Source organism: Oenanthe melanoleuca, chromosome 3 (assembly GCF_029582105.1).
Source record: "Oenanthe melanoleuca isolate GR-GAL-2019-014 chromosome 3, OMel1.0, whole genome shotgun sequence".
NCBI lineage: Eukaryota > Metazoa > Chordata > Aves > Passeriformes > Muscicapidae > Oenanthe > Oenanthe melanoleuca.
This window is the reverse complement of record NC_079336.1, coordinates 49,999,117-50,143,295: the sequence shown is the minus strand read 5'-3', so window position 1 is coordinate 50,143,295 and position 144,179 is coordinate 49,999,117. Positions and strand designations below refer to the sequence as shown.

Genomic DNA, 144,179 nt, shown 5'->3' with positions numbered 1-144,179 from the left:
GGGAGGAAAGAAGGAATACCAAGCTAGTCTGTAGAGGAATGAAGGTCTTAGTCTGCAGCCACAGACCTGCGAGGGCCTCCGCTGCTCCCAGGAGAGTTTCTGGCTGGCAGCACCTGCATGACCTGCTTGGGAAGTTCATGGTGTGCATGGAGGGGCTGTGCTCAACCCCAGCCCTTCCCCAACAATTTTTGCATTTTCAGAGGCCCAAGCATCTCTGTGTAGTCATGGACAGGAGACTCCTGGCCAGTGTCATAAAAGTTTTCTGTTCTGTCTGGACAAACCTTTCAGCAAGAAAAGAAAATGTGGTTGTGTGGACATCTCATGCATAGGATGAGCCTTGCTCTAAGTGGGATAAAGACTGAGGATCATTACTGAAGCCATGGCAAAGGAATTGCTTCAATAGAGATCCAAACCTACTGAAGCCAGTTGTGATGACTGGTTTTGTGGTGCATGTAGCTCCTGTGTGCAGAACAGCTGAGATTTCACCCAGAACACAACTGGTTGTTTTGGCCTGGTCCACATTTGCCTTTGGAAAGAGACTCTCCAGCCACTGTAGGCATTGCCCTTTGCCAGAATCTGCACTCCTCCTGTTTCTAGCCAAGAGTACAAGGACCACAGGTGGGTCTGTGCTCTCTAGCTGGGAATTGTGAGCCATGGTGGGGCACTGAGAGCCACACTGGGCGCTCAGCTGCCTGGGCACAGAACTACGTGTAGGGACAACATGTACTGTGTGTACAGCCCTCTCAGACAAACATGACCTTCAGAGGGTTGTACTTCACTTTTTGGTGGCTGCAAACATCTAGTGACAGACACAACATCGTCATGTATCCCTGGGAAGTGCTTTAGCAATTCTGTATGTCACCACAATATGATAATTAAAAATACACTGTCTTGCTGCACAGCTAGTGTGACCACAAAAGTCCATTTATAAAGTTCCATTTGTTTATACTGGATCTCTGTTTCCTCAGCTTAGATATATACAAATACTAGTATGCCATATTTAATAATATCCTAGCATTTAATAATTTTTTAATGAGCCACTGTCATCACCTTGTCCAGTAATTTTTTTCTCATTCCTGTGTTCCTAGACAATTGACCTAAATGGGTATAATGGGATAATTTCCACTCCAGCAATAGTTTGGTGCTTATGTTATACAGTGCTTAGTAGCTGCTGCACCCTTGAGACAGAGAACATGCTGAAGTTTATGGTGGAACCCACGCTGGAGTGATGCCATACTCTCAATATTCACCTACAGAGCCAGTCATTTTTTTTGTTAATACGGAGTGGGAGCTGTTAGAAACATTTTTAAAGAGTTTATGGTCTAACATTATTTCAGGAAGGTTTAGCCAGAGAACTTTTCACTGAAGTGGCACCTTCGCCAGAGGTGCTTCAGACCATGGGAATATCAGGCTGGCACCTCCTACTGCAGCATGTCCAGCGAGAGGAACATCTGCACAGCTTGACTTCATCGTATAAACCCAGGGTTGCATATGGATACAAAGCTCCCAAAACAGAGCTGTGAAGGAAAGAATCCTACCCTGATGGAAAGAGGGAAGTGGAACAAAGGCCTGGCTGAGGCAGCACTGCTGGGATGCCAGCAGAGCCAGCAGAGGGAGGGGAGTGGGGCAGGGAGCACCCTGCCACAGGGCAGCCCCTGCATCCTCCATCCTCCAGCACAGGGAGGGAGGCCTGCCCAGCCTTTTTTACAGGTGTGCAGGGAACTGGGGGGCCCACAGGCTGCTGGGGCTCTCCCAAGCATGTGCACTCCAGATGGGCTAGGACTGAACGCCAGCCAATATGGAATATTATTTATAATAACAATAATAACAATATTAATAACATAAGGACATCTGGTAGCATTTTTTCCCGTCTACCATTTGGCTGGAGGCAGAGCATCCGGGTGACATGACAATGTGTTTCTGTTTCCAATTTAGCCCCAGCTCAGCTGCTGCAGTGACTCAGAGACAGGCACTTCCAGGGACACATCCCTGCTCCCGGTCCCGGCTGCCCCACAGGTGCCCCACCACAGACAGCAGAAGCACCTAAAATCATCCATGCTTGGATTTCCTTTACAGGCTGTTTCACAGGAGACTGCAATGGGGTTTTTATGCTTCCATGGCTCCTTTCCATCCTACCCTGTGAGGAAGTCACCCAACTACAACGGTGTGCGGTTTCAGACAGAAAACAAAAGCTGGCTGTTTTGAAATCAAACCAGAAGCGGCTCTATTACACATTTCATGCTATTGAAAGTTTATTTGACTAAATACATATTTAAACTATTTTGGTATTGTTTTGAATTCTAAGGCTTTCAAATTAGTCCAATGAATATGTCACTTCCACCAACAAATATTTCAGTTTTGACATGCAACCAACATCTAGCCTAAAAAATTAATGCTGCAGTTAAAAAAACAACTTTTCTTTCCTCATTATACTGACAGATAGCTAAAAGCAAATTTACCATGGAAGCTGACGCTGTTGTTCCTAAAGAGTATACAGATAGTTGCAGTAGGAATACTTTTATCCATCATCCTGCTCATCATTAGTTTTTCCCAGCATGTTCTAGCTGAGGAGTTGATTTCTTTGGGATCTAGTGAACTGAGGGTGGATTCCTCAGTTATGAAACAGGCTTTCACTTCAAAGCAGTTAATGTATTGTGCACAGGCCTTCATCTGCTATAAATTTTTACAGGTTGATGACAAACTTAAAAGGTGCACTATTAAAACTTCATGTTCAAGAATAATGTTAATTTAAATATTTGAGCGTTCTCTCTCAGGGCACTAAAGACTCAGATTTATGTAAAGTAAATGAAGCATCCCCCTGATGCCTTTGGAGGCACGTATCCTGTCCTTGGGGTCAGCCAGCTCTGCACGTATGCTCCAGGACAAACTAGGTCTCAACACTCATTATATTATCAAATTTGCATATGAAGTAGAAAAAAACTGCTGATAAACAGAAAATCCAGGCTTTTGGCTCAGAACTTGTCCAATTATTAAAATCAGTTGCTTTAGATGGCATCTGAAATAAAGCCATTTCTCCTAATGCACTTTACACACCACTCTGTGAAAAGATTAAATCTAATTATGCAGCTTGACCTCCTAATTTAGTCAGCTGAATTTGTAGGGCAGTGCAAGGTTGCTCCCATCACCTTTGGCTATAGTGCTGTGATTCTTAAAATCCTTAAGATGAAAACTTCAATAGTGCAGCATTATTTGTAACCAACAAAAGACAGGAATTTGGGTTAATTCTACCTCCAGTCTCATTTTAATCCCCACATAGGTTCCCTGTTGTCACAAATATTATTAGCATACAAAATCTGCTGACTGCTGAAGTTTGGGGAATTCCAATAATGAAGGAATTTCCGCACCCTTAAATCTAACACAATTTCTGAAGCAGACTGTCTACCAATGTATATTGTAAAGCTTCCCCGGTTGGTTCAACACTCAGTGACAGGAGCCTGCAGCTCTGGTACACAAATACAGGGCCAGACTTCCACCTCTTGGCCTGCAGAGGCAGTGGCTCCCTTTCCCCTTGGGGATGCCTGCAGTGCTACCCAACATTTGCCCTTCTTTGGGATCTCATGGCTGGCCCTGGGTGCTGTGATTACATTATGGGGCAGAACACACTCAGACTAGAAATTTGGCAGCTGGACAGCCAGAAGAACAGAGGAAAGGACTGGAAATGAGCAGACTTGGGAAAAGAAAACTGGGAAGGAACAAAGAGAGAGCTGTAATCAGAAATCATCTGAAGCAATGCCGTTAATATGTTATCCATAACAGAGTCCTTGATGACAGTCCAGGACTCTCAGCCTGGGCCAGGGAACTGTCATCTAGAAAGGAGTAAATTCTTACACAGGTTCATGCTATTAATAGTGACAATGCTCAGTAAATCTTACCATGTGCACTGTAAACACGCTTTTATTCTCGTGGCTTAGGATGAGTCCTTCCAAATACAGAATTTATCAGTCTCCCAGCTACACAGACCAGAGGTCCAGCTTTGCACTGTGACACGGGCTGCATACATTTTAAGCATAAACAGGTATGATTAACCTTCCTCTTGCAAGATGTTGTCTTCTCAGTTCAGTGTCTCCTCCCTTCCCACATGCTACCTCCCCAAAACAGGGTGTTCCCTCCATTCTGTAGGGCATTCCCTCACATACATGTTCTCCTGCATTATATGAACTAAAGAAGTATTTGTGACAGTCACCTGGGAGAGGGAGAAGTGTTTTCCTGCCTTTGTCTTAAAGATTTGACCCAGCATGAGAGTGGGAACTATGTCTCCACAGTCACTAGATAGGTCTTGCAGACTGGAGAGACAGCCTTGCCTCTTCCACTGCTTCCTCTGAATGTGATAATTAAATCCTTGAGCCCAAGGATGACAGCTGCAATGGGGAGACTGAATCCACAATCACAAAACTTTCTAACTCCTTTTCTCCTACAAGAAAGGTTAAACAGCCCTGGTTCTCCCTGGTAAAGATGTGTGTGTGTTCAAACAGTGTGTCCTACAGACTGGGTAAACAGGTAGAGCTGGAACTGAAAAGGGTAGATTTGATATGAGAAAGGAATTATTTACCATGAAGGGGGTGAGACACTGGAACAGGTTGCCCAGAGAAGCTGTGGAAGCCCCATTCCTGAAAGTGTTTAAGGGCAGGCTGGATGGGGCTTTGACACCCTGATCTAGTGAAAGGTATCCCTGCCCATGGCAGGAGGGATGGAACTAGACAATATTTAGGGTCCCTTTTTACCCAAACTATTCTGTGATTCTATAAAATACCTTCTCAGTCCTTCAGGTTGTGCCATCAGAGGTAAGAAGTGAGCCAATCAACCAGTCTTTGAATACTGATTCTCTGTGTAGCAGATGACCAAACACCTTCAGGCAGAGGTGCTCCACTCCCCACTCCAGGGTTTCAGTAGTATATTGCCAAGAAATCCTGCACATCAACATTGATTTTCTGGTAAGATTTTTAAAATTCAGGTATGGAAGGCTGATGAAAGATCCCCAGAGCAATGTGGGTTATGGTGTCAATGTCAGAAAATAAGAAAGAACATCAGTGATTCACTCTCAATATTTCTGCCTGTGTAGTGCTGAGCGTCATAGTGTTAGGGAAGGACAGAGATATCAAATAATAGGAGAGGGCACACACACTTGTGGCCACACTAAAAAGTATCCCTAGGAATAAATACTGCTATTTTTTGGCTCTGGCCATGGAACCATGGATTACTCTGTCTTCTCAAAGAGGATGCAGCAGCAGCAAAGCTCCCTCCCAACACCAGGTTTGTATTGCTTCTTTTAGTGAGCTGTGGGCTCATGTTGTGGGGGAAGGAAGAGAAATACTTCTCAGACTGATAAAGAGAGGACCCTGGAGTGGTCAGTAAATGGGAAAAGATGGGAAAATTACTAGAATCCTATTTATTGCTGTCAGCAAGTGACTCAGAGCACAGTCCCTTCCAACATCTTTACAAGGAAAAGTAAAAGACTAGGGAACAGGAGAAGCCATCCAGCCCAGTAAATCGGGATGGACAGTCCATCTCTGCACTGAGTAAATGAGTTGGTCCAGGTCCTAACAAGAAATAGCAGAAGCTGGAGGGCTACACCCACTTAACTTCAACCAGCTTTTCCTAATGTGGGACCTTCACCACACATTTTGGGGGATCAAGAAACAAGAGTGCTACTGGCTGCATTACGATGAACAAAATAAGCAGCAAAGTGACTGCATGTGGGTAATAAAAATAATGGCCAATGGGAAACATGAGGAATCGTTTAAATGATGCAAGAGGAATGATATACATCTGAGTATATTTTTTCATAGGCAAACAGATGAAAACTGGTCCTCCAGCAAAGCTGGGGTACAGCCAGGGACTTAGATGTTGCAATGTTTTAATTTGCAGATTTCCTGTTGCCTAGCAGACTCTTCAGCCAAGAATTAGACAGTCAAGATACAATTCCCTGGGAGAATTAGGTGCCTTAGAAGAATATTCCTAGAAACCAGCATACTGAGTATGAAGTTATTCACACTGCCCTGGAGAAACCACAGAAGAACAGAATGGGATCACAGCCACAGAGAGCAAAAATATCTCTCTGCTCAGCCTAAATCTCCCCCAAAGGAAAAGAGTTCAAGCCCAGTTAAGCCTTTGTCACAGAAAGATACTCTGCTTTTTTCTTCATCTTCCATTGTATCCAGTGTCTCACTAGCTAGATCACTGTTAACAGAGAAGGAAAACCTGCTTCCAACCCCCTGCTGCCTGGTCTGCAGCAAGTGTTTGGTGCTGACTGCTGCACAGCACTCACATCAAAGCAGGCTCGCCCCACCCTCCCCAGCAGCTGTGCAAGGAGCAGCACCAGGCTGAGGATAAGTGTGAAGGCCAGCAAGCAGCTGTGCTGGGGGAAGATGTGATCCACTTGAGAACTTGCTCTGCAAGAGCTTGGAGATCAGTGGGGCTCTGAAAAGACTGGCTGCAGCTGCTATATGCATGACTACAGACAGAAGTTGAGGGGGACACCATGGATTATTGTTATCTTCCCTTACGTTTGCTACCTTGTGAATGAGGACTCTGCTCTCCTGGGGAAGAAGAGTGCAGCTGTATATTTCTTTTGTATGAGAACTCTGTCAGAAACAGACCTCTTTATGCCTGCTTATTAAGTGTATAAGAGTAATATTAATGTGAAACCAGCTGACATATCCAACAACTATCCCAAAGAATATGTATGGGATTTTATGCATCTAATAGTAAAATGCTTCTGAATGAACAGAATCTATTTAGGCAATAGTATAATTATGACAGCAGTATACTGCTTGCAGGCAACCTCTCCACTGATTTTGGTTGGTATGCAGACCTTCAGGCACTAGAGAAACTGCTTTAAAATAATTAAAATATGCTTCTTATTGTCCAATTAAGAATAATCTTGACAGCCTAATCTCATTAAAAAAAAAAAAAAAAAAAAAAAAAAAAAAAAAAAAAAAACCAAAAAAAAAAAAAAAAAAAAAAAACCAATATTTTGAAACCAGCATGAATTATATATGGTTTAGATTTGTATTAAGGATTTTTTACAATTTGAGATAGATGTACACTAACTCATTTTCAATATGGCATCACTCCCAGTCTCAGATCCAGCAGATTTCTCTCTCTGGGACTGCCAGTGAACCTTTCCTTCTGCAGGCAAGTAATTTTCATTAGTGTCTTATCTAGCTCCTTAAGACAGGCTTCCCTGCTAGATAAACCACTGCAATTTGAAACCACAGGGAAGCAAACTGCAAACCTTTTTGCCCAGAATGACTGTAAACATGCAGGCTCGAAACAAACAAAACAACCTTTGATTTAATGAGGATGAATGCCAATAGCCACCTCGTTTTTCTGCTAAGTGAGTATTCTAGACTGCAAGGATTGAGATAAGCAGGACTCAGTGCTAAGTAGTTTGACTTACCAGTTAATGGAATGTGCTTCAGAACAATGTACCCAAACTGGTCTGAGCAAAAAGAATCAAAAAATAGACAATTTTTCTGACCACAGGAAACCACCTCCTACCTCTCAGCAGTACCCCAGACTACTCCCTTGTTATAATTAAGGGTATGTGGGGTATTATTGGTGGCAAAACTTTGTCAAATACAGAGGACCTATTTGGCAATTGGCTGGACAAAACAATAGCAAATAGACCACAAGAACAATAATCCTGTGCTGGCAGAGATGGACACTGGATGATCTAATTGACCTTCTGCATTTGAACCTTGTCATCTATCACTGGCTATGGGCTGCAGAAGAATGGCAAACGTGTAAGATGAAAACAGGTTTAACAATAGAAAAAGAAAACACAAATGCAAATGCAGAATGCAATACGATTGCTCAAGATGCAAATTATAACCAGACCCAGGGACAGATTAAGAAATGATGACTATACTCAGAGTGCCAGCCTCCAAATAATAGGTTACTGTAATGCCTCCTTTTTAACCCCATTCAGGCACTGAGCCAGCAGTAAGCTTCATTTGCAGGATCTGTCTCTTCTTATATTCAGAACATAGGTATAAATGCACATTCAAAGCTCCAGTTTTTCTTCTAGGTCTACAGAACACTAGAGGCAACAACTTCGACTTATTTTTCAATAGGAAGAGTCACAGAAAGTAGATCATTTAATTGAGGTAGCTGAAGACTGGATAAAGCCTGTGTCTGTGGAAGATGACTAACACATGATCTCTGAGCACAGCTCTAGAAACTCTGATTTCTAGTCTACTCTAGGATCTATGTGAAAGGTACTGCTGCCATCAGCTGAAAAAGCATCTTGGATTTCTGCTATAGGCAGCCTGAAAGTCTTTGCTTTATAGAACAAGTTAATCTGCATTTCTTCAATTTCTGCAGCCAGTCCCATGGCCTGAGGAAAACAGCATGCTAAATGCTTCTCAACACTCTCTTTCAAGATTCTCCATCCTTTTTCCAAGGCTCAGGCACATCATCTTTCCAAGCAAACACAGGCAAGGAGACTGTTCTCCTGCTCTAGAATTGTTCTCCTCTTTTTCTCTGGGAAACAATGGACTTGCTTTCCAATTAAAGAAGCAATGCAAATGCATCCCCACTTTGTCCAGATGAAGCTCAAAAGCAGAAACTTTATGAAGGAGAGAAAACCAAGAAAAGTGAGAGGCCAGAGCTCTGCTCATTTCATGTCTGCTTCTCAGCTGAAGGTCCACAGAGCACAAGGTTTCTACAGCACCAGGAGGTGGCTGGTAAAATGGTAATACCTTATTTCAAGCAAACCCACAGTTTCTAAGGGGGTTTGCTAAGAAGCATCACCACCTGCTGGAGAAAACAGTGGGAGCCAGTCAGCCTCCAGTTTTATGGGTTGGCAGGACCTCTTGGCTGGCATAAAGACATTTTTATTATCAACACATATAAACAAATTGATTTAAAAAAGATTAAGCTAGGAGTTTGCAAAGTGATTAATTCAATTCCCAAAGATTTTCTTACCTATTACTGACCATTTTATCAAATACAGAGAGGTTCATAGATTTTATAAGACTATATCATTCTTCAATAAAGAAAAGTTGAGAAATACTATCCTTATTCAAAATATTCAAAGACATATAATATTACAAATCCCCCTGTTCTCTGCCATATGATTTTCAAAGTTATATTAAGAAGGGAAGAATATAACCTTAAAGCAGACAGATCAACCTCTCCCAAGATCCTTGTTGCAACAGAATGGAGCTGAATGTATATGAATGACCTTCTATTTTATGGTTTCCCAATTTCTTCTCTTGCAAGTAGAATTAATAGCAAGTTTAGGTTCATTCTATTAGTTAGAGCCTTGAATAAAAGCAATATCTGTCCTCTGTCTCTAACAAAACATCACTGAGTTCAAAAATAACCCAACAGCTCTAGTAAACTGTTACAGGTCTCTATTGAACAATTTCTTTGCAAATCAGATTGACATGGAACAATTTTGTTGGCCAAGAAAACCAAGAACTCAGCCAAAAAAAAAACAACCCCCCTCCCTCCGAACCTTTCCCCTCGGTTTTCATGCAAACACACAACTGTAATAATATTTGAGCATATTTTATCATCAGAATCAACTGCTTCACTCTTAAACAACTTACAGTATTTAGCCAGCCATCCAACTAAACTGTTGGTCTCTCCAAACAATTAGTCATATTTTAAACCAATGATAACAGGCCAGATCATGGTTTCCATAATAAATATATATAACTTGATCATTTTAGTAGAAACCATACTTTGTATCTGTTTCTCCAATATATATATCTTATTGTATGCATTTCAAGGCTGTTAATAATTAGATGACAAGTGTTCAAAAAGAGAAAAGAAACTGAGGCTGGCGTAGATCCCACCTCATCCTGAGTTTCTGCTTCTGGGGATGGAGTCAGTGAAATGAAAGGTCCCAATAAACTTCATTCTGTCATAAGAAATGAACAGTGAAGAGGAAGGTGAACCCACAAAGAAACCAGAATGAGACCGTGGCATTTCAAACTCCCTTCCAATTCATATATAGAAATGCTATTTCCTTTGGGTTTAAATCCCTACCCCACCTTATTGCTGTGTTGCATGTTATACATAGAGGTCCTGACCATTTACTTGCCTGGATAAGCACAGTGTGTTCCCAGAACTGTGACCACCAGGAGAGCCCAGGTACCAGTAGCCAGCCCAAGAGACGGCTGCTCTGCACCTGCTCAGGGGTAAGTGGTTCTGCTGACACAAAGCAGACAAGGACATTGCCCACTTTGGTCCTTCCAAGCCCTGCACCACAAGCCACAATGTCCTGCTTTGACAGAAGAGCTATTTACAGCACAAAATAAAGCAGCTGACTTCCCACCGCAGGGAGGAGAGGGAACTTTGGGAGAACAGGGGTCTGTGCTGGCCTGAGGCACCTGGGCACAGATCCCCTTCCCCTCTGACTGCCCATCTGGGCAGTGCTCAGAGAAAACCTGACAGTGGCTGCTGGTACACTGCCTCAGAGCCATCCACAGCAGGACCCCTTCTCACAAGGACTGTCTGAAATAAAAGACATTCAGAACCAAAACCCAGACTTGGTGTGGGGCTTTTTGGGGCTGGGTTTTGTTGTGGCTTGGTATTTTTTTCAGGCACACATTAAAGTAACTGAGAGCACCTGAACTAATTGAAATCTAAGTAAAAAAGTGGGGAGAGAGGAAGGGATGGGGAAAGGAGTGGAAAAGCTTGATCGTTAGTAATTCTGTACCTATAATAATTCCTAAACCTGGCTAAGCACCTAAGCATGTGCAAAACTGCATAGACTGAAGTCTTCCTCTGGCTCATCTCCAAGACATTAATGCAGATTCAATTGTAATTAATGAGATTACATATCTTTTGAGATCTCATCATTTCCAACTCAATGTAAGAAGAGTAGTTTTGGAGGGGTCAGTTGCCCTTTCTTATCCAAAGAACTTGCACCAATGTAAAATCACTAAGTGGGAGGACAATTAAAGCATGTCACTGGAAACTGGACAATTTAAGTCTCTGGAGATATACATCTGGCTTTACAGTTCATTCTTTGATATTTTTCTTTAAAAGCCTGAAAGAGCAAAAGCAATTGAATCCAAATTAAACCATTACAGTGTCTAAGGGCATTTTTTCCATTACAGGTTCAATAACCTAAATTAGGTATTTTAGTCACTTTCATAGAGTCCAGATTTACAAAAACACACAAATATACATGTCTTTGAATGCTGAAACTCCTGGTTTATAGAGTCACATGCTGAGATCAGTTCTGAGGAAACTCAAAATCTATGGTGCAGTTATGTGTGCAATAGGATAGCAGCAGGGGGGGATCATTCTGAAGAAAGGCACCCCCTTCACCCCACTGAGAACAGATGTGAGTCCAAGTGAAGCACACCCAGCCATTGTAACTGCAAACACATCCTACAGCTGAGGCAGGGATTCCTGCAAAGTTACAGTCCTTGTACTTTGCTATAGTTAAAGCAGCTTGTGGGACTGGGTGCTTCATGCTTGCAATTCAAGAAATGTTCTGTACCTCCTTTTTCAGAACTTTTTTATTAGCACGCAGATTAGTTGGACACTTTAAAAATTGCCCTATCTGATTTCCCAGGTGCTCCAAATCTGCAAAAGGTGAATGGTACCAGAAAACTCTTGGGTACCAAGCTTACAGACTGTCAAAACCTTAAGCCAAGGAGCTGTTAAGTCTCCTTTTCTCCACCCAGACTATAAAGAGGGTGTAATATTTCATGGTAAAATATTGCCATGGAAGATATTTGCCTGTGTTTTTTTTTAATAAAGTCTGTTTGGCAGCTATAAGGAAATGGACCATTAGGTATTTTTCCATCTCTAGAGTCTATTATTCCAACTTCATTCAGGAACAGCAGGCCAGTATCCATGTGCAGCAGTAAAGACTAGAAAGGCAGAGTTAAGCACGGACATAAAATCACAGGCTGCTGGAACAGCCAACACGATCAGTTATCCATATCTGGTAGCTAGTAATCGGATATTTTGGTTTCTTACCTTTAGGACTGAAAATATCCATCATCATAGAATGGGAATTCATTTCTAGAAGAACAAACATAAAACTTTGAAAATAATCTTCTAGGCATGTGCTGGAGGTACCTCACCACGCTGTCCTCTTCTTTGTGCTGATGATTTGCATCCTGTGAAGAAGGCTAAGACAGCCTATCTGAAATGTTGTGATATTCTTCTTTTCACCTTGTCACAGCTCTGCTGAGTGATGGAGGAGGATTGAATGGTCTATTCTCTCTGGAGTGAGAGAATAGTGTCAACACTGCTATAGATTTCAGATCTGGCAAAATGTGCCTGAAGGTGACATGGAAGAACAGAAAGTTTTAAATGACATCTCGACTCTCATATGACTCCCATGAAGATTTGCCATTAACAGCAGAAAGCTTTCTTAAAAATAAAATGTTATTCTTGTGTCTCTCAAACTGAGTATCTCAGACCAATGCTGATTTAAATAAGGCAGACACTTAGATGTGGAGGATAAGCAAAAATTCTAGTTTTAATGAAAATCTGTGAGTGTGTTTTAGTCCCAGCACCATCAGTGCTCAAAGACTAGCAATATTCCATAGATAAATTAGTCTTTCTTGATGTTATCAATCACAGACATTCATTTTATACTTTGGAAATCCTAACACAGATGAGGCTTTTGTGGAAGAAATCTTTCAGACAAGCTTTGAAGATAACTGCTACAATAAAGGATAGATTTTCCCAGTTTCCTAGGTCTTGATCTGTTTGCTGTAGTTTAGTATAAAATAAAGAGTAGCCTTCTTACAGCTGCCAAGCCAGAGTGAATGAAACCAATTGTGCAGATTACAACCTTTGAAGTTTTACTTGAAGATCGTACTAATTGTCCAGAAAAATTAAACAGTAATTGACAAATTCACTTGCATTGTTTCTCATGATAACAGGAAGTTTTGGTCAACAGAACATTCATCATATGGAGGACAATTACTTTATATTTCACCATGAATTTCCCCATTAATTTTAAAATCATTCTTTCTTTCATGTATTTTAGTACAATCCTATGGATCATTGGTTCTTTCCAGTTAGAAAGCAAATTAATGTAAATAATGCTTACAAACACTAAAATACTGAATGCTACAACAGAATCTATGAAACTACTAGTTTCACAGATAGATCCAGGTTGAGATTTACAAATCCAGAATATTTTGCTTCCCTGATCTCCTAGCACAGAAAAAAATCACAATAGAGTACATATTTGTGAGTTGGTAGTGATCAGCCCTGGCAGAAAAGCCAATGGAGTGTTTTGGGAGCTAGCCTGAGACTTGGGACATGTTCATTTTCCCACTCCACTATGACATCATGTATGGCCTTGTGCAAGTCACATTTCTAAAATGGGAATAATGTCTGTTTCATAAGGATCTTCTGAGGACAAAAGCATTCAAGAATGCAAGGCAGTCAAATTATGGAACCATAGGAATATAGAAAGGTTGGGTTGGAAGAGGCCTTAAAGATCATCTCATTCTAACTCCCTTGTCATGGGCAGGGACACCTTCCACTAGACCAGGTTGCTCAGAGTTCAGGTGGCATCCAATCTGGCCTTCAACTTTCAGAGACAGGGCATCCATAGCTTCTCTGGGAAAGCTGATCCAGTGCCTCAACAACCTTGCAGGGAAGATTTTTTCCCTAATATCTAATCTAAACCTACCCTCTTTCAGTTTAAAACTGTTACCTCTTGTCCTATCACTACAATCCCTGATAAATAACCCCTGTTTATCTTTACTGTAGTTCTCCTTTAGGTACTGAAAGGCTGCCAGAAGGGCTCTCTGGAGCCTCTGCTCCTGAGGAGAAGAACAACCTCAGCTCTCACTTTGTCAATCCTAGGAGAGATGCTCCAGCCCTCAGATCATCTTTGTGGTTTCCTCTAGACCTGCTTGATCAAATCAGTGTTTTTCTCTCTTACCTTGAGAGCCTGAGAACTTGTAGTTTACAGAAATACATAAAGTAACTTTGTAAGCTCTGTATTTGGAAACATTGCAGGATAAGGAGTTCTGGGTTCCCATATAATTTGCAGAAGGAAGCGTCACTGCAAAAATCTTAACTCTGCCTTCCTGAAGGCAGATGTTCCACACAGGAAGATGTTCCCTAGCACAGAGATTAATGTGTTCCTGCATTTCACGCACAGAAACCACCTTCCCACTTCAAGCAGGATAAAAACTCTGAGCTATCTGCTGCAGTCACAGCTCTGTCACTCTTGTACCACTTCATCATCTCAGCATATATGGTACAAATATCCCCACATGGCACCTCAGTCCAAACACCTCCCAAAACTTCTGTGTGCTGCTGTTTGCTGGGTAACTGATTTAGCCTGCTACACAGCACTGCTGCTCCCTCATATTGTGCCAGCTAGGATTAACCAAACAGTGATCTCACACCTTCAGTCTGGCTTATGTCCTGCTACTCAGACCTGACCCACACAGAAAAGGACTGTCTCACCAAACCACAGAGAGAGAAAAATCAACAGCCAGCACATCCTCATGCCAACTACCCAGGCATGCTCTTGAAATGCTTGGGTTGCTACCTTGCAGCATCCAAATGAAAGGAATTCCAGGACACCCCTCAGCTGACAGACTGAGAGGAAAGGACTGATCTCTCAGTAAAAATCAGTGGCCACTGAGATGCAAATGCAAATAGCCCAAAGACCAAAGCAGAAACAGACTATTCCAAAAAGGCCACTTTCATAACGTTGCAAACTATTATAAGCTAAATCACCTTGGAGAGAGAATTTTTGAAAGGAAAAGAATATTAGTAATCAGGAGGTTTTAAAAAAGAGAGCACTGAATAAATAAGTATCCACAATCACACACACAAAAAAAAGACAATTTTTGCTCTGTGGCACATACTGTGGTTGGACTTCTCTACACCTTAAAACCCCCCAAAATCTGAAGAGAGAGTGCAAATGTTGCAGTCCTGCAAATCTCTTTATGCCCCTCCAAGGTGGCAAATCCCATGGATGATTTGTAGCTCCACTACTGATCCTCATGGTTCCTCTGTGCTAACTTTGGGACACCTTGCCCCTGGATCACAAGAAGGAAAGAAAGCTTTCAGCATCCACAACATAGCCCTTCAGTTAAGGGAAAAATGTAATAAAGCATTAAGTCTCAAGAGAATAAACAACCCCAAAGGCAACCCTTCTCACTTTTATGTGTCTTCTCTTTTCTCAAAGGCATGGTCTGAATTTCCTTCTTCTGAGGTGAGCTGTTGGATCAGCTCATGGTGGTCATGAAGCTGTGATCTCTGTCACAGAAAAGACCATCATCTTCTTTCCTTCTGCCAGGAGGTCCTTGCACAATTCCACAAGGAGCTTCACAGCCTGAGGTCTAGGAGTGTTGTGACAGAGACCACAGCTTCATGACCACAATAAGCTGATCCAAGAGCTCACCTCTGAAGGTGGAAATTCACTCCCTTGAGGTAATCTGTTTCAGCAAAATAACCAGTTTTATGCTGGCTTAGTACGCTGAACTGGCACAAGAAATGCTCCAGCATGAGCCATGATCAGTGTAAGAGTGGTAACTGCGAAGCAGGGGGTGAGAAAAGCCAGGACCAGGGAATAGAGAAAAGGCACAAACCCCACTCCTTTCAGCAGCACTGCACTGCCACATTAGCATCCATGCTTGTGAAACTGCAGGCTGAGGACTTGCTGTGGAGCAATAACTCATTTGCAGAACCTTTCATAAAGTGTAATCTAGTACTCCCAAGCAGGATTCGTGTCTTACCCATCAGCTCCCCAAAGCACCATACATATAAAGTAACAATCTAGTGAAAGGGGAAATAAAATTAGCTGCACAAATATTTAGATAACCCACAATAAAAGGGGAAGTAGGCAGCAACTCATAGAGATCATGAGCCACAAACCTGATAAGATGGACAAAAGGACAAAAGGAAATAAATCCTGCAACCACCAAGAGAGCAAGAGAGATTTTGATCTTTGGGTGTTTGCTCTCCTGGGCGTTCCTTGAATTACTGTTTTTTCTTCTATAGCAAAACCAAATCGATTCATTTTTGGATGGGCAAAGTAGATGAAAATGAAGAGGGCAAAACTATTTCATAAATATTCTCAGCCTGCATAACAGAAGCAGGGGCTTATATGCATGTATGAAATGAAGGTGAATTAACTGGCCTCACTGTAATCAAAGAAGTTCAGTAAAAAACAGACATTACCAACTAGAGTAGCTCCTAAATGAACGAGTCTGAGTTGCACATATGCAAGAGCTCCAGAAGAGCAGATGAACAAATGCTCTGGACTTACCCCTCTCCACTGACTAGTGGGAGACTAACACAACTGCTTGAGATATGGCATTGACATGAAAGACTAGGTGCCTTGAGACTACATTCACTCCTACCTCAAGGCATCCTGAGAAGGAAAGAAAAGCTCAAAGGAGCTGGAGACAGCCTGTCAAGCTCATACATGCTGAACAGTGATGGAGCAAAACAGCAGTTAATGGGGACAAGGAGCACACCCCATAAAAACAAAGCTCTTGGCCCACTGGACATTTCTGGAAAGGGTAGGTCTCCCACAGAAGAGTAGAGGGGCTGCATGTCTTTCCATGCCAGCAGGCACAGCCTGGAGACAGGAGATGCTGCTGTGCCTACACTGTCTCCCATAATTCTTTACAAGTGGCCACCTCCTTCACAATCTTCAGATTTGCCAGAAATTGCAAGTGCGGAAAGTTGCTGTTGTTCCTAATGATTAACAGACTGTGCCATAAATATAATTGTCAAAATTAATGTTCCTTCTCCATGCAGGCCAGCAAGGTGCTTGGAGAATTTTCAGCAAGGAGCTCCCGCCATCCCCTCCAGAATGTGCTCACAAGTAGCTTTCAGGTGCCTTTGTGAGCTGCAGCCTTACACCTGGAGGGGCTGTGCTGGTGAAGAGGGCAAGACCACGGGAAGAGGCTGTCATCATCCCACAGCACTGCCCATGTTCAGAGCACTGCCTTTGCTTGGCCTCAGCATGGCCATGAAGGGAGGAACTCACAGGGCTTAGTAAGCTCACAAGTTTCCAGAAGACTCTCCTGGCGAGAGGGAAGAGGAGCAGGAACATGGGCCACTTGCCAGAGATCGATTTGTCCAATTTAAAGAAATTAATTTAATTGTCTGTGGCAGCAGGAAGGCTTGCAGCTGCTGGCTCCAGGAAGCCTGGACAGTAAGACAACACGGCGCCAACACTGCTAGAATTAAGCAAGTGAGGTGAACACCCAGCAGCCGGGACTTGGGAAGCTTGGTGGCTTCACATCCTTGCAGTGACAGGCTTGCACACCCACTGTTTCCATTCTGAACTGTTACATCCCAGGGCAGCAACTCTAGCTAAAATCCAAGCTGGCTGTTAGTATTTAGTGTAGCTGGTACAAGATAGTGTTTAAAAACCCCACCGTTCTGCAATTAAAACCCCTCCCTGCAAAAGCCAGGAGTCTGTCCTGCAAAGGGGAGCCACAGCAGGCTGCTGGGATGGTGGGACTCTGTGTCCCAGCCCAAGGGAGGTGAAAGGCAGGGAGAATACTAACAACTGTGTAATTACAAAATTATGTTTGCTTCTTTTTTCCTATTTTTTTTTCCTCAGAAGATAAGAACAGTTGGAGAAGTATATGCTGTGGGGCCTCAGCAAAACTACTGCCAGGATTTGCTGTTTGAGGCTTTCATCCATCTAGTTTTAATCCAAATTAGTAGGAGCTTCAGAAAGGGATTCTGGCAAAGTCACAGCTGGAAAGATTTTCATCATTAATTCTGCCAGGCATATAAAAATACAATTAAAAAAAATAGGAAGGGGGTGGACTATAACAGCTCTTGGCACAAACTTGTTTTAGTTTGCTTTTAGAGTAAAAACAAAAACCAAAATAAAATCCATATTTAATTAAGAAATAATCCTTATCTTTGTCTTCCTTAACATTTTTACATAAGGCTAAAAATGCCATTCTATGATTATTATAAAATTAATTTCTTTGCTTTGTAAAGAGGCAGGGCAGCTGGGGGTGAGTGGGGAGGGCCAGTTCCCCTGGCCCCAGTGGCACAGGGCTGTGCAGGTTTTTGGCAGGTCATCCCCTGTAGCAAACAGCAGTAGTTTAACGAGTTCAGCCTGCAGCTTGTCAAAGGGAACACCACAAAAGGGAGGCAGCACAAGCACAGGTGGTGCCTGGTGTGTGTGTTCACCCAGTGAGCACCAGCACACCCACACTGCCTATGACCAGCTCCTCAGCAAGGACAGGACCAGAGGTGCACAGCTCCTGTTCCAAGCTGTGGAGACTAAAATATGACATTTGCAAATGCCAACTTTGACAAATACCACTTAAGCAAAGCAGCTCCTTTTCTCATGCCATTTAATTTATCCAGGGAGTGTTATGTTAAAGAATGAGGCTTGAGCAAGGGTGCACAAGTACTCTCTGCCACATATTAATTTTGAAGAGAGTAGAAACTTCCCAAAATGCTTTTAAATTGTTATGGGTCTGTTTATTAATGAGACATAAGGTTCCCTCAAGGACAGAGGCCTATGTCCTATGGTGCTGCTCATGATTCTTGTTATCCTAGTCTCTGTCACAGCTGTTATTGTAATAAACCCATTGCACCTGCTCAGCTCTCCTAATCTCAGATCCCAAAACTTTAAACCAACTGCCTGAAAACAAACCTGATTTATAAAGGAATGAATTGTGACCATAGAGGCATCATTCCACCCATCACATACATTCACACAAAGAAGATAACCATGAGCGACTCAGTGGAGAACACTGCGTGTATGTAAATGTATGTAAGGAGTTAGACTGGGGAACAGGGCTGGGGAATGAGATGCTAGAAAAAATTATTGTGGAAAGGGATCTGGGGGTGCTGGTCAAAAGAGAGTTGAACATGAGTCAGCAGTGCCCTGGCAGCCAGGAGGGCCAATCCTGTCCTGGGGTGCATCAGACACAGCATCACAGCTGGGCAAGGGAAGGGATTGTACTGCTCTGCTCTGCACTGGGGCAGCCTAACTTAGAAGCCCGTGCACAGTTTGGGGTGCCACAACTTAACAAAGACATTAAGCTATTAGAGTGTCCAAAGAAGGATCATGAAGAAGATGAAGGGTCTGGAAAGACTTATGAGGAGCAGCTGAGGTCACTTGGGTCTTTTCAGCCTGGAGATGAGTGAAGGGAGACTCCATTGTGGTCTTCACCATCACTGTGAAGGGAACAGGAGGGGCAAGCACTGATCGCAGTGACAGGACTCGAGGAAATGGCCTGAAGCTGAAGTGGGGAAGCTTTAGGCGGCATACCAGGAAAAGCTTCTTTCCCCATTGGGTGGTTGGGCACTGGAACAGGCTCCCCCAGGGAAATGGTCACAGCATCAAGCCTGACAGAATTCAAGAAGCATCTGGACAACACTCTCAGACACATGGTGTGATTTCTTGGGGAGGGCCAGGAGGTGCACTTGATGATCCTGATGGGTCCCTTCCAATGCAGCATATTCTGTGATTATGTAATAGATCCAACTACTCAAAGGATTTTCTCCACATAGCTATGTTTCATGTCTAGCCAAAAATCATAGCATTTAAAGAACTTTGGCTATTAGTTGTTAAGAACTTTCATAACGAAATTTATTCTGTACTGCAGTTACCCACTTGTGTATCCCCTAGTGCTACATCAATAGAAGACAGAACAAGGATTAGTTTTGCCTCCAAAATACACAGCATAATTCTCAGTGTTTAGTGGAAACCTTTCATATTAAGCAAAGACATTCTGGGCTGTCCAGTCATGGCACTGAACATCTATCCCTAAACATCAGTCAGAGACATTCCATCTTCTGGGACAGACTCCAGAGAAAGAAATATTGTGATTAACTATGACTACTTTGCCAATAGTATCTCCTTATGGAGATGAGACTTTTAGGAGTTATGTATTTGATATAATTAACTACTTATCCTATCACATAGAATAACATGACCCGTTGTTTTGCACTTCATTAATGAAATATTTATTAGAATGAATCCATGAAGAGCAAATTTTAAAACACAATTTATACATCAAGTAGCATTTTCACTGGAAAAAATCTTCCAATAACATTTCCTTTTGGAAAGAATTACCACAGTGACACTGTTCACTGTTTTGAACATGTTTAGATTTTTTAATTTTCACCTCTTTCATGTAAGGTAACAAAAATTTGGATTAGAATCTCAGATGATCATTAACATATCATTGTACAAAATCATCTTTTTCCAGCACCTAAAAACTGAATTTAAAAAAAAAAATACTTTTGGGGAGTTTTAAATGAAGCAAAATATCTTGATCCTACTTGGCTACTCAAAGTACTCCTTGTCAAACCTGACATAGTGGAATCCCCTGTGCCTTGCTGTGGGTTTTCAGCAGCCTCTGAAGCACCTCCTGGACATTTCCCTAAGTGCACAGTCAGACAATATCCCCAGAGCAGCAGCAAAGACACCAAGATTTCCCTCCCATCAACAGACTTTACCTTTCAGCTGCCCACCTCACTTTATGCAACCTACGAGAGTTAAAAAAGATCTTACTTGGCAAACCTGTCTCGAGGTCCAGTGCCCTCAGTGCAGTCAGGCAGAATGTCCATTCTCCTTGGGTCTGATGAGGTGTTTTAGCTAACAGAGAGCTTTCATCTCGTTGGAGTGGCGTCCTCCCCACCCACAGGCTCAGGAAAGCTGGAACTGCTGAGAGGCAGTGCAAAATGCAAAATACGGTGTACAAAATAACAGCATCCAGGGCAGAGAACTATAATGAAAACAGCTGTGAGGATACATACATAAATACAGATTCTTACAACCCACTGAGCTAGTAAGAGAAAATCAGAGAAATATATTAAAAGGGTAGCACAGGGGCAGGTAAAAGATATTTTGCATTTTTAAATTACATGATTACCAAAATCAATTACAGGAGATAATAAGGTTAAAGAAACAGGGTTTTTTTTTGTAAATATCAAACAAAAAAGAAAGGCAGAGAGGGGTACTAGTGTCTTCATACTCCTGTGTACCCACAACTCTATTTTTTTTCAGGAAGAAGTTTCCAGACTGAAAAGCCAGCCCTGTTTAAATCTGGACCTCAGTTTAAACTGCAAACCAAACTAAACAGCAAAGAAAGAACACATTAAATTTTTCTTCTCAGCTTCTATGAAGGGGTGGAGAGTCAGAAAAGAGAAACATGGTGGTGATGGGAGCTGAGCCAGCAGCTGAACCTCCTGCCAACTACCTCCAGAACTTTTCTTGTCCAACAAGGAAACCTGCAACCAACTGTGTATTGTCCCCTTCCCCTGCTCTAACTGGACATTTTTGTGTCTGAAAAACCTGTGGCCAGAAGACAGTGCAAAGTCACAGGGCCACCACTCTGTGATACCCTTCTCTGGCTGATGGCTTTGAAGCTGTGGAATTTTCCTGGAGACACTGGAAAAAAGCATTAAGAAATCTTAAAAAGCAGAGATAGAAGGAAAGCAAAGATTCAGAATTTTTAAGGCATTTCCTTCCTATAACATTTGTACATTTAACCAATATCAAAGCAGCCTGAAGGCCCATGGTTGTTTATCTTCCTAGCACCATTTTTCAGTAATTTTGGACAGGTGAGCCTTGACTGAGGACTCACAAATTTTGACTGCCTTCTGGCAGCTGCGGTGCGTATGAACATGTGTGACCTTGTTAAGTCACAAAGCTGAGGGCTTGTCTAATAGAAAGGGACACTGAACTGTTAAGGACTTCCACCACAGCCTTTAAGGCCTCTAGAACAGGTAGAGAGGAATAAAGGGTCCACCAAAACCAACCATCAAGGGCTGCTGTTGGAAAGCCAATGTCCAGTGAGGGGACATTGCCTCTCTTCTGGACGGGAGATGTCATCCCATTAACAGACACCAGTTTGTTAGGATGGTTTACAGGGAGATCTGCACTGTCTTTGGGAAGTTCACCAAGCTGACACATCTGCTTGACTCTTCTCAGTGATGAGAAACTACTAAGCCTGAGTTTCTGTGAGTTTGCCTCATAGCTTGAGTAGAAGTGGGAAGTTCAGCCAAGACCCTTGTGCTCCTACTAAGAAAGCTTTTCTGCATGCTTTTACTTGTGTCTCTTTGTTTTAATGGGAAGATCAAGAAGCAGCAGAGCCAGCACTGGTTGTAGTAGCAGAAACAAAAAAACTGGTTGGAGCTTTTGTCCAGGTCTTGTTTCCATGTGGGTTCTCTGATGTTTAATGAGTGTTGGAACTTGCATTAAAGTCTTTTCCTTGGAAGAGATTGTCTTCTTCACTCCCTCTGCCTATTTGAACAAAAGTATAGCTCCATTATCTGTAAGACATCATCAAACCTTGACCTTCTGTTAAACTTGGTCAAATTGGCCACTAATTATGAAAAGTATTAGAGAGAGATGGCAGGTAGGGTACACAGTAAATGCACAGAAAATCTATTTTCACTACGTCGTCTTCCCATGGATATGTTGGAGGCTTGCAGCCAGAAGACCACCACCAGGTAAAGGGATCCTGTAAAAAGTGGGGGCTCTTTCCCTTTGTTGCCTCAACAAATTGCCCTCTACAGCAAGAGACGCATTCCGCCCATACAACCTCGCAGCCGCTTTCAGCTCCTCCCTCCACCCAATTTGCCGCAGCACAACAAAGCACTCCAAGAATAACATTTATTTTTAAAAACTGGAAAATGGCACAAACCACCCCAAAGGAGAGAATGACAACGGCATGAGTTCAGCGCGGGCTCATGAACTGACGCTCCCCACCAGGGACAGGAAGCTGGAACCTCACGGAGAGAGACTGAATGGAACCAGAGGGAAGGGACGTGCCAGAAGCCGCGGCCACCGATGGCCAAAGCCAGCAGAAAGGATAACTCAGCTGCCCAGCAGCCCTGCGCCGGGAGAGCGCCAGGACTGTGTCACAGCTCTAGATCTATAAACGCCTGCACTCTGGAAGGCTGCACGCACAATAGGCTGGAGTGTGCACACTAAGCAAGGAGAAATTTAAAGATGAGGAACATTTCCAAAGGACAGCTTTAAAGTTGGGGATCAGCAGAGACTGAACATCTGATTTCAATTCTGAAGGATTTCTGATTAGCCAGTGTTGATGCAGTACCCCAAATACACTGACAGTTTCTGTTCAAAACAGTATCCTTCAGAAATGACAGAGCTAGTATGTATGGACTGCTAAACTAAAGCCACACCACCACTGCTGAAGGGACTAGAAATTGGACAAGGCAAAGGAGAAATAAACTAAATCATTTTCATTGAATAGGCAGAGCCAAACGTGCCACTACCTCACCTCTTGTATAACCACTTAGATCATGCGTAAGGTAACTTTCATGAAAATGGAGTTATAAATGTATAATAAATACATCTAGAAAAATTCCTTGCCTATGAAGAATGGAAATTAATTGTAATTTGTTAAGTAAAAAAAGCTGAATGCCAAATTGTAATGCTGAAATGCAGACAGGTTTTCAGAAGCAGTATGTTTTTGATGTAATATTTGAAAATGATCAATTCAAATTCTGCTTTTGAAAAATTTTCTGAGCTTCGAACTTGCTCCAAGTTGAGTCTGGAACAACTATTATATGGCTGACATTAGAAGTGTCAAAACAAAGTGATTTATAATGGAAACACGGAAAATAAATCACAATTTGAGAACTTTTTAACACACCACAGATTAGAGCCAGAAGGCCAAACTAAGTTGTCATTGAGTTTGTAAGCTTTCCTGCTGCAGCTGAGGGCCACAATACACAGAAGAGCAAATTCAGTTAATGAACTCTATCAGATACACACAGTGATCTGTGCCTTCCTTGGAGAGGCACTTAAAAATTATGATCTACAAAGACACTAACATGACCACAGTCAGTGACCTGGAGCAAACTGAGAAGCAGGGTTCCTCTGGCTAGAGCACAGATGCATTTACCAAGGCCCTGCTTGGTGAATACAGACCAAGAGGAATATGTGACCATATTTGACCACCAAAATGAGAAGAGCCATTAACATCCTGAATTAATGGGCTTAGTGGTTTTCAAATGAGGTATTTTCATGATGGACGTGGTGTGGATTCAGCAAAGTTTGCCCTTTAACAAATATAGCTTTGGTTTCAAAGATTTGATTAGGCTTAATACCATTAGGGAACCATTACTGATTTTATGCTGTTGTTGTTACTGGTTTAACTATCGATTTCTGAACCAAAAATTGCAGACAGTTGGCTTGACCAAGAGTCAAGGTTTAGGAATGCAAAAGCAAATCCAAGGTACAGATGAGCTTCAGATGTGGACAGGCTTCACAGGGTTTAATAAACTCTCCAGAGTTTGTCAGGTCACAGAGGCTTTTCTTTTTGCAGGGTGTGCATGAGCCCAGTTGCTTCTTTGCATTTGTTGTTTGTTTTAAGCACTTGTGACCTCAGCCAGAGCAAGCAGAATTCATATGAGCAATTACTGCATGCAACAATTAAAAAAACCTCACGCCAACCTTGGTTTATTGTACACCATTTACAAAGAAACCAAAACAAATGAAAATTATCTTCTTAATCAGCAATCCTTGATCACCACCACGTGTTTTTAAAACAACCAGATGTTCACAGTTTAAGAAGCCAAATAATACTACTACTTTCTTGTAAACGTTAATGGTGAAAGAACAATAATAATGGTTTTAGTCAATCATCATTAGTACTTGAAAGTACTAATATAAATTAAATAAGACTCAAAAAACTTGTACAATAAAATCTGCCATAAACAAAGCTAATTAAAAAGAACTGCTCCCAACCTGGGTTGTGGGTTTCATCTTGCTTTAAAATTAAAAGCAGTATTTATTTTTCTGAAGCATCCAAACGAATATTCATATCCAGATGTTCTTACAAAGAAACATGGTCTTCATTCTTTTCTTATTTTTTTATCTGTTTATATAATATTTTACTTCTGATTGTCCTTTTCTTCCTTGGCAATCCTCTTTGTCACACCACTGAAATACTTCTCACGGAAAGAATTGTGTCCCCTGTACGGCATATACTGACCATCCAGCAAGTAAGAGTTCTCATCTCGATCCTGCATGGCATCAAAAGACAAACATTAGACTTGAGGGAGACGTGTTCAGCATGTACTGCCACCACTTTGCCTCCAGACTTTTTCAAACCATTATGTGCAAGGGTAAGGTAGTTAGGTTTCTGTTCTACAGTTCAACGGCACACACTTAAGTCACTGAAAATATCTCAGCTGACATCACCAGAATCCCACCCTTGCATGACCAAATGAGCACAGGTACCATGTGCCACACAGGTTACTTTCCAGAAAAAAATGTTGTCAGGACAATTCAGTCAGTCAGAGGTCTGTGAAAGGCAGGCACAAACAGAAGAGGAACACAAATGGCTAAAATGAGTTCCTACAGTCACTGAAGCACGTTCAGAGAATTTTTTTTTCTGTGCAGCATTCATGTATTTCTGAAAGTTAAAGTTGACACAGTAAATCCCTACACATAATACCTATTTGACACCAGCCAAGAACACAGTTTAGAAAATTGGCCCACTGTATAGACAAAGGTTTAGTTCATCATGCACTGTGGCTTTATACAATTAAGATACTTGTCAGTTAACATTAGCAATGCTGTAAGATAAACATTACATCAAACTTTAATCTGAGTGTTAAAGAAAACTGATGGCAACTTCTAAATGCAGTTTTATGCTTCTGGGTGATGTCAGTTTATTATTATGCTCAAAAGCAGGAAGGAACAGTGACAAGTAGCCTCACACAGAACAACTGTGTGAGCACAAGGAGAAAATACAAACAAGCACACAACAGAACCAAGCCTCTATTCCACCATGTGTTTCTTCTCAGTTTTTTTTTAACCAATGCAGTGATGCAGACATTGGCTCATTACCTTAAAATGTTAGTTACTTGTTCATATTTGAACTTAAAGTTCCTGTGGAATGTTTCAGCATTAGTAGGAACATGAAAGTAGGTTTTAGTCAATATTTTCGTATTACAAAAGTATTATGATGCAAGGATGAACAGAATCCTAGTGGACAATCTCTCCCTTCAGCTCTTTTATAGCCTTTCCAGGTTTTCACCTACCAAGATCAACACCTCTCCTAGCTTTGGATATCTTAAGGAGCATTCTGAAGGAGTGAAAGGAAAGATTTTTCAACAAAGCAAGATGCTTGTGTGCATGTAGAAGGGCCCTCTTCTGGACACAAAGAGATACTACTTTCAAGGAAGCCTCACCTGTTACGCCAGCAGACATCAGGAATGTGACACCAGCTTAAATTAACTTGCTAAACTATCAGTAGATATCTATCATGCAAAGCATGTACACCAGTAGCAGCAGCTCTATTTAAATACTGCACTGTTGGAAAATAGCAGAAGAAAGAGACTTCAGGAAACCCAATGCAGTCACAGTATTATCTACTGTCTTTTGGCTACCTGTGAGAGACTGCCACCTCCATGACTATTCTCAAGCTGATAAACAATAGGCTTTTAAGATGTTTGTGAAAAAAATAAAAATTACAGAATTGCTATAGACAGACAGGAAACAAGGATTTAAGATATACTCCTCTAACAGCCAGTCTGCACTCATTTCTCCAGCCACTCTTTGGAAAAGAGCACTTTTTCTCCTCTTGAAATTCCATGTCAGAAATCCTTCTTTGACACAAACATGTATTTTTCAATTATCGGGATGTTTTAACAAGAATGCTACGTAATTCACTTATTTGGGGAAATGGATGGGATACTTGACCCTGAAGGATAATGATATATAGATCAAAGATACTTTAAGATAAAAATTAATCCCCACAACCTCTAAGAGGTCACACGTGTACAACATTCATCTTGATTCCATTGGAAATAAAATGCTGATTTGGGGGAAAGGGATGAAGGAGGAAACCACCCTCTCCTCTACCTCCAAGCTGGTTAGCGCAAAGAGAGGATGCATAGAAGAACAAACTTCATGTAAAACACAGGTGTAATAGGACATCTGCATGCTCCAGATGGAAACAGGCTTGGTGCACCACTCCATAGCAGAATCTCATCTCAAAAATCCAGGCCTCATCAAGAACTCTGCAAACAATGCTCACTAAATGAGAGATATGCAGCCAGGCTTGGATTTCTTAGGAGAGATTACAAAGGAAGTTCCTGGCCCACATCACAAGTATTCCAGTTTAAGAGGTTCCATTCCCTACCTCTCACCTCTACAGGCATTACTGTCTAATAAGGATGGCAACTGCTTAAAAAACAAAACAAAAATTCCTAAACGCCAACAATGATGGGAATTGCTCCTTAGAAAAGGGAAAAGAAAAATCCTGAACTACCTGGAGTTACCAGTCACTGTTGAGATTTACTAGTCAAAGGAATTTTATAGGCAGTATGAGGACTGATCAAAGTGACAGAAATTCTGGGATTTCAGAGACTAAGGATTTTCAAACAAATTCTAATTTACAATATTTTGTATCAAGGAGCTGAATGGGTACAATATGAACACCAGGGATAGGCTTCATTTAACTCTACAGAGAAAATAAATTGTAAAAAAAACCTTAACGATTTATTTGTTCTAAAGACAACACTAAAATAGGTTTTAGAGATGTCAAATAATGGATAGGTGGAAGAGAAGGGGATGCTGAATGATAATAAGAAAATGTTTTATTTTTCTTTAAATCATGGCAAATATAAAGTGACATTCTAAAGATTTTTATTCATCTAGCATGCCCCAGTTCAGCTTCAAGGTAATTACCCACACTTAGTTTTAGTTTTAAAAAAAGTCTTCCTAGCCTTATCACTGCTTCCTACCACTCTACATCTGGTGCTGGACAGTAGCTACAGAAACCACTTGTACTAATGCTATACAGCTGTAAACAAAAAGGAGCAGTTACCAAATCAGGGACAGTAGGGTCATATACCCAGGAACAGACACTGCTAAATTCAGTAGGAAAAATTCTACAGCAGTAACAATTCCACAGTGACTATGTGACATGGAAATGCTTGACCCATTCAGTAGGGTGAGTTTGTATGCCTGGTGCTTCATAATCCATTCCTGGACAATTATACACTCAGAGTTTGTCCTTCAGTCAAGTCTTCTGTTATATCTTACTACATAATTTCTAGGCATCTCTCTTGGCATTAAAAAAGTGGGATGCCTCACAGAGAGGTAGAAACATAGGGCTCTGAGCTGAGGCTGAGTTGCCCCTGCCCCACCCACCCTGAGTTTTGGGAGGACAGCATACAGATGTGCTGTGGGGGAGGCAGGAGGGTAGTATGGATTTTGGGATGAATGCTGTGCTGGGAGGAACAATGGAAACGTTGTCTGAAACAGTAATTAAAAATCCAAACAACTCCTCTGCTCATATTCTGCACATGCTGGAAAAGCCTATTCATATCAACACTGAGTTCAGGAAGAAACCTTTTCCAGTTGGCACAATTTCACTGTAAACTTAAAAAGAACAGACTGGATGCTTACAAGACACTGAGTTGTATACCATTTGTGAGGTTTTTAATTCAACATATGATCTTCATGCTTATAATTTCTTATGATAGATCAATACTTCACCTAGACATACTCACTTTTTGCCTTCACTGTGGTCTCCTTTTTATTACAGACAATTCCAATCAAATTGCACCACCAACTTCAGCAACGTACTGAATTCATCTCCATTTAAGAGTTTATTTATAGTGTTACTAGTGAAATCAAAATTTGCTGTGAAATCTGCCATTCCTTACTGGTGGCAAACACTGGGGAAACCAAAGAACTGCATAACAACAGTTAACATGATTTGTAACATTTCTCAGCCATTTGCAAGTGCTGCACCAAGCTGAGTTAAAGGACAATTGAGGGCTTGCTACAAACCAATTTAGTAAAGCAGACAGGAACTGTCTGGAAACAAATGTTTGGCATATCCATAAAAATTTACTCTTCCACTTAGGAAAAAGAAAAGCAGACAAAAGTATAACTATTGAATTTTATGGTCATATCTGGTGAGTCAGAAGTATCGAATTCAAAGTTTGCTTGGGACATTAATACAGGAAAAAATACATTCCAGGTAAGGGATGCTGAGGCAGGGAAATCTTAGACACTGCACCAAGGTGCTAAACCAAGCAGGCAGTAGCTAAGGATTCAACACGCATTTTGCTCTCTAGACAAGTTTTGCATCATCAGAAAACACACATGGATTCTGGTATCTTTAAATTGTCTAACAGACATCTGGAACACTGAATGTAAGCATTTGCACAGTTTTATCTAAGCAGCAAGCCTGCCAACTAGTCTCAGGTGCTCAGAGCTAAGCATTCCCAGACATGAACCTGTCAAACCATGAACTGAAGAGCAGGTGATGCTCAAGAGAGAATAACAAATGACGCAAGTCTGTTTGCAGAAGGGTTGATATATTTTTAGGTTAGAATATGTTACCCTACAGCACTGGTAGCAATAAAACTGCTGTCAAAAACCTCCCTAAACACCCTGAGATGCATATGTCAAAAACTTTCATCATCTACCGTCCTGGTTTGCTACTGGTGAAGTTGGCAGCTCCAAGGCTGAACTCCACACAGAGTGTTTATAAAAGTTCAGGTGTTGCTTGAGAACTGCAGTCACCACAAGCATTATGAACACAGCACTGAACCCCTGCTGTGTCATTAGTGGAAGCACCACACAGACACAGCAGTCTGACTGCATTTCCTTCCATCTGCAACAGCTCTTCCAGCTGACAAAGAATGTACTTAAAACACTTGCTCACTGAGTGCATTTTCATTAAGAATTTGCCTCACATGTGTTTAGCATCTCTTTTAACAGTATTAAGTGAGAGAAGTAGCAAGAATGGAAATATTCCCTGGTCCCAGTGTCTCAGGAGAGACACTTATTGTATCACAAAACAAAAACAGAAAGAAGAGCCAGTGTGCTTTGCTGTACTTGTCACAACTTCAATATTATTCCAAAAGCTAAAATGTACCACTCTAAAGATAAAGTAACAGAATTAAATAAGGTTTACCTGTACTGCAAGACCCACAAAGATATTTAGTATTTACTTGGGCACCAAGATACACTTTGAAATCAATAGAAACTTGGGCATTAAGGCAAAGCCCCTGTGTACAAGATTCACAAGTAACTGTAAGTTCAAAGATCTTTTTCGCACTATCAAGGGACTTTTTCAGGATGAAGAGTTTACAAAAAATTGAGAATAAAAAGAAATAAACCAAAACCAGAACAGTCCCTTAAATCACCGCTCAACTTTACAAAAGCTCCAGCTCTGATCATAAAATCCAAAGTGTGACAGAAACAAGGATCAAATACTGAATAGCATGAACTTGTCACGAACACAACAGCTACTATTTTACACAATATGATCAAGAATTCAGGCTTACCTTGAATTCTTTCACCTTTTCCATGGTTATGAGGCGCCTTGATGTGTGGCTGGAAAGCATCTGCTCGCAGTTGCTAATAAGTTTCAGGCATGGATGGCGGGGAATGATCTCTTCTGTGTATCTGGAAGAAATAATCATTCTTAGTGCTGCAGGCTCATGAAGTGGAAGACCTACATATGAAATAAAATTCTTACAGACTCTTCACAAAAAGGTTCACAGTTGAAAGCTGTTATGCACTTTAACCTGCTTAAATAAATTCAGATATTGCTGCTCCAGAGTTTTGACATCATATATTCCAATCATCTTCACATGCAGTGTGTAGAATAAATTAAAACCTCACAGTAAAGAGACACTCGCCCCATTTTCTGAATATATTTAAAGGATGTTAATGTATGTACATATGGGCCTGCCTGTATAATTTCAAGCAGAAAATATCTCAGCCAACCAGGAATAACTTATCCAGTCAGAGCTGTGATTTTAAAAATATTTTCCACAGTCAACATATATGAAGTTGCAGGAATAAAAGACTTTACTCTGGCTCCCTAAAAGGAGATCACTGCACTTCAATTTCAAATCTTATTAAGCCAGCTCTTATTACAACTTCAAAATCTGGTATTACAAATTTATCTCATTACAATTACTTTTTGTAATGGCAAAAAAAAAAAAAAAAAGAAAAAAATCCAACACCATTTAACAATAGATAGGATTTAATTATAAGTCAACGCTGCTACTATTTATAGAAGTAAGAGTTCGTGTTTTAAATACCCCACCTCATAAGCATACTATTTTCTATATAGAAAGTGCTTTATCTAAATTGCTTTCAATCCTTCTATTTCTCCAAATGCTGCAAGAGAAATTTAAAGATTTAAGAGCTTTGCAGGGACTACAACAGCAAGTATTATCCTAGCTAGTATGATAAACATGAGATATCTTTCCTTTATACTGAAACAGATCAGTAATTTATTCCTAGATTTTGTAATACGTGTTCATGTAATAGTTAGTAAAAGCTAACACAGAAAATGGGTTCTGCTATTGTTAGGTATGATTTGTATAAAACACCTGCTCCTATGATTCTCCAGTGTTTGGGGGTTAACAGAAGTCAGACATTGGAACACAGAACTGAACAACTTAATACCTATGACTTGAGTTTAAAAGGTACAAAGGAGGAACTTTACATTTTTCCTGTTAAGAGGTGGATTTTCTGAGTGAAAGTAAAGGTCTTGGTCTGGATTAAAATAGGATCCACCTAGGTGCTGGTGGAAAACTTGGCGTTTCTTAAGATAACAGAGCTGTTAAACAAGTAGCTCAATACCAAATACAGATCTGCAAATAAGAAAAAAACCCAAACAGCACTGCCTCTTTGCTTTCCTCCACAATTTCCAGACCACAAAAGTACCTTTCTGTCATTTCTTGTGCAGAAACAAGTATCTGCTTCTGCAAGGTGAAGTCAGAACATACTTTTGGCAAAGGAGAACGAAATTAATTCTCAATTGCTTTTTCTATTACACAAGACTTTCAATGCATCCAGTACCACCAAACTGTCTTTCTTTTACAAAGGTAGGCACCCTGCCACAACATTGTAAAAGTTTCTCTTCATACTCATACAGAACGCTGACTTTAATGGAATTAGAAGAATTTGGACTCAACAATGATTTCAATGTCTGATTGAAAGAGTAAACTCTGGAGTGAGATGCTATCTTGAAGAGGGAGAGATCACTATCACTTTGTTAAAAAGCCTTTTCTGTTAGCATTAATTAATGTATTTCTACATTCTTTCAGGTAAAACTCAGAAACATGTCAAGTAAGAAATACAGAAGCAATGATTTTAACAGACATCCAATTCAATACAGTTTTGGCTTTAACTTAAGGTAATATACAAAGATCTCAAAAAATGAAACTCAAGGCAGGTGCTGCCAAGAGATATTTGATAATGTAAAATGTTAGTAGAAAGTATCTTCTCCTCACTTATTGTTTTAATGCCCCATGTACATTATTACAGCTGAAAATAAAGTGACTATTCTACTATTCTATGCTAATTCTAGCAACTTTAGTACTTCAAGTCATAGTAGGATGTACAAACTCACTTTTTAAAAGACAACTCAACTAGACCTCCCCAAAACAGCAACTAAAGTTCATCCCAAAATACATGGCTCCCAAGTTATGTGAAGTGAAACACTTTACACCGCTGTAGTGAGGAAGTATGCTTTTACCAAAGTTCAATGAGCAGGAAGAAAAACACTGCTATCTTGATGAACAAAATAAATTCAGTAATTCCAAAGAGATTTTATTGACATGAAAACTAGCTATAATACTATAAATGGCATTCATTGCTTTGTCTGTGAATTGTCTTATAAAAAAGGCCTACAATACCAATTTCATAATTTACTAAAAAATGCAAACTACTAAGTGCACTCTTATTTTACAGAAGCATGTAACAGAAATGGCTCCTTTTGATTTCCAAATTTTCAAAACAGCATGAGATATATAGGACTATCACAGGCCATTTCCATGGTGAAACCAGGGACAACCACCACTTTATATAACAGTATAGTTTGACTGCACACTGAAATACATGACACTGTAGAAACTATCTTCAGAGCACAGCTGTATCAGGAAGACACCTTGAAGAAGCTACTGTACATCAACTCCTCACTTCACAGTCAGAAATCTTTATGAAAACAAAATAAAAAGCCCTCTCAAACCTAATCTAAGAGATGCTGAAATAAGGCATGCAAACAGCTGTTTTTCCTTTTACACTCAGTTCTTATACACTCAGTTCTGATCCCAGGCTGCACTACTGAGCAGACAGGATCCTGCAGTCTCTGCTGGCCTCTCACTGCCATCTCTTGGTCATCTGATTTTACTTCTCAGAAGAAAGCTAAATCAGTAGTGTCAAACCCCAAAGAACCAAGGATGATTTTTACACATCTCTATCAACTACCCTAGCAGAAACACACAGAAATACCAGCCTTGCTTCTACTGTCTTAGAAATCTATCTGCACTTTGAAAGTCTAACTTTTTAAGCTTAAACCTCAACCCACTAGGCATGCATTTACAATGACATGCAAAGGCATTTTCTGCTTGGTAACAGTCAGGAATCACCTCAATTCAAAAACTCTGTTACAAAATGTGGTTTCCCTTATACACAGTTTTAAAATACAAAGTCTGAGTATTATGGAAGCTCCAGCTGTACTCTCTCCCAAAGGAAAGCACAGTGAGAATGCAGTATCCATTCTGACACACAACACAGAAGAAATCAACAGTACATACTCAGGCCTGTATATGGGCAGCCAGTACACCAATCTTCCTCCCATCACCAGATACTCTGCCCCAAACTTCAAGAGGTCAAAAAAGATATCACTCAGATGGTAACTGGATGAAACGAAGAAGTGGTTTTCTGCACTGAACAAAAAATGTACAAATATAAGCAAACAAGAGCATGGACAAAACCTAAATTTTTAATAATAGTAATTTAAAAAAACCAATACACTAAGCCAAAAAAGCACTTTCTCAGCTTTGCAAAGCTACTAAGACAATCCAGGAGTACAACTTCTACTATGAGAAATACAACTTCTCAAGCTCCCCCCCAATGTCTCTTTGACTTCCACACGTATTATAGATGAGTCTAAAGAACCACAGGTATGTTGGCAATAGTTATTTTGCACAGCATCTTTCTAAAGGAGTTAAAGTCAGAGGGCAAGGAAGGCCAGGCAGCAGAGAAGCCATGTGATATCTCTGAAAAGAAAGGAGCAGTGAAAATGCAAAAGAACAAAGTTAAAAGTATAACTACAGGCATTCAATTTTAGAGTGATTTTGCAGCCTGCAGGGACTGAAGAGAGCTTTCTAAGAACAGGAAATACATGCTAATGGTGGCTCACAGAGGTGAAAAATAGGATACAAAATCTGAAAACACAAAGGATAAGGAGAGAACAAAACCAAGAAGGTTTCAGGAACCTGAAACAAAGTGACATAGTAGTTTTGTAAACAGAACAAAAAGGGTTTTTCTTCTTTAATTATAATTGCTACCATTTTTAAACTTCTGACAGACAATCAAGAAGTAATAAATATTCTAAAACTGCAACTGGATTTCCATTAAGACATTTATGTTCTACAACAGACAAGACATCTTCCCTACCTTCTTTCAACTGACTTAACTGTTTCCTTTTGTGATCCCATTCTGCGAGGAGCTTCTCTGATACCATATGGTGCTAGGCAAAGCAGAAGCAAAATGCAGAGATGAGAACCTCATCCTTTGTCCAAACAATATACAATTATACTATACATACACAACAGTGCACAAACTGTGGCTTACATAAGGTTATTTTTTCTTTTTTTTATGAAGTAAAAGTCAGTAAGGGAAATTTCTTCAAGTTCTACTGAAAGTTTCTTGCTCCAAAAAGTTATTTTAGAACTGTTTGAAGGAAACCCCTTCAGCTGTAAGAGCTTCTAGCGCCCTACATGCTTGCTACGTGACAAAGGACAATGCTAATGCTGTGCTGTTTGTTAAAAGATATTCCTTAGATTTCCAACATGTGATAAATAATCCCCATCCTTTTTTGTTTGACAGGCACAAATATGTGCCCTATAGCACTTAATTAACTTTTTCAAAATGAAATTAAGTATATCAGAATTTCTTCTCAGCACATTACACAAATGGTAATTCTCACACATAAGAAGAGCCAGAGAAGGTTTTTTCTCATACTTTTTTGCACATTTCTAATAGTATAACATACTTACTTCATGTTCAAAAAATCTGAGTTTGTGAGACTTGTTTCAGCATCATGGAAGCACCATACAGAAGTTTTATAAATGGTTTCACACTCAGTTCCAAGTCTATATTAATATTCTATACTGTCTTGTTGCCGAACAGGCCAAATAAAAATTAGCAAGCAACCCACAAAGAAAAGTCAGACTTTCTATTCCTAATTCATATGAATGTGTCATTGTAAAAGCCAGCACTTGAGATGAGAAAGTGCTGTATCAAGGTCTTTCATTTATCCCCTTGGTTTCTTTTCCCTCTCATACAAGAACAAATGGTGTTCAGTAAATAGGTTTCTAAAAGAGCAGAGGATCCTTTCAAACTGCTCCTGCTCCCAGTAGCTGAGTGTATTGGAAACACATTAAAATTTCTCTCTGGAAGCTTTACATTAAGCACTTAACACACATCTTCAGAAGTCTTCAGAAACTCCTCAGAAGTGCATGGAAGACTCCAATGTGCTGCCAACAGCAACAGAGACCATGCTGATAAGAAGTCTCTGTGAACCAATCATGTTATGCTTCTACTGAAGGAGATTTCTTCAAAGGATGATTTTCAACTATATTGATTTCTGCTGGTGAACATACCATTATCTCCACAGAAAAAAGTGTCATTGCCAGCTTTGTTACACATTAATAATTATGCTTAAAATAAATGCAGAGACATCAAATGCAGATTCAATTTCCATAGTGCTGCTCCCAACAACCATCCCTGGAAACACGAAAGATGCAGACCTGAGCACTCATCCAGACATTTAATCAATGTACATAAGCAATAATGTTTTAGTCACTGCTACTGGGCAACAAAAGGCAGTAACAAACTTACGGTCTGTAATGATTGCATCAAACAGCATCCCTTTTCTCCATATTGGTCTTGAAGAATCAGCAACAAGTGCATCGAGGTAGTATTTCTCTAAACCATACTGTCGGAGATTAGCTCTGATATTTTCATCTGGCCCTCTCCATTTCTGGTTCTTTCTGCTTGCCTTTCCTGGGAGAGGAAGGGGAATGGAAAGGAAAAAAAAAAATAAAGCATACTCAACAAGAAACTATTATATAAGAAAAGTTTTCATATACTCTACCATTTAAATTAAAGGAAAATAATCAAATGTCACAAAAAAAAAATACCTGGCCAAAGTACTTGCAATAAACTTCACAGGTAGTAAGGAAAATAAAAAATACATGAGAAAAGTTCTGCTGTGCCATCTGCACAGGGTGTCAAAGAACACATTTACAAAAACGCTGGTGTGCAAGATGCTCTCTTCATCCAACAGTCACAACCCTGTCAACTAGGTCAAATACAATTTGCATATCTGCAGAGAAGTAAAAATGAGATTAGAGTTCCTGGGTTAGGTCTTGAGGAGCTTCCCACATCATAGGTTAAAAGACCACACAGTGTGATAATTATTATTTGGAACTTAGTTTTGGTCTTCATTATTATTTTTCAAAAATATTTCCTGCTTAAAAATAGGATAATATCTTAACTACTACTACATTAGCTTACATGTAAATTGGTTAATAAAACTAAGCATGATCAAATAAATCCTGCAAAGATTAATGCTGCTTAAAAATCCACTAAATATCATCTGCTACCATCAGTATTCTTAAAGTCCAGACAGTAAGATTTCAGTGGCTTCAAAACATGCAACATACCTAATCCATGGATTGTGTTGTAATCTATATCAGTACCACACACATATGCCCCAAAATGTGCTGAGGAGATTAGAAGGCCACCTACAGAGGAGAAAAGAGGAAAACAAACTTCTGTCATAAATGTCACCTGTGTTAAGATTTTTTCCTCAGGAACTTCAGGAGCCTACACCAGCACCACATTAGACCCAAGAAAAGAAAAAAAAATTAAAAACTAAAAAAAAGAAATAGAACTATCAACCAGTTAGAATCACTATGTAAATTATAATCAAACATAATAACACTTAGTCCTTTGTCTGCTCTACATGATTTTCCTTATCTTGCTATGCCCTGTGTCATCATCTCTGGAGATTGTTCACGAGTTCTGTTTATGGCTTTCTGTATGTTAAGCAGTAAGATCCTTTCACCATTACATGAACCAAAACTTTTGATTCTACTTTGAAAGGAGCAGAATTTCAAACTGCTGTCAAACAATTGGAAAAATCATCACCAAAAAAATGGCAGTTCTACTGTTTCTTTTCTCAAAGCCAGTTTCTTTAATGGTGTCTAAAGATCAAACTTCTGTAAGGTGGCCATTTCCATGCTGTAAGAAACAATGGTTGAGAGCCTTACAAATGTAAATATCTCCAATGTAAACATAGATATCAAGTAAGTTTTTGTAATCATTTTCAAGTGTGAAAACTACATACAAATGCACTTGCCAGTGAGTAGACTGCCTACTTTGTCAGTAGTTTTACCAATGTACTTATTCTGTAATAAAATAATTTTTTAAAAGAACACCCTACCAAAAAAAATGTGATTTTCCCTTGGAACTGACATCAGCTGAACAGCCCACAGAAAAACTAAATGACATTAACTCTTTAACAGCTTCCAATGAAACAATGGACAGACTGCCGGAGATGAACAGATACCTGTGAGATCAAGTTATTAATAAAGAGGTCTGTGGCTACAAGAATGGTTTAAAACAGAACAGCAACTGAGAACAAGGCTAAGAATCCCACTGATGTCAACAGTCCTGCCAAATAAAGGGGATGACTGCTGCAGGATGAAGGGCTGACAGTGCACAAGTTGGCTGGGGGGTTCTCCCATTCACCAGGAGAAGGGAAAGAAGCATCTCAGGTGGCTGCATTGTCCAGAACTACCCACTGAACAACAGCAAATCCCTGATGTGCCCAGTGTGAATCAGAAAACTTCTGCACCATATGGTAATGAAATGTACCAAAACCAAAGGTGAGCAAGAACAAAAAAAAAAAAACTTATAAAATTCCTCTGCTTTTTGTTGTGAAATTCATCAGGGAAAAACAAGGTTACTCACCCCAAAGGAATCACCCATTTCCCTTCTTGGCTGCAATCCCTCAGAACAGATGGGCAGTACATCCAGAGGGTCAAGACAAATTTAGCTAGCCCTGACCCCAAGTATGGCATACCACCCAGTCCTACAAAAAAAGTAAGAAGAGAGTCCTTTGCCCACCTAAGAATATTTTTAATCACAGGCAAAAAAAAGCTTGGAGATCATGAATTTACAGCTTTTAATAAATCTCAGCTTGTACTAGCTCAATTGTGTTCACACAGAAGGTGCATGGATACTTACATACTCTTACATGGCCAGCCCTTTGGTAAGTATATGAGACAGACATACAAAGGGTTAATCAGGGAATCAATCTGTCCCTGATGACTTGTAGCAGAATGATGATGGCACAGAGCTTCATGCCTTTCTATCACACACTATTCCTCCACCTCTTCAGCACAGATAAGGTCTGGTCCTCCAGGATGTCAAAGAAAAACATCCTGTCATTTGCAACTATGCAGTACCACAAGTATCTTCCAAAAGAACAATCAACAAGATTTTCTGAGATAATCTGAACTGTCTAGGAGGAAGCATAAAATATTCAGGTAAAAGACTTGATTTATTCTTCTAGAAGTTTCTAGGCTTCCTTCTGCCCACCACTGAGGAAAGAATATCTAAACATGGATGGAAGTTAAAAACACAGTCTTGGCCATTCCAATTCTGCACAGTAATAAAAAGGGGAATCAAGTCTTCTGAAAGCCAGCCTGGCCAAAGAGCATTTTATATTCCAAGGAAAAATGCCAATTGTCCATTCTTACACTAATGTGAAAGACTTGTGATGTGGCTTATGCAGCAAAAAACAGCCTGTTTGCAACAAGCAAGCACCATTTTGCAAGGCCATTCTGGTTTGGTACTATTCAGTTTTCCAGTGCAAAAAAACAGGCAGAAACACAGCCAGGCAACAAAGCTACAGCAATAAAGAAATCTGAACAGCAGTTCTTTAAAATGCTCCTCAGATTATGAACATGTATTTTTCCAAACCCATCAGCTCAAAATCACTGCATCACTCTCAACTCCAAACCACTTCCCAGAAACTGCAGTGACAGGGCACTGCTGTACTGACAAGCTTGAAAATCTTCTGAAGGTCCTCACGAGACAACTAAAATTCCTGGGGTTCACTCAATAGAATTAAGTGCAAAAGACACTGCTATTTAGTCATTAACAAACTCTACTGACAAATGGCATGCCATCCAGTATCTCCAGTGTCCCCTTTAACTTCTAGCCTTTATATTACAAATACCTAGGTGACGAAAATAAATTAAAATTGTAAGTCAAACTACTAGGCAACTTGTTTGAGTTCAATAGGTAACATATATAAAATTCTCCACAACATTTATCTTGAATTTCTATAGCTTCATCATTTTTATGTGATTCTTCTTCTCTCTTTACCCTTCCTTTTTATTTTTCTTCAATTTTCATTCCCAAGAAAAAGAATGCTCTCTGAGAGTTTGTGATTTAAGTTAAGAGGTTTTATAATAAGACAAAAAGCCATAGACACCAAAATTAAACCATCTGCTAAGAGGTAAGCAGAGGAATTTCCTGAACCTTTCTAAGGACAAGCACAAGAAAGACAAGAAATTTTTGTAAGATATCATTACGCATTAAAAAAAATCAGGTTCTATATGAACAAAATTTAAGACAAAAACATAGATTTCACTAAACACATCTGTTTCTGAAAATATTATATCCATGCTGTTTTTCTACGGGACAGCACCAAGCCTGACACAGCCCAAGAAACATTTGGAAAATGCTCTCAGGCACATGGTGTGACTCTTGGGATGTCCTGTGCAGGGCCAGGAGTTGGACTCTGATGATCCTTGTGGGTTCTTTCACATTCAGGATACTCTGTGATTCTATTTTAGGATTCTAGGTCAGAAAAACAGCCTTCGCTACATTTTTGAAGAACCTACCATAGATAGCTTAACACAATATACTCTGCCATAATTATATGGCACAAGCTGACACAATAGATCAGCTATTTCACATACAGCTGAGTTCCCCTGAGACAAAAAGTACTTTGTGCCATGCACAGCAATGTGTGGAATAAAAGCTCCCCCTCCCGGCTAAGATAAGAAAAGTTCAGCTGGGGAAGGGTATCTTCTGTGAGCAATATTATCCTGCAAACAGGCTGTAATGGCACAACAAAGTGCTCCTGACAGAATGCTGCCATGACCTCACTATTGCTACGTTGTGTTGCATGATCAGGAGTGCCCCCAGCATTCCCTTAAGAGTCAGCTCTAAAATGCTGCTCTTTGTAATGTTCTGAAAGTCACTGCAGGAGGAAGTGCTCAGCCAAATTCCAATTCTTGGTCACTCTGATCTTAAGCAGTCCATGACACACATGGATTGGTGTTTAGGCCATGTGGCATGAAACACAACAGTGAAGACAGACCTTTTAAAAGTGCAAAATAAACTGTTTACATCTTTGGAAGTTGGTCTCCTTCCCCCAAAATCCCATTAATGGTTAACAAACCATTAATTTTATAAACAACATTTTGCCTTTGGTATCATCTTTTGCTATCATCACAAATATCAGTTGGGCACCAGAAGTCATGACACCAGGTAAAAAAGTGATGTAAGCACTAACACAATCTTCCAGTTTTTCCCATCAGCTGAAAAAAAATATATACCTGTTCCAACAAATGGATCATACACAATATCATTGGGTTTTACTCTCCCGTGGTTTGCCATGATGAAAGAGAGGCAGGCATCCATGCTCGTATTTCCAATAAAATGTCTCTTCTTTACACTGTAGGATTCAATGAGTTCTCTTTGGCCATCTGCAATCTGTTGAAACATTTAAAATCCCCATCAGGTCCTGGATACAAGATACAAACAGACACACTAACAAACTTGCTTAAGTGACACCATCCAAAACCAGGTAACTTCTCTTCATAACACATCACCTTGCTTTCTGACGTCTGAAAATATGACAGACTTCCTTCCAAGCAACAGATATCCTGGTTTAACACCTGGGTAAATTCTTCAAGACAGAGGTAAAAAATATACAAACATTTCAGAGAGAAAATTCTTTCAAAGAAATTACAATTAGAGTAACTTTGTTATTATTCTAAGCATCAGAAAAATTCCTAGCAATTCAGTGTTAAAAGGATTTCAAAAACACGAGAATTAGAAATACACATTAACACACATGTGCACACAGACGCTTAAGGTCATACAGAATTTCTTTCTTCACTGCCATTTCTGTCCCACTCAAAAATCTAAATTTAGGATAGCACAGACTGATGATATTTTAAGGTAAAAGCAAACAAAAACCAAATGCTAGAATTTTTACATCAGACTTCCAAAGTATCTTGAAGAAGACCAAAGCAATCCAGAACAAAACACATTTGAGCACTATCCAACACTATTCCCCCACCTCTGCTCAGCATCAGTCTTACTGGGTTAACAAAATACACCTGCCTATTTTTTCAGGTTGTTTTACTCACTTTTAAAACCTTCGGAATTCAGAACAGATGGGACAACAGCTGCAATGTTTTGCTGCATTGCCACAACCCAAGATGCTCACACATTAATCACAGGCAAGGAAAATATTCACAGATCACCCTAACAGATCACTTGAATCTCTAACTTCCCTGCACCATGACTATAGCTACACAACCTCTGCAGTGGTTCTCCCTCCTTCCAGCTGTCCTTGACCCAGGACACTGCAAGCACGTATTTCCACCAGTGGCTAGTGTCATTCTGGGAGATATCCTTTGAGGAGCCACTTTTTCCTCACAAAAACATAAAATACCCGATCAAATTTCCTCAGGATATCCTAATAATGCAGCAGGTATAGAGTGCATATGGCCAGCAGGCAAGAACATTTGTATTGAAGACAACAGATGACAGGCTCCAGACAGTTTGTGTACTTGATTCCTTCTGGACTGTCAGGGTTCCCTTGGGCAGCTACCTGCCTGTGGGCTGGACTCACTGATGTCCAAACCCTCCGGGATCAGTCTGCACCTTTCCATGGAGACGCCCGCCCAGATCACTCGAAGCACTTACAGAATGCTCCAGTGAGGCTGATGCCACTCAGCAGGGCCACAAGCCACCTACAGTTCTGTACATCTTTCTATGTATTTGTAACAGGTGCTTTCAGCTGCAGCTAGGTCCAAAAAATGTAACACACCACCCCAGCTGTGCAGTCTCACTGCTCATGCTGAGTTCTCTCAGTGGATAGTGAGACAGGTGTGTTTCCAGATACAACTTCATTTTTTTCCACTGCTAAATTGTTCAGTACAGCCACATTTTTCTAGTCACAGTAAGGACTCTCAAGACTTGCTTCAGAGTATTATGCAATGACAAATTCAGACAAAGGTATTTTCTGCTTCTATTAAAAGTCAAAACACTTTTTACATTTAACTGAAGTACACTCTCTTGAAAATACAAGCTTGTAAGAACTGAAGCAAACATGCTCACGCACCCATCTACCAAAATACAGATGAATGGGCTCTTCTGGAACATCATTTGGGTTCATTCCATAATCTTCCAAAATCCAAAAGATGTGTTCTGGATTCTTTAAATTGACTTTTCCTTTGAATGGCAGAAATTCAAGGGCCTATACAATAAAGAAAAACAGGAACAGAAATAAAGAGGGTCAAATTTTTTTAAATACTACCTTCTCCCCCAAGAAAAAACAAATAAACAAACAGCAAAAAACCCACAATTTCACTTGTGAGAAATAATATATTAGTATTTAAAAATTAATTCAATTTTCACTGGATTTTTGAAATGCCTTTCTTCTAAACAAAAACAGCTCAAATTATTAAGGATTAGAAAATGGGAACCATAACACTTTTTATTAACTGAACAGAACTCAACTTCAGAGATTAACTGTGCAAATTAGTTATGCAATTTTGAAGTTCTAGGAACAACACTGATGGAGAACAGTGATGTGCAGCTATAGCAGTTTACATACTTAGCATTATTCCATGTACACAAAAACTGAACAGGGAAAAATAGCTGCTACTAATACAGATAATTTCAGACTCTGTAAATGAAGTAAATTGATAAATAGGTGCCAAAATAGAATGTGGAAAAGCAGAAATTAACAGTAATTTGGAAAAAATTCCTAAGAGAAACTGATATAGTTAGGAGAAGAGCAGAAGCATAGACAAGAACATGATGACAGCACACAATCCACAGCTTGCAGCTGAAGTCACTTGTTCCGTATTCTGCAACAATAAAAGCTTAATAAGGAGATCAAGTAACAGACTTTCCAAAAATCTAGCACCTAACTCTTGCCATTTGAATCTTATAGTTTACAGCAATAAATACAGTTTCCCCAGCACACTGGGCTGAAATCAGCAGTGATATTTGTTTGGCTTTGTATATGCCTTAAACAGTCAGTTTATAGGGGGGAAAAAAAAAGTTGTAAATTTTGAAAGAATGTTAATTTAGACACAAAAATCTCATTTAGACCTGGTAAGACATAAGCCATAAACTTCCTTAAGATCCTGAAGAAACTTAAATACACTGATAGCATGGAATAAGAACATTAATAGACAAAACTAAACAAAGTTTTCTAAACTGTCTACTTACATCAATCTTTTTTATTTTCTGTGCTTGGGTCAGTGTTTTATTAAATGTATGAATATGTACTTTGTAAGTAGAGTCTGACTGTAGATATGGAAGCTGGAAAAAAAAAAAAGACAAAGACACTTTAATTAGTACAGATGCAGTGGTATTCAGTGGGCTTAAGGAACCACATTATCCAGATTCTTTATATGTATACCATCTTGTCTGTTGGATAGTTCTTCAAAGATGCATAGAGCTCCCCTGCAGATCTTCCATGGCCCCACAGCTCAAATATAGACCTGAAATTAGAAAGTTTTTGAGAGTGCAGTCACACAGAGCAGGGAAAAAAATCTTACAGATACCTGTTCCTTTTAACCTACTTGGCCAATTTACTTAGGCTTTACTTCATGGAGTATTAAAATGTGGCATTTAATTATTGGCAGATGTTTTAATTTTTGTTTAATTTTTGTAAGAAGCTTTTTTAATCCTAGGCTGATATTTCACTGATGCTTTTCTCTGTTTGGTAACACATACGAAAAGCTTCAGAGCTTTTCATATTGCTTAGCAGTGCAATGGAGGTACTCCAGTGATCTTGCTCTACAACTGACACATCTGCCCACAACCAGCAGCAGGACAGAAAAACAAGCCACAGCCTAGTTATTCTTTGTACACAGAATTAGCATACATTAGCTGAGAGTCCACAGTGTGTAGAACATCTGCAAGCTCTTTTGTCATATTTTACTCCCCTGGTTGTCTGCAGCTGCTTTTTGAAGTGCAGAACTCCATTCTTTAGGCAAGAGTGGAGAGCCCAAGTCATTGCAGGCAAAACTGAATACCTGAGTCAACAAGCACCCAACAAGGACTGTGCAACACTCTGCAGAGGGGCCCAAGCTCTGAAGAACACAGCACAGACACCACAAATTTAGTATGGTCAGAAAGACATAACACACCTATGCTGCTTCTCATCCTGAACCATACCTCAAAGCCTTTCTCACATGCCTCAGTGGATAGCATGTTATTCAGACACCTCTGAAAAGGACTAGCTGGAACAATCACTCTCCAGATATTCCTGTGCTGTTGAATTTCCTAGAAGGGACCTCTGCTGCACCAGCTGGGGCTGAAGGCTCAGATGCCAGCACTGAGGGAGGGTGACACAACCTTTCCCTTCCAAACATGACTTTAGTTTTCATGTGTCACTAGTTTTATCTTTCAATTCCATAGATATTTTAGAAAAAGCCACTAACTGAACATTATACAAGGCACATAAAACATGAGTGACACTACAAGTACTGTCTCTGGAGTGAAGAACACCATTTTGAGACCCTAAATTGATCATACACTGAGTAGAGGACAGACAGGCATGCTACATAATTAGTCCTACAGGAGTCCTACAGGCTCCAGTAACACCTTCTCAATTCTAGAGGGAATCAGAGACTCTTCATTTTATTACTCCATACAAAAACGATATTTGCCATAATTGCACTGCATATGTTATAATTTACAAGATTTTTCGTCTCTTACTTTGCACATACTGTCCGCTTCATCAGTCCCCTTGCCATCTCTTCAGAAGGAATATTGAGAATCCAAAAGGGAGACTGCAATCAAGAGAAGGTAAGTGAAGCAAATACCTAGCTGGAGGATGTCACAGAAATTACACAACTATACAATTCCATGCTATAAAAACAGAATGTGCATATTGAAGATTAAAAAAATAATAATAATAAAAAATGCATTTGTTATCTTTAACCATACAGAGAACATGGGGATAAAATAATTAATTTGAGACAAAACTTTTACTCAGCTTGAATGTCTGAGAAATCCTGTTACATACTTGACTTGGTAAAATACTGTTAGCTTGATTATTCATCCACTAAAGACCTGGTTACACACAAGCAGCAATTAAACCCCAGTAACACTCTCTGACCAAGCACTGAGACCAGAATTGTATGGCTTCCTAACTGCACTCCTCCTCTGTCTCACTGATTTAGAGGGAAACACCAATTCCAAACTGCTGGCTGAGTGCTTTCAGGATTTAGCTATCCTAAAAACCAAGGACAGCCTCCCAGCAGATGGCACTGCTTCTTTTCATGCTGGTAAATGAAGACAACCTGAGGTGCAATTTGTGCATCTTTTTTTCAGTTCTGAGTCTTTACTGACATTGAGAAGTCCTCAGCTTTGGGAAGATTCCCGATTTTCCTAAGAAATTTCAATATTTATTTAGCTGCCTACAATTAACAAAAATGCTGTAAAGAACATACTTGCATACTATACACACACTCAAGTAAAATATTTGGTCCTCACTTACATTTACACGAATTTCCTGCTCGCCACAGAACTGTCCACCATAAAGAGAGAGCAACGATGTTATTTCCTAAAGTGAAAATATAAAGGTCGGGCTTTAGAAAAAGAAAAAGCATGACACAAATTCTAATGCAGATGGTAGATAGGGCATTCAGATTGTATTGCTCACGAACTGAAAATTAACATTTCTCTGCTATAAAAACAGCTTTCTCAAAATTAATTGGCAAATGTCAGGAAATCAAACCTCATAATTTTGCTTATTTTCCTTCATCAGAATCTTTATCGCTCAATCCTACATTCTCACAAGAATATTCCTCTTACAATATTATCCACTCTCTTCCTAAAATATTTTTCTGACTAGTTCACATAAAAGGGATGTTTCACTAGTAACACTGATTCAGCATCAGCAGACCACCTGGCTAAAAAAAATCTGTCCTTGTTTGTTCCATTAAGATTTTGACAAATCACATCCCTAACATAGCTCATCACAAAACCAAACAAGCTTAGCTGTCACCAAAATAAAACAGAAATGGTTCTGCTTTCTTCAGCAGTTACATCAACCAAGTGCCACCAAAACTTTGGTGATAAAAACTTTCTTTTTACTTCATCCAATGACCTTGCCTAAAGAAAAATCAGGTTGATCATAAAAGGAACTCAGGTTCCAGTCCCACAAAGCAAACAGGAACAAGCAATGCACAGAAGACAACCTTAATGAAAACAAGGAAAATAAATGTTTCGAGACACATTAAACATTTTGTAACATGTAACATCGCCGTAGATTGGCGAGGGAACACCACGCTGTGAAACAGACCATGGCACTGAGGATCACATCCCGTCCTTGGTTCCCTGAGCGCGGCAGCGCCGGTGACTCCGCCGGCTCCGGGCAGCCCATGGAGGGGCCCAGGGCAGCACCAGCCACTCCTAAACCAGGCACGCCGGCGGGAGCTCACGTACAACTCAAACAAACTTTAAAAGCCACCAAAGCCAAAAGCTCGAAGGCATTTCTGTAACCCCAGCTTCCGCATCTCACGTGGAGCCCCGGGCACTCCGCTGGCAGCCTCTCCTAGCGCCAGAGGCTGCGGGAAAGAGAGCGGAAGGAAAACGCTGCCTTAAAGCAGCAGAGGCTCTCCATGAGAGAGGAGGAAGAGGGAGCCCCACGCCTGGGGGTCTCTTCCCACAGGACGCGGGGAGCGGCGAGGGAAGGGGCCCTGCGAGCCCCCGGCCCTCCCAGAGAGAGGGGAGCCCCGCCGGGGTCCGGCTGCCCCGGCACACCCGGGGCCGCGCTGTCCGGGAGCGCCCCGGAGGGGACGCGAGGGAGGGGAGGGCAGCGCCTCACCCACCCCCGATGCCGGCTCCGATCCCAGTCCCAGCCCCGGACCCGCGCAGCGCTCACCGGCAGGCGGAACTCGAGGTGCTCCTGCGCCAGCAGCAGCAAATAGCGCCGCAGCGCCGGGGCCGCCAGCGCCATGTCGGGCCATCGCCCGCCTCCCGCATGCGCCGCCGGCGGGAAGGGCGGGAGCGGCGGGAGGAGCGCGGCGAGGGGCGTGTGGGGAGAGCCCCCCGCGGCCCCGGCGGCGGGACACGGCGCTGCGCGGGCTCTGCAGGAGTTACCCTCATTCCATCTCCTTCTCACCCGCCTTGCACTCGGGTTTTGGGAGTGCTTTATCACGCACGCCACGTGTCAGTGCAGCAGTGCCTGCGCATGGTTTATAAATAACTCCGCGTACACTGGGGACACGCGCGCTCGGGGGTGTTTCGCTGTCGTGCGGCCTCTCCCGGCCACATTTAAGGACATGGAGCATTAAATAACATTAAGAATTAACAGATGCCAAAGGAGTCGCGTTCCTTTTTCCGTGGGAAGGAGGTCAGCGCCGGCGGCGTGGGTGTCGCAGCAGGTAGAGAAACATTCCCAGGAAAGGAGCACAGGTGTGACGGGCCGGCAGAGGGGCAAAAACGGGTTTGTCCTAAGGATTATGTTTTATTTTAATATCTAGTCTTGATAATTGTAGTTCCGTACTCTGGTCTCCCTGTTGTGTTGATCCGAAAGGTTCGTCCTATCCAGATTTTGGTAAGTTGTTTATTAGGACCAGGCCAGCTCAGCACTGAACTCAGATTCTGTGTTTTATGTGCTGAATTTGGACAGTTTGGGTATTTTTCCTAAATGGTTAAGGTCTTGCTCATGACCTGTGAGCACTGCACAGGGCACCTTCTTTGTGCATCTCCATAATCTCATCCTGCAGCTTCTCCAGTTATCCAATCCTGCAGTGATCAGAACTGAGGTTACTGTGAAGCTTTGGCCCTGACGATTGTCAAGAAAGCAATCTAAAGCGACCTGGCACCTAAACGTGAGCTTTCCTAGAAGAGAGAGAAAACGGCGATGTGTGTGCACCTTGTTCACCTCAGTAGCTGAGTGCTGAGACCCAGCAATAAACACATTGCTGGGCTGCTGACAAACCCTGCGAGCTTGAGGTTGCTTACAAAATCTTGGAATTGCTGAGAGAGCTTTAGTGGAAGAAGTCTGCTTTCGTTTTTCCAATCTGTCTCACTTTAAATTTCTTAGCTGTATCGATTCCATTTTAGAAATTCCTTAGAATGGGGTTGTCGGTATTATTTTTAAGCTTAATCTCTTTGAAACTGGCTTTTGCTTACTTTATCTGCACTGCTTTACCTTCGGGGCATAGCTGTCCTCACAAGGTGAATACCTGTTTTTCACTGATACTCTTTCCTACAGAAGACTTTAACAAAAGCCCTGGTTTTTCCTTGCTTTTGACTTGAGGATCCATGCAAAATCTCTGGCAGTGTACACATGTTGATTTACTTAGTTTGAAAGTGAATGTGCATTACCAAGTAAGATTTGCAGAGTATTTGATTCTGACATAAAAACAAAATGCTTTTCAGATGCTGTGTTTGGAAACAGAACGTACATTCCTGTAATGCCACTGAGGAGAATCAAGCAGTTTGTTAGTGTGGATGTGGGGAGTCATCTTAAAAACATTACATAACTCTTTAGGGAGGGTAAGGAAGAAAAAATTACACTTTTTACCTTTCAGGGGAATTTTATATTTGCAAAGTGTAATTACTCAACTTGAAATTTGTCCAGGAAGGTACAATTAACCACCTTCCTCTCACCAAAAAAAAAAAAAAAAAAAAAAAAAAAAAAAAAAAAAAAAAAAAAAGAAGTAATATGCAATAATTACGAGTTTCAATTTAAATGTAAGAGACTATGAATGAAAAGCCATGATTTCATGTGTGCTGTTGCTTGTTATTCCCAATTCCCTTCTCTGGCGATTGTGTTGCCACTCTATGCTCAGCTCCTGCACTCTTCTAGACCCAGACGCAACACAAGTGTTTTGTCACTGACCTGGAGGTTCTGGAGAAATTTAGGGAATCCTGTCCCTGCTCATGGGTTCATGTGCAACAGCACCAGCATATGTGTGTGGGCAAATGCCTGTGAAATCTTACCTTTAAAACAACAATCGTTTCAAAATACAGAAATGCCCAATCTGTAATTCAGCTGTTAAACTCTTCAGAATTTGCATTTCTGTCCATTTCCCCGTAGAAAATCCAGCACTAGTCCTGTGTTTTAACTTCAAATGTCGGTAAAAGTATCAGCTCTACTTATGTGCTACCTGGAAACGCCGGCTTGCGTATTTCAACAGGTGAACGATGCGACCCAGCCAAGACATGGCTGTGGCACATTCAGATCTCTGTAGGGGTATAAAAGTCCGTCCCTAAGTCACCACAATATCCACGTCCTGCACAGATAGTGCATGATCCAAGGGCATGGAATGCCATGGGTGGCGGGCAGCGGGTCCCGGGAGCGGTGCGGCGCTTGCAGCTCTGCTGTTGCCGGCAGACATGGCCGTGCAGCGCAGCCTTTTAAGGGAGAACAATCTATTCTGCCCTTGTCTTCTGCACTAAATAGGGTGTTGCAGGCAGAGACGCGCTCGCTAACTGGATTTTTACTTCTCCTTGCAGTGCCTGATGAGGAAAATCCCCCTGCTCCCATCATGTTCTGGTGTTTCGGCTCCAGATAATACTTTCTGTGTGTAATAACTCCCGCATTCTGAGGAGGCTTGTCGGCACGGCGTGCCTTTGTCCACCTTTAATCGGGGTCCGGGCAGGAGAGCGGCTCCCAGCCCTGGGCACGGGTTGGTGTGCCGCTGCTGCCGCTCGGGAATGGTGTGCTCTCTCCGCAGCTCCGCCGGCGCTCCATCGGATTGCCTGGGAAGTCAGCGGGGCTGCCGGGTACCAGGATAAAGTTCTTGGAAAGGCGTCATTGCGAGAAGAGTGAGTACTGCACCGTGTGCTGCACGGAGGCTGCGGGGTTTGTTCGGTAACTGCGGACCGGTGGAGCACCGTGTAAGCATAATTTATTGCCTTGTGTTCCTAAATTACGTCTGAATTTCACCTGAATCACTTTTACTTTCTTCATTGCTGTAGAATTACGAGCCGACATAAAACCTTCAGATGTTTAACCTCTTTTTCAGCAGCCTTGTGTCTCACTCGGGCAAAACTCTTCCAAATATCAGGCTGATTTGTGTTTTTCCTTCCCAGCTGACAGCGCACACAGGGACCACAGTTAAAGCCAGTCACGGATTCATTTCCTGCTGGAGTGCCTGAAAACATTTTCAGAAATGGAAGGAGATAAAGGGCAAGGTGCTAAAGCTACCAGTGCAGTGGGTGACCTGAGGAGAAGCTGGCAGACGTGGGCAGAGGATCACATTGAGTATCAGAGGAAGAATCCCTTCAGCAGCGACGACAGGCTTGCAGCAAAACCTGCGCATACTCACAGAGGAGACCCCACCTACGGGAGACCCCCCGAAGGGTCCCGGACTGAGCAGAGAGGGAAAGATGCTCACTCACACGTGGGTAGGGAAGTAGAAGAGCTGTGCTTGGTCATCAGAAGAACTGGAGAGGTGGGAGAAGATGGACACGTGAGTGTGACATTCGGGCAGCTGTTTGAAACATACGTGACTATTTCCAATAAGGTAGTGGGAATCTTGTTAAGAGCCAGGAAACACGGTCTGGTTCATTTTGAAGGCGAAATGCTTTGGCAAGGAAAAGATGATGATGTGGTCATCACTTTACTACAATAAGGCTTTGTCCTGGGATGAACTTTGCTGCGTGGTTCCATTTGGAGAATCTAGATACCATCTTCACAGGTTTTGCTTACAGAATTTCAGCTTAGCTACCTACTGGGACACAAGCAGGAGAGGAAATGGGCAAGAGGATAAAGCATATTTTTGTAAAAATGGTAGAGATTTGGACAGAAATCGCAGATTATGAGCTACTCCATCATGGTGACATTGGATTGTCCTTATTATCTGCTACCAAGTATATCAGAGTTTTTCAAATAACTCTGCTGGCTTTTAGGTTACTGAAATTATTAACTTGCTACCCTACAACACTGATTCCTGCAGGTTGTGAAATACTTACTGCGTGTGAGAATGGGATTTGTAAAACATGGAATTGAAAACTCCTGTGGGAATTCATGTACTTCTTCAAACAAAGAACTTGGTATATAGCAAAAGTTTAGGTTCAATCTCACATGGTTACACCGAATAAATGGAAGTTATTTTCATGAACTAGGTGGAAATTCCCAAACTTACAAAAATGTCACAGCAAGGATGCTCGATGGTTCCTAAATTAGCTGCATCTTGCTTGGATTTTGGACAGTTGCACTAGTTCTGGTATTTAATAGTCTAATCTTATAATCATGTCTTCTCCAAACCTTCTGTGTCTCTTGTTCTTTTTGTTTTCTATCTCACACCATTTTTACCTTTTCTGTTCTAACACTTCAGAAGAAGTCCACAAAGCTCTGCAGTCTTTTTGGTGAATTCAGCTATACCCCTTCACAGAAGGTATGGTGCCACAATGCAAAGATTCAAAAATCAACAGAAACTCTGTACAGGGGCACCTGTGCATTCGTTAGGAGAAAAAAAGGCTCTTCTTTCACCAAAATGTAACAATGTTTTTTATAAGAGGAGAGTAGAGATACTGTAGTACCAAATGCATAAATGAAAGAATAACAGCAGTCTCGTACCTCATTTATCTGCTTTCAGAGCACAGTTGTGAGCTCTTCAGAAAGAAAAATAAAGGATTGGTTATATAAAATAGTTGTAATAGTGCTATGAAAAATATTCAGAAGCTGTATTTACAATAGTTCCCACCAGTGAAGCTGTATAATTAGAAATCCAAAGTTCTGTTTTTTAGCAGTGCAAATAGAAGCTTCTGTGTGGTGTTAACTACGCTGCTTGATGAGTCTTTAAAGTAAGATACTGTCTTGCATTCAAAAGGATATTAAAATTTAATATAAATTAGGAACTTGATAAAAGTGATATGCAATTTTATTCTATTTATATAAATGACCTTCTATTGCAAAAAGCCTAAAAGAATAGGGTTTTGTATTGATGTTTTCACCCAATGAGGATTTGCATCAAACTAAGTCTTTGGCTGAGGATTTCATTATTACCCTGCCTCCTTTTTTTCCAGTAAAAGAACAATGAAAAGAGAAAAAAAAAGAATAAATTAATATGCTAAAATAAGTATATTTGGGGAAGTGGGCAATCAAATGCAGGTAGAGAATGGGTTTTAATCCCCACATTTTAGCACATTGGAAAAGGGGGAATATATGCTGCACCAGGCATTCTTGGCGTGTTTCCTTAGATTTCAAACCTACTGCTTCCCTAAACAGATCTACATCTTGCAGCTGAAAAAGAAGACATGTGGTTTGTGAACTTAACATACTTAAAATGCTTTGTTCTTTCTGGAAAAATACTTCTTGCCAAATAACATGAGCACACCTCACAGTATTTTGGCTCATGTTAGAGGAAGTCTTTACGTGTATTCAGATTTCAACACAAATTGAGCCTTTTATAGAGCAGATACGGAATGAGTTTTTTTCAATTCTAAGGATTCTGAAATCCACTCAGTTCTGCTGTAGTGTTAGTTCATAACTTGTAGGAAGCAGCATTGGGCACTTCAAGTATCATAAGCTGACTAATGGAATGGCACTATCAGGAAAAATAATACATTGCTGGACTTTATACAGATAATTCTTTGCAAGACACACGTGAGGCAGTAGGTAGCCTGAGCACCATAAGATGCAAGTCCAGCTCACAAAAATTTACTAGATTGTAATTAAGGCTGGCTCAAATAGTTAAATATCAGCAATCCAGGCTGTCACTGCCATGTAAGTGGTAGATCTTGAGCACATCTACAAGCACTTTAAGTACACCTCTGATCAAAACAGAAGCAAACCCTTAATGACACAGTCTTACCTACTTTGTAAGCAACAAAAAAATCTTGCTCTATTATTATATTTTTAGTAGAACCAAGGATTAGTATATAACAAAACTATTATTTTTAGAGGGATTTTTTTTAAACAGTTACAGAGCCACGTTTCCAACCTGCCAGCTTTAGATGAGCATTCTGGAAAGCGTGACTGAAATCTTTCTGTGTGCCCATGCAATGATTATAAACACCGAGCTGCCAAACTGGCTCAGCACACAGGTTGACAAATCCAGTCTTGTGCTTCCAGCAATAGCCAGTATTTTAAAAAAAGACTAAAAGATAGGTAACAGAACTGGTCAGCTTGCCCACTGGTACAGTCTAGAATAAAAAATTACTCCTGAAGCCTGTATAGTCATGAATGCATTCTATCTAATGCACATGATTCAGTTTAGCTACAAGTTTTACAAAATTTTGCTTCATCTGTGATTAGATTAACATCAACAGATGAAATAGGAATTTAAACTTTTCAACAGGATTTTTTTTTTCAGCAGGCTCCCATTAGAGTAAATGAAAGAGAATTTATTAAATTATTTTTTGCAAAAATTGTTGCACGTGGTTTTAGTATTGCAGATTATTTGGAGTAGTAAGTAAACCCCAACCTCTTAAAAAGTGTTCTTGCCCTACTAAGCACCTTTCAGCTGTTTAAATCTCTCCTAAACTTCACTTTGTGACAGATTACCTCAGTGGTCTTTCCTCTCCTTCCACTTGAAGCCTGTAAAATCTGCATCTGTTTTGGACTGTAATATCATATAGGGATCATCCATGGTTTGTTTTGTCAAACACTGAAGGCACTGTCACCATTTCAATAAATGTTGCTCATTAGTTTGAAATGACAAGTTTTTATGCAGCATTTTATTGTTTAGAAGTATCTCAAATTTCAAATACAATTTTCACTGGTTTGCTTCCATTCTCCTACTTTTATTTACAACTCACACTTAAAAAAAAAGACTTTGGAATAGTCTGAGGAGTTGTTGCCAATTTAAGCACCCTTTCTTTTTATTTTAAACAGCATTTTATGTGTATCTGTTTCATCCTTTCAGCATAAAAGCATTATTCTCTGGGTTCGTGTTAGGTTGGGAGTTTATGTAAAACAATTGAGCAGAACAGTACAAATAAAGCTTTGTCATTCCTAAACATGAGGTCAAAAAAGCAGCTTTTCTCAAGACTGCTAATGCTGGATCAAAGAACAGAGCCAGCAGCAGTGGCTAAACAACTTTCCTTTGCTTCTCCAGGCTCTTGGAGAGTAAGAGCTTCTGAGTTCATGCTCCTTACTGATCTTTGCTCCTTGGAAAGCTCTACAGATGATTCCTGAAGTTTTAAAATTTCTAAAAGCTTCTGTAGAAGACAAAGTTAATAGGATCTGCTCACTGTCTCTTCCAAGAGCTTGCCAGTAATTCAGAAACATATTGGGAGTATTAGGTTAGGCTTTTCACAAAGTATTTCTTCACCTAATTAAAAAAATTATCTGCAGAGTCCAAGAATGCTTGTCAATGCAGAAGGAACACAGACCACAGTTCTATGCTGAAATACACTAACGAGAAACTGAGCATTCCTCTCAGTAATTAGTGTGCCCCTGTTTAATGCTTTGATGTTTCAGCTGTTTTGAGGCCTGCCTGTTGCTGTGAGGGAACACGGGATTTCCCCATCTTTCTCATCAGCAAAACCCTGGTACCTAGATTTTTACCTATCCAGTCTTGTCATTAGTGGGGTCCTTCTCCAAAGTTAAGATATAAAAGTTGGCCTTTGTGCTTTCACATTCATTTGGCAACATACAGAGTGTGCTGGGATGGAGGTAACTTCCTTCAGAGCATCCCAGGTTTTGGGTGTGACTGGAAGTGTTGGTAACACACAGTTCTGGCAGTGTGTGAACAATGTCAGGGCCTTCTTTCTCCTGCTCACTCTGCAGTGGGCAAAAAGCTTAGAGAGAGCACAACCTGCACACCTGACACAGACTGGCCAGCAGGGATATTCCATGACATATAATGTCTGGAATAAAAGCTGAAGAGAGGGCTTATTTTGGGGGGGTGGAGGTCATTGCTACTGGCCTGCCTGTGGGAGGGCATGAGTAATTATCTTAGTTTAATATGTTTTTTTCTTCCTCTTTCTTCACAATCTCAACCCATGAGGTTTTTTTCATTTTATTCTTTGTTTTCCCACCCCACTGGGTTGAGGGATGAAGAGTGAGCAAAGGGCTATCTAGGGTCCACCCTCAGAGTCAACTATTCCACTGCACTGGAAAATCATCCCAAGATTAGCATTTATTAATTCTTTCTGACAACAGTTCATGTTGATATTTTAAATATTACATTACATGTCACAGTTCAGAACAGTAACATAAATTAATTAATTACAGATCAGACCACATACATAAGATTAACTCTTGAAAGTCCTTAATGTTCAGGTGTTTCACTAAGTTAGGAGCCAACTCAAACCTCTTTATCTATTGCACAGTCAAAGTTTGGTGGCTTTAAGCCACACTTTTCCTACCAAATATAACAAATTAAAACCCTAAAGGGCTGCAAATGACATGCAAGTGCCCACTAATAAGAATAACAAGACATTAGGAAGAAGATCTTACAGACAGAGAGGTGTAAACTCTGCCAGGTAGAAAATGCAGTTCTTCAGAAGGGTGCAGACTCTCTGAAGTACTGTAAGAATATTACAACATATGTCACTAAGGCAACAGGTGCTGGATCCGTGGAAAACACAGAATATTACGTTCAGGTGCAACAGACATTCTCACCTCAGCTGCATCTGAATGCATCAGGCAAGGACACTTGGTTAGCTCGGCACCAAGACAAGCTCTGTGAACAAAGAAAATCCACTCCATGTGTTCTGGAGTTTTAACTTGCCAAACAATCTGCCTTATTATGGTACTGAAAAACAAGTGCTAGCATTCCTGATTAGAGTCATGCAGCAAAGGCAAATGTTCAGCAGGTTCCTTAAGCAACTTGGCATGTTCCAATTTTGGGCTGAGTCCCTGCTATCCCAAAGTCAAATCACATTGCTCTTATGTAAGTCTGACACACACACGCATTTCAGACCAGCTTCTCTTATGACTTCATTTAGAACCCAAATTTGGCCAAGGCATTAGTAATCTGTAAGGGACTTCCAGTGAGAATAAGATCAGAAAATCTGGACTTTTCTATCTACTGCCATGCAGAAGAGCAGTATACTAAATCCATTCTTCTGAACTCTTCACATTCTTTGTAAACATACAGTAACTAATTTCAAACATTTTGCACGCAAGAGGGAAAAAAAAAAATCTTTAGGTCTATTTACAGATAAACTATATTCTATGTTATACAGCATTGTCACATTTTGGACACGTATTCATATTTAATGTGTCACTGTGATGCAAGCAAGTCAGGTAACATTGGAGTAGTTCAGCACCAGAAAGTCAGTACTGTACTTCCAGCAATGTACCTACTCACCACTGCGCATAAGTAACATATCACACAAATGCAGATGGGAAAAAATGTTTGAAATGTTACCTGCAATCCCAGAAAAATACACCTTGAAAATGAAAGTTTGATTCTGCAACAAATATTCCCTTTGGCACCATTCATATACTGTTGTAACTTGTTGCCTTGGTTGCAATACATTCTGCTGCTACATTTTGCCTTTTAATAGGAAGAGTTCTCTGCCTGTGTGTGCATGTGTGTGTGTATTATGTATGTATCTACACAAATATAAAATTATAACTAAAATAAATAATGCTATTGCCAGGGAAGTATACAGACTGACATATCCAAATGGAAGAATTAGGTTAGCAGCTACAAATTCTGTGTGTACTTCCTCATAAGGAACTAAAGCTTTTTTTATCCTGGGATATTATTGGCAACATCAAACTGTGCAACCTTAAATCAGAGCTCAAAGACCAAACTGGCTGACAACACAAGCTTTCAGCTGGCAGCATTTTCAGTTTGCAGTCTCTCGATCAGTTGTTCAGCCTGTGAAAGAGACAGCAATACATTAACTACACAGTGGGCCTTCAGTTTACTGAAAATTCCATCTTAAATATAGTGATATTAACAGAGCATTTGCTTTTCACTTCTACAGATAAAGTGCACAGGAGAAGCAGAATACAGCAATTCCTTACAACAGCAGAATCTCAGTTTCCACCAAACACTCATGAGGTGATCAGAAGAGGAAACATAACCTACAGAGATCAGAGGTTTGAGCAAATAAACAGCAGATCTATTAAAGCACTGAGACTTCAGAGACCTCAGAAGAGTCTTCAGAGACCACAGCAGTGCTCAGAACAACCAAGTGGTGAGACCTGGGATTCTCTGTGAGCCACTCCAGAACAGTGTGTTGTGACCTCTCATCACCAACCCAGCTGCACCATCAGCCACAAACACTGCTGAGGGACAGAGGACGTTCACGTGTGTGGCTCCTGTCATGAGCTACAACCTCGTCCTTTGGTCACATCGCTGCACCAACACATACTTTTGTAATCATACATGGCTATTTATGCATCATGGGGGCAGCTGTACCTTGTACAGCTTTTGTTAAAGCACCACCTCACAGAGCTCTCAGGAAGGCTCAGGGCAGGAGGAAGTCTGCCAACAAGCAGGCCAGATTGGGCACGTAAAGGCTAACAGGAGCACTTCTGAAACAGATCAGTTTACTGTCAGCCTTTGCTTTTCTTTGCCTTCCTACTGAATTAATCTTTTAATTTGATCTAGTGCTTGAGATTTCCAAAGGAAGTACATTACAAGGTGAAAAGCTCAAGTTTGGCATATTTTAGATGTAGAGGGTAAAAATGCAATCAGGTACTTCAGGTAGGAGCAACTCAACAGGACTTCACTAATTACTGCAGTTTATTTACAAATAAAGCTACGTAAAGCATACAGCAAGTGAAAATTATAGGATCTGAATCCTGTTTTGCATTCTTAAACAAGTACTACATTCAAGACACTATAATTAAAAACAAACAAACAAACAAAACCACCACCACCCCAAAAACATTTTCCAGCCTGAGAGCAGGGCAAAATACGAAAGTGCATCCATACTGGACAACCAGTACGGATCTGCCTGAACTAATCCAAGATAATAAACAGTAAAACTAGATAGCTATATGTATTTGAGAAACAAATATTTCTAAGATGCTCAATAACACAACAGACACATCTGCTTTTTTGAGCTAGGAGTGAACTTCAGCAAGGTCCCACTGTGAAGAAGCCATGTTTCTTTAAGTAAGAAGCTGTTAATATTCTTTAGATGAGACAGACTTTTTTCAGCAACTTTGATTTGGGGCTGTGCAATGATACTAGGATATTGCAGCTACTTTGCAAGGACAGGTGCTTTGCTGTATCAAAGCACTAAGTGTGAGGTTTAGACTTCTAGAGAGAGAATTTCAAAGTGCTTTAGTCAGTGTCAGTTCAGTCTCATTGCTAATCTCTACTGACATAAATCAATACAAACAACGTTTCTGTAAAGCAGGCACTAGGTTTAGTCTAAAGATGACAAGATGAGAAAAACCACATGAAGTGATAAATGCAGTCATTAGGTGGATATGTTTACATGGAATTAACCAGGTTATGTGCAAAACAATCCATCACATTTGAATATAGCCTTATATATTACAACCCAAGTATTTACCAAGTGTTCACAGAAGCACAACACAGAGCCTGAGCTTCAGGCAAGATCCAGAACTATTGTACTGTTTGCTGTTAGTTACTAGCACTCCATTCCCCTTAATAAGCATAATCATTAAGGTTTTACCTTTATTTTTTCTTAGTTAATGCAAAATAAACATAACTGAGAATTAAAGCAACAACACAAATATTCGGTCAGAGAATTCCTGGACACAGGTGAAAGGTTAGAAAGGCATGGCATTTTCAGCTCACAACTGAAAACCTACAGCAAAGCTCACCTGCATTACACTTACCGTGATAAACCAGTAGGAATTGATTCTGTAGTAGATCCTGGAAAGGAACCCCAGCTGACTGGCTGGGGCCAGGACGTGAAGGTGCAAGTGGGCTATTGAGCAGAACGGAGGCCAGTGAAAACCCATTCTTCAGAAAAGGAAAAGAAGATAGAGATGATGTCAATTCAAGAAGAGGAATATCACAGGTTATTTAACATGATCCACAAAGCTTTCGTTGTACATAAAAGCAAGAACAAAAACATGCTCTTTCATTATACCACAAAAAGCTCTTCAAAAGTTCATCAATGTCCTCCTCCACATCTCTGTATTTAAGACACATGTTTAACAGAAGGATTTAAAAAGTATCTTAAATGCATCCTATCTAGTTTTCAGCTGGAAAGCCAACTATCAATTTTAATCAGGAAGACCTGGCTCCCTGTTTCTCTACAGTGCTTAAATTATGTTACAGTTTATTTCAGCTATCAAGGGCCTTAAACTGAAGTGTCCAGCACCAAAATCCAGTCAATTCTGGTATGACTGAAACACATTGTAGTGCCCTGCTTCAAAAGGCCAAAGTTTACCTCTCTTCTGGCATCTTGGATTTAGAGCATATTTGCATCACATAATGAAAAAGCAGCCTCTTTGGTAAGTTATTTTAAGTGCCCTCCCTACTCCAAGATGTGCTCAAGAAAGAATCTCAGAGTCAGGACCAAATTTGTGCCAGAACTTTATCAGAAAAAAAAAAAAAGTTTATATTCAATGCCAGCAGATTTTAATTGAGAATTCATGCAATAAGTGAAATGTAGACCTGATTTCTCCCATAAACCACAGTGCAGGTTCTGTCACCATCTCTCCAGTAGCATTCTGAAAAGTAAAAAACACACTCAACAGAAAAATGGAAGGTTCCTATTACATACCTTACATCATTCAAGTCATTAAAATTATTCTTCTGGAGAACAGCTTTTCCAACTTCCATCATTCTCTTCACTATTAAAACACAAATAAATTTCATTTTAAAAAGGTATTCTTAAAAATATTAACTTCAACAGACTAATCTACATTGAGATCACAGACATGGGTTTTTCAAAATATAAACACTGTAACTACTCCTAGTCAAACAAAAGACAATCAAGAGAGTGTGTGCAATTATTTACTTGAAAATTAACACTGATACCAACTTCCACACTTGCAATGCTTTCCAGTGTGATATTATTATAAGAACTTTGACCAAAGCCATGCTATCACCACACCCTTATTAAAAAACCAGCAAGTACTGATTGGTCAGAATGATGACTTTACACTAATTCTAGTGTTGTAGCTGTATACAGCTACAGGACTTTGATCTCCAGGTCCTGTGAAGCCTGGAGTACATTCCAGAGACGGTACATAAATTTAAATTAAAATCAAATTTTCAGTCTTTAGTATAACTAGCACACAGTTTCATTATCACTGAACAATGCAGTAACCCCAACACAAAAACTCAAGGCAGAAGTCAGAGGAATTGCCTTGAAGCCAAACACATACAGAAGGTTTTTTTTCTGGAGAAAACCACCTTATGTTTACAAGAGAAATACAGTGAAGCAAGATTTGCCAAATGCAACTGTAATTCTTTTCTTGCATCACCTGTAAATTTCCCTAAAGTGGAATTTCTTCATGACTGCAGTTCCTTCTGTTACTCAAGACACTTAGCTAGCCATATCTTGTGAAATAAATTCCAGGACAATGTCTTCTTAAGAGGAAAAAGAACAAAATAAGCCTGGCAACAATAAATAATGGTTTCGACATTTCAGAATTTTATTTTTTCAACATATTTTAAAGTTAATTGAAACAGCATTTCCCTTTTTCATCTGCCACTGCCTTTTTTCCTGACAAATAATGCAGCACTTATCTGGAAGTACACTGTAAAATTCTTCTGTAAGTTTTCAGAATTGCATATGCATATCTAAGAAAATGCAATGAAGCAGCACATAAATGCTTTAAAAATAAAGCTGTACTTCCAACAAAGTGCAGAGGCACCTATACTCCATGCAAACTGCAATGCTTTTCCAGAACTGCACAAAAAAAAAAAAAAAAAAAAAAAAAAAAAGGTGCCATTCTAGACCAGCACATAGAAGTTCCCAGAAACGGTAAGTCCACATCTACACTCGCTGACATCAGCTATTTCCGTGTTTACAAATTGCCCAAAGTTGTAATTTACTTGACAACCCCCTACTCCAGGCTGTGAACAAAGATTTTCCTTTAGGTTAAGCTCACACCCGCAGCCCTACCTAGCGGTATGTGCTCCTTCTTCAGCGTTTTGCAGTTTCCCATGTGCTTCACGGGCACCACCAGGTAGTGGTGGGGGGCACCGGGTTTTATGTCTCTAAAGCAAACAAGGTCTTCATCCTAAAACAGGATGCGAACGTTTTAAAGCGGATTACTGGCACAGAGCAGGTAACAATTGTCAATATTCCCCATATGGACGCGACACCGAATGTCACGGTTGAGGTGACTGGCAACAAAAGCTGAGGGCTTTCTGGAGGCGCGGAGCGCGTCCGCTGCTGACCTTCCGCAGCCAGGATTCCTCGGGCCAGCCCGGAGGCCTCCGGGGCTCTGCCGGCGTTTAGGGAAGGCACGGTGCCCTCCGTCCGGCCGATGCTCCCCCGCTCTGCCCCGGCAGCAGCCGCCGCCCCCGCCCAGCCCGGGCCGGCCGTGAGGGAGCGGGGAAGGAGGCGGCGCCTCTCACCCACCTCGCAGGGCAGCAGCGCCGTGCCCGGCTCCTCCCGGCGGGCGATCCTGCAGAACACGCACTTCCCGTCGTAGCCATCGCGGCCGCCATTCCCGCCTTCGCTCCCCTCAGCGGCGGCGGCAGCGCCCGCGGCCTCAGGCCCGGCCATGGCTCCGCTCCCGCTCGGTCCCGGTCTCGCTGCCGGCTCCTCCCGCAGCCCGCGCCCCGCCCGCCGGGGGAGGAGCGCCCGGTCCCGGGAGCCCCGCTGGCAGCGCCCGGCTCCTCCCGCCCGGCTCCTCCCGCCCGGCCCCGGGAGCCCCGCTGGCAGCGCCCGGCTCCTCCCGCCCGGCTCCTCCCGCCCGGCTCCTCCCCCCCGGCCCCGGGAGCCCCGCTGGCAGCGCCCGGCTCCTCCCGCCCGGCTCCTCCCGCCCGGCACCGGGAGCCCCGCTGGCGCCGCCCGGCTCCACCCGCCCGGTCCCGGGAGCCCCGCTGGCGCCGCCCGGCTCCTCCCGCCCGGCTCCTCCCGCCCGGCCCCGGGAGCCCCGCTGGCAGCGCCCGGCTCCTCCCGCCCGGCACCGGGAGCCCCGCTGGCGCCGCCCGGCTCCTCCCGCCCGCTCACGCCGAGAGGAGGCTCGCCATCGAGGTTCCCTCCCCGTGCAGTAATTCGTGTCAGCGTGTCAGCATTCAGCAACCAAGAAAGACATTTGAGAAAGTTCAAGTTACTTGGATTTTTATAGGTGCACAAATATTCTTAAAACACCATCTCAGCGCTGTTGCAGTCTGTTCAGGGTCACTAATATAATTCCAGAGATTTTTCCCACTGAGTCTACATTTTTTCTTCTACACTCCCAGCAGCCAGGGCTACAATCTGGTATCAGTTCTGACTGCATAAACTGACAGCCCTGAAATTGTTGCCTGCTCACGACAGCTACGCTGATTCACAGCCAAAGTAAGATATTTCATAGAATCACAGAATGGTTTGGGTTGGAAGGGACCTTAAAGATGATCTCGTTCCAACAACGCCCCCTGCCATGGGCAGGGACACCTTCCACTAGACCAGGCTGCTTAAAGCTCCACCAGCCTGCCCTTGAGCACTTTTAAAACATCTTTGCTTTGCTTGGCTGAACACAAAAATATATGTGAACGCTTTGTAAATATGAAAAGGGTGCATACAGAAATAATGCACATGGACTTTTGACTTCTGGGAAGAGGTTGGTCAAAAAAAAGATAAGGGGATATATGTCATTCACAAACTGTTTCCTGGCATTTCTTAGCCCTTTGTCATAGTCTGTCTCAGACTGAATTTAAAACACAGCTCTCTTTAAGGACACACCATACTACGCACAAAAAAACCCCAAACCCCAAAATCAAGCCCACCAAAATCTCCAGCCTCCTTTTCTGTGTTTGTAAAATACAGTTTTGTTGAAATTCTCCTTTTATGAGGTGGCACAGGTGTTTGTCAGCATAACCTATAACTTAAGCTGCATCCTTTAATATTTAAATGTTCTAAAGTTTGTGAATAAAAGATAAAGCATCTGTAACAAGTTTCTGAATGCATAAATTCCTTTATTGAAAATATTGTGATAGCACTGCATTACATATATTCAATATTCATAGTTTCAAGGGTCACAGAATTTTGATTGAACAACACTGTTTTGAATATAGACCACAGCGTTTAGATATGCTTTGACAAGGATAATATAATGGAGTAAGTTGTAGGTAGCAATAGTGAAATGTATGCAAAATGTTGCACTTGGTTTCATTTGGTTTGTTGGGGGCATTTTTTGGGGGTGTTGGTTTAGTTGGGTTTTTCTAACTATGAAGTGGTCTTCTGCCACCACTTAAAAGAGCAAAGAGTGTTAGATATTCTGGGTATCTTCAAAGCATTATGCTGTTAACAACTTCCAAAGTATTTTATAGTATTACCAATAAGAACTTTATTTATGGCTGTAGTAGACCACAAAGAAAGGAAGTGTGAAAAGCTCATGTGCAGCGTGTTAGAGCCTTACTGTGTGTGTATAGCATTGTTTTTTCAGACTGTGAAACTTCTGTGCAGGATTAAGATTTAGAAATGCTTTTGAAAGGAAAGCAATTGGCTTTTTTTTTTTATTCTTTATTCAAAAAGGAAAGAGCAGTAACTAAATTGAGTTGTATTACTCGGTTAATAATATTCCAGCATTAGATTGTACTGTTTTAATGCACACTACTGTCTCTAAAACCTGCCTTTCTCAGGGCAATGAAACATTCAAGTCTAAGAGCAGGACAGCATCCTAATATTAGTTAGACCTGGATTGTGTAAACAAAACCACAGCTTAACGGCAAAGCAGAATTCCTTAGCAGACAATGAAGATTGCCAGTCCTCTCTCACACTCTCCCCATTTACCAAATGTTTTATAATTTTGCAATATATTTTATTAGTAAAATAAATTTTACAAATTTTGTAATATAGAGACTTTTCAGCTTTGGGAAGGGGGGAGGAGGAATTATCTGATAATTTCATTAAAAACAAAGAATATTTAGTTGCCTGCCAAATCCTCAACCAGACTGCTGCTTGAAGTATTTTTTTAAAGGAAATTATATATGTAATTATTTGGAAAACAAGTTTTACACTAATGTGACCTGGCCTGTTAGGAAAAGAACTTTGTTCTCTAAATCTCAATTCTACTTTCTCCTTAACATATTCTTCAATTTATAAAGAAATGCTCATAAAAGCACAGTGGGTGGCTTATTTTGAATCATTTGGTGGTGATACAGAAAACCAGTTCTCTTAGAAATGTCCTTCATAAACAGTCAAATAATACTCGGGCAGGTGCTCAGAGCATGCTATCCCAATTCTGTGAACTGCAACAGAACTGATAAACTCTACACCAGGGGGCAGTTGCCCAGTGTCTCCATACACTGCCAAAATAGTAATCTATAAACAGGAATGTGACATCAGAGTTAAGAAGAAGCACTATCCACCTTCTCCCTTATTTCAGGAAAAGAAAATGAAACAGAATTATGCACTCAAGTGTTTCTGTCAGGAAAAAAAACACCCTCTTAATTAGGGTATAATGAAAACCAAATCTCATTTACAAAATAAAAATATAAAAATTAACTTCAGAAATCAAATAAATTGATTCAGAATAAATGCCAATGCATAAGAAACCTACCTCAACAGTAATTATCAAAATGAGATTTGAAACATTAAACAAAAAACCCTCATGGCTAATACATTTACAAAAAAAATCTACTATACAGTAACAATAAATAATTTCAAAAACATGTTCCCTTAAGTGCTGTGTACACCTATTTCTGATTCTTTTCCATGGCAAACAGTATGCTGTAGATTTTGGTAAAGCAACCTTTTATTTTTGGTCAGCATTTGCATGTTGAACATAAATACACATGGAATGTACTAGACAATTATAGTTCTTTCACAGGATCTTTTTCACAGTTACATAAAAAGTTTTCAACTTATACATCATGAACATTTTCATACGCATTGTATCTTCAATGGAAGAGTGCTGAAGAGGAAGTAAAAAACACTTCAGAGTGATCTCTTACTGTTCTGTCTCTTACTGCCTCTCAAAACCAATTTTTTTACTTTTGGGTTGGTTTTTTTGCGTAGTCATGCTCTGGTACAAACTCGAGGAAAAAGCGTGTAACATTGTGAGGCAGCCTGCACCTTCTGGATAGCTTTTAAGTGCCTAATGGATCCAGTCCTTAAGGCAGTCAGTGTTTCACTCAAATGTCCATACTTCTACATCCTGTATTATGAAATCTTCTTTCTTAGTTAAGATGTCATTATTGAAGGTGCTGCAGGAGTTGCTTCGCCCGTGATACAAATCTGCATCTAACCATAAACCAAACCGGCCACTAGAAAGGAAATACACAACAGATTTGGTGTTAAGTGGAACAGTAGAAGCACTGAGAGCTGTACAAACAATCAAAGAAGTGATACAGAGGAATCTAGGTGACTCTGAGGCCAAATGTGAAGAGCTCAGTCCTGGCAAAGCACTCACCAAGAAGCTCATGGAGCAGTCGCCTTGCTTTTGTTTGCAGCAGCGAGTGCAGCAGCGTGTGCCCTGTGAGTGCCCACAGCTCTGGGCCACCTGGCTGCTCACAATGTGCCTACACCAGGGCACAACCTTGGGATCCCTTCCCTGGCTGTCTGGATGTGGACAGAGCACCTTCTGGTTATCCACTCCAAGTAAGCTTGTTGTACAGCCTTAGCCCTTGATTTTGTACCTACTGACCTTTGAAACTCACGACCTGATTATGCCCTGGCTGTATCCTTGCTCTGTGCATCAACAGAAAAACATCAACTTAGTAAGGACCACGTGATAAACCTGAGAAACTGATGGCAAAATTGCCATTAGGGATTATCTTCCAGTGACAAACCTCTTCAGCAGAGAGTGATGTATCTACCCAAAACATCTGGTATTTTCCTGGCTGAAAACAAGCCTAACTCTGCAACAAACCCTACTTGCCTAACATCAGACACTCTAAGCAAACAAAATTGCTCTCAGTCTGTAAATAAGGTTGCTGAGGTATCTCTGCTAAAAAACTTACTAAAAGTTCAGCCACTTAACTGCTAAGTTTTTCTTGCACCTACTGTTATCCCTATTTCCATTTAAAATTAAAAAAAAAAAAAAAAAGTTGACTATATGATTTGAAAACCACACACTCACTCACCCTCCACCTCCAAGCTCCAGAGAGGTAGTGTCTCCATTGATGAAGTAGGTGTTTTCTCCACTCCATTTAAATACCTGAGGAGGGGAAAAAAACATGAACATATTTGGACTGTGAGGATTCTTGTAATCTCAAACTACTGGGTACCTACCAACAACTAAGAGGTGTTGTTATGTTTCATCTTTTTCTTGAAAGGGGAAAAGGTAAAGTAGAAAGTAAAGGATCAAAACATATTTAAACTATGAACAAAGCACCCTAACCCTTATTTTAAATTCTGTTTCCCTCTCTAAATCAAGATCTCTTAAAAACGAACAATGTGTTCAATAGAGAAAAAGTGCATAAGCCATGAGCATCAAGACATATTTCAATAGCACTCTTAGCTCTTTTATGTTACTGTGATCCTAAGAATGCATGGAATTATATCCTTGTTCTTTATATCATTGCCTTCCAAGCTGAGTCTTTGACAGTCCACTCCTTAACTCCTTCCTGCTCCCCCCTTCAATTCACTTAAAACCCTCTCCTCCTCTCCTTACAGACTGTCTTCTCTTCAGATAATTACACATTACAAAGACACTTTTGCTTAAAGTATTGCATTGAAGCAATGAATGATTAATTGCATGGATCAACATCTGGCACATCTTCTAAACTCAAACATGCTATCTTCATAAAAATCTCATAAATGTTTCAGAAGTGGAACCCAAAAATCTTATTTCAGAAAGTGGACACCCACTTACCTTGAAATGTGGACTGAATGTGTAGAGGAATGTTTCACCAGTGCCATAGTAATGGTCACTAAACCTGAAGGGATGTGTAGCATATGCTCCAAATATCTGTCAGAATAAAATTATGACACTACTTTTGTGGAAAGTGAAGAACTCAAGAGAAAAACCCCCAAATACTTCCAACTACTTTCTAAGAACAACTGAGCTGATTTTCATGTTAGAAGAACCAACTAGTGAAGAGGATCAGATGTGCAAGGATTCTTCCACATCCTCTGTATCCTGCAAGTTAAAAGCCAGATGACAACAATGGCAGCAGCATTGCTGACTCTAGCAGCTACTGAAGAGTGAGACCTCCAGAGAGGCATTGCTCGTGACATCTCCTTAACTGAGATACCTAAGGAAGGTATTTCCAAAGGCGATACCGCACTCACTGCAATTCTAAAGCTTTTATTGGTGGAGTACTTCCCTGCGGTGACTCTAGGCGGTAGAAAATATAAAAGAAAACATCAATGTCTTATTTTGGTATGACATCACTTCATAGTATGACTAGCATTTCATACTGATCCCTTTTCAAAATGCTGCCCTTTCTGTTGCCCTGCAGAACAAGCCCTCCTTACCTGGTTGTCCATGTCCTTGATGACAAGGAGAACTGGGCTGTCGAGAGAAGCCGATTTGCGGTACAGAGTCTTCAGGCTGGTGCCGTGCTCCAGAGTGCTGTATGCCAGGCGCCACGGGTAGCCCTGCACCCGCGCGGGCAAGCGCCGGGCAAGCTGGGCAGGGAGCAGGGAACGAGGGAAACGGTTACACAACAACACAGGCGTGCCCCAGCCCATTCTCTTACACTCCACAGAGACAGCACCATGTCTAAGGAGGAAACCTGAGGGTTTTCCAGCCATACCTGCTCTATGTGCATGTTCTCCAGAAGAGCGCTGTGATGCTTTAGGATAGGCAAAGCATCCTCGTCTTCTTCTTCTTCATAGTAACTGCAAACGCTCTTTCGTCGTTTAGCTTCTTCTACAGTAATGATCTGTGGCAAAAGAACAAGTGTCTAACCTAAAGCACAGCTCTTACACTGTCAATCCTCTGTTGAAGCCATTTAATTTAAAACTTAATCCTCAGCTGTCACACTGTTTGGAGAAAAAACACCATATGGGATAATTTTATCAAGCACAGGTACCCTGAAGCAAATGGGGAAAATCTTCAGCTGGCACTCACTGTCACCATGGCAGATAGGAAGCAATAGCAAACAGAAGTGGATGATGAGAAAGAAAAGGGGAAGTAATGAGGCCTAGCTACAAAACAAACAGGAAACCTTAAACCGTCTTTTCCTTCCATGCATGTACCACCACAGTGGTCTTGGAGCAGGAATCCCAGGATGCAGCTGCAAAGCCCACTGTGCTCTGCTATGCACCTTGCTGCCAGTAAGGCTTCCCAATGGCTTTCATGTTACACATGGATCGAGTTTTGCATAATTCCTCCCCGCCTTCACGATCACTGCTGGAACTTGCAAAAGCTGTCAACAGTCGAGACAATTGGGAAGAGATGCCTGGAGGTCCTACACACACACCTGTCCCTCAGGCGAGAAAGCAAATGCACTAGACTGACTCCAGGTGTGGATTTAACCATACAACAAAGCACAGAAGTTTTGCATGACGACCAGGGCTGGTGAGAAACTCAACAGACTTAATACCCTCAGCCATACCCAGCATTCCCATTCATCCATGGGATGAGAGCTGCACATCTGCTGCATGCACTCATGCCCAGCCCACGTTTTCCCGCAGATACTTGGAGTTCAGCAGGGCATCTGGGCATTGGCACTCCAGTGCAGCATCAGGAAAAGAGAGGAAGGCAGGATCATAAGGCCAAATCCAGCCCGCAGAACAAACACTGCTATGTGTCGCTGCACACATGAGCATATATTCCTGCCCATGATATTGCAAGAGCTCTACAGCTTCATCCTGTCCCTCCAGCCTCTCCTTCTGACACTGCAGATAATCCTGTGCTGGAAATTTTTTCATATGGTCAGTTTCAGGAAAGATTTGTACTACAAATGAGGGTAATTAAAAATCAAAAAACCACCCACAACAAACTGTTCAAAGAAAACAATCTTTCTCCTTGTATCATTGTTCTTTTTTCACCTGAGTGGTTTGCCTTCCTCATCTCCCAGACCATTATTGTGTATATATAAATTTTAATTAACACCTTTTAGACCTTAAATCAAAAGTACACAACTCCCCTTCAGAGGGCTTTCTTTTAGTAATAGTCTCTACTTCCAGGAGTATGACAAAAGTATCACCCAACAGCAAATCAGCCAAGAGGTATCTGTAGCAAAATACAACCAAACTCACTTAGGCAACCAGAGAAAACCTATTAACAGAGTTGTAAATTGCAAACTGGCTCCAGAGACAGACAAACCCCCCCACTCCTTTCTCTGCATACACGTGTGAATGAAGTTCAGTCAACAACTGCAGAAAGAGCCATCTACAAGATCAGGTATTTACAGACCACACAAAAGCAGAAATGGATGAAAAGAATCGATCACTACAGAAATTAGATCTACGAAGTCTTTGAAAGATTTTATAGGGCTGAGAAAGAAAGCTTGCTGAGGTGGAAATGCCCCCCATCTGAGTACAGAGCACATGTATTACTAGGACAGAAGTTCTGTCATCAGATCCACAAACAGGAAACAATTCAACATACCTCCACAAAAGGTTCCTCCTGGTCCGGTCTGGCACAGTAAACAATTCGAATATTCAAAGGCATTTTCTGTTTCATCATGTAGCAGTTTATTTTCAGTACCCACTGAACTCTAGCCCTGCACTAGAGGCAAGAGTTCTCAGCCACAAGAGTGACAGACAGCTACTGGCCATGGCATGCTGTGATAAAATTGCTTATATGCTTCTCTACAATTAGAGTTTCTGTTTCCCCGCAAGGGAGAGTGAAACTTTCCCAGTCATCATGCCCAAATTTGGACTTTATTCAATAGAGATTTCCTGGCAGACCTACTTTAAATTGGTGAAGCTGGAATATATTAAAAATGAAAGAGACACACCTTAAAAATCAGTTTATAGCTTTTCCTCCTTTCAATAAATATTTACATAAAACAATGAGAGACAAGCTCCCAGTGTGGCCAGATCTCTGTAACATCTATTTTCAGATCACTGACTCTCCTTCATTGTGGTTTTATGAAAATGGCATACAAATAACTGAACAGCAAAATGTAGAGCAATGTATGGCTGCATTCAGCTCTAAGCAAAACAAGGAAGGCTTCTTTGTTTTTTTTTAATCTATCTTTCAGCTCACAAAGCACCAACATAGAGAACCTACAAAACTGTAAAAATATTAGCTCCTTGGGAAAAGATGTTGCTACATTTCAAATAACAAGTCCCATTTTTAAGCTCAATTTTTCAACAGAACATACTGTGAAGATAAAAATGCTCACCCCCTCCCTCCCCCCCCAAAAAAGTAGTAGAATTTCAAGAAAACAAGTTTATGTTTAAGATGAATAATCAGGTAACTTTTAAAATCCCCATGAAGGTATTTACCACATTGGAATTTACATGTCTGTTTCATTTATCTCATAGCCTTAGCACAGAAAGTGTTTGAACATTGATTTTTAAAAATATGTGCAAATAAAATATGATTTTTAAAAATGTGTGCAAGCTTATTTCCCTTAGAAACTACGCTTTGTATGCCGAAGAAAGAGATAACAAGCACAGGCATGCCAAGTGGTTAAAACAGATTGCAGAAGACCACACATGAAAAAGCCAAAGTCCAATGATAAACTTATCCCACTTACACCCAATATTCAAACAGTACTGCTGTGGGCACCAGAGAAGCAAGGGTCTGGCATATTACCACACACCAATCCATTTCAACCAGCACACAGGAGTCTGGGTTGATGCTTAAATGCATATATACATTTTGAAGATTTCATTTGTAGTATAGAAATACATAAGGAAATACATTAGAAATTTAGCAATGCTGACCACATAAACCTGTATAGCTTTGCAAAAGACTAATATTACATGGTCAAAATATTTACACAACTTCTGCTGGTTGTACACCAGAGAGCTCCCAATTGTTTACCTGATCTTTCTAGGGAGAGAAAAAATGAAGACTGAGGGAATATGAATACATTTGTGAGACAGATGCAAGCCTTAAGAAGTCCTCTATATAAGCAGCAACTGTTATAAAAAAACCCATAAAATCCTCAAAAGAACAGTTACTGAGATTCTTAGCAGAGGATGAACACTTGATATGCACATGTTTCATGTAAAGGCAGAAAGCACTCACCTCCCAGCTTTTAGTGGTGGGCTCACTAAAGAAGTTGTCAATCATATCAAGCTCCTCCTTTTCTACCACAACAAAACCTTGCTCTTTGGCATCTTTCCCATATATTTCTGGTGACCACTGAACAAAAAACGTGTACAAGTGATCCACCCTGTGAAGAGAAGAGGAAGAGATAACCATCATTCAGTGGTCCATGAACCCAACACTGTCATGTAGCACAGAGGTTTTGCCCAATGCCAAAGCAGAGACAACTACACAAACAGGATACCTGTGTACCTCCACCCTCCCATACCACACATGGAAACAGCTTCCTCCACCTGGTAGTCTGAACCACTTCAAGGTTTCTCTGCTTTCACTCCCCACAATTTATTTTTCTCTTCCCTTTGCTATATGCAAAGCCAAGGCATCGTGGTAAAGCAGTGTGGCTTGTCCAGTCCCACACAATTCATATTAAGAAGTCAAATTGATTGATATTAGGTTATAGTCACAAAAGTTAACTTTGTAAAAACATTCACTTTACCCATTTAGTTTGACCTCCTGCATGAAACAAGCAATGAGATCACCAGGGAAGTCTACACTTTAAAAGTTACAGAGGCTAACCACAAAACAATCTTCATTCTCTTAGCATTATGAAAATAAGCTGTTACTGACAGCTTTGCTAATGATATAGTACCAGCAGCACATGCTCTTCCATAAATGTAGTCAGCTCTCAGCCACTGTCTTTAAAAAGCTATTCCTTGACAACATCCATAACAAACTACAAAATATTTTCTGAAGAAGGAATTTATGTATTAAGCTAAAATGAACACATGCAATTTCAAACAGGAATACAACAATGGATCAACAACACTACACAAAAAGCTGAATTGCCAATAAAAATCAGACTCATGGTAAAGAAGGAAGATAAACAGAAAGTAAGTGCTTATGACACTGGATCTCTTTCCAGCTTTTTACCAGAAAGTTACGTCCAGCAACTCTTAGATCAATAGAAAACAGAAACCTTTCAGAAATTTAGATATTCCCCCCTCCCCCCATATTTCAAGTTACTTGGACTTATATTTACATACAAATAATCTTAAAATACTCTTTCTGCACTGCTGCAGTTTGTTAGGGTCACTAGTATAATTCCAGATTTTTTCAAATGAGTCTACAAAAAGAATAAAGCATTTACTTTGCTTCATCATGGAAATAATGAAGAAGGAATGAATTAGCATTGCTCACAGAGGTTTCAGAAAAAGCAATCTTTGCTAATTAATTTGAGCTTTAACTGAAAGAGACAACTGACTTGAGTACTGTGTATTTTACATACAGTAGTCCTGCTCTGGAAAGCTAACTACTTAATTCCTACAAATCCCTAATAAAGGACAATAAAAGTAGTGGTTTCTGCTGTCTGGCTAAGATCAGTTTGAAAGCACATTTATGCAGGTGGATGAAGGAGAGCAGCACACTCATATCTCAGAATCATACAATTTATTTATATGTAAAGCCACCTCTAGAAATCATCTAGACCAGCTCCTGCTTATAGCAGAGCTAACTTCCAAGTCAGTGCAGGTTGCACATTCTTGTCCATTTCAGCTGGAAAACCTCCAACAGTGATTCTACTAGTTCTCCATGCATACCCAGTCTCCTGGGATTTTTTTCTCTTTTATCTTATCACCATTTCCTCTGAAGCATGCAGCATGTGATCTGAGAAGGGTCTGGTGCCATCCTACATTTTCTGTTTCTTGTACCCTCCCCTCCATTTTTAAGCCAAGTGTCTAAAAGGAAGAGAGGAATAATGACCACCCAAGTTGTTTGGCTATACTTCCTTACTTGAGTTAGCAAGAAGTGTGCAAAGACACCACTGATATGTTGAGCTTGCTCTCAACTTCCCCAACTCCTTTTTGGCAGAGCTACTCCCCAGGCCGCCTGTCCCCACCTACTGCTGTGGGAACTGCTCCATCCCAGGTGCACAACTTTTGCATTTGCCTTTTCTGAACTTCCTGACATTTCTGTCAGCCTGTTGTGTAGAGGCCCCTCCGAACAGTAGCCCTGCCCTCCAATTATGAGCACTCTCCAAATTTTGTGTCATTCCCCAAAATGACAAAGGTGTGTTCTGTCTCAGTGTCCACGTCACCAGTGAAGGCACTAAGCAGTATCAGTCCCCAAGAATACCACTTGTACCTCGCTGCCACTCAGACCAACTACCAACCCTTTGAGCCCAATAGTCCAGGCAATCTAGCAACCACCTGTAGCCTACTTGTCCAGGTCACACCTTTCCAATTTGGCTACAAGGACACTAGGGAAAATTGTGCCTCAGTAATCTGATGGTAAAACAACAATCCCTCTCTCTCTCCTTGCTCAAGGAGCTAGCAATCTCAAACAGAAAAGTTATTTGGTCAGTAGAAAAGCAATTTGCTCTTGGTAAATTTGCTCTTGGACAGCTGATCCTGATCACTTCTTTCCCTCTGGAAAATGGTGTCTATAAAGACTTGCTTCCAGGGACTGAGGTGAAGCTGACTACCCTGTGCTCCTACAGATACTTCCTCAATTTTTCTGACAATGGTTGCAGTATTTGTCTTTCCAATTATTAAAGAACACTTTCTGTGAATGCAACCTTTCAAAAGATGATAGAAAGCAGCTTTGTAACAACATCAACCAACTTCCTCAATATACTCAGAACATTTCCTGTCAGGCCTCATGGACTTGTATAAGCTCAGTTTATTTAAGTAGTACATAACTAAGTTTTCCTCTGCAATGGACAGTTGAAAAATAAATCCAGACAGTCTAGATTTAAAAAGCAGCAGCATAAAATAGAAATAAGTGATTACAGAGGTGATGTCATTCTGAAAAGGGATGCTCTGCTAATAAAATTCTAACATTATGTTACAGTGGTATTTCCAAGCTACCCAACTGAAAATAATTGAGCCAATTTTTAAATTAAAAAACCAATTCTTGAGGAACTTTCTTACAGCCAACTTGACAGCTGTGAGAAAATCTATCCTAGAGCTCAACCACTGTCTTGGTGATCACATGTTTATGAGTGTACCATGCACTAAAAGATAAAGTACTTGGAAAGAAGCAACTACAGAAAAAACTATAGAAACCTGAAGTTGGTAACTTCAGAACGAAAATATTCAAAAGGCTCTAATCCAACCACTGGTCCTGGCCCAGAAAAGGACAATCAAGAAGGATCCTATGACTTTGTTATAAATGTGCTTGACTAAATGATGATTCTTCACAGATCCTGAGGGCTGAGGTTTTATAAGGCCTCATATGCTTGTATGAGCTTAAAGAGACATCTATGAGACCTCATTATAAGATATTAAGCTATAGATACAAACAGGTTTTCATAAATTTACTCTGTACAGTTTGATATATTATTATCAGGAGTCTAGGAATATTCTCCTTATAAAAGGCTTACTCAAAAGTATTCCAAATCTTGCAAAAAAGTGGATGCCCTCTCAGCACCATCATCTCAGTGTAGTGTCTTTTACATAATTTCTGTGCAAATTATATATTCATAAACCCAGCCTGTTTGCAAAATTTACACTGGAAAACTAAAGAGATTTACTTCTTGACTGAGGAATTAGTCAATGCTCTTACTTACAAACAAAGAAATTCTGCATTACTGTATCTGTCTTGGTGCAAGGCACCTGTACAAGGTCTTGAGGAAATGTGTGACCTAATTACTGAGCTACTACTACTCAAGATCCACTAGGCTGGGAACCTACATAACATTTAAACATAAATCCACATAGTAAGAGCACACACAGACTTACCCTCTGATACTGTAAGCTACACCCATTGCAAAACTTCCTGGCAAAACAGTCAATCTCTATTTGTGTCCAAAAGCATGGGTGCCCCTCTGCTCAGCTGAACCTGGCAAGAAGCTGCCCTAGACTGAGTAATCTGTATATAAGGCAACTCAAGATGCCCGGCATCCCCTCTACATGCTGAGGTGAGCACTCTGACCAAGCAGGCAGCACAAAGCAGTGCTGCAGCCACTGATTAACTCAGCCACGCCGTGCTGGTCACGGGGCGCGCACCAGGACACACGCGGCACCTGGGAAGACATGCATAGAGAGAGGACACCTACAGCAGGCACAAAAGACAAAGGAGACAGAAGACTTAGTGCCTTTATAAAGAATATCAGCCTAAAAGTCTTATTTCTGTAGTAATAAAGTTTGCAGAGGTTTCCAACAAAAAAATAAATGTAAAAGTATTGGGCCCAGAAAGTAGCAGCAGCTTGCACATGGAAGAGCAGCTCTGCTGGGAGCTGTGGGCTATGGGACCAGGCTGAAATTGGAGCCTTTTTCACAACTGATGACAGAAGCTGTTGTAACAGCAAACACTATCACCATGGAAAAAATGTAACAAAAAGCAAATCAGAGGAAGATTTAACTTACAATAAATACAGACATGCAGACCAAATTTTTAAAATCTCACTCCAAATTTGGACAGTTATTTTTATTTATTTATTTATTTATTTATTTATAATTACTACAAAACATTAAGATGCTGCACAAGCTACTGTGACTGGACTGGAGAAAATATTTTATTTATGCTGCTTTGTGGCCAACAAGACGAGAGTGATATTCTTGATATTTTCACATATGAATATAAATTTCATTCCAAGTAGTTTTAAACTTAGTATACTATCTCACATTTTGTCAAAAATACATGGCAAAGCTATCCCAAACAACCTACTGTTCATGGCACCCTCAAGATGCAACACTTCTGTTTATATTCTACACAATACTGATGCAAGAATATCCCCAGAAGGTAGGAAGTGTTGTGTTTTGCTTTGGGAAAACATCCAAGACCTTGAAGAAAACACCATCTTGTTCCAGAGGCAAAGACATGCCTGGCATAAATACAAAGGAGCAGGTCTTCCATTTAAGTTCTGCTCCAAGTTCTACTTGATCTGTCATGCAATTCTAGGGTGTTAAAACAGGCATGAATAGCACCAAAAAGACCCAAACTTACAAGCAATCATTCACCACTACTTTTGATCAAGATCCAAACAGCAGCCCTGACACCAAAGATCTGGTCTGACAGCCAGCATGGCCAGGGGCTGCTGCAGCAGCTCACTGTGGAAGTTACTTTTTTCTCATCATAAAAACTGAAGTACAGTTTGAAAAACAGTTGTCAACACTTCAGTTTATATACGGATTAGGTCTGCTCACAATTCAGAAAGCTCCTGCTCATAAAAGGACAAGTAGAAAGGCTGTTTTCTAAGTCTGTGGTTAAAAGCTTGATAGATTTACCTGTTCCATAGAGCAGTGATTAGAGATGACCTCAGTCAGCTCAGCAGCTTTATTCACTGTTAGCTGCACTATCCCCAAGGCACTTACTGACCTTGTGTTGTATTACAGCATCACTCCAACTCCTTTTTATTTTATTTATTCAAAGTTCAAGCTAGAATTTTTTGAACCCACCCTTTTGCAATCCCTGAGGAGTCAAGGACTGGGATCCACAGATAGCAAGCAAATCAAAAGCTATCCAGGTACTCTCCCAAGGACCACATTCCTGCTGGATTAAACCTCTCCCTCTCCTCCAGGAAGAGTTCCAGAACAGCAACTTCCACACTACTACAGACAATCAAAATGCTCCTTTTCAAACCACAATAAATTATAAACACTTAAATCAACACACAAGTTGCATATTTGAAATTAAAATTACTTAATAGTTTGTTGTTTTTTTTTAAATTGACTGCATTTGAAAGAAGACACCTCTGAGATGGATGAAAAGTTCAGATTCCTCCTTCCTGGTATCTAATTTTGGTTCATCAACAGACCAGAGAACTGCTCTAGTGGTCTTCTGTCAAGAAAAGGATTACATATTTAAATCTTCACAGCCAGTGAAAATTCTTGAGTGATTTATATGGAAAATCACAGACCTCCACTTCTCTAGTTTGTTGGTTTGCTTTTTTCCTAGAGTATTATTTATGCATTAATATACACCTACAGGAAAACATTTATGTTCCTCAATTTTACTGCAAAGAGACTATTTTTAATGGGACAAAAGAAAGAAATCCTTACATCTGTTTAGTTAGGAGAGTCTTCCTTTTCCCACACGATACCCTTTGCTCATGTGAATTACCTATTTTTTTTTAGCACTGACACCTCAGTGGATTCCTTTCCCCTCCAGCCACTGCTCCCCTTTCCCTCACTTCCTGGACTACAGCTGAAACCCTGATCATTCCCAGTTCTTTTATCATATGTTAGCTGCACATATACCCACTTTCCATCTTCAAGTGGCACCTTTTTCCTTCCCACTAAAAGCCATATTAGACCAGCAACAAACACTGCTTTATGTCACTGGCATACAATGAAATGAGGACATCCCTCAGCATCCCTGCTGCACTTCACACCTTGGACCATGTAGGTAATGTAAGATTCAGCTCTAGAGAACACTACACATTTAAAAAGTAACAGCCAGACATTTTTGTACTAACAGGAATGCAGCTTACCTTTCCCGAGGAACAGCAAACCAATACTCTGGTTGCTTTATCTTTTTACTGTACTGTTGAGACATGGTCAGGCTCTGAGACACAAAGGACTTTCTCATGGGCTTGCCTACTTTAATGCACAGAAACATTGGAGGAGTCTTGCTCTTCTCCTCTTTTGAAGGAAGCATATCTAAAGAAGACACAAGAGAAACAGTCTACTTACAGGAAAATACAAAATACAAAATGCAGCTGATAAAACACTGTAACAAAGATTAATAATCTTGTGCAAAGGAATAATCAGAGGCACCATTCACAGAATTACACGTGACTTCAACAGCACCACCGGTTTAGTAAAATCACGTTCATCCTAAACTGAGGCCATTTATTCCCATTTTGTCACAGCCTGTATCCCCCTCAGAACAGAACAGCCCTGTAAAGAAATAGGTAAGATGACCAGGCTGGGCACTACCTGCAACACAAAGTAGGCAAATAAAGGGGACATGTTAGAGTCCAGATGACCCATCCAGGCTGAAGGCTAATCCTGCATGCAAACACGCACACACACACACAAAAAGCCAGTCAGTTTCCCAACTCTGTAGGTCACACAGTCATACAAGCACCTTTTATCTGCACAAGACAGGGCCAAGCCTAAAAGCAGTTTAGGCTCCTTAAATTGCTAGTCTGACACAAAAAAACCAACCCTGCTTATCAAACTATAGCTTCAGTCACACTGAAGTTGCATTCTTTGTTTTAGGTGTACACATACAGCCAAATATCACCAGCAAGACAGAAACCCTTATGAAAAAAAAGGAAAAATCATTTTAAGAACAACTGTTCCTAAAATTAAAGACTTCCACTTTAATCATCCACTACCACCTGATGTTAATGAAGGGTATGTCCAGTGGTTCATTAAATTACCCAGAGAGGAGCATCAACACTCCAGGACAAACTAGTGCTCAGAGGCACTGGGCTGCCATAGAAATGGTAATATGCCATAGAAATGGTACATGCTCTGAACAGAGATTTCATTCTGGTATGTGCTTTCCTGTTCAGGAACAGCCTGAATTATTACTGATAATGCAATGACCAGCCAGGAGAAAAGTGATCACTCAGTAGGACTATACATGTATTCCTATTTATCACTTCTTAAGGGTTTCCATAGCATGGGAGACACCAGACACACGCAAATATTGTCAAGAATATTTTGGTGCCCTCCTTCACAGCTCTACTACCTTGGATACTATCAGAAACAAAACTGACAGACTTCAGTGAGGCAACAATGGTTACCAATATGGGGTGACAATTCCTAGGCCATAAAGTGTCCCTGCCAATACTGAAACTGGATGATATTTCACTATCTTTCTTAAAGCCAGCAAACAGAAGTAAATATTACATAAGCAGTGATCAGTGAATGTAGAAAGAGCACACAAGCTACATATCAAACTACAAGCTTAAAGAATTTGAAGATAGCAGGTAATATAAAATTGAAATACACAAAGAGTAAAAAAGAGACCAGGTATTACAGAAAGAAGAATATTAGAGAAGGCTGTCAATTCAAAGGTTACCGTCATTATGCTGTCCAAGTCTCAGAGGAAACAAGGATAACCAGAGACCTACCTTCAATTGGCACTTGAATTTTCTGCAGCAGCCACAGTCTGATTTCTGATTGATTGTCTAACTGTGTTTCTTGACAGGTCTTGTCTACAGCTGGTACTAAGGAAGAGTCCACAGACTCTTTCAGATCCTTTTCCTCTGCTGCTGCTGAGCTGATTTCTAATGAAGGTGCTTTCCTTTCAACACAGCAGGAATCAAGCTCCATACTTTTAACTGTATGGACTTCATTAGCTTGGGACTTTGAACAGCTAAGTGTAAGGTCTATGCCAATTGCTTTATTGTTTTCACCTTTCTGGATTTCAGCCTTGTGTAAGTCTTCAGATGACTGAGACCCATTTCCATCTTTATTGAGGTAAAATTCAATAAGTTTATCTTTCTCTAGGTCTTTCTTAGTGTCCAATTCAGTCTCCACCTTACCTGTTGGGGTACTGACACATTTGTTTACTTCTGGAATAACATCTTGCTTTTCACACAGCTCTAAGTCTAAGTCAGCTTTAGGTTCAACACTGTCCTTTTTTTCCAAGGAATCAACTCTCAAGTGCTCCTGGACTTCTGTAGTAGGTTTGGTTACCTGCTGCTTAGTTCTCCCCAAGTCCCTGGGGTCAGCCAGCAAGCCTTCCATTACAGAGATTTTCCTGTCCAACCCTCTATCCACATGAGATGATGTCTTTTCCAGCTCAGTGAAGTCATCCTCTCCTTCTCCTGAAAGGGATTTTTCTTTGGTTTTGGTATCTGAAGCATTTTTTTCCCTGGAAGGGTCCTTGGTACATGCATCTGCTTCAAACTTTTCCAAATGTTCAGTGGCAGTGATGTTGTTGGGAAACTCCAGCGACTTTGATTTGATTGAGCCTGTACTCTCCGATGACTGAAGAAGTTCAAAATCGGCAGACTTTTCCTTATCTGAAGGCTTTATCTGTTTGGCACCTAGAGCAATGGAGGCATCCCCATTCTGCTGCCTCTTTTCCTTGCTAAGGGATTTGAATTTGCTGAAGGGATTGATATCTTTCTCAGAGGACAGGTCTTCCCATTCTCCTGGCCTGTACAGAGGACAAAGATCCTTTGGTATGTCACTGTCAGGGGAAATGATGGATGTACATACGATGTTAAAAGCAAAATGGAAACAGAAAAAAAATGAAAAACTAAACATCAACTTAACATAAACCATGAAACTCAACAAAAAATAACTTTCTCCAAAATAAACATGCAGTACTGGAAATAAGGGAGTTTAAAGACAATGGAGAAAAATGCTGAAAGTATAATACCAAAATAAAATGAGTAAACCATTTGGTAAATATGCCATGTGGATGAAGAAATGGTACACATATAATAAGAATGTGCAAGTCATCAGAAGTTCCATAACGAAAAAACACAGAACATGTATTTAGCTGCTGGAATTTAATTCATATCATATTAATATTGTAATTTCCCACACCTAAAAATGAGTCAACATCTACAGCCTACCATGCTTCCCTATCAGTACAAATTTATTTTTGAGAAAAATGGGAGATAAGCTGTATCCTGTTTTAACATGTTTACTACAGAACAGTAACAGGCAACAGAGTTAGTAGTTTTCTTCTTTTATTTGTCTCCATTATTCAAATATACTGGTTGAATGCAGGCTTCCCCAAATATTTCTTTTTAAAGCAGAACAATCATAAAACATTTCAAAATGAAAACTGCTGAATAAATGGATCAGCATAAAACTTGAGCTCTTCATTAATGCTAAAAGTCTGAGGAGAAAATAGGAAAATACAAGATCCTCATCACCTAAAAGTTACTAAGAAGTTATTAAACACTCCAGTGATGAGTGTAGTGAGTATCTGGAAAGGTTTTCTTGAAATAAGAAAAGGGAGGGAATTCAATGAATTTCACTGTTCAAAGAGGTATGGCCTATAAGAACAAAACCCTGCTTAGAATAAATAGATAAGCAGTGCCTGGTCTGTGCATAAATGAAAGCAGTCCACCCCAGAAAGTCTATTTATTATAGATTTCAACTATTTCTGAGATAGAAGTATTCTACAGTCTGGCTTTTCTGTAAGTCCTGAAGATGGCAGCTAAGGTGCTGTTATCTTCAAAAGTTTCAAATACTCCTCTGAAAACAGTCCTGGTAACACACCTCCTCACATCCACTGAAAGAGCCTTAGAGACAGGTAAGCCCAACCATGGCATAATGGCATACTGCAAACACTTTTACTAATTACTGGTTTGTACTGATCTCCTTTGCGCTCTGGTTCTCACATTCACGATCCATTTGTTTTTAATGCCACTTTAGTGTTCTAAAGAGAAAGCTGTTGTTCTAAAGAGCAACACAAGTGAATCATTCCTTTGCTGGCACTTTGCTGCACTAAAACTCTTTCCCTCCATTCTCCCTTCCTCCAACCCCTTTTCAATGACCCTTACTGAAAATCTGCAAATATAAGTTCAGGGAAGAACACTCCTTACGATGGCAATGCATCTTTGATCTTCATGTGAGAGATGTCATTGTAGAGAGCTATTGAGACAACCTCCTCCATGGGGCAGATGAGTCCATATTCTTCACAGCCATTCTCAATTACCAGAGGATCAGACTTATGAGGGTCAAACATGATATTGTTTGGAGTTACTATCATGACTCCTCCAACAACGCCCTAAAACAGGAGAAGAAAGAGTCAGCACATCACATGCACTTACCATCGGATATTGGATTTTAGGCTACTCTCCTAAAAGCAAAATCACTTTCCTGCCTCTTTACACTGTGTTATGCAGTGTTTGCTAGCCAAATACTTTGCTTTCCAATTGCATCAAGTCAGACATTGCAAGGAAAGAAAAAAAAATTCTTAGTAACATCCAAGTTCCTGGCTGATAAGGAAGAACATCTGAACTATTCAACTTTCAGCACTGACTGCTACAAGCTAAAAATGAGATTGTTACTCAATCTCAGACAAAACAGATTAATGGATTTATTTTTTTAAAAACTACGAAGCATTATATTCCGGATGCAGCTACTTTCATTTGATCCATGAATTTTACATGCAACCAACACACCTGCACATAGTTTTACTCATGGAAACATCCAGGTTACTATGCCAAGCTAACATCAGAGCTCCCCTTGATCTAGTTTCCCAGAGGTACATGCAAAAACCTTCTCCATACAGGGATCTGAGACAGCTTCTTCCCAATCTAGAAACAGCTCCTATGATTGTTCCAAGCATATTCTGCACAGCTGTAGAGGATTCATTTAATTCTTCAAAATGTGCTCTAGCAATGGATTTGATAAAAGGGTGCTGAATCAGCCACTATTCAGCATTAATCCATGGCAACTGACCATTTTTCAAGGTTTAAAAAGAAAATTTCCACTGTCTTGCTTCTGCACCTTCTCCTCCAGAAAAACTACAAGATTCACCAGACCAACTCAGAAGCTATGTGCAAATCATGACATCTGACAAGTGGGAGACAGAAATCAACTGGAATGACCCACACTGCAGATACTACTAATTATACAAGGTCATCTGCAAGGCAAGCCACAAAGGCTCATAAATAGGCAGGTAAAAGACCACAAGCTTAGTTTGTGGGGCTTTTTTTAAAGCAGTGAGATATCAAGCTGATGGCTTGGCACTAGCCTGTGAACACCTGCTCCTTTTAAAAAAAAATCTGTTCATATTTCCCATTTGCTTCTCCTGTATGACTGGATCCTCAAGCTTGGTTTGTGTTTGGATGACAGAATCAGAACAAAGTGCAGAAGCTTTCCCACAAGCCAGAAGACAATACATCAGTAGGCCGTACTTCCCACCCAGACACTGCAGGAAGCTGGGCAACAAGGGATTTCAGCTACACTGGCAAACAGGCCATCTCATTTTTCATTTTGCTCTGACTGAAAAGTACTTTTTCCATCCTGCAGCCATAAAACTGGAAATCTGTATTCTCTGCACCTAACAAGTATCACATAGCAGGTGACAGTACTGCCCTAATTTACCTGTGAGACATCAAGTAGTCTCTATTACATCCTACAGAACAGCAGACTGTAAAATTGCAGAGTTGTTAAATACAGTCTACATCCACTCAATGCAAAAAGAAACTAGAAACTGTAGGTGTAAACACATCCATCTTACGAAAGTCAGGACTAAGGGGAAAAAAAATGTTGCAACTACAATGATTAGCATCTCCAGTGTTATAAATTCCAGAGAACTTGAAAATCCAAACACAGAGACAGCTAACTGAAACCAAAGTCAACATGGACAGATATATCAGAGTAGGCAGTTCAGGAAGACAATGTCTTGCAACCCCGAGAAAAGGGCTAAAATACTATCCAAACTTTGTGCTTCTGCTTCTAAAACACTTGCTGTAATTTAGGACTGCAGTCCTAGCATATGTTACAAGAAAGAGAAAGAAAAGATTGCATAATGCAATATCTATCCTTTTATTAGACTTGCATAATATTCATTAGCAGTAGTGCAGAAGCAACACAGACATATTTGGAAACACTGCTCTGGAAACACTTAAAATTTATCTTCAAGTCATAAATTAAATAGATTGGTATGTACTGATTTTAGAAAGCTGTTGCTTAATTTGATGGAACTGGACAGCTAATCCTGACATGTCATAACCCTGAAGTGGAGTTCGTTCTGTGTGTCTAGCAACACACAAGCAAAAGAAAAAAATTATACAGTATATTATCATAGTACCAAAAAACACAGCAGTGACAGATAAAGCCAACATAACTCTTACATTCTTTAAAAACATGAAGCACATTTGACTCCCCAAGTATACCTCTCTCACTTATCCAAAGAGAATCTCAAACAATGCCCAAAAATCAGGTTCCACCTACCTTACCATCTGTGAAGTAACGACAATTCATTTTTAAAAATTTGACAACCACAGGCTCATCCTCTTCTGAAGTAGAGGACAGGACTCTCTCCACTGGTTTGAAAGCCTTTCTTGCCAAATCAGCATCCTGAGAAAATAAAAAGTTCAGTGCAGAGCAACAGGACCAGAATCATATCCTTCTGGATTTTTGAAAATTCTTTGAAAAGGCCAGGTTCAAACAATTATCTTCTATTTGCATAAGGAAGAAAAGCACAATCATATATGTAGGTATATACGTACATTTCCAACAGTATCATGTATTGAGAAAAAAAACAAAAACCCAACCCTTGTAACCTACATATAAATAATACATACAAATAATGAGCAAGAAATTAAAAAACACCAAGGCAGGTCAGCTCACCAAAATTCAATTATACACTCTCATTGGGGAGAGGGCCTGCTCTGACACATCATCTACACAGAGCACTGGTATGATTCCCCATGCAGATGACATAGGGGTAGGGTTAAACACAATTATTCACTCCAAGCTTCTCTCCACTTTTGATTAGTGATGTATTTGAAATTATTAATTAACCTCAACAGATGTTAAAGGCAACTAAACTGCCTAAAGGTACTATCTAAAAATCATCATGGCAAATCACCATTCTAAAGAAAATGAAAGATCAGCTATGACAAGGCCTTTCACAAAGATTAAACCTGCAGTCTTGTCTAAAGACAAGTCTGTATATGGATACCACCACAATGTGTTTAACTAGAAAGAAACTGACTGCTCAAACTAAACTAACAGCCTCCCTGTTCAAGAATGCCAATGCAGGATCAAGGCTCTGGACTGCAGAGCAGCATAAGAATTTCCAGTAATAAACAATAAATAATTATTCATATTCAGTTTTCTATTCTTTAAAGATTATGCACTACACTATTTCTAATAGTTTTGATAGACTTAGGGCCCATCTGAACTTGCAATAGGTTTCCACACTCAGAATTTCCTTAATTTGGAGTATTTTTAAAACAATGGTAAATTTTGTAGTACAGCAAACTAATTTAATGCAGAACACTATACACAAGGCCTCTAAACTCAAAAAAAAAAAAAACTGCTATTTACACAGCCTTGATTTTCTGCTTCAGAATTAGAAAATATTTTGAGAGTTTAAGACCAGTGAACCATGTTTGACTTACAGGGAGTTTATCATATTCAGCATCTGATGATGAAGGTGAAACAGGAGCACCAGGACTAGAAGACAGCCTCCCAGAACTTGTATCTGGCACAAAGAGAATCTAAATACAAACAGGTATTTCAAAACAGTGAGGCAAACGCTTTAAAAGGTTATTAACTATGTTCTATTAGAAAGACAACACCATACTGATCACTCATATCTGCAATGTACACCTTAAAAACACTCAGAAAAATGAAACTAATTTTTTTATTCCAGCTTTTGTCTGCTGGGTATTCTTAAGCAAGCCACCATCTCTCTGTGCCTCAGTTTCCCTATCTGCAAACCAAGACACTTCAACTTCCTCATGGTTGTGAAGTGGAAGCAGAGATTTGCTCTTTATGAGCCAGTTGTTAATCTCTACACTTGCATCTCCAGTCCTGGACTCTCCTAAAATGTCTCTCTCCATTTATTTCTCATCTCACAGGAGACTGACTCATACCCAACATAACATTTCAAATTCTGTCTCTAACTCTCTAATTCTTTAATGCATTATAGATTGCATTTATCCAGACTTCCCAACAGTCCAACTCCCTTGCAACGGATGTATTATCTTCTTAAGCTTCAGAGTCATCTTTAAGCTTTAGTGACAGTACATAAATAACAAGTCAGATATGGCAATTACAAAGCTTCCCCCTCACACCAATTCCAAGTAATCATCTACCGAGTTTCATTTTGAGGGAGGGCTTTAAATTACTGTCCATTATCCTTGTATCCAAATGCCTAAAAGATACACTTAAGTAGTAAAAAACTTTTAGATACATAGTAAATAATTATGTTCCAGGCATTAGAAAAACCCCAAATAAATGAAAAGTTTACCTGGCCTGGCACAATTGTCTGTGTGAAAAGCTTATTGAGCTCCACAAGCTTGTTCGGGGTGACGTTGAACTTTAATGCTATGCTGTTTATGGTGTCTTGATTTCCAGCCTGAAGAAAGAGTTGATGACTAAGATTCCATACTGAACACAGCACCACACATGAACGAAACCCATCTAACAGATTGTTTGCAGGGATAGACTTGATGACCTCAAAACCCCATATATTTAATAGCTTAGATGATAAACCATATTAAAAAAAAAAAAAAAAGGACAGAAGTATTCTTTCACACTATACAGTAGATAAAATGTAGAGGTGTTACAGATATCCCTCTCCTTTCCTCTCAAAACTTTAAAGAAGCACAACTGCATTTAGAACTGGTCTGGCAAGGGGGAGAAGGTCATACACTGCAAAGTTCACTACACCTCCAGCAGCCACAGCATGTCAGGTATTTGTGCAGTTTCCAGCTGGGACACCACCCTCCACAGAGGCTCTGGTATGGTAGAGTGGAATGCCCTTAGGGACCTGAGGGCTCACACAGACGTTTGGGGCCAAGCTAGCACACTGCTGCCCTGCTCTAGCTTAGAGAAACAGATGTCACCAAGCACAGGTTAACTGCTTGATGACCTAAGCAACACTGAAGAATGGGAGTATTTTTCAGAATAACAAAACAAAACCATTGGTCTATTAGAGAGCCATAATGCAGAAGTAAAAATGGAACTGGCAGCTGCAAGAGGCAGAGATCCTGGGTTGAACAGAGATTCAGGATGTGACCCTAGCTCTCCCCATACAGTGGTATTTGAATGGTATCAATAGGGGCAATCCCTACTGAGATAGCTGCAAACTGAGAAATAATTAGTGTTCACAGTTTTGTGCCACTGCCTCCCTCTCAACCTCAACAACTCCACTTTCAAAAAGCAGACATGAACACCACACAACAATACTTACTGTATATTCTATGGTACCATGGGGCTTCTGAGAAACCATTTTCTTCTCTTTCTTTTCATTGCTTTTGTTTTGATTGTCATCTAAAGAGCAAAAATAAAAAAAATTCAAGTAATTGACTGTCAAGATGTTTACCTTTCAGCATGTTTTGAAAGAGATCTACAGTATGTGCAAATTGCAGCTGTGAAGAAGAACAAGAGGACATATAAAAGTGCCTATTAGGTCTTAAGATTGAATTGTAAGGCAAGAAAACTTCATCAAATACAACAGGTTTAGTAATCGTTCAGGAACTCTGCAAGAGTAATGTATAGATACCACAGCAATACACAACTGCTCCCATGGTTTCTTCTGTGATTCCTACACCATTCAGCTCTTGGATACAAGTACTTTGTACCATCAGATGAATATACACGTATCTACAGCCTTGGTACAACCACAACAAATACTGGTTAATCACCACTTCACCACCATTGTATTTAAACACTGTTTTATCTCTGAAGGTTAAAGTGTGCCAAGAGCCTTGCAAAGCATGCATGTATACAGTCAAGCATGAGAAAGCAGAAAGTTTGTGCAGAAGAGTTTTTCTATCAGCTCCAATACACAGAACCCACCGCAGCTTCAGAAACCCTTGCAGGATTCAAAAGACACTCACAAGCTGTCAGCACCAGAGCTCTCTACCAGAGCAGGGTAGAGATTTCCAATTCTTACAACAGCAATGGGTAAGCAAAGCCAGGGATCAGGGAGGATCCAGCCCCACGGGGCTCCCCTCCAAACCCAGAGCAGCCTACCTGGGGGGGGTGAGGGCAGCATGCAGCCCCAGCTCCAGGAGTGGGGATGGGGTGCCAGGAGGCAATTCATGGCTCTCCCTGCCTGACAGCCCCCAAGCCCTTACAAAGGTCCTGCTGCCTCCGGCAGGATGCTGCAGCTGGAAGAAGTGGGGACAGGCAAGAAGACAAGGCAAGGCTGGGCCCAGCAAAACCAGCAGCCAGGACCAAGAGCAGGGACAGGCTGTCCTCCTGGGAGCACTCTTCCTGTGGTCCAAGCCAGCAGATCTGGAAGATCAGGGAGGAAAGGACTGGGAATGGCAGCACAGGGCTCCTGACTTGCATTCAGGCTTTGCTGCAACCTTTGCTATTTCCAGAGAGCAAGAGGCAGATAGTAAAAGGAAGGGCGAGGACTCGCCTGCCACACTGTAATGTACACAAGAAACAAGGAGGGGCCCAGCGTGCTGCACCTGAACCTTCTGCTGGCCCATGTCCACAGCAAGATGAATGCTGTGGGGCTGCCTCAGTGTGCTGCTCCCTCAGTCAGGTGAGACACACAGGAGCCCTGGACATGCATCCAGGTATTACTGCTGCCATATCCCACCCACCACCTGCCGGGAATGCAGCCATGAGAAGTGCACTGGTTAGGGACACTACAGATAAGGCGACAGAGGCAGAAAGCATGCAGAAACCAAACACAGACAGTTTCAGTACATGCACACAGTGTAGATGGCACGAAGGACAGGGGGAGGAAGGGGAAGATCAGGATGACGCTGGCTTTTCCCTGATAGCATTTTGAAACAGCATCACCAATGATCTCAGATACTTCATCTCTGAGACTGGACACCCACACTGAAACTTTTTTAATAAGCTTTCTTACTGTGTTTTTCTGACCATTTGTATTTTCACCATTGGCCCACCACCTTCTGCTGATCAAAGTGAAAGCAGTGTGTGGAAAAATAGATAATGGCAGCAGCATTAGCAGGACACAGTATTAAACCATCAGAAACACAATGACAACATGACAGACAAAAAACCTGACAAATACTGGATGTTTTCTTTATACATTATCTACATACAAGGGCCAACATGGCACAATCCTGCCTGAAGAAACCCTGCCAACTACTGAGTTCACACTGTTTTGTGCTACCAGGAAATACCACTTCCATTAGTCCAGGATAACTATGACTACAACTACATATCACACTCGTGTAGGCAAACTACCTGAACTTTTTGTGACCTTTCCCTGAAGAAAGACAAGAAAGGTAGACTTCACCTTCCAGTAAATTATTTGGTCTAGCTGTAAAAAGTAAACAAGTTTTCAGATATTTTACCCTTATTTATGTCTGAAACAGTACACAAGGTAGGAAACAGTTGAGAGCAATAATCTCTAACACTAACTAGACATGCACCAATATGACCTTGGAGAGGTGTTAATAAAGTCGGCCAGAGAGATGGAGAAAGTGAGAGAGAGAGAGAGAGAAAAAGAGATTTTGCTCCTGCTGAATGAGAAGAAGTCTGGGTGTAGATGGGGGAAATAACGATATGCAATCAAAGCAATTTCTCTGAAGAGTGTATAGCTTATAATTGCTATTAGCTAAACATTTTTTGTTCCAAAGCTTTGTGTTTGAAAATGCAGAGCTGAGCACAACAGCAACCACTACACCACCGTGGCACAAAAAGGACACAAAATACTACCTCCCCCGGAGCTTCCTACCTGGGAGGTAGGACACCTCTCTCCTCCTCTGTGAAATACAAGTATTTTCCTGGTCCTCCTAACTGCATTGCCTGCTAAATTCAGAGATTAAAAAATACTATCCAGGAAAATGTTATAACCTGAAATATTGTATTCACAGGAGACATATAATATGCTCTAGTTCTTGGATGACAGGACTGTTAACCTCTGAACCTGTTTTTTGTAGGGTTCTGAACACAACTGTGATACAACAGAGAAGAGTGAACTAAATACGCACACATAGTTGAAAGCCTCTAACCACATGACAAGAAAAAGAGAAGTTTGAAAGACAAGCTGAGTTTAGATTAAACAAAATACCATGCTTTTTGGTCAATAAATGTTAAAAAATCCTAAATAAGTTGAACAATTAAATACTTTTCTTTCACATCTATGTGCAAGAACATGTGTTGTATGGTCTGTTTATCTACAGGCTAAAAGAAACAGTCACAGTCTGTGAATTTGTCTCCTAAAACCAAAATCTGACATTTTGTGTTTGGATATGTTTTCCTTCTACCCCCTATTGCCCCTGTTTTTTTTTCTATCCCAGCAACAGAGGGTTGAGAACACTGTCCATACATTATGCCTAACAGCTAGACAGGTTTTGGGTATTTCAAAACCACATCCTAATTATTTGAATAGTGTGAACTCTTAACTAGTCCATGTTTTTAATTGTGCATATAAAGATTTAAAATAATAAATAAACATCTCAGACCTTCAGAAGAAAAAATTGCAATGGATCCATTAAACCTGACAGGTACTGCTAAGCCCACATACTGCACATGTGGTGAGGCCAAGGCCACAAATCGTGATCTACATGAAATGTTTACAGCAGTGACTGCAAAGCCTGACAAAGTAGCACACCACAATATACTGTCTCTCCAGTTCCCCTTATCTTCTCTCATTTCTCCTCCAGGAAGCCAAACATTTTCTGACATGATCTGAGGGCAGGTAGCTCCAGTATAGCCACAAAGGCACCCAGAGCACACACAGGCATGATGGAAGCCTCAGGGACCACGTTTCTTTCAGTCAGAACTAGATGAACAGCTCCACAGGCTTTAAACAACTGCCTTTGGCTACTTTTTGAACTTAAACAATTGCTTAGTGGTGAAATGGCTCATGGCTTTGGCTCCCAAATTTTCCTGCACTGCATGTAGCCTGGAGATGGGATTGCACATCCATGAGAAGTGACTAGGTGTTAATGCAAATTTGATCACACTGCATTTTTAGGCAAAGGGCAGAGTGGGTGGACTGAACCTTTCTGTGGTTTTGGGAAACTTGTAAATTAAGAACTATGTAAAAATAGTAAAATAATAAGCAGCGAGAAGAAGAATGCCAAGTGAGAAAAGGCAAGAAAATACAGGCTTACTGAAAATGCACAGGTCTAGAATGGGAAAATTTTTCTGCCCTTAATGGTATATTTGTATCTCAGTTTCCTAGCAGACTCTTGACATTTCGTTTAGCAGTGTTACAGGAAACCTTACAAAAAAAGAGTTACCTAAGAGTAATTTGGAAACCAACTATTGAAGGAGTATGATAAAGAGGTCAATCAGTTTATCACTCAAAAGACCTTGGCGCATGATAGGAGAATTACACCTCTGCAACTGTGTAAATAGCTCTGTAAGTAGATAGAATAGGTCAAGGAGCATCAGGAGTCTCCTGCCCACACAAGCAATCACTGAACTGCTCTGCTCCTTCAAGAGCTCCACATCAGTTCTATGCCAATGAACCCCACACTAAAATGATGTGCTCATAAATCAATGCTTCCCTTCTTGTACTTCATACTTAATTTCACTGAACACCCTAATTAATACTATTTTAAGGGTGAACAAATAAATAGTCATTATTCACCTTCTGCACACCATTCATGATATCACAAATTTCCAGCATCTTTTCTTAGTTACTTCACTTTTTCCAACTGACTAATACTGTGATAATTTGGACTCTACTATTTCTCTGATCACACAGGCTGGCCTTCTAGTTAGCTTTTCCTCTCCTACTACATCCTTTTTTAGATGGAGGAAGTAAAATCAAACAGAGATTTTATGCTACAGAAAAAAACAATAATCTGTGCTGGTGACAGAAAAGAGGATTTCCTTAAACCTGTATGATATTAGTCATTTTTCCACATCACACACTAATCATTTTTCCATGCTGCTCAGTGCATCACTGCTATTTCAGGACATTCCAGTCCTACATCTCTATTACAAGTTTGTTAAAAGCAATAAAATATATTATCATAAGTCTAGCCAAGCGCCAGGACAAAGGAGTGAAAACCCACAGGTGGCTTAAAAGAATCTGAAACATAATAAACTAAGGGGAGAACAGTTATCCATCAGAGTAACCTAATCAGGGTACTGATAAGAACTTAAGAAAACATGGCATCCTGGGGTAGTTTCCTTGTCAGTGAATGAGGCCTGATACCAATTATAGTGACAGAGATGGAGTACAGTAAATAACACTTAAGTGATTCTAAACACAGAGATCTCAAGCATATGAAAGACCTACTTAGGATGACAGAGGGGGAAGACAAATCAGTTTATCTGAACAATTTTTTCCATTCCTATTTTCTACCATGACATTTTAATAACTTTCAGTGATTTTGCTGTGTGCAAAGTTGTGCGTTGGATTATGTAATTGTGATTTAAAGCATCTTTCTGACTTTTCTCATGACTCTCAAAGTGATGAGCTGAACAGCATTCACATTAAAATTACTAGTTTTATATAAAAAATCTTTCTTTCGGCTCCTATCAAGCGTGGGTGAACCCCACCACCACAGGGACCAGATTCCTGGTTTGGCACACCTTCCACTCACTCTGATGTTACAGCTGCAGCAGCCTCTGAGAAAGACACCCCAGCCCCATTCCCTCCTTTAGCCAGCTGCAGCAGTTAGGGGGCATACAAAAAGGATTTTTGGCCATCTGATCAGACCTATCTCCCTGAAGAAAACCAGCAAGTTAGAAACATTCCCTACTCAGATTTGGATAGTGTACTGCTACCATGTTAAAAGAGAAATAAAAAATCCCTAAAATTTCTCAACAACTCAGGTATCTGTTTTTCTTTTCTGCTTCCCACTTTCCCCAGAGTCTCCTGACAAGCCCTCACCTTTACTTCTGCATATTTTTAGTCCACTGAATCATATCAGTTGGCTTCCTCCTTCACTACTGCTGTAGTCACTTGAAACAAAAGGGCATCTGTCATCCATCACAACCACACTTGTGCTCCTTCATTAGTGAGACTTCTCCTGACAGAAAACAGCAATTCCCTGATCAGTACAAATCCAGACACATGATTCTGAAATATCTATACCTTGAATAAAATTTTCAATAAAAACTGATTGTCCGCTAATTATTTTCCAAGCAATTCTTTCAAAGGAATAAAGAGATCACCAGAAAATACAGAGCCTCAATGAAAAATGACAATCAGTTGAAAGAACTGATAAAAAAGGTAGTAACTCCTTCTGCTATTAGGTATTTTTAGGCACACTTCAATAAAAATTGGACTATTGATATTCATGCAATATTCACATACTGAATACATGAAAAACTGCAAATATTTAAGGAACTTCAATTTCCTCTTTATTTACTTCATCTCCAAGAAGTAGCTTTAGCTCCTTTGTGGTCTGACAGCATTACTTGCAAATCCTGTTCAGGAACATGTCAGCATGTAAACACATCTTTCACTAAAGTATCACCAAAAATTTCTGACTATCCACTACATCAGGTACTCACGGACAATACAGAGTGAGGAGAACCAGCCTGTCAACAAAGCAGGGCTGAGGGAAGGAATACTTAGGCATCAGAAGAGAAAATATGGACATTTTCTAAAACTATTAACACTAAACATGCTGATTTTCTTCATTATTTTGCTGCTTGAACACACCACAGCCTGCCTGGGAACGCTATGACATGTAAGTCAACCAGGACAAATCAAGCACTGCACTGTCCTGTCTATTGAGTGTTTGCAAGGTCAATAGAGATGAAAATCACAAAGATTCTAAAGATACAGGACACATGCCCATGTTTTTGTGTCTGGAGATGGCATCAGCATCTGCTGTGCTGCTGACTGCCATCACTTCATCACGCAGATCCTCAGAAGCCATAGAAAAGAACAACTCAGTTCATACAAGCTACTGATCCCAAGCGTGACCCAACAAGTTGCAACAGAGACATCACGACAGACTGAGAAGATATTAGGAAATGTCAGTAGAGAAAGCTGGAAGAGAGGGCATTACACAACCAATAAGATCTGGCTTAACTTTGTATTATTATTTAAATGCACTTGAAGAGAGTGCTGCTTTTCAGAGCATTTATATTAACTTTCAACAGTGTTTTTCAAGCTCAATATGGGAACTTCATGAAGAAGAGAAATTAAAAGAAGAAGAGAAGATGAAGAGAAATTAAAAGGCTGCCTTGAGGATACAAGGCCTGAGTTATGCAGGCTAAAAATGACTACCTCATGCCTCTGTTTGGAGATCAAAAGATCTGCAACATGATTTCAGATGCACTATACTGTGCTCCTTGCCTTTGAATATTCCTGTCTTAGAGAAGAATGTCTGAAACTAGAATGAGAGTATTCTGCCTGTTCCCTGAGGGCAGAAATCCCAAGTGACTATGGTGAGTCACCAGGAAGGGGAGAGAGCTGAAACACCTGGGTGCTGCAGAGGACTGCTCCAGAGGGTACAAGTTCTGGAAGCCTGGGTCAGGGAAGAGGCAAAGGATCCAATCCACCCGGTTGACAGCCCTCCCAGGAAACATGGAAGACAAAGACCTGTCAGAGTCCAACTCATTATCCCAGCACAGGATACACCACCAAGACTGCCTCTGAAGAGCTGCACATGCCCTGCAGGTACTCAAGACTAACTTCACAAGGCACCATGCTCAGCAAGCACAAGACTCAGCAGGCAGCTGGCACAATCTGGGAAAGCAAGACTACCCCAGGCATGATGAGCCAGTGGATCCTGGAAGTGACGAACTTGCTAGCCACAAAGACATATTTCCCTTCATTATCCCTGGCAGAAATATGACAACTCTTTTTATTAATTCTCCTGACACGCTTCCTTTTCACCTCCTGCACACGCACACCTGTCACAGTCTCACCAAGGGCTATGGGACCAATTGCTCCACAGCCTTCCTCTCTTCCTCTGGGACCACTTTTCAGAGATGCTAAGTGCATCTGAGTTTAAATATAACTAAGAACATAAGTGCTCACTCTTTGTGAAAATTCAGGCCTCGGGAAAAAAGACAGCCCTTGGAAACGTACCTGGCTCTTTCAGCAGTGAGATGAGTTTTAGCTAACCAAACACCAGCCTGTCATTCCCTAGTCTGACCTTTCCAGAATAGATCACAAGATGTCATTGCCTTAAATCTTACTTTCACTGCCTTAAATCTGACTTTGAGTAATTGCTATAGTGGAATGTAACTCTGTAAAATAGCAAATCCTGGTATTTTTTACCCCATGACAGAAACACCACTTTTTAATTTTCTGCCTCAATAATTTATTCCACTGTTATAAAGGTATCCCTGATTTCTAATCTCCACTTGTTTTTCTCCATGTCCTGGTCTGCTGAGCGTGTCAAAGCTTTTTGCTATGATATTTCAATTACACAATTAATTTAGGATAAGGTTCTCGAGTTTTTTCTCCCTCAAGAAGAATTATAACCAAAGTAGTCTCTCACAACTCCTCTAGTCTCCAAGTATTTTCTTTCTTCCCTGAGCTGTGCTAAACAGAACTCACAGTAAACCAAGTCAGAGAACCCGAATTAAGAGGAAAACATCTCCTGTTCCAGCATCCTGGGTCCTGGAGGTCCAGAGAAGACTACCAAGGACAAGCAAAGCCATGAAACAGCTTATATGCAAAGAATGCTGAAGATCTTCAGACTGGAAACTATGGAAGAGGGATATTTTATAGAGAGGAAAAAAACAAACAAAAACCCAACCAACCAGCCAGAAAACAACAAAGAAATACATAAGAAAAATCACAGGAGTCTTGGAGATGGTAAGTAGGGATCGACTGTTCAGATACTTATACAAGAACTTATGATAACCCAACAAAGCCAGGAGAAGCAAGTTTGCTCTTCAAGAGAATGGTAGCAAACCTGCCCACTCTTCACCAAAAGAAATCTGTACAGGCCCAGGAAGAGGAAAGATAAGCATGTAGTAGAGCACTCTAAATGCATGAACTATGAGCAGCTCAGAAGAGGGCAGTAGGGTGGACGCTTTCACAAAATTCACTGTATTCATAATCTTCCCTAGACATCCAGGTGTGGCCTTTATGGAAAAATATATGCTACACTAAATGGGCTCTGGTCTGAAATGGCATGGGCTTTCCTACTGCCCCTCTAGCACTTCTTCATCCTGGAATCACACACATCACCAGGCTTGGATACAGCGGTTCAGCAGCAGTCACACAGTCACACTGTAATTCCTTTTACTCACTTGCATAAAACTTTCAAGTACCTGTACTATTCTTTTTGCCTTCAAAATTATGTTTTCCAAGTTTATGGTCAAGTAAATAAGCACATCAAGTGCCCCAAGTAATTTTTCATATTTAACAGGCCATTCCTCCTGGAAAGCTTTGCTCTACAACCTGCCTTTAAAACGTGTAAATGTCTGTACTCAAGTTACCATTTAATCCATGTAACTCAGCATTGGTAACTTGTGGTGGGCACTTTCCCCCCTCACTTACAAAATGTTAAATCAGAAAGATTCTGATCCCTTCAAAGCTAAACACACTTGGTCATCCTACCAGAGGGACCTACCCTCCAAATTTTAAACTTGAGACATTCTAGAGTATTAACTTAAGGGCCATACAAAATACTAGTGCATGACATCAGCAATGTAATGCTTACAAATGCAATTTGCCTTGATTGACTACTGGAAAATTAACAAAGGAATATAAAAAAATTGTACCAACCTTCTTTAAAGGCTTACAGAAAAAAAACACATCAGTTATAACTAATTCATCAATAAACTCTCAGGACTCCTATGTGAAAAGCAGCTCTGTCAATTAAAAAAAAAAGTGTCTATTAAGCTACTGTTTACATCCATGTCTAACAGAGTTGAGAAAAATCACACCACAGTATATAAATAGATCAATTCTCCTATGTCCTTTCATCTTCCTTGCTGTCAGAAGCACCAGAAAATTACTGAAAATTCAACTGCTAATATCACATACTGAGCTAAAATTATTTTTAGTTTCTCTCTTGTTCTTGATAGAGTTAATTAATCTCTTAATTTTTATGTTCCTGGGAAGTTTTCACATTTTGTCCTTTACTTTCCCATCAAATTCCCTTGCTTCCTACTTGAAACATACATTAGATTACTGACTATCAACAGATGAGTTTACAAGTTGGTTTCATATATCCACATAGCTTCATTTCCTTCTAATAGCAGATTTAAAAACAGCTCAGTCTTTCCTCTCAAGATGAGGTTGCCATGTGTGCCACTGGGATTAGCTCATTTGCTTTGAGCATGGTAATAATAATGCCAAGGTTGTGTTGATGGGCAATACCTACCTATTACATACGAAACATCAGGTTTCAACTGTTTGCATCTTCTATTCAGTTTAACAACAAACAAAAGCTCACCCACCAAGATAAGAATTTGAAGAGGACACCACACATGGGGAGCTTGCCCAGTGTTAAGACATTTCCACACAAATTTTCAGAACTTAAATGCTAACATTATTATTACTGGTACTTACTGCTCAGATTGAATTCTCCTACCTATGGACAAGGCATCCTTACTCTGTGCAACTGTTTCTAGCAAACATCTGTTAAAAGCACAGTGGGATAAGACTATTTGGTCTCATTTCAAAACAAGTCACCTGAGAACAGCTGCCTTTCAGTCATCTATCCACTTTATTCTTTCTACATGGTTTCTATAACCAATGCTAATCAACCAGCTTCCTGAAGCTTCCCAGTCAGCCACTGCCCAGCCAGTTCCTTCAGTTTACCTTCCCAGTTATTCCAATCCCCTTGGTATTCCACACACTCAATTATAACCAAATTGACTTCTTCCTATGCTGCTTCAATTCTATTTGAGATCTTCATTCTGAAAGAAACATATTTTTCCATTTTCACCCCTCTTTATATCCACAGTCATTTTTGGCCTGAAGCACAAATACTAAAGCAAGGTCTCAGAACCTGAGAAAACGTATCCTGTTCTTACTGTTGTATTAAGCAACTTAACACAACACTGAGCAACCCACATGGTAAATCACTTGGATTACTTAGAATAGAAAGTACTTTGCTACATGAATAGGGCTGACCAAATCAAGCCCCCAGAGATTAGGGCTGATTACAGTTAGCTAGCTACAAACAAAAAATTATATGGATTTTTAAAAAAAATTCTTCTTCTTTTTTTATGAGTAGCACCTTAAGTAGGTCCTCAACTGCATCTTACTGTTCTGTACCTGGTAATACAAAAGACAAAACCAGAACTCATAAACAGAAGGAAGTTTCCATTTTTTACTCAATATTGTCTTGAGAAGTCCACTTCAGATTAAGCCTGCTTAGCACATGACCTAACTATTATTCCATGTGTTTGCAGTAAGCATCCCACCATTTCATTACATTTAAATTCTCAATAAATTTTCACTGCATTGCAAGCAACTTACATCTTTGAAACAAAGTACTTCTGGTATCATGGGAGCTGCCTCTGCTGTTTCAGTGTCAGTCAGGGCCAATCTCGTCACATAATGACTAAAGAATATTGCTATGCCCTCTCTGCTTTGCTTACTAAAATTTGCTCTTGGTCATTTACCCAGAACATTCAGAGGCTTGGTAACTGCACACATGTTGCACTGCTCCTGTATCACTCCCTGCTGAAGGGATGGCAGAAAGGACAAGTCAAAAAGAAGGCATCTGCTTTCTGCCCCTAGGGAGATACTCTGGCACTTCCTGCTCAATATGTCACATACCATCTCATTAAATGGGCATATACCACTTTTCTTCTCATGGTGTTTAGGAGTCCTGCTTGTTTTGATGTAAATTAGAGCCATAAATAAGAGGGGGTTTTGTTACTCTCACCTCCCACTCCTGCAGAAACTGAACACTACACAGTGAATACAAAAGGATGGCTTTAATACTACAGAGCAAAATGATATGCTAGTCAACTGGATTTTATTTTGTTGACAAAAGTAACTCTCTGGTATGGAACAAGCCACCTAAATCAAACTTTTCTTTATGACATATTCTTTAATGGAGATCAATTCCTCACATATGTTGCCTGCTTAGATTTTCAAGCAAAATCAGTGGGATCTAGGAATATCATGCATATCTGATAGAAAGACTCATTATATCATGCTGGAATAAATACATGGATGAAATCCAGTGTTGTTTTTGACTACTGTTACACTTCTTGTTTTCAGAAGCTCACACTTTTACCTGCTTCAGTGTCTTCAGTGGCACAACACAAATGTTGTTCAGCAACTCCTGACAAGAATTGTGTTTTCCTAATCTCACAGGAGTCAAATCCACATCTTTCAATAAAAACAGGCTTCTCAGAGAGAGCATGTCAGAACCAAGCAGCCAATGCTTCTCCCCAAGAAGGGAAGAGCATCCTGGGCACCGAGTACAGCAGCCAGAGCACCTACACAGACCTGTCCTTGGAAGTCTGAAAGCTGTTTACTGCAGCAACAACAGCAGAAAGAGTAAGACAAAGTTAAAAAGCAGATTACCACATAAGCCAAAAGATGTGGCAAGAATATAGAGATATACTGATCTTCAGGAAAAAACAACAAGCAGTATTAGCATCTCTGGTGTTCCAAGGCAAGAGAAAAAGGGCTGAATCTCAAGGCAATGTCTTATAGGATGACATTTGGAGACTGAATGTTGCAGATTATTACAGAACTTGCACTGAAGAACGGTGGAAGTGCTCAGAGGAAAGGAAGCTATGAGGCTACACTGGAGAAACTTTCTGGCAGTAGGACCTATCCAGCCACTTAGCAGTGCCTCAAGAAAAATGATCATTCCTGTAGAACTTCAGGTTACTTGTAAGGGTGCCACCGCAGTGCAAGCTGATATACTGTACTGAACAGTGCAGCATTTGGGCTGGGAGAGGGATGCTGGAGGATCCCTTCCTAGAGGATGCCCCAGTCACACCTCCTCCTCCTCGGCTCGGCGGTGCCACCCACCGGCATGAACACAACGCCGCACCTGGATGCAGGAGAGGAGCTCCTCGCTGCACTTCCACCTTCCTCAAATAATCCACGTCTTTTAACCACTCTCTTTTATAGAAAGCTTGGCAGGGATAACCACCTCCAGCTCTGCACAGCCTGCAGAAGCTGCGTTAGTCCTTCAGCAAGAGAAGAGGAATTTACTGAGTCAACAAAATCCTCCTGGCAGAATTGGTGCCTGCAGGAATCTATTAAAAAGCACGGCATTCGAAGTGGGAGTCAGGATGTCACTGCATTTACAAATTCAAAAAGGCAAACACATTCACAAGCCTCTAATGAAGGGACGTGGTGTTCAAGGAAAAATTACAATGAGATGTTCCTTCCCCCATCTTTTAGAACAGTAAGTAAAGAAGGATTTATTGTCCTGTAAAATATGAAAGGGAGATTATTCGGAGGACAGTGGTCTTCATTCTGTTAGACTGACAGACACAACTCCTCTGGACTCAAATAATCTAATGACAAAACCTCCATTAAGCCACAAAGCTTGGTTGTATCATGAGAATACACAAGGCTGTTGCTACATTTAATAATTTTTTCTTCTGAGGAAAATTTAAACATTTTGATAAAGTGCAGAAAGCATTTTGGAAAAAAAAAAAGAAGTAATTCCTGTGTCATATTTTCATAAAGTTAGAATTACAGAACTGCTCAAGTTGAAAGTGATCTTAAAGATCATCTACTCCAATGCCTCTGCCATGTTCCAGACATTAGTCAAAGCTAAATAGTTGGGCAGAAACCGACAACAAAACTCCCAAGCCCTTCAGAAAATATAAATAGAAAAATAGTTAGCAGAGAGAGAGTGCATGCTTTTTAGTCAGAGAACTTAAAAAACACCAATAATGGGAGAAGTCAGAAGACAATAAAGACAGGGTAGGGGGGAGAGGGAAATTAGGTGCATGTATCCCTGACATTAAATAATTAAGACAGACATATATGCATGGATAATCCCTCCCTCTCAGACACTTTCATATGAAAGCGTATCAACAATGAAAAGATAAAGTTGTTACAGGTTTGGCAGTACCTTCCCACCACTGCAGCTGACACATCTTCCAGCAGAGAAATGCTGAATGTACACCTGGCAGAACTCCGCTCAGTGAGACAGATGGGTCTGTCCTCTGCCATGCCATATGCAGGTAAAAGGCAAACTATTTAAACAAGTCCAGCTCTTCCAGATGGCTGTGGGTGTACAGACAGCTCTAAGAAACTACTCAGGTGTTGGAAAAGGTGGCAGCTTTCTGGACAGCAGCAGTAACAAACACCTAAGGAGGTAACCCTGCAAGCTACGGCTGGGGTGGGTGAAGGCAGTAGAAGCCATGCAGTCCAGTGTCATGGCAACTAACAATTCTACTGAAAACACACAATCAACTCTTTTCTGCCTCTAAACTTTCACTTCTGCAATTTGTTGTTCCAGTTGGGTGAAAGCCTTTAGGAACAACTGAAAGAAGGCATGCAAACAAGAAGGAGGTTTTTATCTCTCTGGATTTTGCCAGTTGGGTCTGTGCTCAGCTCAACAGCAGCATTAAATTATTTCTCAACAGAAATTCTGTATTTCTGCAGAACCCAGAAACCTTGCACACCTACATGATGATCAGTAGCATTTCAAGTCACCCTGTAATGATGCCAGTCCACATGAAACTGCAGAACATTAATGAAACAGACATAAGTAAAACCTGAGTTTGTACTGACTGTTGGATCACAAGTCAAAGACAACTCAAAGACAAAGACATCTTTGCTTTCTCCTTAGCTAGCACTGCCACATTCTTCAGTGACAGGGAGTGATCTCATTGCCCCCCATCTCACCACCCCAAGTGCCAACTGTTGCAGAATTTTTAAATTTAACTCCTGAAAAACTTGAGAAACAAAATTCAGCTACCTCACAAACCCCTAAATTCCTCTAGGTACAAACCAACAAGTGCTTCTAGCAGAAGCACTTTACTAACAATGCAGCAGAAGTTTATGTTTTGGTGTGTTTGGGATTTTTTATACCAGCATACTACCAAAGCATAAAAAAAATTACAGGTTTGTTCATGAACAATTCTCAGGTTTTCCTTTTACAGATTTTATTTCCAGAACAGTGTGGTCAGAACTTCAGACAGAGAGAAGAAAGTTTTCTTTTAGTTCTCAAACAATTGCTCCCATCACATTCAAATCTGCCAAAAGTTACAGCCTGATCAATAAATCACTGTAAACCCTTGAGCTTCCCAGGAAGCAATACTCCAGGGTTTATTTTTTTTATGGCAAGGCCTATACTGCCTCACAAAAGGCATTCTTCAGCTGTGGGCTAGTCTGTGACCACTCAACACATAACATTTTCACTGCAGATTTCTTTTTTTTATCCTAAAGAGGACTCCTCCTTGGGAGTCAGTCATCCATACACACACTGTGTGAGCAGTAAAGAAGTCTGCTTTGAGGACAGCTACGGTTTCCTGTTCCATTCCTTCTCTTTGGGAAAGGATTCCTTACAAGATAGAACCAGAGTTCTCCAAATCTAAGAATTCATTCCACCAAAATGCCAAGACAAAATCTGGAATAAGTATTTAATAAATCATACCTAAAATCAGTTAAGAGTATCTAACAAATTACAATCCAGAACTGCAAACAGACGTGTACGTGACTCAACTCATATATTAATTTACAATTAATTTTTTTCTGAAGTTCTTGTAAAAAAATCTAAAAAGGAATTTATAATTAATGGAGTTACTTAGACATTGGGGGAGTGAGAGGGAAACAAGCCATCACACAAGCTTTTTGACATCTTGTTTAAAAAAATGTTAATTTACTTACTTCCTCACACTTCAACAGACAAACATGAATATCAATTTAGACTGAAGCCTTAAACAGTATACATCAATTTATGAAAGAAATATCCCTGCCAAAAAAACCTGAACCCCATAAGACATTGAAAACAGATAATAAAAATAACTAAAATAAAATGCAAAAATAAACTAACTGCTGCCTATAACAACATTGAGTTTTAGAACTGAGAAACAAGATACTGGCATTTTTGTGAGAATGCAAGGTATAAGTTAGTAGCAGATATTTGGAACTATGCAATTCTATTTGCTTTTATAGGAAGGATATCCAAAGTTAATTACCCTTTTAAGAAAGGCCTACAAAATATAAGAAAAATACATTAGCAAGCTATCCAAACAAACATATTTTAAAACACTACAGCATTAACATAACTCACCAGTACTATAGTATCTTTTAAGTTCTGTGCGTCTGATGTCTTTCAGTTGACTGTACTTTTTCTTTTTCTTTTCCTTGTCTGGAGCAGTTTCCTTTTCCCCAGGAAATTTACAGTTGTCTTCAGAGGAACTGATTTGCTCCAAAATAACTTTGCTTTCATCATCTTTCTCAGAAGGTGTTTTGGAAACAGGAGATCCAGGGGAATTGGCAGAGACTGTCTCGGTGGTTTGTTTGACTTGCCTTTTTTTTTTCAAACTGTGCATAAAGAAAAGAAACCCACACTAAAATTCAGTCAATCTCTAGAGACAAGTTAGCTTACTTTCTAAACTGATCTTTTTAAAAATGAATTTAATATCAGAATTCTTTACCCTTTAAAAATCACACACTTGGCATCAGTAACTTGGTAACAAAGATGATCCTACCTCATAATCTTTCTTCCATTATATAATAATCTCAAGGATACCTTCTCAAGAATAACAAAAACGGTAGTAAAGTCTTTACTGAAGAAGAGGATCAGGGAAAAAAAAATCCAAACTATTGAAAAGCTGGAGTTTCTTAAAAAGACTACAAAACTAAATGCAAAAACAAGATGCTGAATCTGCATTTTCAAGATGAAGTTTGGTACAAAATAAAACTTCGGATTACAATGTACTATAACACAACAGCTAAAAACAATTCCACACTCCACTGCTCCTGCTTTATAAAACCATCTGTTCTTACATAAACTTGTTACTTTTTTCCATTTTGTCCAAGGTTATCTCCTAGAGGCCACTCATACTGCTTCACAGCTGTTCTGGCACAACCCACACTAGCTGGTATTCCAAGTGTCACCCAGGAGCTCCTTCTGCAACATGATCAATGTGGCCACAAACTGCTTGTGCCAGAACATTTTCCAGCTGCCCAGATTTCTTCTGAGAGAAATCTTAATGAGCTGCCTATAAATCTTCAAACTTATCACTATAGCAACAAGAGTACTTTCTTTTTAGAAGACTCCTTAAAGCACAGTTCAAGTGAGAATCCTAACACAGAATTTTCTGCTAAATCACCATCTACAGCACTGAGTTTGCTTAGTGAGAGTGAAGACTGACTTTATGGGTTGAGGGTCACTGTCACTAAAATACTTCCCAGTTAATCACTGACTCACACCATACAAAATGAAAAACTGATCTATCTAATGGTGCTTCTCTACAGTATATTAACTTCTTGGTTACAAGATACCTAAGGGAGTGAGTAGTATAATTATCTTGTTGATGCCAAAAACTTTGTTTTGCGCACAGGAAGAATTATGCATAGAAAATACAGACAACCAGTGAGTCACCACAAATGGGAAAAGGTTACATGAGCTCACAGCAGTAGCTTAAATAAGTGAAAGCTTAATACATTAAGCTATTCATATAATGCAGGAATTACAGAGATTCTTTCTTCTGCCGTTTATATGCTTTTCATGTATTCTTTTAGACTACAACATAAAAATAAATACACAGAGCAACTGCAAATTTTAGAAAGACATTTCAGGCTATACACATTTTTTAAAAAATAAAATATTAAAACCAGTTCCAAGTTTAGAATGTTTAGACTGAGAAGGGTCAGTTTCTCAGACTACATGTCACCCATGCTTTCCAGTGAAACACTTCAAAATACTGTCTTACAAACTGTGCCTCTCACACATGTTGCATACATATTTCTTAATGCTTCCCAAAATAGGAAGATTCACATCCTGCAGCCAACCCAGTGAAGATGCAGTAGTTCCCCATTCATTCAAACCCTATAAGACAGATGTGTAAGACAACTAGTAGTAGCAGTTCATGCTTTGGCCTGCAAGAGACAGTGACTGTATATGAAATTTACAGATTCAGCCCTGACTACATATGAAAACACTACACAGGGATTTATAAAAGACTGGAATTGACTATATCTATATAACATAGTGTTTAACTAGACTAATGAAAATTTGCATATGCAAAGGAGGCTTATTTTTAACTAATAAGCCATAGCCCTTATGAAAGACTGCTGTAACAATGACAAAACATTACAAACACTTTGCATGCACATGGGTATATTTAGCTCTGGTGTAAATCTTGGCAAAGCAGCCCTCTATGCTGAAATGGCGTATTCCCACCATGATTATACCTGATTCCAGACTTCTAAATGAGACACATTCCTGACTTTTGACCCCAGTAACTCAATGACCTTCCTCTGTGTGTGCATATGACAGAATACCCAAATCATCTGCTTCCGTATATGAAAACTAGCAAGCATCCACTGGCACCCCATTTCTAGTCACACTGCATCAGAGACTCCTGTCTTCAGGTTCACAGTTCATTTGTTTTGATCACAAACTCTGTTAGGTAAGCTTTCTGCAGTATGAATGTAGTATCTCAAAACAACAAAAGAACCACTAATGGAAACATAGAACCATTTACTGCAGGGAGAAAAAAAAAAAAAGAACAAATAGAAAAACCTCTCTAGAGGTGAACAGTCCTTGTGACAATACTAACAGCTTCTGTCAGTACTTTCCTTAAAACATTCTCATTTGAACTGGAGTTTTCAAAGATGCCCCTGGCAACTTTTAGAATAAAGAGCTAAAACAGAACTGGTCCATTAGTGATAGAAAACAGGAAAGCGGAAAGGAGAGTCTGAACCAACTCACTGAAATGCAACTGACTGGTTCTTGTCCTCAGTATTTAATCTTGCTGCATTCCCATCATTGCAGCACACTGGGGACTCATTACACAAGGTACAGCATCCCCAGCACACAGCTGCTGCTGCTGTGAATGGACAGTGCCACCAGCATGCTTCAGAAGTATCATCAAAAATCTGGGCACTCCATAATTTCTATTCCATCCCCATGGCAGGTATCAGATTTTCAGAGGGTGCCAAGCTTACTCCTCCTGCCCACTGCTCTGTTTCAAGGCCATGAGTATCCAACTCCAAAAGTGGCAACCTTAGCACTAGAAAAAAAGACTAAATTAAGACTAAGTATCCATGACATTCCAGACATGACTCAGAGTAACTGCAACTCTAGGGTTGTGATCTCTGCTAGTAAGGTGCTTCTTCCAGAGGTTTCTAAAGCCTGGTAAAAATTACCCAAATCCCTCTAATTCACTACTCCTGAAAAGCCTTGCCTGTAATATCCCAAGGAACCAAAACAAGCCCTCAACAGATTTAAAGCCATAACAGCAGCCTCAAACCTATTATGTTTTTTGACATTATGCACCCTCTTAGTAAAGCAAAGCCCTGTTTACACATCAGGTAATTCATTATTAATGCAGACTGATAGAGTGCAGCAGAGATTGGGCTGTGAAGAGCACAGCTGGAGGGTTTACTGCATCTTGAACTCCATCCTCAGCCTCCAATCACGCTGACCTGTATATCCCACACAAGCTGCCAGCCCTTCTCCTGTTCAGATTTCAAACATGTCACCTCCTAAAGAAGGTGGGGGCTGAAAGTCTAATCTACTCTTCTCCTAGCTCTCAGGTATTTCCCAGCCTTCATGAGCTGCTACGGACAATGGTTTTAAGAACACAATTTGCTGATTTATTTCTTTTTTTAACTGCTTTGGAAGATTTTGAGTGGGTTTGTTCAGTTTCTAAGGGGATGTCTGTGAACAAATACAACATTCAGTTTTGTCCTAATAGTTATGAAAGTAAAAGGGAGCTGAACAAAACAAAACAGAAAAACAAAACAAAAAAATTAAACCTTTCAGGCAAAACAAGATGCATAAAGTGAATTCATAAAGCGTTGCTGCAGAAAATGCATGGTTTTCAGTATCAGCTGATGGATATGTTGTGTTCCACTAAGAAAGCTGCTGGGAAAGAAAGACAAAGAAAGAAACAGGGAGGGCAGGACAAACTAGCATCTTATCTGTAAAAACACTCCTGTTTATGAAGAAAGTCTTACATATCTGTAATTTCATTTGGACTCCAGATAACATTTTTCAAGCTAATTGATTCTGACAGACAAAACATTTCTTCTGAGTTTATACCTCTAGTGCTTTCTGAGCAACAACCAGTAAGCCATTTTCTCAGTTTGTCCAAATACAAAGTTTACCAGCAAAAGCAAAACTTACTGCAATACAAAGATCATTTAATATAATAAAGACTAATGATCTGAAATGGACACAATCCCAGAGTAGGCAGGTAAAAATGCAAGGTTAGCAGTGCTCTCTTAAATTAATTTGCAACTGACTGTTTAATACCTTGGGCACTGACTTACAGGAAAAGAACTAGGAAAGATTCCAAGAAATGGCCTACTTCATCTTCCAGACCCAATTCCATTTGACTGCCTATGAAAGACAAATAACTAGTTTTTAGAATAAAACAGCCTGAATTTCCCATTATACTTATAAGGTAGGTGGTTAGGGTAAAAAGAAGACTGCTCAGAGAAAAGAGAGGTGATGTTGTCTGCTCAACTTCCACTAGAAACTACAAGCAACCAGAGAACCAACTCTGACACTGAGACAATAAAGACAAATGGAAATCTGACAGTAACTTTTTTCCTAGAAATTTCATGTTGTTTTGCTTAACATTTATTCAATAGAAGTGTCCAAGAGACAATTAAATAGGACCTCATTCAACACGTAACATCACAGCCAAAGAGCACTAGGTCCTTTTCACTGGATGTTCTATAAAAACTCCTGTGATAGTAAGGCATGGATTTTTATGATGCTTTAGATTAATAAAGATCATACACCATGTACAGCTCTTACTTTAGAAACAAAAGTATCTAATAATGTGGCCCTCCAAAAATATAAACAAAATCAGGGGGAAGGGAGAATAAATATTTTTATCTTTCAGCTGACAAACTGAAGTTTTCCTTTTTGGAAATCTTCCACAATGTGCATCCTCTAAAATGTGTCTTGATATCCGGCGTACAATCATCTTAACATCCTGCAGGGCACAAACAGATCATGTTCCTCAAATATAATTTTTTAAAGTCTATGAATATATACAAAAAGATTACAAAAAAAAATCCTTTAAAGCACTTCAAATACCTTAAATTGTTTTGTTCCCATTAAGATTCCTTTATATAAAAATTATATGCACCCCAATTATTTACTTCAGAATTAATAATTTTAATCTTAATTGAAATCTCTGCACTGACTACAATATATACTAGTTTCTTTCTACCCTCCATGCCTTTCTTCATTCTTCTGGAAGAGCTAAATAAATCAAATTCATGTCAAAAAACCCTATATCTACCTACAGAAATCTTACAGTAAAAATCTCCATTAGTCACCCACTGGTCTGATCTCAATCAGCATTCTCTACCCTCTGTACAGGTCACCCCTCTCCCCTTCACCCAGCTCAGTGTAAGAACGACTCGGCCAGCTCCAGGCATGGCTGTGCTCTCATCCCATGTGATGAAACTTGAAGAATAAGACAGACAAAATAAACCACTGCTGCTTGTAAAGCCAAAGGAAGTCAGACTGCTTGCCAGACCGTAACACTTTACCCAGACCTCCCCAGTGTGGCTACTTTCACTTCAGCACAGAAACAAATACAAAGCCATTCACCCTCAGAAATCTTCCTAAAAGTGAACAGCATCCACCTTGCAAGGAAGCACACACCACGGAACACCAGCCATTTCAGGTTGGCACATGTCCTGTTTTGGAAACAAGCAAGATACAAGGCTGTATGTTTACTATTAAAACAGAATATTAAGGCATATGTAGGTGAGAGAACACATATTTAATGAATTAACCATAGAGAGGAAAATATTACAAAAAAATAAATTCTGAAGAAGTTATCAAAGACAACTGTGTGGTTCCAGTATGGTGACTGCAGACACTCACAAGTGTCCATAATCTGGTCATTCCAAAGGACAAAAAAAAAACTCCTGAAAGCTCTGATAGTAGTAACACAGGTCCAAGCTGGAAATTCCCACTTTTATTGGAACTCCTGTTACTGATTGACAACAAGTACCAGCACTAGGCTTCACAGATGGTCAGCCAGCAGCAATGCTCAGGAAAGCTGGCATGCTCCAGAGAGTGAAGTGCTGTACTGACAATCAAGGGTATGTCCATTTTCTTCTCAATAATGCCATTAGCTTAAAAACCAAGTTACTACCTCTGTTTTATCATTTTTAATGTGGAGGGAAAGATTTGTAGTAAAGTTGTTCTGGAATTTTAAAGACACTACACTTTCTGATAAAATGAATTCTTAGATTCAAAAAAATATGTTAATCTCCCTTCCCCAGTTTTCTGACTTAGATCAGGGAATTTTAAATATCCCATCTAACATCTTTTCTATTTATTTAGGGGGTGAGAATAATCCCTGTTTCCCTGGGTAAAACTCAAGAGGGTTTTGAGCTGGCAGAAAGTTGTTTTTTTTTCCCAAATTTAAGACTACAATGTTCCCACACACATTAACAAACTTTCTATTTTCAAAGGCAAAAGATCCCCATCTTTTGTGTTTACTTAGCAAAAGAAATTACGATGTATTCAGCACTCCATTGCTATGATAACAAGTCAATAAAATCTTTTCCATAGGAAAGCTATTTTGCTTGCTTTAGGCATCTATTTGCTTCTTTCCCTTATAACCTTAGTTAATGCAAGCTCTCAAAGAACAGCCTTAGGCAGAAGGCAAAAGGAAGAAATCTTTCTCTTCTGATGATTCCTTTAACTTTGCCAGAAGTTCACTTAATAGGCCTATTCAAATAGAGCAGCACCACAGAAATATTGTCACAAATACCAACTTGATTCTTAACACACTCCCATCGTGCTCCTCCCGCTTTCTTCTGCTGACAATGCCAGATACTCTCCTACTGCGGTGCTCATTCACCACCCCAAAGGGCTCCTACTCATGCCAGGAATTCTTCCCAAAGTGGCTCAACAAGGCATCCTCCCTGCACTGAAGCCCAGGCAAGGGAGGGATGGCCCTGCCCTGTCACCTCCAGACAGCGCTGACTCCCAGCTGCTCTCCCCCGCTTAATGCCAGCTCCTCGAGCCATCACCCTCCTCCATATCAGCTGAGAGAAACTGCAAGAAAAAGGGAACTGCAGTTACACAGCAAAGCAGGATGTTACAGAGAAAAATGCTGCACAGAAAAAGCCACACCATGGTAAAACTTTTTTATTCTGATGAAGACAATAAGCTCATAAGGCTGGCTGACACACATCTCAAGTTTCTCCAAAACTTTTATAAACTCCTCACTCCCTGCTTCAAGTGAACACTCTTCATAAAACTCAAATTCCATGAAAAAAGATGAAGGCCCTTTAAAATTAATATTTAATTAACACAGGGAAACAAAATGCAAGAATTAAGAACAACCCCAAGCACATCAATATAATTTTCTATAGAACATAATGCAGACACCTGTTTGGGTGTAGACTGATCAAGATTCTCACTTTGTAATACTGTAGTGAAAAGACCATTAACCACATGTATAAAGATGACAAGAAAGGAATAGCTTGTCTAGGTGGGACAGTCACATGGCAGGCATGTACAAGTGCAATTTCTAACAAGCATATACCTTAAAGTGAGAATTTGAAATGGTCTGATATTTTCCAGCAGCCATACCATTACAGTAGTGTAATAAGTCCTCAATTACAGACATAATAGATACACTGTGTACTAATTACTACATCTTAAAACTCCTCTGTGGGTTTTATATGAAATATTATATGATTTATGTATTTATTTTTGCTTGAAAAATAGTTTGTATTTTTTCATTTTCACTTCAGCTGAAATTTTAAACCTGCAGCCAAAATGTATATGGCTCATGAAGAAGTAATTACTTCGGGGAAAATGAAAAAGCAGAAAGTAAATGCACTGTAAGCGTGATGGAAGATGGGTCAACAGGAAGACACAAGAGGCTTTGCTCTATCTCCATGTTGTCTGGGCTCTGCAAGTCCATGAGGTCTCACTGCACTTGAGGCAGTAGATGAACTACAATAATAAGCTGAGGCAATCAGGAAGCTCCAGTGCTCCTGAATTCAATCCTGTAAGGCAGCCTCTCTGCTTAACAGCAAGCAGCCTTGCTCCTTGCAGCAGCACACCCAGGAGGCTGAGTGCTCTGCAGATGCAGAGCAGGAGACTGGTGGGGACAAGCAGGTCAGGAACTATCTTCAGCCAAGGACAATGACCTCCTACCAAATCCAGCCAGCCCAAGCCAGATAAGGGAGGTGCTCTGTGACATTCTGTCCTGTTGCCTGCCATTATGCCTGCTAGTCCATTCCCTTCTGGCCTGGGAAGGAAAGCTTCCTGGCATGCTGGGTCCTACCCCTGCTATGGCAGGTGGGTAGGGAGGTGCTGGCCTCCCCTCTCCTTCCCTCTGGTGCTCTGGCACTTCTCCCTGCAGCTTTGGATGTGCTCCCACCACTCGTGCCCGGACAGCTCAGCTCCTACAAGCAGCTTTCACTGTTCTGTAACACCTAACAGCATGGTTCTTCACATGCACAAAATTGCTCAGATGCATCCGTCCATGGGACCAGAGTCATATGCTGTAGCTTGGATTGCCAAAACAAAAAAAACAAAAAAAAACAGTATTTGTAACACAGAACATCTCCATAACAACAAAAAAATTCTTCTTAGCCTCAGGCAATCAGAACTGCTACATGCAGCACCTGCTGTGGTCCAGGTGGAAAGAGCAGCAGCATCTTTTTAACATTTAGTTCACTAACAGATAGTGAACATAAAGATAAATCTTCTGCTTGAGAAAATTTGACTTTTAAAGATTGTCTGATTTAAGCACATGATTAACACCTAAAAGCCATTTATTTATAAAAACACTACTGAAAGTAAAAATCCATTACAGAAATGCACTGTTATGCCAAAACCATAATATAAACTAAGCTTACCAGTGATTAAGGTGTTAATCTTACACCTACTGAAATAAAAATAGCCACTCCAGAAAAAATAGTAGCAAAATCCTGAAGTTATTAGCAGTATATTAAGTCTTATACAAGACAAGTTCTCTGCGCTAGAAACTGCTGTCTCACAGGAAAATACTCAGTGTGTTAAGACACCCAGAGAGTTGATTTATGGCTCATTTACATTACAAAGGTTTTCCAGCATAAGGACAATTATCTCCCTCCTCCCCAAATTCTTAACCATTCCTGCTGCTCTCCTTGGGATTTTGTCTCACATAAATCAACACGAAGAATCCCACAGATCTCAGTGCATGAGAGACTTAAAGCACAGCTAACACACATCTTCAAACATCAGATGATACTAAGAAACACTCCTTGCTCAGACTACAGAGTAGGACAGAAAAAAAAAAAACCAAAAACCTATACTTACAACTCACCTCCATATAATCAGATTGGCAGGCGCAGGGTGAGGTGGAAGAAATCCCTTCCAAACACAGTCTGGAAGCTGGATTAACACTGAGGGCATGAGAGTTTACCATGGGGAACCTAAGGCCACCAGAATACCCACGCAGCCTCTTACACTGTTCAAAGCCCCAGAGCAGAGACAAAAAGCTTCATTCCTTGGGGAGGCAAGAGTGGAGAGCTCGATGCCTAGAAGCATGCAGCAAAACATGCAAACAGTAGTTCAGGTACAGTGTAAGCAGACAGGTATCCAGTGTACCCACATAGGGTCCACATTATCTCTCACCAACAGAATTCCCTTAGTTAGCTATATAGTGCTTTCCAATCTCTCAGACAGAGGGGGCAAACTGTACCTTTCCAAAAGCATATTCCTGCAGGTATCATTCATACCTTTCCCCTTAAACATGCAGCACCCTTACCAGAAATAGACTATACAATGTAGCATGGCACATGCCAAAAACATACAGGCAAAAGCCTCGAATGACAACAGATACAAAGGCAGGCAATTTTATTTGTGAGCCAGAAACACCTTCCCTGAGGGTGCATGTTTAGCTTCTTATCAACCTGGGTTTTCTTCAATCTGGGAAACTCTAATACAGCTCACAATGCTGACTGCTCTCCTTCTCAAAATACTGTACAGCCCACTCCCTACTACTCATGGTACAAAGCTCAGGAGAGCTGACCAGGACTGCTGCCAGAAGGAAGTAAGACAGTTGCTGTTTCTCAGGGCATGAGCAGAAGATGATTAACAGCACACTATTAACACCACCATTAGGCATCTCTTTAGGTGGCTGATTCTAGAAGGCGCCTTCATGCTGGAGCAGCTCAGTGATGACAGCTCTGTCATCCATAGGAGACATGGCAAGACCAGAAGGTCAAGTGTGACCACCTCCTTTCAGTACCATCTTATACAACATCACTTTAAAATCGACCATGCATCCACACTTCTGCCAAGCACTATGCTACATTTCCACCAGTGTTTAAGCTAGACTTGATTTTAAAACAGCTCACCGGGGTTAAGCAGAGTTTTATGCAGTAGATACATAAAGCATGTAAGAACAGAAGAAAACACATGCCTGGGAGGCTGAAAGGACAAGACTGTATCTGCAGATACTACAGAAACTGTGCAATTTTAAAATGCAATTATATCAGACACAGTAAGAAGTCTGTATCTCACCTATCCAGAAAGCCACCCATTTGAAGCCTACAAAAAGATATGTCTTTATATCCCTCCAAAAGCAAAAAGGTAAGTGGCCCACCAGGAATGTCCAGTACACCCCTCAGTGCCCAGCATTCCCAGCTGTAGACTGCAGGGAAAGGAAGTAGAGTAAGACAAATCACATTCAACTATGTTAATGGCAATTCTTATCAAAACTGCACAGATGTCTACATCAAGAGGCCTATCATGTAACTATTTATGTTTATAAAGAAGGCTACATAAGCTCCTTTTTAAAGGCTGATAAGAGATACCCAAAGGTCCCTTTGGGAAAAGCAAATTTAGGGTCATCGTATGCTTCTGTCTAACAACCCAACCTTACAAGAATCATGCAAGGTGAAAAAATGTGAAATTAGTGTTGTGACAGAGTACATTTGAAGATTAACTAAGCTATTTTCTCCACCTAGTCTGCAACACAACTCTCAAATCAAGAACATCACAAAACTCCACCTTTCTTTTCTGTCCTAAAAAAAGCCTCTTCATACAGAGGCCACACTGTTACTCAAGTCTCAGTTCACATGCAGGGGGAAGTAAATGGGTGAGGAGGTTAACCATGCTTCCTGTCATACACAAGCTTTGTGTCTCCATAAACAGCATTTCTGGTACTGGAAAGTTTTAAAGAAACCTGAGGAAAGCCTCAGAGCCCCTCAGAGCTAACTAAGGGAATTCACTAATTCTGTTACCAGTAACAAAAATCATCTTCAATCCTAAATGACTCCACTACTCTTGCACTGGAAAAACCAAGACTGTAGAAACCACTGTGTTTCCCAGAGGAAGCATCTGCATTGGGAATAATTCTGTGATTTAGACAGAAAATGGTGATTCATTTCTTTTGCTGAATTCTGTCCTGCACCACAGAATTACAAGACTGCTAACACAGAAACCTCGGAATCCAGAAAGAAACTCCAAAATAAGATGAGGAAAGAGTTCCCAAGATAAACAGCTGTTCAACTTTTCCCAGGCAACACTTCAGAAAAAGCAGGTTCAATTTCCTTCCCAACTCTCATTCTCCAGGTTTACACCTACTGTAAAAAGAAAACTTTATATATGTATATATATACACATATACTAAAAAATTTGTAAGCAATGAATAGCATCTCTCAAGCATCTGAAGGACCTGACTGACCTCTCCAAGCTCCACCCAACAGGTCCAAGTGATGCTGTCTGTGAAATTCTAGACATTTTTCAACATCTTACGCTACGACAGTTGCAAAGGGCAGCTAAAATACTGACCTACAGCACAGAAGACAGAAAGTCTGCTACAAATATTGAAACCCCTCAAGCATAAGTACCGGGAAGGTAAATCATAACACTGTATGTTTCAGAAAATATTTTCTTTTTTTTAGCTATCCATCACAGCAAATCAACTATCCTGCACACACACACACACCATAAATAACAGAGCAAATAATAACCATTGCACCCCCTAAATCTGAAGTAATGATATATTCAACCTTTTCTTACAAAATAGAATGCCTCAGGCATATATGATATTGACTGAAACAATGTGAATAAAATTCAATGCTGTTATTCAGTTTCAGTAACAGGATTATGAGGTAATGTTTATATATCTGGAAGCAGAGTTAAGATATTTTCATTGTACAGATGAACTGAAATGATGTATTATTTCCTAGAGCCATTTAAAAATATTTAAGCATCTCCAGGATCTTGGCTTGACTATTTTTCACACCCAAGATAAACCTCCATGATGGTTTGTTTTAAAAACAATGTGTGGAAAACTTTTTCTCCTAAAAGCAAAAAATAAATTATGGGTGCTACAGGAAACCAGAATAAACACCAACATGTTGGCTCAGCAGAATTAGAACAGTTGCAAGGAGGCAACTGCTGGAGTAAGAGCAAGCTGAGGAGCACCCAACACTTGAAGTCTGTTACATGGATATAATGAGTCTGGTCAGCAACAACCACACCTAACAGAAAAACTCATGAAAACGTCTCACATACATGAGATGCCCTCAAGGAAGTATCTTTGTGCATATATTTCTTATCTAGGTTTTCCTCTGCCCTAGCCATCACTGATGCCCTTTTTCCATACAGTCCCTCTGTGCTCACTGCATTTTTATTTCATCATCATACTGTGTTTTAACAGCCACAGGAATGAAAAATATGAAATGCACAATTACTGAATATGGGAATAAAACAGAAGACAGGGAAAGTCCAAATGAGATTCTTACAAATCTGATAGCTTGCAGCTTACAAAAGACTGACCAAGGGAATGACCACAGCATGTCAGACCAAGGGTCTGTGCAAGCCAACATCCTGTCTCCAACTGCTGCCAAGACAAGGATCAGGGAGAAACCATAACAACATGACAAGTACACATAATGCCTTCCCCAGCTAAGCTTTCCAGACTCTAGCCATGTATCAATGATTCCTACTGTTGGAATTGTCGTGAATACTTAAAGTGAAAGCTAAGGCTAGGTCATAACCAACTATGTGACTGAAAAACTGTACACCATTTGTTGTATGGTTTTATTTATTTTTAAGTATTAAAAATATTTAGAAGGGACAAAAAGCTATAAATTGGCGCTGGTAAAGCAAACAAGTAAACAACTGCAGCCAAGAATCTAAATTAACTTACAACATGCTGTGAATTCCTTTATTTCCCCCAGATATAGACATCATAAGGAAACAGGAGGTGAGCATCAAGCTATACAACTGGCTTCAGGTTCTGAAAAAGTGTTAAGAACCCGGAGCTAAAGGGATGGCCTTTGAAGCATATCCTAGACATTTATGCAGTTTTCTCAACAGAGTGATGGTAGCAAGACCAATGTAAATTCAATAAACACAAAAGCACCCAAATCCCAGTGAGAATATTTTCCCTAATACAAGTGCTTCATTTTGGCATCAGAAATCCAGCTCTCAGTGGTGGCCAAGAAGAAACTGAAAACTAAAATTCACAATTTCCCTGGAAATTATTAAGAAATCATTCAACATAAGTATGGTTTTTACAGTTCATCGCCATACAGATTGTTCAGATTAAGGTCACCACAAGTTGAAGACGTAACGGTTAATAAAATTAATGTAAGTATTTTGGTCAACTTGTTGAAAAGTAGCATTTTTTTCAAATAAAGCACACTTATTTCTTTTCTCTAATACAGTAGTAGACAGCTACTTGACATGGGATTGTACAAACCATGGAAATGCTCAGTAACTTGCTGTGAAGAATGCTGAGACCCAGAAAATGAACCTGAAAGAGCCCCTTTTCTCATTCTTTCAAAAAGCTATTCAAACTCTTCTCTTATGATTTCTCATATTCTTTAACTGCTTGTCCAAAGATATCCAGCATCACATAATAGCACATGCAAAATATATCCAGTAGCACACAACAGCACATGCAAACTAATTCCACTTTCAAGCAGTACATTCAGACTTCCAGACTACCAACTTATATCCAAGGCAATTCTTTCTATGTGATACACAACACTCATTTGGGTAGTTTCTTTCTAAATTCAGTTAAAATTTTAATGGCTACTCATTTTATGAGGTGAAGTACCCCTGAACTCAAGCCTACACAATAGGCAAGGTGGAACAGACAGGTCCTACATCCTGTGAGAAGGAAGGTGCACAGGCAAAGGGAAATAGGAAGTTGTATCTGGGCTCAAGGGCACATTATCACAATAAAAAGCACCAAATGTCACAGTAGAGTCAATATATATAGATGTGCCACTGTACATCCATTACACTGTGCCATCTGTTTTTGGACTTGCTGAATACCAGCACAGATATTGGTCTATTTGTGAGCCAGTGAAGCAGAAGACAACAGAAAAAGCCTAAAAACATGGTTGGGAAAATAAGGCAAGAAAACTTAACTACACAGAACAGTCTTTAAGTAGGAGTAACAGTTAAATAAGGACCTATTGCAAAAGAGAAATTTATACTCATGTTACTCTCATACTTTCACTTCTTGCCTGTTAAACTCCTACGAGCAGTAACATTTTATCTACACAAGGAATCTAAATCACTCTTGCAAAAGGTTTTGAAGACATGTCTATTTTGTTTGAAAAAAATCACTTTTTTCCTTTCCTGACAACCAAGGCAAAAAAAAAGCCCTTTACCACAAAATACAGTGGGTAAAATTGCATTAGGTAAAAAGCAAAAATGGATGGGGAAGGTTTCATTTCAGCTTCATTTACCACAGGGAGGGGGAAAGACCTGGGAAAACTGAGGCACTAGGATCATAACTATCTGTAGTGGAAAAATATGATGGCTAAGTGGACCTCTTCTACAGAGCATTTTCAAATTTTTTAAAGGATAAATGTGTAAACAACATTAAATTTGGGGGACAGAGATGCAGACAATTTCATGTTCATCTTGATCTTGCAATTCAGGAACTAGTTTATTAGCACATATTTTGGGATTCTCAAGCTAACCCTTCTAAGAATTGCAAGCATAACCACTCAGACACTGAACACCACCCCTACCACAAGCTGCCCAGGAGGCACAAAGATTACAATACCCTGAAGGCAAAAAGCCACTTTCTGATGGGAAGTCAGACACTTTGGGATGCTGGCAGGGCAGCAAGGGAACTATTTGTCCTACTGCTCATGTTAACAGGGTCCCTGGCTCTGCCAACAGAGAACTTGGGTTTCTGTTAGCATGAGCTTAAGAGAAAAAGCATCGTTTCCCATTTTTCAGTTAATACTTTTGACCTTGTTAGTACAATAATAGCAACCTTTCCCCTCACTTTAAAGAGATTTTCTATTAAAATTTGTGTATTTTCATTTATAGATACTTAGTGGAGTATATTAAATATTTTATTCCACAGCACTGAACAAAAACATTTTCCCCTTTATAATCAGGATATAAACAAAAGGGATCCTTCTCAGCCCTGAGCGGAGTCCTTTCCCCACCCTTCTGACAAGAAACACAAATCTTCTTCCTGCTGGCAAAAAGTGTAATCTATTTCCTCTCCTCTTCCTTAATAAACAGACCATGAGCATCTGATCGCAGGCAAAAACAAGATTAAAGAAAAGGTGAAGTGAAGAGTCTTTGCTTTGTGAGAATGTTTACTACACATAAATTTAGATTTTGTAAATACTACTCTATCTCAGATTCACAAAACATAACAGTAATAAGACATAAAGGGAAAAAACCAGTAATGGAAGTACAGAGGCATATGTGATTGGGAACCAGCTAAGTTGCTCTTAGCTTAATAAATGTGAGCCCAAGCTGGCAGGAAAAGCAGCATGTTTGAAGCAGCAATCAGAACTGTATGAGTGCCAGAACTTGCCAAACTTCAGTGCTTAAATTTAAGGACAGAACAAGTTTCCACAAATTCTAAGGTACAAAACAACCCAAACTTTGGTGCAACACCAAAGCACGCACCTGATTAAATTATCTGCATCCCAATAAGAGGCGCCTAATCCAGTAACTTCTGTGTCAAGTCAAAAATTTTAAACAGTTTAAAAAAACTCCAGACATTGTTGGAACAATGCAAGGCAATATAATCTGCCTACTATTTTCAGGTATCTATATCACATTTATCTGGGTCATCGTGCAAAGCATTTAAACTCTTCACCTGCAAGACCCTGTGGCACCTATTTACTACAGGAAGTGTGTTACACTTAGTATGCTAAATGTAAACTGAGCTCTGCTTCTGTCCCTGACTGCACACACAGACAATATGCAGGAAGGAATGCTGGACATGGCACCTACTGACAGACTTCAGCTTTTATTAACACATGACCTGAGGGTCTGCAAGGACATTCTTGTAAAAGTCATCCATGAGTCTGCTTAGAGTGAGGACTTAAGGACCTGCAACCTGTATAAAGAAAAAAGATGCAAGCTGGGAGGGAGAGTGACAGGTAACCTCCCCAAAGTTACACAGCACCTAAGTGCTAATGCTACAAATTGATTTTACATCTTTTTGAACCTTGCTCAATATCCTACACCCATACAAGACATACTGCCCTTGTGAATTTTTAAAAGAGAGCACTCACAAGATGACAGAGGAGAGCAGACTAAATACAATTGTCAAGGACTTGCTTGAAAGCCTCTTAAGGCTTTCCACTTGTTTGGCAGACAGCACTGAGAAAGAACACAAAACATTCTCAATACTAAAGCATCTTGTTCAGACACGGATCTTAAAGCCTAAGCTCTTCTTTAACACAAAATTACTTGTTCCTTAGTTACTTGTTACTTAGTTCCTTAGTTATCCTTTTAGCTACTTCTGCTTTATCCTTCATAATGCCTCCTCTGTTTTAGGTGCCATAATCCATTTCCTCTTCTCCAAACTGCAACATTCTGCCAACATCAACACAACTGCGTTTCTCCAAATGGAAAGCAAATCACCAGACATAAACACATGACTGAAACTTCCTCCAGTCTTTAGCCACCATTACACAGAACCTGAATAGCAACAAAGAAGCAGCAACTTTTCCCCACACTACTTCCAAATGTTGTGACAGGCATGTCTCTAGATGTCTGTAATGCACTAAGGCTATAGTTATTTAGTACTGTGTGGAGACGGGATACAATTCTCCTCTTCAACAGAACAGAAAACATCCTTGAGGCAAAGATTTTTTTAAAATCTATTTCCTATCCCCTCCCAAAAGTAAGTGAGCTTTGGTTCTTCATGTACATCAGAGCTCAGAGATGATTAGACACTTGTTACATTAACAAAGACAAGTTATTAGGAAATAAACGTCACTTATTTCTTAAAAATCACCAATCATGAATTCCAAATGATAAAAATGATTGACTGAAAAAACACTGCTTTTATTTACAAAGATGGTATGGTTTGGCCAGCTTACCATTTCTTAGCTAGCCTTACCCTATGAGATAATATTACTTAATCTCTGCTTTATTGGAAAACAAATACACTTCAGGTTTAGACACATGTATGTTTCAGATATGCTTGTTTTCATCACCACTGTCCAGGAACTTGATGCTGGAAGCTCAAATGCAGTGCAATTTGCAACTGAATACCCAAGAATAGTTTAATATTACAAATTAGAATTATAATTCAAGTTTTCTCTATTATTTAAAAGAAAGAAATCACCACTTAAACATCAGGGATACAGCAAGGAAAGCACTTTCTGTATACATACTGCAGCATGGGGTTCATTTTTACACATACTTGAAAAATTGTAAAACCTTGTCAAAAAGGCAGAATAAGAGCTCTGTATTTCAATCAATGTTGAAATAAGCCCTGCAAGCTTACCGAGCAAAATAGCCTTGTCGCCGTTCCTTCTTCTCTTCCTTGGTCTCCATTATTTACAGTGAAACGGGCAAGGTGAGCAGTCAAGCGTGATGCTCTTTTCCCGTCAGTACCGCATATCCAGGCAGAGTCTCCTGTATATAACAGTTAAAAACAGGAAGTTCATAAATCAACATGCCAACAACACCTAAAAAACCCAACAGGTTGTGGAAATACAACTGACCCAGTGACAAAGCAAAGTAAAACTTTAACCAATGTTTGCTGGGCAGTATTCATTAGTATACAATGAGACAAACCAATAAATGGACTCAGGCCAGGTTCTCAGCGGTGCAAGAGAAAGTCTGCAAAGCAGGTAATCCCAAAAGCAGCATCAAAAGTTTTAAAACTCTGGAAAGATTAAACTACTTTCAAGTTTATACCAAAACATCTTCCAGGTTTCATGCATTTCCTAGACAGGCAGATCAAGAGAAGCTTTGGAAATATATAGTACAAACAGAATAACCAGTAAGACACACAATGTTTACTTTGCATTTAAACTTTAAATTACTAAAAATACGATAAGATTGTGAGAGATCTGAAAGTTTTAAAATAATGTACAGGAAAAAAGAGTGATCTACATCCTGTACAAGGTTTGAATGTTGTGACCAATATATACGATCAAACAAACGTACAGGGAGAAAAAAGATGGACCTCTGGCTCTCCAGATGAAATGTAATCACACTGAAATAGGTAGGATTTGCGAAGATTATCTAGATTATCTGAGAAGTGAGGAGCAAAAAAAGAAAAAAAAAAAAAGGGGGGGTGGGGAAAGGAGACCAGTAACACTGGTTTTTGACATGAAAATCACCACCTCTTGGCAAAATGCTATACAAAGGCACTTGGAACACAGGAGCTGAGAATTTCCGAACAGCTTTGTAATTACTGTAATTAACAATATGCCACATAAACTGCTGTCCAAGATCCCTGTCAAGATGTTTTATCATTTTCCCCTCCTAAACATGCATTTAACCTACCCTGATGACTTGTGCACATGCACAAAATAAGTTAACTTCAGAAGTTTTTACCAACATTTCAGAATAAACTCAAACCAGAAGTTATTACTAAACATTTGAGCCTAATGCACTGCATAACAAAGAAATGGAAGCCACATAAATTATTATTCATAGCAAAAGAAGAAAAAATCCTCTGGGACCTAATCAATTTCCATTATTTTCCCTGCATTAAAAGATCACAACCTACAAACTGCCAGATGTCAATGAAAGAGATGCAGCAAAGACAGACTAATCTATTTGAAAATCCCAAGAACAAATCATGCTAGAATCTGCTAGAAATAATACTATCCACAGTTTTCTCTTCTTATTGACAAATGATTAGTCCACAGCATATGAAGCCCATTGCTTCTAAATGCACTTTTTCTATCTCGTTAGTTTTGAATGCATCCAGTGCATCAGAGAGAATCAAGTTATTCTTTTTTACACGTCAAGTAGTCTTATAGTAATGGGTACTCTTTAAATGGCAAATATCTGACATCTTTAGCTTTATGAAGAGAATACTATTTTAACTCTGCAAGGTAACACATGATGCAGTCTTCAGATGGACACATAAACCTACATGACAGAAGCATAACAGCAGCATCAGAACCAACTGGCCTGCTCAGATGTTCAGTCTGTGTGAAGATACCACATACTTCCCGAGAACTCTGATGCATCTCTATCTTCTCTGTTGGAGCAGGTTCTTAGAACTTCAGAGGATCAGAATGAGTGGATTCATTAGCACTGCCTTTAGAGTTACAGTAAGTCTTTCAAAGTGCACAACTACAACCTCTACAGTGAATTACAAAAAGAGTTCAAAAGAAGAGGAACCACTTTTCAGCCCTCACCTGCTTTGCCTTCACTGCATTGTGATGAGGCATGAGGGCACCGACAGGCCAGAGCTGAATCTCACACTGACACCAAGAACTATCAAATAACCCTAAAGCATCAATATAGTATTAATTAAAAGTAATAGTATTAATTAACCCCACAATCACAAGGTCAGCATGACCCATGGAAATAAGAAGAGGGAATCTTGTTTCCTCCCTGAAACAAGATCAGTTGGGTTGAACAGGGGCAAGAGGTATCTGTCCTCACTAATCCTGTGCAAGAGTCAGTGGTATGCTCTTTCCATTCCATTCCCTCCCTCTCCTGTGATCTAACATGCCCAGCCAGGGAAGTATCTGCACAGCTCCAAGAGAGCACTACTACCCAGGGAGCCAGGAGGAGAAATCCCTGCCTGCCCACAGCCCTGGCAGGCCCAGTAGGGAGCAGCCACCCCCTGCTTCAGCAAAAAGGGGTACAAAAAACGAGAGAGGAGGTTAAGCCTGGACCTAAGCACAGATGCTGCAGGAGGTGCCAGCACCAAACCAGCGAGGCACTGCTCAGCTCCCCAAGTGTGAGGGATGCTGTTTGCTTTCATCAGTGCTAAACAAAGCCAGCAATGCCAACATGGGTATGGAGCCTGTTCCTCTCACATCAAATAAATGCAACTCCAAGTCCTTTCACACGCTGAGGAGGAAAAAAATCAAGAATTAAAAAAAATTAAATAATTATATTCATAACAGATGGGCACTCAGAAAATTGGAATGCTATCCACAGACCAGACACAGCAAAGGCATTCTGGCAACCTTTTTTCTTTCACTAATAAAAATATACAGTAATATAATATCCAGTCACCAATTAAAGTAAGTTTTCATAGCAGCATAGTTTAATGTTAGATCCCACTCTAAAACTTACTTAGCTTACCTTCTTAAAAGAAACAACAGTGTTGTTCTAGAAAGGCATATTAATGTCAGAAAATTATACTTAGAAAAGATAGTACTAGAAATAGCAAATTGATTAGGAACACTGATTTCTTAAGTTCTGAGTTTACTTGTGTTGTTGGGAATTTTGTACTAGTTGCCTTAAAGGAAAAAAAAATAGAAAACCTGACAGCTGGAAGGAACATAGCACAGTCTCCACTAATTGCTACAGAAAATTAGTATTTAGTATTTCTGAGAGGTTAATTTCAAATTTAGTTTTTTAAGCAGTAACAACACAATAGCCACATTTATAGGACGTCACTGACAATTTTAAGTCACATCAAAAAAGGCAAACCTACTCTACACTTCTCCCCTATCTGTCCTTTGAAACTTTACAAGAAAAAAAAACCCAAGGTATTCCTTATCACCTGCCTAAAAATATTATTAAGGATATATGATTAAAATGAATCTTGGTTTCCTGACAGCTCCTTTCTGGTACACATGAATACTGAATCAGCAGACTATTAAAAATGTACATATTTGGGTGATATTTATATGCTGAGAAACAGACAACTTACTCATATATCATGAGTTCAGTCCAAACTCAAATGATGACAAATCTGATTTTATAGAAATTTCAGGCTCAGTTTAACCTTTTCTGCACACTGAAACAGAAGTAGATTGTGAAAAGCTTATATTACATGTCTACTGCAATACTAATTCTTTAATTAGGAATTTTCAAGGAAACCAAACAACATATTTCAGTTAGGAGCCTGTTAAAAATTTACTACTCTCCAAATTTAGCCAGTGGCAGCCCCTGATAATTATATAAAGAAAAGAACAAAATACATAAACATATGCTGTTCTTTCTTATTTTAGTCCTACTGCTCTGGATATTTTAATTAGTTTAATTTACATTTACTCATTTCTGGATACTTGCTTTGTCTATCTAGTCTTGGTGCCAGGGAGTTCAGAGAATGTTGCTGAAAATTGGTAATTAGGATGGGAATGCTCCAGCAAGGCCACACACCAAAAAAAAAAAATTAAGAAAAAATAAATATATATATATATATGTATATATGTATGTGCATATATATATATATATATATATATATATATATATATATATATATATATATATATGTAATCACAGGAACAGACTGAACTCCTGACCATGGTTACCACACTCTCAAGACCTCCAGACCTGTTTCCAGGTCCTGCTGTCCTCCCTGCAACCAGGCACTGCAGGACAGCAGCCTCCTGCACTGGTACATTCAAAGTAGCAGCAGAAGATGCCCTAAGTGCAAGGATAAACAAAGGTAATGAAAGATTAAAAATAAATTAGCGTGTGAATAGAGCACCCTTTAAAGACTTTGATAAATTTATCGATTTTTAGAAATTCTTTTTTCTCCCTTTTCCTTCTCTTCTCATGCATGAAGAATAATGTACCTTGCTACTTGCAGTTTAAGTAGTTCACATTTTCATGAAACAAAGTCCTGCTTGCTGTGCTCAGGGGTAAGCACCCACAAATCCTGTCTGCTTGCTCTAAAGCATCAACAAGCAATCCTTTAGTTGTGGCCATTACTTTCCAAAACCATGCACACAGACAGCAGTACATCCAACAGCACAGCAATGCAGAAGCCAATGAAGCATCTGATTATTTTCAGAACATTTAGTGGACTTGATAGCTTTTCTCTGGCCATCTGTGCCCACTGCAAGTCATGGAAAAACATACAGAGAAAAAGAAACATTCAAGACCATGCAAGTCTCTAGACATATTTTTCATGATCCTGTAGAGTCAGTGTCTCCTCAACGTCTCATGAGGTAGGAAAATTATGTAATTCCCTGCTTTGCAAATGGGGAGCTGAACTGTAAGAATTACATGTGGAGACATGCTCAAATGAGAGAAGAAGAGCAACGTGTGCAAGTATCCTCCTAGTAGCTTTAATCCAGCCTCAATAACAACCAGCAATGAGAAAACAGGAGAAGATTACTTTGACAAGGAGATAGTTATTGTTTTCTGTGAAATTTAAACTGATTAATTTTGGAAACCAATAGTACAGTCTCGATTTTATCTGGCTCTGCAGGCATATACATAAGAATCATAGCTTAGATCTACAAAAGAAAATAAAAAGCCTAACTAACTCCTCTGAGGATCCAGGCTCACTCAGGCTCCTTCAGCAAGGAGCAAGTATGTAAAAAAAAGCAATTAATTGAGTTTAGGAAAACCACATCAAGGGTAGTGTATTCCATACCTTAGCAGGAGCCTCATAATGCAAGAGACAGTGACAACAATCATACTGTGAACAACAAGCAGGGAAGGCGAGAGGTCTGCACACAAATTTTCCAGTTAGGAAGGCAGAGCAGATGAAGGCACAAGACTCCCAGTGAGACAGCCAAGCAGACATGGCTATAGCAAGGGAAACCCCACTGTGCTGAAGGAACAGGATGCTGCCCAGACACACCACGTAGCTCTCATCTGCTCTATGCTACAGTGTCCCACACAACAGTAATTTTTAAATTTTTGTTTCTCTGTTATACCTCTGCCCCTGAGACTACAAACACCACACACACCTGTTCACAGCACTGCACGCTTCCTATCACCTGCTGTAATACCAACATTCAAAACTGGCCATGTTCAGACACGAAGCATTACTAATGGCTGGCTTAGGTCTGCAACTCTGCAGCAGAGTGTTTTCTTATGAATAACAAGTCTTCTGGATACATGTGCCAATTCTGACCCCTAAAAGACGCAGCATGAGAGATGACAAGGGTTACACCAATAAGCCAGTACTAAGACAAAAAAAATAGAAAAGGTATGTCTGTAGCACTCCAAGAGCAATATTAAAAATATCTCTCAAGCTGGAAGAGTAAGAAATTGTAGAAAAAAATCACAGATAGAAGGGAAGGAGTTTCAGTGTATTAGATCTGAAATTGAACCCTTGGGGCTTGCTAGTTGTGCCTCTGATGAGCCCAAAGCAGTTACCAGAGCACTGTACAGATGCAAATAAATAAAAACACACACCATATTTAAACATAAGGCGACAGAAGCAGTTTAACGTGGAAGAGGAGATGTTTTAATTTGCTACTGGTCACATAAATGCCTATTATTAATCTTCACAAGCCAAAACACCACTAATAACTCTTGCATTTATTTCCATAGAACTCCCATTTTTAAAATCAGGAAAGTGAATGCACATTTGCACTTTAAGAGAAATGCTAAACTTTGCAGCATTTCATTAATGCCTCACTGACTGGACTAACCAGGCTGAGTTCTACTGCTTTTAGGTTCTGCTAGTATATTTTACTTGGTGTAATAGAAAATACAAGTTTCTGTATAAACACTATAGGATCTCAAGATGAAACATAACAGAAACGTACAGCCAGCAAAGAGGAGAATAAACTACAACTTTTTTTAGTCTTTTCTTTAGGTAGAATGACCTGAAGTGAGATTGGAAGCTTTCAGAAAAGTATCTAGCACAGACTTAATACATTCAACAGAATGGACAAAAATTATTTATTCTAAAGCCATCTGGAATATGGAATTATTTTAAAACAATTATATAGTTACATTATAGTTATGATGCATAGTGTGTTGTTAATTCTAAAACATTAATAAGCTCTATAAAGACATTCCAGTTCATTACACATAACTGGAGGGTGCTAAACTAACCCAGGAGAGCTACTCTACCTTTGCTTAGGTGAATAACCCTTCTTTATGCCTTTCACCTTTGAAGTATTATGCCTGCCACGTTTCTTGTGACAAAGGTACACTCTTTAGATCCACAAAAAATAAAAATACAAAAACTAAGAGACAGAAAAGTAAGTGTGTAAGCAGAAGCAATTTCTAGACTTCTTGTTCAGATTAAACACAGTCACAATTTCTGTGTCTCCAAATAGAGAGAAGCAAAGAGATTCAATGTGGCTATTTGCATGCTGCAGGCTCTCAAGGACAGTGAAGATAAGATCTGGAGATAAGACAGGCGAAGAAAACAAACACCCTCACTCTTGAGGAACAGGGTACAATCTTTAGGAGGTTATTATTCCCCCTACAGTAGTGTAGTAAACTAAAAGTTCAAGCATTTTCATTCCCTACTAATGAAGTAAGAACAGGCTAAGCTTAGATCACCTTCAGTGCCCCTACTGGATTTCCAACAGTCTGTCCACATGAACAAAGTTCAAATAAAATAAATGACAATCAATGTAGCATAAATATTTCTGATTCAGAAACAGAACAATAACACAACTTCATGCAACTCCAAAGAACTCTCCAGACAAATTATTCCTGCCTTGCTCAGGAAGATGCTTTAACCCACTAACTCAGGCTGCCATGTTTCACACAGAGTAAGAGGAAACAAATGAGCTACCAGAAATTCCACATCACCACTCAGGTTGTCACAAGACAAAAACATCGAGATTTAATCTTCCCTTATTGGTAGCTGAACATCACCAGATGCATTTTCCATACAGAACAATGCATTTTACTGCTTAACTCAGCTTCAATTGCTAGACAGAAACCGGTTACAAAACACAGCATAAACTATTAACGGGCAGAGTGCTATGCTATTCCAAATGTAAAAGTGCAGTGCTGTTGGAAATCAGGCCACCTGGGAAGATTTTCATTTTTAGGTCAAAAAGAACATTGCTGTAGATGTTCTAAAATAATTAATACCTTCATCTTACTGAATCTCCTGTTTCAACCTACCCCAATTCAAATAAGCATGAAGTCCAAGCCCTCTGACCCAGCAGCTTTTCACACTCACATTGTACAAGTATACACAGTGTTGCCCTCTACAACCACTGGAAAGAAAGAGGCAGGAAGGTGGCAGTCAGCCTCTTCTCCCAGGCAACTAATAATAGGACACAAGGAAAGGACTTAAACTGTGCCAGGGGAGGTTCATGGTAGATATTTTGAAATATTCCTTTGCTAGAATAGTGGTTAAGGATTGGATTGTACTCCCCAAGGAAGACGGGGAGTCACTATTCCTTAAAAAAATGAGCAGACATGGCACTTTACAATATGGACTTGGTCAAAAATTGGATTTGATGATCTTAGAGGTCTTTTCCAACCTTAATGACTCTGTGATTATATGAACCATAGAAGGATGAGGTTTACCATACCCAGAGAGGGTAAGATGGACATTAGTGCTCCTTTACCTCTGCCCAGAGCATGTAGGCATATACACAAAACACCAACTACTTGTAGTTTTCTAAAATACAAAAAACTGATGAACATTCAACTAGCATTTAGACAATCTCCCTAGCACTACCTTGCTGTTTTGTCAGTTAATGTTATCATGTTCCTTGTTCACAACAACTAGTTTCATGATCTGTTTAGTATTTCAAAGAAGCCTTGCACATCTGTTTTGATAAGGTCAAGAAAGATGCATACAAGCAACCACATCACACCCATACCCAATAAACGACAGACTCTCTACCAGGTTTATAAAGGCCATGATCAAGTCCTCCTTAGATTCTCCTCTTCCCATACTCAGAATGCTGCAAAAGGCCACTGGAACCACAGCCTCACATATTCCAGGCCTGGCCACACTCCAGAGTTGCTTCTATGAATTAGCTTACACAGGACACAATATGGGATTTGCACTGGCAAAACAGCAGCATCACAGCAGACAGATGAACTGCAAATATCCTTTGGTGATTAAGGGGACCGCGACCAGTCAAAGTGCCAAGCCAAAGAATTTGAGCTTTCCCTGTCTCAGGCTGTTAGAATCTGTCCATGGAGCAAGCAGCTGCCAGTTTCAAGTATTACTGCCCTTTGCCTTTGTCCCTTTTGCCCACTTCAGCTGCTTGTTAGCACTCCTCCACCCAAAATTACCACACCAATGACTCACAGCAGACTCAGCAGAGTGGCTCTGTATCTGCATTTCAGTTTATATCCCACCATGCCAGCTCACACCCCCTTCCAGCAGGCTTTGCTGCACACAGCTGAATTACAAGCACACCCTCACATCAGACAGACCTGCAGCACAGCTTGGGCAGAAAACCATCAGTGTGACTCCTTGAGCAGCAACTTTGTTCTGTGGGCATCAGCAAGCACACACATGGAAAGATGAGAGCCAGCATTCATGGGATGACAAACTGACTACAAAAGACAAACATATGACCTCAGCTTCACAGCAAACTTGCTCTCTTCTCAGCCCTTTTCTGACCAACACAAGAAAGACATTTGTATGAAATGTAAATAAAGCTGAGGTAGAGCAGAAAGAGACTGGTGTTTGAAGACTTAAATCACAAAGATGTGTCTTGATGCTTGGCACAAATATCTATATTGTCAATCACAGATACCATAAACCACCTTCTGTTTACAATTATTAATTAGTTCAGGTCACAAAGGTTTATACTAAATATTCCTATTGTCAATGAGACTTGACACTCAATGAGACTTGATTAACACATTCTTAATGCTTTACAGGACAAGACCAGGCAACAAGAAACACGTGATGAACACATCCATCAGTCTAACAGAAAGCACTAGAAATGGTTAGTTTTTTATGTCAAACACATTTCCAGCAATATGCATAATCATGCCTTGAAAATTACTGGAAACTTCTCTTTAAAAAGTACCCCATCATTTTCAGGCGTTTAGAAAAAGAACCTCAAATCAAACCAGAGATACTACATTGTGAAAGATAATTCATTACTTCAAAAAAGCAACTAGACACAAGAGTCACTTGAAGGTAAAATTATAAATTTTAAGTTTTAGCTCAACACCTCTTTTTACAATGGACCCTGATTCATGCAACTTCCAGGTCATCGTTTCTTCTTTATCATCTACCTCCCAATTGAGAAGCAAAGAAACTGAGGAGTGGGGGCAGAAAGGAGTCTAGCAGTAATGTGATGCAAATGTTTTCCTATCTGAAGTACTGTTAACAGAACCAAAATGCCAGGTTTCCATAGCAACCTGAACTGTGCCACCTGCTTACACTGTATATTAAGTAACAATGAACAGTTTAATTGTAACACAAAATCCTGTACATTTGTAATGTACAAAATTAACACTGGAAACCTTCACTATTCACTTTTCAATTGCTTAACCTGCAAAATTTATTGCAGTCTGCTGAGTGTGACCTTGTATTATACCTGTGCAGCCTCACAGGTGCTCCAATCCTGGCAGTGTAAGGTGCATCAAAATTACAATGATCAACAACAAACTGAACTCTCTTCAGACTGCACAGACTGCTTTTAAAAAGCAGCAATGTTTCTAATTATTCCTTTCTTCCTTGCAAAATCCCTTTATACATTGTGTAAAGATTATTTAGTTGTCTTGCCCTTCTGAAATATCCTGAAAACTTCTCTTACCTTTTTTCCTTCCTCCACCTCCAGATTCCTGTAAACACTACACAGTGTTGCTGACCTTGTACCAAGTCACCTTGCGCCATATGCAGTGCAAAAACTCCCCTCTCAAATGGACTTCCCCTTGCTATACATCAGAGCACAGTCACACTTACCTATTAATTAGTCAGTGACTCTTTGAAGAGCTACTGCTTCTTCAGAAGCAGAAAAGTTCTTTCTATTTTTCTGTATTCTAACCATCTGTGCACAACCAACTCCTCAAAATTATTCAGGTAAGTAAAGTTACCTATGTCGATGTATGCAGAGAAGATAGAACAATGTTATGATTCATACAAAACTGTTGTATGCCATCCTTCCTTCAGCATACCTAATTGGGCTTTTACTTGCTCAACTCTGCATGCGTTCAATCAGTGAGATGGTTCAGGGCTTAACTAAACAACAAAAACGTTAAAAATACATCTGAATTAGGCTTGAGCACTCTTGCATAAAAAACAGATGTGTAGAAGTTTTCTGGCAAAGCAGTAGCAGTATATATTTTACTTTCAGGTTACTCAAGTGTAGTAAACCCTATTACAGAACTGAGGTTCTCTTGTTGAACAAAACAGACTAATTTTGAAACTAAAAATCAAACACTGATAGCACCAACAAAGTAACTCAGCATTTTAAAGCTAGATATCTCCTCTTGCTGCAGGGAAGAAAACCAAACACCACAGTCAGAAAAATGGCAGCTGCAATTTCTCCAGTGTTGCATTTTCATAAAAGCCATGCAAGTCAGCCACATCAACCAGGTGCCACAACAGAGACTCTGAGCTCTCTACTCCTGTGCCAAGAGCATTCAGAGGGACTACTCACACAGATATGTTTGTGACACCTAAGCACACACATGCACAACTGGGGCCCAAAGATGAAAGCTGATAAATTTCTGTTCACAGCAGGTGGTACCCGACATAGCTGCTAATGTTTCAAACAAAACTTTGTATTTTCTTGTTTACAGCTATTGCTTGCCCCTTCTCAAGCTGAAGTCAGCCAAAGCAGTTAATGCATTAACAAGTTTTGAATTTGGCCTTGCTTTTTTCCATGTTAAAGCACCTATTTTTGAGTGGCCTTAGTCCTTCCATTTTTGGTGTTAAAACTGGATAGAGATCTATGCTTAAAAAAAGAAAAACAAAAAGCAGTTTGCACCTGCCCCATCACAGTGCATTAGTCATTTGTAGCTAAAAAGGACAGACACATTACCTGTGAAAAGGGTATTACCTCAGAGTTGATTCATAGAATCAAGGATCATTTAGGTTGAAAAAGACCTTTAAAGTCATCAAGTTTAACTATAAACCTACTCATGTTCTTGCCAATAATTATGGCAGGACCTAGGATTAAAACTCATGCATCCAATCCCAAAACATAGCTGGGCTGACCTCACGAACAGGTCTAGCTTCCACAGTTCAAAATTGCTTTCCTGAGATATCTGCATGCTGGACTAAGGGAAGTAAAAAGAATGGGCAAAAAATAAGTGATAAGGAGCAGGATATGTTTCAAAGCCAGATGAAGTAAATTCCAATTTATAACATTGGATTCTGTCATCCTAGAGCCTTTCAGTGAGAAAAACATTCACAGGTCTTTCATCACAGAATTCACAAAAAAAGTATGTGGTACAAAGAAGAAATCAAAACTTATACACCAGATGTGAAACACAGTACTGCAGAACATTTTATTTTAATTGTAATATAATGCTGACAGCAAAGCAGGTAAGATTTGAAAACTGTACTCAGTACTGAATGTGAAGTCCTGATTCCAGTGACATCCATGGAAGTCTGATTCTTTTCAAAGCTTCTAGATAAAAAAAAAAAACCCAACCAAACCAAAGCAATCATCAAATGGAGAAAAAAAACAAAAAAACAAAAAACAAAAACCAAACCCAGCAAGAAAACCCCACAATCAGAGGAGAGGCTTTTGAAGGACTGTCACCATTTACTAAGGGATGACAGTTTTTCCCCAGAAATGCATTTTGTAACTTGAAGTCTTTACATCCCAAACTCTACACTGGTCCACAACAAAATGAGCACATGATAGTTACCAAGTAAAAAGAAATACATGTCTCCTCAGAAGCACCTTAAAAATCAGGTATGGTGCTACAAGTGGCTCCTTCAGCTGCACCACTTTGCAAACCTTCTTGACTTTCCACCTGCATTTGCACACACTACCCACAGCACCCTTCAATCATGGCTCATTCCTAATGGAGCAAGGTCCCAGTTCTGCAAGGAGCAGCATTGCTCTGCTCTGCCAGGTCTGAGTCTACATCTCCTTCCCTGGAGGAAAACAAAGAAACAAATGCACCTGCCTTGCACTTCTCATAAACTTAACTTGAATTGTGTTCATAGTTGAGAAGAAGGGCTAGGAACTGCTCTTCTGGATGCAGTGTTATCCCACAGCTCACCATCCACAGAGGCCAGGAGAATCCTCCAAAACATGCCAGCATCTAAGGTCTGGTTCAATCCCAGGGTTCATGTTCCTTGCTCTTTCCAATGTCTCTGTAGAAGACACATGACTTCTTGGCTTTGCTTTATCATTTTGGTTTCAAGGTCTAAAACCCCCTATTATTTACCAGGCTCAGCCTAGGACTGGGAACTATCAGAGCAGAGCATAGAAAAGGACACAACTAGTTGACAAAACACTGAAAATTACTTCTCAAGCAATAGGTCAGGTGCACAGTGTCAACAGTGCAAGAGAAAAGAAAATGAATCTTCATCTCAATCTCTTTTCAAGTCAACCCATGTGTTACTTGTACTAACAGAAATGATGCACTACAAACAGAATCCAATTTTCAAAACAAACAACCTACTTAAAAATTTGTCCACTGAGGGATCAGTTAGCAGCAGAGACCCGTTTTTAAGGAATCTAGAATTCCTGATCGAAGGAAACAAATGGACATTTGATGTGCTGTGATGTGAGCAACCACATCAGCACAAGCCCAAAGGAGGTTTTCCTTTCCATCCTGTAAGTATGACTGTAGCAGGACACAAATGCAGATGTCACAGGAAGCTCTTGCCTAGCCTCTGCACACTGATGTGATGCTACCCTCTATCCAACCCTAAATAAAAGGCACACCTAACCAACATCGCTCAGCACCATACACTAAAAAAAACACAAAAATCCCAATACCTCAGAACAAAACCAAAAAATCAAATTACCTGTAAATCAAATGAAATCTCTTCAGTGGATACCTAACCATGAGGACTAGAGAACAACCTCTGGCATTGGCAGAAAGCCACCCTTGTCACTCCTTTGTGGTTCTCAATTTGTTTCCTAACTGGCCTGATGATGACCCAGGCTGCTTGTGACCTGACTGCACATGTTCGATGTTCGGGTGGCAAGAGGGCTCTCATGTTCATCAGCTGTTAATCATTTGGGCCAGATCTGCACAAGTGACTGGCTCACAGCAGGGAAAAAAAAAAAAAAAAAAAAAAAAAAAAAAAAAAATCACATACCTGGCCACATTTCAGCACACTGTTCAACAACAAAGTAAAAATTTAATCTCCTTGGTTCTTCACCAATATATCACCACTTATACCACACAGCTACCAGACGATACATGATTTCACAAGTTTCTGGAGCTGGGACAGAAGGTACAGACCAGATTTTATGTCACAGATTACCACAGCTCATACCTGTAGGAGTCTTTAGCAGCATCACTACAAAAGGCTTGATTAGCAACCAGGATGAAAAAAGGGAGTACAAAATGTCAAACACTGTTTATATAAGAGAAGAATTTCTTTCTAATATAAATTCTAAATATCATGTAAAAAATCTTCATGTGTAAAATTATTATACACTTCAATGCTTCCCTGAATTATCTGAACTTTTGTGAGAAAGTATAAAGGAAGAACTCAAGACACTCTCTGGCCTACAAAGTTTTGCTGAGTTTACTGCAGCTACCAAAATCTGCATGCAGATTAAATCCAGCATTATTACAAGTACCCAGGTCTTTGGCATCACCACAGCTGCTTTAAAAGCATTCTAAAAACGGTACTTCTTAAGTTGAGAGTAAAATAAAGCCCTTGCCATCAGACTGGAGCACTACTTAACCACGAGACAGTTAACTACAGCAAAAGCCTACTGACACAGCACAGAAGCAGTGCCAAGCCACTGACAACATCGAGTTGCTCCACGCAGCATCTCCAAAGTAACAACCTAGGCAGATCCAACGATTTTTTGCAATCACAGCATCACCTGATTTGGCAGAAAGCCATCCACACCTCTTCCCCTCTGAATCAAGGTGGCAGTGATGCTTTGTGAATATTCAGACTTTTTTTCTATCTGCTGTGTCACCTTAGAATACTTCAAAAGAAAACAAACTAGAAAATAAGACAGATGGCATGTGGGGCAGAAAGCATAAAAAATAGACTAGAGTAACAGCAGACAGGAGAGCACTGCTAGAAAAGGCTAAATTTACTTGAAAAAAATGAGTCAGGGAATACATTAACTTTTCTCAATACAAGACTGAGTTCAAGGAAGCAATAGCTCTCACTGTAAACTTCTCTAAAACAAAGCTGTGATTTCCTCTACCTGGTGCACTGGAACCGATCCTTGCCCACAGTGTCTTAGATTTTGAGGAAATGGCCCTCAGATATCTTCAGAAACACTATTAGAAGATCCCAAAATCAGTCACTATTAGGTGACAGTACAGTAAGAAAATTTCCTTTCTAGAAATAATACTAACAAAAAGCTTTTAAATCTTAAAGTGAACACAAAATGAAACATAAACCATACTATTTTGGCATTGTAACCAAAAGATAAAAATATATCTTGCCTGTATAAACAGGTACAATGTCCCTGCTAAGTTTGTATGTTTTGATATTACCATTACTTAAACATGGGTACTCATACAACCCACATTTTAAGAAGGATGTAGAAAAAAACCCTGCAAAACATACAGAGAAACCAAAGGAAAAGCAGCAACAGGGAAGAAATGGCACCTCGGTGGGATCCACACACAGCATGCTTAATTACAGCTCAGGAGTACTACAGGGCACAGAATAACTGAGAATAACACAGAATAACAGCTTCACCAAGCAGGGACAGAGGCATTGGACCACACAGCACCAGGAATTTGAGGCACGCAACTGAAAGCACAGTTTACCTCTTATGATAAATAACAATCTGAAAGGCTTACTGAGATTATGATGAGTACTCTACACATTGAAAAATTCAAGTCTAATCCAGAAGTCTTCCTAAAGGATGAACTGTGGTTCCACGATGAGTCATTAATTCTCAAGTATAGGAAGGTCAGGAGGATGATATGGTACTGAGCTGGCACTCTTTCTCCAAGCTTGAGCAGAGACTGGGAGCAGCACAGGTGCAAGAGCAAAGCACTGCACCTGGTTGTGGGCACTTATTACAACCTTCTGCACTGCAACCCACTGGGAAGCACCACTAGACCTCTTGAAGCTTGCCTACACTCTGCCCGAGTGCAGATAACACAGCCACGATCCCCTGCAAGGCTGCAGAGGGCCACCCACCCCAAAACTGAACAAACAGCTCCCAACATACCAGTTCCAGCACCAGCACAACCACTCACACCCACCTGACATTTTGACCAGGAAAAAAGACATACAGCTTTCCACCTACAGTAAAAGGATTTGCAAAGAAAAGGGAAGGAAAAATACTCCTCTGTAAGTGTTTGATATATCAATGTGAAACATTTTGTTTGGGGAGGAAAATATAATTTCTCTAGCCTGCTGTGAATTTTGTCACTAACTCATCGTTTCTTAAATCTGGCTACGGAAAATGACAAGGGAATAAGATTCTGGAAAGGAAAAAAATGGAAGACTTGTTTCTCCTACTTTGCTTTCCTTCCTAGTCAAAGCAGATCACTTGAGGGAGTGCTCTTAATGCTGACTTCACTCATCAAATGTAGCATTACATTTCCTCTTTTTAGGAAAGCAATCTTAACCCCCAGGACAAACTCAGAGCAGACATGGCAGCAACATGATGTGGACATTTTCTTCCCATGAGGATGCAGATTGCTCACAAGAGGGAGTGAGAAGCCACCAACTTTGTGGCAGGCAGCCACTCACACCATCACTAACTCCACCAGCAAGTAGATACCTCACTAAAACAAGAGCTACACCTATAAAGCCATTGACCCTTTTAGCTTATTGATCATGATGAGGAGGTTTGTCAGTCAGCTGCTTTTTGGGTGATGACATAGAATTGCTTCTGTCAGATGAGCCAAGGACCAAGACTGCTTGCTGCTGAACTGGGCACCTGCTGAGACACAGGAGGCACAAGCCAGGTTCTGGACTGAGAGCTTTATCATTTTTCCCAGTATTGGTTATGCTCCAACTTTCCTTTCAACACCTACTGGATAGCAAAGGGAAATTGAGTCCTTTTGTCCTTCATTTCCATAATTGTTGTTTGTGAGCAGCTCCAGCTGCCTAGAAGAGCCATTTCTCGTGTCAGATCTCACTGCAGAGAGTCACACTACATTCTCACCTTTGAAACAACCACCCAAATGGGTGACTGCAGGGACCCACTCTGGCTGCAGTAACTAGCCACAGGATTCCTACAATTTTTTGAATTACCTTTCTGAAGGCATGTTATCCTCCAATCCAAATCACTCTCAACTGAATTCACTTCTATTTGAATAGAGGGGCTTATTCCTTAACACTTAAAGAGATTTGCAAGCTGTCCCCTGAAGTCAGGACTATAAGGAAGCCAAACATCTACTAGACCCAGCCTCCAACCAATTTCAACCTTCTCTTTCCAAATCATTGATACACATAACAACAAAGCCATATTGCTAATAGGACAAGAACTGTTCCAATCAATTCTAACTCACTTCATCTCCAAAGGGAATCACTTATCATTTCAGCATCAGATGTGAGACATCCAAATGGGAATGTGGCTACTGCTGCAGTAAGAACAGGGCACTGGGCAAAGCCAAGCAAAAAAACCCAGAGACTGCCTCATAACCAACCTGGACAAATCAGGTAATCCAAAAGTGTTTATTTTCTATAAAATAATATGCAAAAAGGAAAAAATACAAAAAAAAAAAAAAAAAAAAAAAAAACAGAATTTCCCTCCAAGCCCAAGATTTTGATCCACTACTAAAAAAAAAAAAAAAAAAAAAAAAAAAAAAAAAAAAAAAAAAAAGCCATCAGAAAGCATTTTGGCTATAAGCATCTACTTCACCTCTTCAAAGGATCAAAATTACTCAACGGTTTAGGTCCTTAAAATATTTTGTGCATATTTACAGACATTTTCCAGGTAAAAGGATGAAAGAGAAGGCAGTCCAAAATGCATTGCAACTTACATATTTTTTTTCATTACTTACATTTAAAGATACATATTTCTGATAAATTTTAATTCAGAAAGTATATATTCATGCAGCCTTTTACATATATTCTTGGCATTTTCTATTGCCTTCTCCATTAATTTTCTGAAAGTCTGTGTGTGTACACATAAATATCAGATGGAACAATACCAGGAAATTATTATTTCCATACTGTGTAAACACTGGCTGATACAATATGCTGGCAGAGTTCATCAACACACATTTTAAGTATCACACAAACACAGGCCCTTAGACTGGATCATAGCATTTCAAGCAAACCATAATCGATTAATGGGCACCTACCCATCTTAAAAGTCCACGACTGTGCATTAATACAAGAAATGTACGACTACCTAATGGGAGGACAATAATTGTAGCATGTAAAGTAAACACATGCTAAAAGCCTGTGACTGAGTGGAAATGCTCATCATCTCATTTCATCACCTCGGGGATGAACAGTTACTGTATCCTTTAGCACTACGATATTGCACACACATCATCCAAGACACAAGTATGCCACTCCACCCCTAAGCCAACTCCGAGGCAGTGTACGATGAAGGACAGAGAGGAAAGTCCATTGCACTGATTAAAAAGAGAAAAATCAATTATTGACACACCTTCGGAACCTGGCAGCACTTCGCAATCACGACAACCTAGGCAATATAAATTAATATATAGAGAGAGAGCCTGGAACATTCCAGTAATTCACCCGAGACCCTGAGAGGGAGTAAATAAATGAGATTGGAAGCCGTGAAAGCCATGTCGGCTGCACCGGCTGGGTAGCGGCGGTGCACAAGCAGAGCACACCACGCACAGCCCCCGGCAGCCGCCCCGCGCCCGGCCGCGCCCGCACGGACACACCGCGCCCCCGGGCTGCGCTGCCGGGCAAAGAGCCCCGGGCAGAGAGCTCCTCGGCCACCACGGCGCCGGCCCCGTCCCCGCCCCGCCGGGCTCCGCGCCCCCCGGCCGGGCCACAAGGCACAAGGCCTTGCCCCGCCCGCCCCGGGCCCGGCGCACAGACAGACCTGCGGGCGGGCGGCATGGCGGGCCCGGCCCGGCGCTGCGCCCCGAGCGCTCTGCGGAGCGCCGCCGCCTCCGCCGCTCTCCGCCCGGCCACAGCGCCGCCGCTCCCGCCGCTCCGCCCCGCCCGGCGCCGCCTCCCCTCGGCCCCGCCCGGCCGCGCTCCCGGGCTGCTCCACGGGCTCAAGCCCTGTCCTGGGCTCCAAACGGGTCGGTCTGCGGAGCCTGAAGTCCTACGAGCCGTAAAGCCCAAGCGCCGGGGTCCTCGGCTGGAGGGGAGTTTTCTCAAGGGCGGTGCTAACAACAAAACAACCAGTTTTCGAAATTGAGGTTAACCAAAGTCCTTAGGTCCGTGGGGAACTGAAAAGCACAGAAACCTCGTTTGCTGTTTCTACACTGTCCACCAGTAGGCTTCTTAACCCAATCCCCAGAAAACAACACCCGCTATATTTACCAGAAACTGCACTCCCTCACCCGAGATACCTGCAGGTAACCCCTCCAGACGTTTGTGGCTAGCATAAACAAGATCTAGCTTATTTTTTGTTCCTTAGGTTAGCAATCAGCTCTGAAAGAGTCTTTCAGACATTTTAACACCATTACATTCCAAATCCTGCAGGACAAAAACTCAAGCCTGAAGATAGGCAGATACTTGCATAAATGAAAAGTGGTACAAAGTGTACACATATATAGAGAGATGCTAAAAGAGTGTGTCAAAATAACAAATGGCACACTGGAGTCTCAAGAATATTTTTACTTGTTATAATGTTACTAATCCAATGAGTTTTAATTTTAAGTATGAGATTTGTCAGAGGCTTATTTTTTAACTAACAGCTGTTTGGAAGATTCATTTCAAAAATGTGTCATTTTCAGGACCAAATGCATCTCCAATAGAGACACAGCTATCTCCCACCATTGCCATTATCCTACTTGCAGCATATGCTTGCTACCACTCAGTGTCACTACTGGGACAACAACTGTCTCAACTCCTCCACTAAATTTGCTGCTGCACTTTCAGCTTAAATAGAAGGTTTTTTTTAATTTTACAATAGACAGATTTTCTTTAAAATGTAGTCTGCTGTTTAAAGGGTATGTTCTGATAACACTGCAGTTACTACATCTTATTATTATCCAGCAAAAGATGGACAAACCCAAAGTTACTCCAATTAAAATCTCAAAGATTTCACTGGCACAAGGGTTCTCTACCACCACACAGAAAAACGGGGCCCTGCTCTCAGTTACTCTTCCAGCAGTGCTAAGATAACAAAAATTGAGGAAAAAAGAGGAAGAACAGTAGTACTGTTTACTCGACATCTTTTGCCAAATTGCAGAAGCTACAAAGCCCTATCCATCACAGTGGTAGAAACCCTATTTATCTCTTAGCTGCACTTGCACAACAATGACAGTGACTAACACTTTATTTTAGCTCCAGAAAAGCTATCCCTATCCTAATGTACCAGTTCACTGTCCATCATCATTCCAAGCACAGTCACCTCTATTGTACAGTGCTCTATGAAAACTCAATGAAGACAAAGCAAAGAAACTACACATTTCTATAGTACTTATGTTGCCCCGAGCTTATGAAATACATACTCTAGACTGCTGGCATGGAGGAGAAATCACTCACATTCCTGTCAGAGCAGCAGGATAAGCAGGCTAGGACTGGGACAGAAGAATCATATAAATTCTGGTAATGGCACTGTGGACAAATTTGATTTGATCCTCTGTCTTTGTGGTATCAATGCTTAGAATATCTTTATCTGAGAAAATCATAAATTCACATTGCTTGTTGAATTCGGGATTGGGCAAATTTGTTTTATCATTGTTTGAATTATTTTGATGGAGATAAAATGTAAATTTGCTATTTTCATCACTTCCAAATAGTGATTTTTTTAACCTAGAAAAAGATTTCTCACACAAACTCACGTATGACCACACATAAAAGACGCAACACATTTGCGATACTGAAATACTACATTTGAATGGATTTTGATCTTCTGTTTCAGTGTACATTAACAGAGTTACATTGAAGAGAAAAAATGTTTATGGCCTGCATTCAGATCAGCTTACACTAATAGCAGAAAAAATACTATATTGCTTGTGTAGTTCATGTAGTTTTTGTTTCTTTTTTTACATTTGTAATTGTTAGCTTATAGCTCATTTATTTAAGACAATCTGTCATAAAGAATTACACTGACAACTTCGACTACTATAACAGTCCAGTTTTGAAAAGATATAAAAATAAAGGTGACACCAATCTTTCTTTTTTTTTTCCATGATCAGCCCTTCTGGTTTTGCCTATTACTCCTACCATTATTCACCATGAAGTAGTCACAAAATAGGTTTCATACAGACAGACTTTTATGCATACATAATTGAGGCTCTGCTTGATCCTACTGCACTGAGGGCTATTCTTAGCCTGGTTTCTTCAGTTTATGTAATGATGAATTTTCAGAGTGTCCCCAACTCACTCTTCAACTTTGAATTGATTGTCTAGATATAACTCAGTGTGACTGAGGTATTGAAATTTTCCACAAGTTTTACAAAAATGAGGAACAGACTATGGCTTGAAACTTTTATAAGAAGTTCTCCCCTAATAACTGATTCTGTGCACCTTTTTCTCTGTCTAGGAGAGCAAACCAGAAGTAGCTTCCAAACTGTTCAGCTGAAGAAAGACTATAAAAAGAAATGGAATTTGCTGAGATACAAGAGGAGATGACAAAAAAGTCCTATTTGTTTCAACTAAGGTAGCTCAGTGGGCACTGGATGAAGCACCTGACAGCCAGGCTTTATCCCAAACCCCAGAATCACGTGCATTTTAACATGGGCTAAAAGGGAAAAGAAGATGACCGAGGCTTTTCAAAGTCAAACGCAGTGCCAGGGGAAGAATGAAGGCGTAAGAAAAAGAATACAAGAACGGCTAAAAGCGTATATAAAATATTGCTGGTTGCTGCCTCTCTCGTTCTCCAGGATCATTAAAACATCCCCCAGGACAGGGACTCCCCGAGCCGCGGCGCTGCCCGTCCCCGTGTCGCGTCCCCTGGCGCCGCCAGTGCCACAACGCAGGCACAGGGACAGGCACAGCACGGCCCGGAGCGTGCTCCCGGAGCTGGGAGTACCACCGCAGCCGCCGCCTTTGGACAACGCCTGTTCAGGTTTTCCTCTCATTATTTCCATCAAGACACTACTGCGGTTAAAACAGATATACAATAAGTACAAACTACAGCAGTATTTTCCCCCCATAAAATCGTTAGAATCCAGCAGCTAGGTCATCAATCTGACCACACATGGAAATTAAACATAAAACAGCCAAAGACTATGTATCATCTCTTCCTTCCCCGTCCTTTCCACTTCCTTGAAACTGGGATGATGTACCACTACCACTCAGGTGAACTTACAGAAGAAAATCTGATATCAAGACTTTCCACATGAAGCACACAGTTGAGGAAAGAGAGGACTGATAAATGCAGCTTCTGTGCAGATCAAGAGTTTTCACTAGAGCTGAAGCATGTACCCCAGGTACTAAAGAAAATTTGTACTTACCATTATATAGTAGATACATACTTAAATTATATACTTTCCATATCTTAGCACATTACTTCTATGTTATTCTTACTAATTTTTACATCATAAGCCTACTGGCACATATCAATCAATGTGTCAAATTAAAGTAATAATAATATGTAATGTATTCATACGGAACAGACAAGTTAATTGCATGCTGCTGTACAGCTTGCATTTAAAGGAATCACTCAGATTCCTTTCAGGTTCCAAAATTCAGCCTTACCCACCAGTGACAGCTGTGACACAGTACCTCTAACACTGAATGCTACTCACTCGGTTTCACAGGCACACCAGCGTTAAGTGAAAAGAAACACCGGCCTCTGACATTCCTTTGCTGGTGCTTTTGGGAAGATCATTCTGCTCCAGCTACCATCTCAGGGATGCAGGCACAGGCACTGGCTGCCTCTGTGCTGGCAGGAGGCTGAATCGCTGACAGTTTCACTGATGCACTTCTCTCTCGGATACAGGAAGCCAGAGCAGAGGCACAATCTTTTGTCAGTGCACATGACTTGTACAGTAAAGAAAGCCATTTCTAAAAATAACTAGGCAGCATATGACTCTCAAAGCTATTTTTCTGGTGGTCTAGTGGTCAGCCCTCACCTCACCTCCGGTTAACATCAAGAAAAGTATTTCCTATTTCAGTAAATTTCTCTTTTACATATCTTTTCACTGCTCCTGTGGCTGCAATCAACAACCCTTTCACTGCTCAAGAGAAATTTAGTAAGATATATTACTAATTTCGAAAGTGATTTCCTAACTGTTAAGCTCAACAGAGAAGGATTGATTTGTTTCTACACCTAACAGCTTCCTAAAGCATTGACAAAACACATTTGCTCACCCTGCCATCAGCATAAGATCACATTTTTCACAGGCTCAGCTACTTTTCTGAAATTGTCAGAAGGAGTATTTTGTCTCCATCACTGAGGCAGCTTAAGAAACAAGGGGCTCACCCTTGCCTTCCGATGTGGTGTCACATAACAGAGACACTCTTAAGGGTGGTAATGACCATTCTGTGACACACATCTTCAATCCTGCCAGTGCAGCTCTGGGCCTAGCCTAGCTCTAACCTAGCTGTCTCCAGTGCTGCTAACATCACAACCACAGAAGTCAGTACCCCTCCAAAACCCACCTGAGAAGCACCCAGAGTGGAGAAGCCTATGCTTTCAAACACAACACTGTGGACCTAGTGGAGTAAACAAACTCTTAAGGCTAGCTCAGTTTCTGCAGTATAAGCACCTCCATATCTGGCTGGTGTTCCTTGCAGGTTCCACTCTGTATGAAACTCTGTAGTAATCTGTAGGACACAGATTACCTGTGTCACCTAAACTCACCCACCTCTTTGCACTGGCCTCAGGCCACAATGATACCTCAGCCTCCCCAACACAGCTGTGGCTCCTCAAGGCCTGAAATGCCTT

The 144,179-nt window shown here is 40.3% G+C and overlaps 3 protein-coding genes and 2 long non-coding RNA genes across 10 annotated transcripts; 1 reads left to right on the top strand and 4 right to left on the bottom strand.

Moving 5' to 3' along the window:
• Positions 1-22,580: 22,580 nt before the first annotated feature.
• TRMT11 (tRNA methyltransferase 11 homolog) lies at positions 22,581-47,524 on the bottom strand. Its single transcript, XM_056486546.1, has 13 exons — positions 47,238-47,524; positions 45,849-45,914; positions 45,065-45,138; positions 43,761-43,842; positions 43,568-43,660; positions 42,450-42,584; positions 40,651-40,807; positions 36,676-36,756; positions 35,849-36,013; positions 34,403-34,475; positions 33,538-33,669; positions 30,268-30,388; positions 22,581-24,975 (listed from the first exon to the last, which is right to left on the bottom strand). The coding sequence occupies exons 1-13, from the start codon at positions 47,310-47,312 to the stop codon at positions 24,844-24,846; spliced, it is 1,386 nt and encodes a 461-aa protein (XP_056342521.1). The 5' UTR covers positions 47,313-47,524; the 3' UTR covers positions 22,581-24,843.
• A 150-nt stretch (positions 47,525-47,674) lies between these two features.
• On the top strand, positions 47,675-53,973 carry LOC130250660 (uncharacterized). Its single transcript, XR_008840020.1, has 3 exons — positions 47,675-47,739; positions 47,854-47,912; positions 49,823-53,973. It is a non-coding gene; the product is annotated as an uncharacterized LOC130250660 (long non-coding RNA).
• A 1,407-nt stretch (positions 53,974-55,380) lies between these two features.
• Positions 55,381-61,980, bottom strand: HINT3 (histidine triad nucleotide binding protein 3). The gene is made up of 5 exons (XM_056486548.1): positions 61,745-61,980; positions 61,283-61,400; positions 59,933-60,002; positions 59,037-59,163; positions 55,381-57,093 (listed from the first exon to the last, which is right to left on the bottom strand). The coding sequence occupies exons 1-5, from the start codon at positions 61,889-61,891 to the stop codon at positions 57,046-57,048; spliced, it is 510 nt and encodes a 169-aa protein (XP_056342523.1). The 5' UTR covers positions 61,892-61,980; the 3' UTR covers positions 55,381-57,045.
• Positions 61,981-63,267: 1,287 nt separating this feature from the next.
• NCOA7 (nuclear receptor coactivator 7) lies at positions 63,268-139,306 on the bottom strand. 6 transcript variants are annotated; one of them, XM_056487384.1, is made up of 16 exons: positions 139,209-139,306; positions 120,767-120,897; positions 103,096-103,349; positions 87,237-87,316; positions 86,292-86,399; positions 85,438-85,536; positions 84,263-84,388; positions 81,901-82,085; positions 79,462-80,528; positions 77,866-78,034; positions 71,415-71,562; positions 68,017-68,145; positions 67,736-67,888; positions 67,131-67,226; positions 66,400-66,473; positions 63,268-65,580 (listed from the first exon to the last, which is right to left on the bottom strand). In XM_056487384.1, the coding sequence occupies exons 2-16, from the start codon at positions 120,814-120,816 to the stop codon at positions 65,445-65,447; spliced, it is 2,874 nt and encodes a 957-aa protein (XP_056343359.1). In that variant the 5' UTR covers positions 120,817-120,897; positions 139,209-139,306; the 3' UTR covers positions 63,268-65,444. The 6 variants fall into 6 exon arrangements, with proteins under 6 accessions (XP_056343359.1, XP_056343362.1, XP_056343360.1 ...); XM_056487387.1 differs by having other exon boundaries at positions 79,876-80,528; XM_056487385.1 differs by having other exon boundaries at positions 79,462-80,495.
• A 2,153-nt stretch (positions 139,307-141,459) lies between these two features.
• On the bottom strand, positions 141,460-143,297 carry LOC130251045 (uncharacterized). The gene is made up of 2 exons (XR_008840087.1): positions 143,038-143,297; positions 141,460-142,387 (listed from the first exon to the last, which is right to left on the bottom strand). It is a non-coding gene; the product is annotated as an uncharacterized LOC130251045 (long non-coding RNA).
• Between the last annotated feature and the right edge of the window lie 882 nt (positions 143,298-144,179).

Excerpts from the sequence above, each read along its gene's own strand:
- TRMT11 (XM_056486546.1), bottom strand. The coding sequence starts at position 47,312 with ATGGCGCTGGCGGCCCCGGCGCTGCGGCGCTATTTGCTGCTGCTGGCG. Across the intron at positions 45,139-45,848 it reads AGCAGGAAATTCGTGTAAAT|TCTCCCTTTTGGATTCTCAA; the intron begins GTAAGTGAGGAC and ends TCTTGATTGCAG. Across the intron at positions 30,389-33,537 it reads CTGCCCATATACAGGCCTGA|ATACACAGAAGAGATCATTC; the intron begins GTATGTACTGTT and ends TATTTCTTCCAG.
- NCOA7 (XM_056487384.1), bottom strand. The coding sequence starts at position 120,816 with ATGGAGACCAAGGAAGAGAAGAAGGAACGGCGACAAGGCTATTTTGCT. Across the intron at positions 86,400-87,236 it reads ATGGTACCATAGAATATACA|GCTGGAAATCAAGACACCAT; the intron begins GTAAGTATTGTT and ends CTCTTTCTTCAG. Across the intron at positions 67,889-68,016 it reads AGAACATGCACATAGAGCAG|CTTGCCCGGCGCTTGCCCGC; the intron begins GTATGGCTGGAA and ends CTCCCTGCCCAG.
- HINT3 (XM_056486548.1), bottom strand. The coding sequence starts at position 61,891 with ATGGCCGGGCCTGAGGCCGCGGGCGCTGCCGCCGCCGCTGAGGGGAGC. Across the intron at positions 60,003-61,282 it reads GAAGGAGCACATACCGCTAG|TGAAGAGAATGATGGAAGTT; the intron begins GTAGGGCTGCGG and ends GTGTTTTAATAG. Across the intron at positions 59,164-59,932 it reads AATGACTTGAATGATGTAAG|AATGGGTTTTCACTGGCCTC; the intron begins GTATGTAATAGG and ends CCTTTTCTGAAG.